Source organism: Phascolarctos cinereus, unplaced genomic scaffold (genome assembly GCF_003287225.1).
Source record: "Phascolarctos cinereus isolate Bilbo 61053 unplaced genomic scaffold, phaCin_HiC Scaffold_5;HRSCAF=322, whole genome shotgun sequence".
Taxonomy (NCBI): Eukaryota; Metazoa; Chordata; class Mammalia; order Diprotodontia; family Phascolarctidae; genus Phascolarctos; species Phascolarctos cinereus.
In genome coordinates, this window is record NW_027555958.1 from 440956333 (window position 1) to 441078228 (window position 121896).

Consider the following 121896-nt stretch of genomic DNA (forward strand, 5'->3'; position numbering starts at 1 on the left):
ATCCCCCAAAATGTCATTATTTGGCTCATTTTGCTTTGAATAGGGACTTCATTTCCCCTGCAAGCATTCAGGCTAACAGGCTTTATTAACCAGACAATAAATGCAAAAGACTATACCTGAGTCTCAAACAATGAAGAAAGCTGTGATCCTCTCCCTTCCATCCTTTTAGGTAAAGAACTTAGGTTTGCCAGAGAGTTGACCTCCTACTTTGTCCTGTGTGGTTTAGGGATGATAATGATTCAAACAGCTCTCTCCTCCTGATGGGCCCACTTTACTCATAGTAAAAAACTTAGTCAATGGGGAATCAACATCATCTCCTCAGGCCTTGCATAGTTTATGTTACTCATGCTACTAGGAAAAGGGGAGAGCTCCATGTCACCTTTTTGGCAGGTAGATAGAGCAACTAGACCTGGAGTCAGGAAGACCTCAGTTTAAATCCTGACTCAGACACTTAGTAGCTGTGTTCCTCTGGTTTTTTTTTGTTTGTTTGTTTTGGCTAGGCAATGGGGTGAAGTGACTTGCCCAGGGTCACACAATGTGTCTGAGGCCACATTTGAACTCAGGTCCTCCTGAATCGAGGGCTGGTTCTCTATCCACTGCGCCACCTAGCTGCCCGAATAGCCGTGTTACTCTGGGCAAGTCACTTAACTTCTGCCTCAGTTTCCTCAATTACAAAATGAGGATAATAATGGCACCTACCTTTCAGGGCTGTTGTGAAGATGAAAAGAGTAAATATTTGGACCGTGCTTGGTTAGCACAAATGCTTGGCCCAGAGTAGACACTTAATAGATGCTTGCTCCCTTCTTTCCTCCCTTTTCTAGTACTAGCATAGGCAAGGTCCCTGAGTTGGCTTCTTACTGTCATGAATTTGTGCCTCCTCATCACTTCTTAGTACACATGGTTTCTGAATTTCCCTATTTGAGTAAGAGTGAGGTTTGTGCTTCTATGGCCATTTTGGGTTTCTATCTGACTTAGGCTCCTTGATGCATGGGGGTCTCTGGAGGGGATTTGTGGAGACTCAAGTCTCTTTCCAGGACCCAGAGTCTATGCAATTCCACCATCCCTTTCAGTGTGTTTCCTTCTCTATCTCCTGTAAAGGTCAAATTCAGAAGCTGTGATGATTCCTTAGGTGTCAACTCTTTGTTCCATGAACTTTGTTCCAAATCTCGTTCTATGAATGAGATACTCCAGCTCCAGGTCGGGCGTTTTCTCTGGCTGTCCCCATGTCTGGAACGCTCTCCTTCCTTAACTCTACTTACTGACTTTCCTGGCTTCTTTTAAGTCCTGTGTTCTACAGGAAGCCTTTACTAACCCCTCTTAATTCTAGTGTCTCCCTTTCGTTAATTATTTCCTATTTATCCTGCATATAGTTTGTATTTATTTGTTTGTTGTCTTCCTGTCTTCCTCCATTAGATTGTGAGCCCTTTGAGGGCAGGGATTGTCTTTGGCCTCTTTTTGTATACCCAGCACTTAGCATTTAGCCTGGCATATAGTAGGTGCATAATGTGTATTGTTTAATAATAATTATTATTTAATATTGATTAATTGTTTGATGCTCTTCAATCTTGCCTAATTTGGAAGCCATGAACTTGAGCCAGTGCCTGGCCAGTGGAGCCAAGAGATCCCAGGAGAAGGAGAATTAACACTGTCCTGGAGCTAGCAGGGAAGGAGGGGAGATTATTCCTCTTGACCATGTCTTGGTATGTCTGTAGTCCTGTTTTCGTAATAGCATTTGATACCTTTTTTTCTTTTTGTTTTGGTCTCTCACACTTGCCCTTAATTCAACAGATCACGGGCTGTAGAGAGCAATGTCAAGGACAGAATTGAGTTGTCTCCCTTGGGCTTGACTCTTGCCCTGGATCACAGAAAGGATACTGCTGCTGGTTGATGATGCCCATGCTGTAGTAGACAAAGGTGCTGCTCAGTAGCATGGCTAGAGCAAAGATTCACCCATCATTCTTATTGTCTCCCTAGAAATAAGAACACATTTCCTGGCCTTGTTGCCTGATACCTTTCCACTCCCATGTCAGCTCCTGGATTAGCATCCTTATATAGTAGATGAAAATTCAGCTTCTCGGGGTTTTGTAGGCCTAAGACCCATAATAATACCAACCTGCTCCCCTTATTTCCAATCACGAACAATGTCTTCCCTTCTTATCTTCTCCACATCACCCAGACCCTCAGTGTCCAAGAGAACAAGGGTGTGATTTGGTTTCTTGGGATGAGGAACACACCACATCCAGATGCCCTTGGTGTGAGATTGCACTGTGGAGCCAAGGGAGAAACCTGCACGAGAGTTTGCAGAGATGAGCATGGAGTAGTCTGGGGACTTTCATATTTGATGAGTGTCTTGGGGATTGGTACAGCTGTGTAACTTTTTTAGGTATGTTGTAGAAGGGATTCTTTTAAACATTATAAATAGTATTTTATTTTTTCTAATTACATGTAAAGATAGTTTTCAACATTCATTTTTATAAGATTTTGAGTTCCAAATTTTTCTCTTTCCCTCTCTCTCCTCCCTCCTCTGCAAGACAGCAAGTAATCTGATATAGATTACACATGTGCAATCATGTTAAACATATTTTCAGACTGGTCATGTTGAGAAAGACTTTAAAGATTATCTGGTCCAAACTTCTTATTTGATCAGTGAAGAAACAAAATGAAATGGAAAACTACCCCTCCCAAAAAAAAAACAAAACCAAAATGAAAATAGTATGCTTCAATCTGCTTTCAGACTCCATAGTTCTCCCTCCGAATGTGGATAACATTTTCCATCATGAGTCCTTTGGAATCATCTTAGATCATTGTACTGCTGAGAAGAGCTAAGTCTAGTTGATCATTGCACAATGTTGCTGTTACTGTACACAGTGTTCTGGTTATGTTCACTTCACTCAGCATCAGTTCATGTAAGTCCAGGTTTTTCTGAGATCTGCCTGCTCATTATTTCTTATAACACAGTAGTATTCCATTACATTCATATACCACAGCTTGTTCAGTCATTCCCTAATTAATGGGCATCCTTCAATTTCTAATTCTTTACCACCATAAAAAGGGCTGCTATGTGGGTCCTTTAACCTTTATTTATGATCTTTTTGGGATATAGACCTAGTAGTGGTATTGCTGGATCAGAGGGTATGATAGTCCTTAGGGCATAGTTCCAAATTGCTCTCCAGAAGGGTTGGATCAGTTCACAACTCCACCAATAATGCGTTAGCCATGTAATGTTAACCATTTATTGGAAGAGAACAGTATATGCCTTTAGAATTATTGATCTACAGTTAGAAGGAGCCTTAAAGATCATCTGGTCCAACCTTCTTATTTGATGAAGAAATTGAAGTTCAGAGAAGTGAAATGTTTTGTCCAACGTCACACAGGGGATAAGTAGAAGGACTGAAATTTGAACCCAGGTGTTCTGATTTCACACCCAACATTCTTGCTATTCTATCATGATCTTTCTTAACCGTGGAAAGTTAGAGGCCAGGAGATTGTACCTAGTACAATTGGTATTTTATGTCTTGTTTTAAAATTATCACTAGATAGATGAGAATTAAGTCCACAATCCAAACACTACAATTGGGGATAGTTTCCTGTACCTCAGAGATCCACAGAAATACCTAGGGAATTTTCCCTTATGATTGCCACATTAATTAATCCATCCATTGATACCTATAGGCACCTGAAATTCAACATGCCCCAAACAGGTTTCATTATTCATTCCTCCAAACCTGCTCCTCTTCTGAATGTTCCTGCCTCTGTTGAGGATGGCCCCATCCTTCCGGTCACTGGGGTATTTGACTTCAGAGAGCTCACTCTTCTCCCCGCATCTCCAATTAATTACCAAGTCTTGTTGATTTTTGCTGTTTGTTACATACAACACTCAATCTTCCATCTCTATACCTTTATCCTGGCTTCCCTCTGTGACTAGAATGCACTATTTCTCCTTTGCATCACAGAATCTTTCATATTCTCCAGGACTCAGGTCAATCTCTACTTTGTAAATGAAACTTTTCCTGATTTCTCCAGCTGCTAGTGCCCTCCTTCCCCAAACTGCCTTGCTTTTAACCTTGCATATTCATATATGTATATGTATATGTATATGTATATACACACACACACACACACACACACACACACACACATATATGTCCATGTTATCTCTCTTGATCAAATGCAGGATCCTTGAGGACAGAGACTTTTCCATTTTTGACTTTGTACCCCCAGAATTTGTTGAATTGTTGATTCATTTAATTCATTTGAGAAATAATTAGTGATCACCTATTTTGTGTGTGACAGTGTTCTAGGTACTTTAGGGGATACTGTGACAAATAGAACATGGTTCCATTTTTCAAAGGTCTTCCCCTTTCTTAGGAAAGATAAGACAAGTACCACAAAATGAATTAGAAAAGTGTCTATGAGAAGTATGAAACCCACATGAACTTAGAGGGTAGAATTCTGGGAATGGTGATCACGGAACTCTTCATGGAGAAGGTGGAATTTTAGCTGGTCTCCAAATGAATAGGATTTTGCCTAGTGAAGATTGGAGTGGAGGCATAAAGGATAGTGTGAGGAATGGTAGAGACAGGAAATGATATGAACAATTCAGAAAGGCTGCAAAGGTAGGTTGGCGCCTGAGTCTATTAATAGCTAGCCTCAGAATCAGGGTAAGTTACTGCCATGAGGAGACCAAGTCAAGACAACAATAGCCAGGTCTGGAAGTTAAACCTGTAAGACTGCTAGTGCTGCCTACACCCTGCTTGTGGGATGGACTGGATGAGAGGGAGGGTAGAGTCCCAATATTTAAGTTCTATGTTATTTCTTGAGGTTTTCTATCTTGTGCAATCCTATCTTATGGATTGAAATTTAATTATTCTGTATCTGGTTTTCTCTATCTCTTTATAGTAGAAGTTCTTTACTCTTTTTAAAAAAAATATTGTGGACTACTTTCACAGTCAGGTGAAGCCTTGGAATCCCTTCTCAGAATAATATGTTGAAAGGCATAAAATAAAATACATAAGATTAGAAAGGAAATTAGTTGTTTTGAAATCTAGCCATCAAAATATTTATTAAAAATTCACTAATTCCAGGTGAAAACCCCTACTTTATAGAATATTTTAGTTACTTTATATCTACTCCAATTTCTTTTTCTCGAGGTTTACATTTGCAGAAGGTTGTGGCAGACAACTCTGTGCTGTTTGAGTGATCCTCGATAGAGGAATTTTTTTTTTAAAGGTGATGGTACTAAATGCTATATTTTAAATTTGATCATGGAGGTAAGAGAGAAAAGACTGTAAAAGGTGGACTGAAGGACCAAATTTCCTCCCAGTTGTAAGAGTAACTGGTTCTGGTCTGAGGAGAAAGCTTCCAGCAAGAATTCTACACCAGAAATAATCATAGACCACTTCCTTGCTTTAATTTTCTGTGCTCTCCACATTTATGAAGGATTCAGCATCAGTAGTTTCCTCCATAGAGCTAATGGAATCATCTTCCTGAGTCTGATGGGGATATTTCCTTATTCTTTGTTTGGGAGAGCTATAAGATAAATGCCCCAGGGAGATGCATTCAGGAGATCTTCTGGACAATGGACAGGTGAGATGGAGGATGTGGTATCTGGCTCTGGTTTGATATCTTCCAGGAGGTAGCTTGTTCTTTTGGGAGCCAAGTCAGTCTATAGCACATTAAAGAGGTTTCCCAGAGGATTCTCCTTAAAAGCAAAGAATCTGTGGGGTTAAGTTTTATATGATACATGGAGGTGATGGGAAGTTCTGATACTTTAAGGACTGTTGTCTAATCTTTGGAGTCTCTGGTTTCAGAGGAACATGGAAAATAGGTGAATAATGGTACCTGGAGTCTGCATTATAAGTAGGTGCAAAGTGCAACATTGTAGAGGATAAAGCATAACAATCATTAAAGTCATATCCTGTCCCAGAAACACCTTCTCCAAGTCTTGTAACCTGTACCAATGGCTGAACCATTCTAGGCTGAAAGGTTCTTGAATGATGGCCCCTTTCACCATTACATACCATGAATGGACATCTTTGGGGTGAGACCCAGAAGCAGGAAGGCCACAGGAATGGGTCTGGCCTACAACTCAGGGATGAAGCTTCAGCACCCTTGGGTTGCATTTGGAAGAGAAGGTCAGCTTGATAAGGAAGATGACAGGACAATGAAATTCTTGAGTTGGAAAAATTGAAGAGGTCAATTCGGATGGCAGGTGGATAGAGTACACAAGATAATTGATCTAACTGTGCCTAAAGAAACACATCAAGCAGTGAGAAGGTATGGGAAATGTATGAGGTTCATAAAAATAAAGAACATGTTGGTGTCTAGTTGGGTCTTCCATAAACCATGGAAAATTTGAGACTTTATTTCTGGTCTCTGAGATGTTCCTTCTACCAACATCCAGGACTGAACGGATAATGTTAGTACTGTTAGCTGTCCTGGGCTCATTATTCCTGCTCTTACTGGTCACTGCAGTTGTTGTTGTTGTTGTTGCTGTTGTTGTCTTTGTCTTGTCATTGTTGTTGTTTGCATTGTTCACTCCTTCCAGAGACATTAGCTCTTACCCTTCATTGCTCAGTCCCAAGGAGTGAAGGTGACTGCTCACAAGGTGTGTTGCTGCTCCCAAAGCCAGGTGTTGCCTCAAGCCAGGAAGACAAGTGTTGCCTCAGACACTCATTAGTTGTGTGATCGTGGGCAAGTCAGTTAATCTATGTGTGCCTTAGTTTCTTCCATTGTAAAATGGCATAATAACTCCTACCTCCCAGGCTGGTGATGAGGATCAAAAGAGATAATTATTGTAAAGTGCTTTGTACGGTGCCTGGGCCTATACAAATACATGTTCCCCTTCCTTGAACCTTTTACTTTTGAAAGAATTAGTCTCTTTCCCTCTCCCTCCCTCTCTCCTCTCTCTCTCTCTCTCTCTCTCTCTCTCTCTCTCTCTCTCTCTCTCTCTCTCTCTCTGTCTCTCTGTTACTTAAAGATGGCTCTAACAGTGAGAAACTCTTTCCTTGTAAGAAACAAGTAATCTAATTCTCTGCAGCTTCTGATCGCTGCTCCCAGCTCTTGCCCTCTGGGCTCAGAGGCCAGGTGGCTATTTGTTGGTTAGGTGGTAGCAGGGATTCCTTCTCAGATGCAGATGGGACTAGATGAGGCTGATATTCCTCCCATTTCTAAATTTCTATGATTCCAGGTTATTTTAGAGGGTGCTATTTTTTAGCTATGAGTTGGAACTAGATGACCTTTGGAGTTTCACCCGACTCTCTGATTTAATTCTACGATTTCTAACCCTAAATGCACTCCTGCTGTAACATCAGAGGAGTCTTCTAAGGCACAACTAAAGCAGAGGTGTCAGCAAGGAGGGAAGCTGTGCTTTGTTCCCCCCTAGGAAAGGTAAGAATGAAGCCTCCCTTTTCAGGGCCAGGAAAACCTCAGTTCAAATCCTGCTTCAGACACTTTTGCGGTGTGACCTTGAGCAAGATACATCACCTCTTTCTGCCTCAGATTCCTCAGCTGTAAAATGGGGATAATAATATTACCTACCTCCCAGGGTTGTTTTGAGAATCAAGTGAGTTAACATATGGCTCTGTAACTATAGAAATACTAGTTTATCATCATCGTCATCATCACTACCACCACCTCTAAAGGATTGACCCCACATGAATGGATAATATTCAGCGTTTGTAGGAAGATTGAGTCCCAGCCTTTTCTAATGCACTTACCTGACCTTTGCCCTGCCAGCTTGTTCATCAGGTAGGACTTGCCAGTGTGGTAGAGGCCCACAATAGCCACCACTACCGTAGGCTGGGTCATGGTAGCAAGGACTTCTGTTGCTTCTTGCTTCACTGTCAATTGCTGCTTACTGTTCTCAATTAGGCATGTTGGGGCTGGCATCCACAGATCAGTGGCCGTGTTGGAGGTGGCGTGTTTTCTGAAAAAAAAAATTTTTTTGGTCTCCTGGGGGCACTGAGAGCCTAAATGACCTGCCCATGTCATGTAGCTAGTCTTTGTTGACGAAGGCCTTCAGTGCAGAGCTACCTGACTTCAAGGCTGGCTCTCTATGACCACCTACTGCCTCTCCAGCACAGTGTACAATTCCAAGGACTGAGGCATTGTATAGCAGTCACAAGATCATTCTCTTATTATGTGTGCTTCTTCCCTAGTCTGTGATTTGATCCTCTTGCTCTCTGTTCAGAACTTTGCTGTTTTGCTTATAGCATCAGCCTTTATATCTAAATTATGTACCCATTTTGATTTTATCTTGGTGTACAGTATAAGGTATTGGTCTATGCCTAATTTCTGCCATACTTTGTTCCAGTTTTCCCAGCAGTTTTTGTTAAATAGTGAATTGTTGTCCCAGAAGCTGGAGTCTTCGGGTTTTCAAAGAGTAGATTACTATAGTCATTGACTACTGTGTCTTGTGTATCTAACCTATTCCACTGATCCATCACTCTGTTTTTTAGCCAGAACCAAGTAGTTTTGATGATTGTTACTTTGTAATACAGTTTTAGATCTGATATGGCTGGGCTGCCTTCCCTTGTATTTCTTTTCATTAATTCCCTTGATATTCTGGACCTTTTGTTCTTCCAGATTAGTTTTGTTATTATTTTTTCTACATGACATCATAAAATATTTGGGTGTCTACCTGCTAAGACAAACCCAGGAACTATATGAACACAATAACAAAGCATTTTTCATACAAATAAAGTCAGATCTAAATAATTGGAAAAATATCAGTTGGTCATGGGTAGACTGAGCTAATATAATTAAAATATCAATTCTACCTAAATTAATTTACTTATTTTGTGCCATACCAATGAAACTACCACAAAATTATTTTATAGAGCTGGAAAAAATAGCAACAAAGCCAATTTATAAAATGGGTTAGATGGAATTGGAATACTAGTCAGTGGTGGCTAGCAGTGAAGGGACTACATCAGAATGCCCCATGGGACCCCTAGAATCCTGAGGGAGAGATACAGCTGGTCTTGTTCCGGGAGAGTGAGGTTACATTCATCAGTTCCACAAAACTTATGAATAAAAGGACCACATCTGACAGCATGTAAAACATTCCCCACATATCCAATCTCTCTCTCTCCTCTCCCTTCCCCCTTCCTTCTCCAAGGCCAAGTTTGACTCTCATCCACCTTCTCCTTCCTTCTAACTTAAGGTTCTGAAACAAGGAAGAGAGAATCTGTACAGAAGATAAGAAAACAGCTTTGGAAGAGAAAATACACAAAAATTCTTACTGGCTCTTGCTCACTTCAAAGTGAATGCCCCCCTGTTCCAGATTATCTGGTCTTCCCTTGGTTTTCCCTTGGTTATCCTTCCTTAATTACTTTACCCTTTTCACTGCTCCATCAGATCTGATATTCCTGACCCTGCTCCTAAGGCCTGAGAGTTTCCAGGCTTTCATGAGAGATCTGACAAGTTCAAAAAATCCTAAACAAAAACCCCAACCATCAATATGAAGCAGACAACTTCATCAAGGAAGTAGGGAAAACCAAAAATAAAGTTCTTTATTGCATAACCCGTGAATCAGTAACTCAGCAAAACCACCAAAGGAATTTCCTGATGGCAATGCTGAAAGAGGATTTCTTGAGGGAGAGCATTAAGCTGATTCTCAATAATTTGCAGTAACAGAGGGGAGCTGAATCATCCAGAAGATTCTTGGGACCCCTTCTCATTCTGCTTTTGGCATTAGAGAAGGATGTTTGTAGAGAACTTGCAGCTTTTTTTTCTATAATACAGTCCTTCTCCATCCTAGTTAAATTGCAATTAGATATGTGTCTACCCACCTAACCAGAGTTAGTGACTTGAATGTAGTGAAAATGGATAATGTTCCCTGTTTGCAGTTTCTGGAAGCTGTGTCTCATCGATGGTGGCAGTGAGCCTGCTTGATGTCCTGTGATCTTTGAATACCATAAAGATATTTCATTCCTTAATACAATGTTCAATGTGTGTATTAGAATGGTATAGTTTAAATCACTTAAAGGTAGCTTCAGTAGTCATAGTGTCACAGATTTAAAACTGGAAGAGACCTTAGAAGTCCTCCGCTCCAGCCTCCTTCTTCCCCTCCTACCCTAACCCACACACTTTACAGATGAGAAACCTGAAGTCTCATAAAGGTTAAATGACTTCCCTAGAGTTATGCAGATATTAAGTGGCAGAGCTGGGACTCAAACCCAGGTCCCCTATAACTATAACTCTAGTATTCTTTCCATTGTTCTTCTGAAGTCCCTCCTGAGTTTTCTGATGGGTATAGAATAGTCTTGCGTTATCTAAATTTCTCTCCTTTATATTTGAAGATATTTCTCCTGGTCACTTGCAGAATATATTGTTTCTGAATTTGAATTTTAAAATTTAGCCACTTTGTGTCTTGTAGTTTTGTAGCCTTGGCTTTTTTTTTTCTCTTGGAGATAATCTATGCACTCCTTCATTTGATATTTCCTTTTCTGTCTTCAGAAGTTCTGAACAGCTCCTTTGTATTACTTCTCCCATAATAGTGTTCAGATTTGTTTTCTTATGTTCTTCTAGGAGACATATGATTCTCCCATCTTCAAGATCAATATGTTTGGTTTGAATATTTTCATTTAATGTTACTGCTTTTTGCTTTTCTTCTTCTATATTATCCTTTATTTCTGTATATAAACATTGCCAGTCTATTGTCCTTTCTTGTTTCTTTGGTGATACTTGCCACTGAAGACTGAAATTTTCCAGTCTGCCAATTATTTCTGCTGTTCAAGCCATAGATTCTATTCCCATCACTCTCATTGCTCTTTTAAACTATTCGGGAACAATGTATTGTCGTTCCATATTCTCCCCAAATTCAACAGGGTCCACTGTTGCATCAAATATTATCATTTTCCCTTTGTTTTGCAGTATCAATTTCTAGATGCCAGAACTCATCTATTAGTTCAGATAGGATATTTCATTCTTCTGTCATTATTTTCCCTGTTGATTTATCTACTTAAGCTTGGGGTCTTTGATTTATCTTCCTCCTGAGATGGTTGGTAATTTCAGTCTTTTTTCCCTCTTATTTTCTCTGATTGCTCCTTTCTGGCTGTCTCCTCTTTCATGGTAGTTTTCCTTGGGATAGATCCCAAAGAGTCTCAGCCTCCTTCCATATTGGGCAGTTCATGGTTCACCAGCCTAGATTTCTATCCAAAGTGATTTTTGGAAGGGACAGAACTGGCCTAAACTGGATGCTAAGCTCTTTCCTTCAGATTTAGTTCAGTGTTGTGCAGCCCTCCTTTCACCCATCTCTCACACCCAGTGGCCTGGCCCTTTTCCTCTGTTCCTCGGTTCTCTGGCCCAGTGGTTCAGAGTACTGCTATGCTGGTGCTATTGCAGCAGGGTGGAGTTGATTTCTGTCTTGTGGTGTTTTAATCTCTAAGGTTCTTGGAAGAGGGAGAGGGGTTGAGGTATGATGTTGAACTTTATTTTCATTCCAGACGTGTGTACTGCCTCATCCCTTATGTTACTACATTTTTTCCCCCAGAGTCTTTTGCAGCAGAAGGGTTCAATACACTACCACAGCCTGGAGTCTGGATCTCCCTGGCACTAGAAAGAGAGAAGTGAGACTAGGTTGCATTTTGTTGCAATTCTGTGGGCTGATCAGCTAGTGCGGCCTTAATGTTAGAAAGGCGGTGGGCAGTGAGACAGGAATGCTGAGTGAACTCAAGGTAGGTATCAATTCATGGAGGGTTTTTTAAGTTTTTTTTTTTTAATTTCTAGTTTCCTTGATCTGGGAGACATTTGAAGTTACTTTATCATTGGCGGGTAGTTTCTTTTTTGGAGAGTTTTAAGAAGTTGTGAGGATCAGAGAAAATGCCCCTCTGGTATCTTATTCATCATATGACCACAAAAGCAGCTCTTAGGGACAAGTTTACATCTCTAAATATTTTCATCAGCATAAGAGAAGAACTAAATCAATGAATTTTGCACCAAACTAAAAAAAACTTGAACAAAAAAATTGAAAATCCCTACATAAACATCAAAACAGAAATTCTAAAAATTAAAGAAAAAATGAGTGAAATTGAAAGCAAAAAATAAATACCCCATTGAATTGATAAACAAAGTTTTGTATTTGTTATTCAATTGTTTCTTACTTGTGTCTGATTCTTTGTGACTCCATTTAGGGTTTTCTTAGCAGAGATACTGAAACAGTTTGCCATTTCCTTCTCCAGCTCACTTTATAGATGAGAAAATGGAGGCAAACAGAGTTAAATGACTTGCCCAGGGTCACACAGCTAGTAAGTGTCTGAGGCCAAATGTGAACTTAGGAAGGTGATCCTTCCCGAGTCCAGACTGGCACTCTATCTACTATGCCACTTATTGCCCAAAATAAAACTAGAAACTGGTTTTAAAAGAAACTAATGAAATATATACAATTAGCTAATTTGATTTAAAAAAAGACAGAGAAAACCAAGTTATCTGTATAAAAAATGAAAAAAGGAAAATTCTCAACAATTCTAGAAGAGAAAATAGAAATTACAAGCAACGATTTTGCTCAGTTGCAGCTAACAAAACTAAAAACTTGGAATAGATGAATGCTTACAAAAATATAAAGTACTATGATTAAAAAAAGAAGAAAAAGACTATTTATATATCCCATGATCAGAAGAAGAAATTATCAAAGAAATAAAAATCCAGGACCAGTTTTTATTTACAAGTGAATTCTATCAAATATTCAAAGAACACTTAATTCCAATGATACATAAACTATTTTCAAAATAAGAAGGTACTCCTCTAATCTCTTTGTATGATACAGATATTATCTTGATACCTAAATTAGGGGGAGACAAAGCAGGGAAAGAAAACTACAATCCAATATCCCTAATAAATAGTGACACAAACATTTTAAATATAATATTATTAAGTAGGCTGCAGCAAGAACTTAGAAAATGTGCATACTATAATCACATTGTATTTCTATCAAGAATGTAGAGTTTCTTCATCATGAGGAAGATTATTGATGTAAAAAATCATGTTGATAATATAAACATCCAACCATATAATTATTTATTCTAAAAGGTTTTTTGACAAAATCAAGTAGCTATTTTTAAGACTTCTAGAAATAATAGGAATAAATGAATCTTTCTTTAATGGAGTAAATACTATCTAATGAAATCCTAGTGCAAACATTTTATAGTTAGAAGCCTTTCTAGTAAGATCAAGGGTCAAACGTGTTCCCAGTAGCTTTACTCTTCTTTGACAAGAGCAAGGAAATATAACCAAAAAGAAATTAAGAGAATAAGTGTAGGCAAATATGTAACAAAATTATCACTTTTTTGCGGACAATACAAGGGTTTTACTTTCTAACAGAAGATGAATTTCACTAGGATACAGAGATCAACTGTATACTGTATGCTACATCTGAAGAATGTGACTCTTGGATAAGTCATCCATATTTGTGATGACAAAATAACATTTAGGACAATGAATATCTGAAGCATCTCAATGACTTTTTAATGCATTTAACATCAATACCTTTATTAATTAAAGGAAATCTCTTTGGCAGCAATCTGGAGGATGGATTAGAGTAAAAATGATTTGAGGAATCAAAATCAATTAGGAAGATAATGCAGAGAATTGGTGTAGTGATTCCAGAAAGCACTTTAGAACTATGCCCTCAAAGTTTTTCAGTTGTATGTATGCTTTGAGCCAGCTATTATACCGCTACTAGGCCTATACCCCAAAGAGGTCACAGAAAGAGGAAAGGGAACCATATGTACAAATATATTTATAGTAGCTCTTTTTTTAGGGTGGCAAAGAATTAGAAACAACTGGGGAATGGCTGAACAAATTATTGTCTATGAATGTAATTGGATGTTATTCTGCTCTAAGAAATGACAGGAGGCAAGATTACAGAAAAACCTGAGAAGATTAGTATAAACTGATGCATAGTGAATCAAGCAGAAGTAAGGGGGGGGGGAAATTACACAGTAATAGAAATGTAGAAGCAAACAACTTTGAAATCCTTAAGAACAACAAAAAAACAAAAGAAAGAAATTCTGAAGAACACAGATCAATGCAGTAATGAACCAGGATTCCAGAGGGTTGATTATGAAACATGCAATTCACTCTCTGAAAGAGAGATGATGAACTCAAATTGTAGAATTAGAAACATATTTTTGGACCTATCCAATGCAGGGATTTCTTTTACATATTAGTTATGTTTGTTTAGCTTTTCATTCTTTTTTCCAAATGGTACTAGGTGGGAAGGAGAAAAAATAGTAATGATTATGATAATGATAATAGCATTTATAGAGCACCTTAAGGTTTGTAAAGCCCTTTATAAATACAATATCATTTGATCCTTGCAACAATGCTGGGAAGTAAGTGCTATTATTATCCTCCCTTGTTAATTGAAAAGAAAATAAATTACACATTGCTCTCCACTTACAAAACTAGAAAAAATGCCAGAAATGTCTTTCAGCTCTGAAAAGTCCCTTTGCATCTGGATCATGTCCAATCTCCTCTACATTCCTGCTTCTCCTGCTTCCTGAACAGAATACCACCACCCAGTTCCCCATCCATCTTTAGGAAAATGATTTTTGACTTCCTGTAAGGACAGTTTGTACCTTGTAAACTTTGAAGTAGATGGAACCTGAAACTGGTCAGATTCCAGGAAATCAGCCCATTGCTGAGTTGTTTGTGAATGTGTCTATGTATGTCTCCATGAAGGGCTCTGAACACCAAAGAGAGGATTCTATATTAGACCCCTGAGGTGACAGGTAACTCTGGAGATTACAGAATAGAGAAATGGCATGGTCAGACCTGCATTTAGAAAGTTCACTTTGGTAGCTGAGTGTAGGATTGGCTGGAGTGAGGAGAGAAATGAGGCATGGAGAACAACCAGAAGATATTACAGTAGCCCAGGCATGAGGTGAAGAGGGCGTGCACTAGGCATGTCAGAGGAGGGAATGTACATGGGAGATATTGTAAAGTAGAATCACCAGGACTTGGCAATAGTTTGGAGATGGGGAGGAAGAGACAGTGAGGAGGTGAGGATGATGTCTAGGTTAAGTGCCTGGGTGATTGAAAGGATGGTGGTACCCTCAGCAGTAATAGGAAAGTTAGGAAGAGGGGAGGACTTTGGAGAAAAGAGAATGAGTTTAATTTTGGACATGTTGAATGTATGATGTCTATGGGACATTCAACTTAAGAAGTCATAGGGGGCAGCTTGGTGGCACAGTGTGTAGAGCACCGGCCCTGGATTCAGGAGGACCTGAGTTCAAATCCGACCTCAGACACATAACACTCACTAGCTGGGTGACCCTAGGCAAGTCACTTGACCCTGTTGCCTGAACAAACAAACAAAAAAAGTCCAACATGCAGTTGTGGAGCTGTGAAGCTGGAGGTTAGGAGAGAGGATAAGGCCTGAGAATCAATCTGAATAGAGATGACAATTGAATCCATGAGAGCTAATGAGGTCACCAAGAGAACTAACACAGAGGGAGAAGAGAAGAGAAGAGGGCCTAGGACTTGCCTTGAGGGATACCCAGTCAGCAGGCTCAGCCTGGATGAAGAGCCAGCCAATCAAACTGAGAAGGAGTGGTCAGATAGGTAGGAGAACCAGGAGAGACAGTGTCCCAAAACCCTACAGAGAACAGAGGATCAAGTTAAAGAGGGCGACCGCTAGCTGAAGCAGCAAGGCACCCTCAGGGAGAGATGGGAGGCAGCACGGTGCCAGGCACATCAAACCACTACTGCCACCTTGACCACATCTGCACTCACACTCTGAAGGGACAGGCCAGGACCTGAATCCAGGAGCCTCGTGAACAGCAGTGCCCCTCAAACCACTAGAGCTGCTTCCAGCTCAGGCCCCACGCCACCACTGAAAGAAGTCATTGCAGAGAAGGAGCTCCCCTGCCTCATGAAGAGCAGCACCAACCGCTGACTACCTTTTACCAAGAGGCAGATAAGGATAGGAACCCCAGGAGTGGCTGCCCCTCCCTCTGACTGCTCTTAGCCCAGCCCTCATAGCCACCATATGAAGGCATCCACCACACTAGCTCCTTGTAGCAGGGTCCTTTTTCCTTGTTTGCCCACTCTTCTAGCCTGCTTCCTGCTGTTAAACCCTGCCTCTGCCACCCTTCTGGAGGGAAGGTCTGAGCTGGTCCTGCTGCTGCTTTCCTGGAGTACTGAGTGTGTGCTATTTCAGGATGTCAGGGGCTGGCTGGGGGCCTGCAAGCTTCCAGTGCTCCCAGAGTGATATGATTCAGAGCAAAGTCTCTTTGTTGCCTGCTTCCTCCCCTCTTATCCTTTCCCCTCCTGGCTTCCCCCTCTTGAGATCTTTAAGTTCCAGACCTTCCTGACCTGTCTTTGGGTCCGTGAAGGACTAGACTGCTGCTGGATTCCAGCCCTATCAGTCCACGGGAAAACTCTGTTGGTTCAAAGTGGCAGAAGTGTAGGTTCTCATTTGGTTAGGAATCCTGCCTTGGTTACTCATCTGTGAGTTACATCCTCAAAATGCTGGAAGTGAGACTCTGCTCTGAACTTGGATCTGAGGCATGCCCCCGTCCCTGCTGTGGGCTTCTGAAATTCCTTCTTCTCCATTAACAGCCCACTGCCCTATATGTGAGAACTCTATCTGTTTAGAGGAGTCTGTACAGGGCCTCACCTCACTGCTTCCTATCACTCTACCAGCTTGGTTCTGCCTTTGACCATGGGAGTTTTCCATCTTATTTGAGGCTAAAATCTTCTGTTCACATTGTTTCTCCCTTTAGAATGTGAGCTCGAGATCAGGGACTGTCTTGGTTTTCCACTTGCATCCGCAGTGCTTAGCACATAGTAGGCATTTAATAAGTGCTTTATTCATTTAAAGACTGCAGAGAGGACAAGAGTGATAAGGCCTGAGAAAAGGCCACTGGATTTGTGGGTTAAGAGATCATTGGCAACTTTGGGGAGAACGTTTTCAGTTGAATGATGAGGCCAGAAGCCAGAATGTAGCAAGTTAAGAAGAGAGTGAGAGGCATAGTTGTTAGAAGGACTTCTTAGATTTTTTGGAGTGCAGAACCCTGTCTCCATGGTGCTGTCTGCCTGTTTGTCTGGCCATGTGTCAGGCCCCAGGAAGCTTCTGTAGCCTGCAATGCTGCTGCCCAACATTGGCTGCCTCTGGAGGCCTGTGCAAAATTCCACAGCCTGGAGCCAGGATCTCCATGGCACTAGAAGGAGGGAGAGTGGGATTATATTTTTGTAGTGAGACTCTGTGTTGGGTCCTGGGGTTGGCTAATGCAGCCTCATTGTTGGCAGCCCAGTGTGGGAGGGGGGCTGAATGAGCTAAGAGTAGATGCCAGTTCTTGGATTTTTGTTTGTTTGTTTTTACCTTTTTTGGGATTTACCTTTTTTTGGTCCTAGACCATGAAGAAAGTGGAAGTTACTCTGTCTTTGATGCATAATTTCTGCTGTGGAGCAGTTTCAGAGGTTGTGGAGATCAGAGAAAATGTATAGTCCTCTCTCTGGCTTTGTCATCTGACCTCATAATTTCCTTTAAGACCTGGCTGGTTGAGAATTGTTCTCCTTTCCTCAGTTGTGAAAACTATGCCCTTCTTTTTACTATGAATGCTTTTATGGTGTGATTTTTAAATATATTTAGATCATTGGTCTGTTTGGAAATGGTTGTAGTATGTAGAATGGATACAAGTTTTTCTCCATTCATCACCAAATTTTCATCTAGTTTTCACAATACATGTTGTAGAATAACAAATTCTTTTCCCTTTGTTTTCCTCCATTTTATACAGATTAATGATTCAGAGACCTCAGAGGTTATCTAGACCAACTCTCTCAGTCAGAGGATAAAGAAACAGAGCAGCTAGGTGACTCTTGTTAAGTCACAGAGATAGCTAATGGCAGAGCTCAGACTTTGATTCAGGTCCTCTGGGTCCAAACCCAGATCTCTGTTCTATTGCTGCCCCTAATCTAGTGCACTTATCAATCCTAAAGGCACCTGAGTAGCACAATGGGTCAGAGTCCTGGCCTTGGGGTGTAGAAGAACTGATTTCCCTTCAGTGTTACCAGCTTTGTGACCCTGTTCAAGTCACTTTCTCTCAGCCTGAGTTTCCTCCTCTGTAAAATAGGTTTAATAGTAGCACCTAGCTCCTCACCAGAATGCCAGCCCACTGCCCCTCCTCCTCCATTTTTTCCTAGAGAAAGTTCAAGGAAGGACAGTTAATAGCTAACTGAACTTCTGCCAACTCTGAGTCATATTGAAACCGAAGCTGATTTGATTCTAGGAAATCAGCCCATATCTGTGCTTTCTGTGTGTGTGTGTGTGTGTGTGTGTGTGTGTGTGTGTGTGTGCTGTGAGGTCCCTTATTAAAAAAAAAAAAGGTTGAGAACTTATTCCCTACATGGAGAAGCTCACCATTTTTCATTTAGAGCTTAACTTCAAAATAGTGACATGAATTGAGTTTATAATTTATTTTCAAGAAATTGCTTTGAATCGGAAAATATCCCTCTGCCATGAAGGCTTTCTAAGACTATCAGTTGCAGAACAGTTGTAGGCCTATGTTAGTAGAGGGAGTTTCATCCCTAACAGATTATTACATCAAAAAAATCTTAGATCCAGACCAAAAAAAATTATTGGTGGAAGTCATCCAATTTCTCAGTAGGGAACAAGGGCCCCAATTCTGACCTCCTTACAAGAATCCAGTCCCTCAGTGGCTGCTTAGACAAGACTGACACTCTGGCCACTTCAGTCCTTCCAGGTGAGCATTCTCAAGTGGTACCGCTAGGCCCCAGACCCAGAGCCGCAGTTGAACCCAACCCTTATGGAAATAGCTGAGCTGTAAAGAACTTTATAGTCCTTTCTGGGAGCCAGGACATGAGGCCAGGGGTGGGGACAGTCATCCTCCCTGCCTCCCAGGGTCACCAGGGATTCTTTCTGTCTTGTGTGTAGATGTTTTCCCTGGGTTTCTAGTGCCATGTAGATAGCCTGTGGATCTTTACTCCTGGGAACATCCCAGAGCTTGACCAAGGCAGCCTTCACTGTGCCAAACATGGAGGGCAGGTCTACCCTGACCTCATAAGATATAGTGCTTATTAGATAATGTGGAGCAGTGTGAGGCGACTTTCCTAATTTCTCTTGGATTTGAAAAAGCCAGCATTTGGATATTCTGTATCAGAAGAAGACAAGGAAAAGTGACAAGATATGCCATCCCCTAACATGGAACTTGTTGAGGCCATGAGGCAAGATGGATACAGGGCTGGACCTGGAGTCAGGAAGAGCAGGGCTCCCATCCTGTCAGCCACACATCACAGCTGGGTGACCATGGACTTAATGTCTTTGCACCTCAGGTTCCCTTATCTGTACAATGGGCATAACAGCAAAGTGACTTCTTCATTGGGCTGCTGTGTGGCTTAAATGAGAAAATTTCTCCAAAGCACTTAGTGGGCCTTAAAGGGTAATTCAGATGCCAGGTATGAGAACGGTTTAACCTGGAGGAAAGAAGCCCAAAGGGGACATAATAGGTGTCTCCAATTAGCTGTAGGGGTATCATGTGGAAAAGAGATTAAATTTTCTCTTATTGGTCCCACAAGCCTGAATGGGATGCGATTCTTAAACTGTATGTTGAGCCTCCCCCCCTCCCCCACCCAGGGATCCACATAGAATTCTCAAGGACGTTATGTGATGTTTTAATGTTCAAGGGAAATCTAGGGCTATTCAACAGCTGTCAGCTCACAGATTCATTGTTAGATTACACGACATTCCTTTCACTGACATTTTGGAATGTTTGAGATCAGTCTGTTCACTTGTGCTTTTGGCCAGGATCGTAAGTCCTTGTTTACATCATCATGTCTTGGTGAAGCTGAGTTTTTGGCAATTGTTGAGTTAAAAAGCAAGAACTGAGCAAAAATCCTTGGAACAGGAAATGGGGTTGGGTGGGTATAATGTCCAGTTAGATTACCAGCTTGAGAAGTTGTGTTGTGCTCAACAGGCACGTATATCCCGTTAATAATTGTGGCTATTCAAGAGTGAAATAAAAAATCTTTCCTTTATATTGATGTGTATTAATTTTTTTTTTTTGCCTTTTGATGAGACAGTTGGAGTTAAATGACTTGCCCAGGGTCTAGTAACAGCTAGTAACTGTCACATGTCTGAGTACAGATTTGAACTCAAGTCCTCCTGACTCCAAGGCTGGAGCTTATCCACTGCGCCACCTAGCTGCCTCTGTATTGATTTTTCAAATGGCTACTAAGTTGTTAGGACATACAAATACTTATTACAGTATTTGATAAACAGATCTCAGGTATTTCTTCTGTCTCTAGGCTGCTGTAATGGAAAGGATTACGGACTGTGCAGTACTTTCAATTTAGGTTGGATCTCAAGATATAATGATACATACTCAGCACAAACTTAACACATTATCACATTTATTTTACAATGATTAATAACGATTAAGGCAAAACACACACATAAAGATGAGAATAACATTCAATACAATAAGTAATAATCAAAATAAAGAAAAAGAGGGAATAAGAAAAGAAAGGATACATACTGACCAGGCAAGCTCATACTTACTGGACTGGGGAGACTGAAGAATGACCAAGAGCGTCCCGCTCCAACTCAACAGAGGCCATGCACGCGATCTGCCTTTGATCAACAGAGATTTGGCATTCCTATTCTGACATCAAAGTACTCCAAAAATCCCCTTCCAAATCTATGTAAACCAGGGAAAAACAATCTTGATAGTTTGTTTTGTGTACATCTCCTTGGTGAGTACTCAGGTCCAGGGCATGTACACATTGTAACAAAGGTTGGAGCTTGATCAGAACTCCAGATACCTGTTTGTTTTGTAATCTCCAAGGAATGATCAATTCCTTGGACAGTTACATTCTTTCCTCAAGAAAAATGTTCCTTGAGATGAATTGCTTTCCTGGGTAACATAGTTTGTTTGTCACTTAGTGTTCTGGGCTCCTTAGTTCTGGCCATGCATGGTAACTCCAATTTATCTTTGTGTCAGTTCATGAGGCGGTTACACAGGGAGCTGGGGAGGATCTCCTCAGGGGTTGGGGAGAATCTCCTCAGTTACCCCTACAGCTGCTATGAAAAAACACTGAGATGCTAAGGATTCTGTGAACTCAGCAAGTTTGGGAACCTGTGAGTTAGAAGTTGCAGAATCATATTCAGGCTTGTCATGAAGCATATAATTACGTACACTTCATTTATTGGTTAAGAGGTAGTTAAAAGATAGCAATCTTTGCTTGAAGATTGTAAGAGCACAACTTGCAAAGTCACTTTATAGGACTAGGAAACACAATATGTTGGGCACCTTCTGGATAACAGTAGAGAGGGGATTCTGGTACCTCTGAGTAATACCCACCCAAAAGAAATGGGATTTAGAGCTGGAAGGGACCCACGAGATCATCTAGCTCAGGCTGATTATTTTACAGAGGATGAAACTGAGGCTAGGGAAGGTTAAGTGATTTATCCAAGGTCACATAGGCAGTAAAGGCATTTGAGCTCAGGTCTTCTGACTATAAACTTAATACACTTTCTGTTGATCAAACATTAATATTTCTACTTCAAAGTATAATTCTGAAATCAGAAACTATTCTATTTGAACTTTTAAAAATCTTGAGAAGCACAGGGATACGTTTATGTGTTGCCATCTCTGAAGATGAGACAAGGGGCTTGTCTTTCATGGTTGTCAGAACCTCAATTTAAGTCTCATATTCTGTGTAACTTTGGGCAAATCACTGTGTATCTCTATGCTTCAGTGTTCATAATATTAATAGCTAGCATTTACATAGCACTTTGACGTTTCTAAAGCATTTTACTCATTTGATCCTCACACCAAGCCTGTGAAGTAGGTACTATTATCACCCCCATTTTATGGATGAGGAAGTTGAGACACAGAGAGGTTCAGTGACTTTCTTAAGGTCCTACAGCCCTTAAGTGTTTGATGTCGGACATGACTTAGAGCTTCCTGAGTTCTTGCCCTACCCATTGCACTGTCAAGGAGCCATGTGTAAAATGAGGTGGTTAGATTCCATGACTGTCCAGGCTCCTTCTAGCTCCGAATGCTGAGCCATGAAAAGGAAGGGGAGAACTCAAGCTTTCTGCCTTCTAGACCTTAAATGCCTTAAGGAAAAGAAGTCTTTCCTTTAGGGGAGTGAAGCCTCTTCTCACTAACACTGAGGAGCTGGATGCTTTTCATGTGAATTTCCTCCTATGCTCTTTATTCTGTCTGGGGAGCATCAGCTTTTCTTTTTAATACTTGGGTGAATTAGAAGCAGGGAACACACACACACAGTCGCATATTGACACACACATATAAAGAGGTCTCAGTGCCATGTTTTATTAGGTGGAACAAACATATTCTGTAATTTTTTTTTTTGAGAAACTGAAACCCATTTGGTTATGACACCAATTTGCCCAACGCCTTTATCCCCAAGCCAATGAATTTTCCTGTACCAGGTAATATAGCCATCAATCCAGTGCCAAAACTATCTAAAAAAGAGGACCACCCAGAGGACTTTTCACTCTCAGCATCCTTAATCTTTGTTTGTAAGTCCTCCATCTCTTTCTTCATTTCTTCAGCTTTCACATGAAACCCTTCCTCCAACAGCTTCTTTTGTTCCTAAGAGAAGACAAAAGAGCATCAGCATTGCACACTGGTTAGTCCCTATTCCACCAAGAACCAGGCAGCTCTATGTGTTTCTCCTGCATAAGGTGTGAGCCCTAAGTAGATTAGAAGAGGGGAAAGGGCACAGGGGATTTCTCCTCAAGGGATATTCCTGGACAGTGAAGAAAACCATCCAGAGGTTAGGCCTTCTCTGTAATGACTCATTACTTTTCCACTGCTAGAGACAAAAAGCTAGACCTCAGGCCAATGCTGAAATCTGTAACAGCTAAACACAAGGTCAATTGGGTTGGAATCATGGTCCTAAAGCAGGGGAGCCAGGTGGTACAGTGCTGGTCTTGGAGTCAGTTAAACCTGAGCTTGAATCCTGCTTCTGACACTCACTGGGTATTACTGGAATCATGTTCCTTAACCGATGATAACATCTAACTCTCCGGATTGTTGTGAGGATAAAAGTGAGATAATGTGTGCTTTGTAAACCTTAAAGTGATAAGCAAAATGCTGGCTAACATCTTCAGCAATTCACAATTTATAATCAAGTGGTCCAGATGTCCACATGTTTAAAAAAAGGACATAAAAATGATATAAAGAATGACTCAGGATGGGCTCAAGTCAACTTCAAAGTGACTTGGCCCTCTAATCAACACTGAAACAAATATGAATCAATATCTGCTGTCCCTATTACCAATCTGAGTTTAGGCAGGACCTACTCTATCTTATGGCCCATGGGTAGGGAATCTTATTGATAATGGTCCTAAGGGAACCAGTTCAGTCACTGGATATGCTCTGGCCCCAGGACTCAGCAGTGGTGGGCTCAACTAGGAGGATACAATTGACTCAATCTGGGATACTTGGCATCGTCCTAGCAGCCCCAAATCCCAGGGGACTCTGGAATTCACTTGCACTGTCCACGGTTCTTAGGATTACAGATGACTCCACAGACAGCTTAGATTGTTGTAGAGTCTTTGTTGAGGACAAAGAGGCTTTGATGTGAATTCAGGACTTCAGTCAGAAGCAGGTGGAGGGGAGACAGATCCAAAACAGTTCCCTTTGAGGTTTCCCTCTATGTGATATGGCATCAGAAGAACTAATCACAGGACCTGAAAGGTTCATGGCACTTTGTGCTTTTTAAGCCTTTTTAAAAACAGATGTTTTGGAAGCTTTTTCCTACCACAGTTATTTACAAAAGGCTAGGAAAGTGGCTGGGTACAGAACACAATGGCCTTGTCCCCTGGGCTTGCATTTGCTCCTGTGTCTTTCTTGGCCCCCTCTTATTTGTATGAGGCAGCACGGTCCTGTTGACAGCCTTAGAGTCAACAAGACCTGGATTCAAGTCCTACCTCTGATACATCCTGGCTGTGTTACCCTGAACAAGTTATAGACCCTCCTCAGTGCCCCCAGGAATTCTCTAGGACAATGTGTGCAGGGTGCAGCTGAATGTACGGATAGGGGAAATCTCACTGTAGTTATTTACATCACTGAGGTCACAGGACCAGCTCAATTTCTCTTACATTTGAAGGAAAGAACCAAGGAGTTAGGGATCAACACACTTGAGGGCCTTGAGCTTAGCCCTCTATAGTTTTCAGAAAGGGTATCCCTTAGTAGATGCTATCTGTGACAAGTTCAGCAATGGAAGTTAAGCCAGAACTTGCTGAACTCAAGACAGAGAAGATCCTGGCAGAGATAATGCCAGAGATTGCTGACCAGGAAATAGAAATAAAAGATATTAAGTCTGAATATACAAGTTAGTTGGGGTGGGCCTAGATCTTTGTTCCAAAAAGCTTGGTTCCTGGGTTCTGGAATCTCCTTCTGGAGAGAAAAGGCCCATTCCATTGAGGCTCAGAGAAATTCATGGATCTCCTATGGGAGAAAAACCAGTGAGGGCTGTCCTCTAGACTGATGAGTGTATGTTAAGTTGTCTGCCTTGTAGAAAAGGCATGCAGCAGATAAGTCTCTGTGCATTAGGTTTTTGCTTTAAACTAATTGTGTCTTCTGGTTGACTAGAGAAACACAGACTTTGGTAGGGCCTTGTGAACTTTGAGTCTCATAGGGTGAGGACCTATAGAAGAACTTGGACTTGGAATAGACTTGCCTGGGCAGTTCATCATGAGAGCTGGTTGGATGCTCTATTAGTGACGTAAAAATCATGTGTGATCCATACAACTATTCTGTGCACTCAGTGAGGCAGATGCGATTGACCTTATGTTATAGGTTAGAAAATTGAGGAGGAGGAAAGGGCTCAAACCTAGATCTTCTGATGAAAAGTCCAGGGCCCTTTGCTGTCCACCATGTTGGTAAATAAAGGTAAATTTGCCTTCCCTGTCTGTCTGCCCTCCCCCTTCCTGCCGTGGTGGTGAGGTTGCTTCCTAAGCATGACCATTGACCCCAATCTCTGTGTACCTTTAGTTTATGATCCAGAATCTTTTTCTGTTCTTCCAGGATCTGGATCTTATCTTCCTCTATCCTCTTTTTCAATTGGTTGATGTTTTCTTCATAACTCCTCTGTTGAGCTTCCATCTTTGCTGCATTTCCATTTGTTGCTGTTCCAACAACTTCTTCTCCTTCTCTGCTGCTTCTCTTTTTACCTGTTCAGCTGTTTGATGGAATAGAAAACATGAGAAAATTAAAATCTGGTGATGCTAGTTTTCATCTCTTGTCAATCAACAAGCATTTAGTAGTGCTTATTAGGGGCCAGCACTGTGCCAAGCACCTGAGAGACCAAAAATAACAAATAAATAAAAGAGGCCAATTCCTGCCCTAAACGAGCTGATATTCTAAGGGAAGAAAAAGAATCCAAACAATTATGTTGATTCTAGAAATATAAGAATGAATAGGAGGCAAGTGAATGGGGAAGCCATGTTAACAGCTTGAAGGACAGGAAAGGCCTTTTGAAGGTGGGACTTTTAGCAGAAGTAGGAGTTATGAGGCAGAGCATTAATAGTATAGGGGACAGCTAGTGGAAAGGCCTGGAGATCAGAGATGGTTTGCTGTGTCTGGGAAACTGCAAGTAAGTCAGTGTTGCTGAAACACAGCGTACATGGAGGGCAGTAAGGTATAAAAAACAGGTAGGAAAGGGCCGATTTATGAAGGTCTCTAAATGTTGAATGGGGGAGTTTATATATGACATTGGCAGTAATAGGGAGTCATTGGAGGTCATGGAGCAGTAGGATGACACATAATATTTTCTCCTGAGCTCAGAACCCAAACTGACTGTGAGAGAGAGACTGGAAATTCCTAAATTTCTTTTTTCTTGATTAGACCCAGAGAAGCAGAGCTGAGAAAGTCTGAGAGAGCAGCCTCTCTGACCTGCTGGTTGTGGTCACAGTTGCTGTTTACAAATCCCCCAGGGACTAGGACAGTAGAGAAGAAGGAATCCCAAGTATTTCAAGAAAATCTTCATGTCACACTGAGGCCCTTAGGAAAATTTTGTCCCGAACCCAACAAGTCCCCTGCGTGACTAGGTCATCAGACCCCATCCCCCTCTACCTTCCAAGGCCTTCTCTTGTTCAGTGAGAGCTTGATCTGTCTGCAGGATGGATTCTTCTGTCATTGCCAGTGACTGTAGAAACCTTTGGAGGACCTCATCTGCCTGCAAAAGCACACAAGACTGAGTCAGATGGTGAGAAGGGCAAACCCCCTGATCAATATCTGCTATGTAGGCTAGAATTATTTTCTTAAAAGGTTTTGACAACATTTTTGGGACATGATTATCTCAGGAGACTAAACACAGAGGACATTGATGTGACCTCTTGTCAGAGTGTATCAAAAGGCCAAAGCACAGGGAGGTACAGCTGTGAGCCTCTCATTTCATCCTAACCTTGAACCTGACGTACTAAGCTAGCCTGCATCAGGCCTGGCCTGTTATGATCCTCAGGTGGCCTAGCTTCCTAAGTTCCACAGCATATTCTCTAGGCAGGAAGAAGAGCCTTATGTCAAGAACTTCCAGCTGAGATGTGAACTAAAAATCCAACAGTGTCTAGACATTCTCTTCTTGGGTGGTTATTGGTAGGAGAAAGTCACTGCAGGTCTTTGCTCACCTTTATCCCTTTTCTGGGAAATTGATGATAACTGTTTGTTATTTTTTCTCTTTCTTTCCTGTAGAGCTGGTAACCCCTTGACACAGAAAAGGTGCCTTGAGAAATGGCTTCCATCAGGGTCTGAGAGAGGTCCTCAAGCTTAGTTTGACAATATTTGGTTGATTCTTCCTCATTTTGATGGATGAAATCATCCTTCTTGGATTCTAATATTTGCTGCCATTGAGATGGAGAGAAAGACAATCATGGAAAATGAAGCAACATAACAATAACAATAATAACATGTAATGATTGACATGATGCCTCAAAGGCTATCAAAGTGCCCTGTTTCATTGTAGAGTGAATGAGATTCTAAAGAAACTGTTGAGAGAAGGTCTACCTGCATTTGTTTTCTGGAAAGATGTATAGTATGGTAGAATAATACTTAAAATTCTGACCTGAGTGATGAGAGGGCTTTAGTTTGAAATCTACTACTCTTTATTTTGGTCATCATGGACAAGTCAGCTAACCTCTTTGGGGCCCAAAGTCCTCACTCTCCAAACGAGGTGATTACATCAAATGATCCTCCATTTCCCTACCAGTCCTGAAAGACTATAATAATGATTCTCTCTTTGCTGTGGTACAAGACTGGGCAGACATTTGGACTGGCAAGAGGTGCTCCTAGAAGGAATCTAAGGGTGCTAGGGATGGGAAGGTGTATAGAGATGAGTGAGTCTGTGAGCTTGAGAAAAGCTGCCGTGTGCTCTGAGAAAGCCATGATGCCATCTCTTCAGCAAATATGTGAGTGGGTGATATTTTGTCCTTGAAGAAGTAACTGATTTCAATGTGTCACAAGGAAGGAGCATCTTTTAATGACAAGTGTGATTTATGCCTTCATGCTTCTAGCTCTCTAGAGAAACCAGGTTCTTCTCTTATGAACTGGGGATAGACCCCAAAAAGTAAAAAAAAGTAAAAAAAAAAAAGAAAATAAGAAGAGTCTGATCACTCTCTAGGCTTCACTCAGAAAAGAGAAGTGAGAGGGAAGATAAATAGCTGAAAGAACATACCACCAGTTCCTTCTGGAACTTGTGCGTGTCATCCTTGAAAGAATGTGTCATGAAAATTGAGATGGCTTCTTTCTCACAGTCTGTGTGTAGGTTTAGCAGGTCCTGGAGGGTTTCTGTGGGGAAGTCCACCTTTAGCACCATCTGCTCTACATAATGCTTGGCAGCTTTTTGCACGGCAGCTGAGTTCTCAGTCTCAGCCAATGCCAACACTGCATTCTCTAGGCAGGGAATGTCTCCACTAGAGATTGTCTTCACATAGGTCTCAAGTAGCTTTCCCAACCCTGATAGACAAGACAGAATGGAAGACGAGGCAGAGAGCAACCTTCATTCATTTTGGTCCAAATGTCAATTATCTAGTTAGTAGAACCCATGCCTGGCCAAAGATCTCTTTGACAGTATTCTTAGCAAGTGGCTTCTAATTACAGCTAGGTAATTTTGACTGATGAGGAGAACATGATGATTCAAGGCAGCCTCTTCTACTTTTTAACCATTTAAATGGTTAGGAATTTTCAATTATTTATCACATCTAAACATACCTATTGGCAAATTCTACCCATTTCTCCTAATTTTGACTTCTGGGGTCAAGGGGAAGCCTTCTTCCATGGGCCTGTTCTTATGTGAACTTCAGTCCTTTCACTTATTTTAGCTGCCCCTTTCTGGAAATGTTTGACCTTGTCTATGTGTTTCCTGAAGTGAGGTGCCCACAACTGAACACAGAATACCAGATGTGGCCTAACTGGATCCAAATATTTGGCTTATTCTTGACAATGAAGGCACTGAATAACTTTGCATTTGAGACTACTGCAGATCTTCCCAAGAACTATTTTCTCTGTTTCCCCTACTCGCTAGGTAAGTTGATTTTTGTAACCAAATGGACAACTTTGCATTTATTCTTATCAGGTTCCATCATTCATTTAGAGTCATTGTTTGATTCTGCCAAGATAACATTATATCTCATTTCTTTCATTCAATGTATTGGTTGTTCTTCTGAGCTGTATGCTATCTGCACATTGGATCATCATTCCAGTTGCATCATCTTTAACTCTGTCAACGTTACTGAGAACATTCTAAAAACTTGAGGCATAGCAATATAGACTTCCCTTCAATTTTGCCTCAAGTTATTAAGGACTATTTTGGGGATCTAGTCATTTAATATGTTCTGAATCTACCTAACAGTATTACCATCTCTTTTACGTCTCTATTTTGTTCGTAATCATAGCATGATACACTGTTAAATATTCTGCTGAAATCTATATTAAGTTGACACTACTTCTCTGATCTACATCAATCCAGTTATAGTATCAAACAAGGAAATTAGCTTAATCTGCTGGATTTTAGTGACCACCTCTCTTAGTGTTTACAAACCATCCCCTTAATAATGTCAGAAAGAGAAAAGTCATGGGTTTATGCTGTTCTGTTTTATATATATTGTATATTTGGAGAATTAAGGCAATTGCCTTTCTCTACACTTGTGGTTCCTCTCTAATTTAATTTGATCTAATTTAATCTCCTTCAAAGATCACTGACATTGTTTCAGAGTACATATTCCTAGGCATTTTTTTTAAACTTAAAGCCAGGGAAAGAAGAACAATGAAAACCAAGCCCATAAGGACATTAAAACAAAAATCTTGCAATACCTGTACACACACAAAGAAACAAAGAACACACATCCAATCCCAATCAAGTATGCATTGGAGCAAAGAAAACTCACGATTCCCATTGACCATGATTCCCCCACTAAGGGTCTTGGTTTTTGCATTGGAAAAGATGTAAGAGCAGAAGTTGGCTGCCTGATACTTGAACGCAGGCTCCAGCTGGCTTTCTTGGACATCTTCAAGATGCGCTAAGAATGACTTATTATTTGTTGGATGGTCAAGTGTAAAACATTTCCGTTTTGGAAAGAATTTTCTGATACACTCTCGTGGAAGGTTTGCCATCTTAACTTTGGGATCTTTGCCTGAAGGACAGGAAAAAAGAGATCATGGTAAGGCACAGGCCTGGGAGAAGAGGTGAAAAAGATGCTTAAGACTGGTAATTGCTGTATTCAAGTCTTCATGTATCCAATTCTAAGATAGAATGATAGACAGAGAATTTTTAAAATTAGAAGTGATTAGGCAGATATTATTAGAAATCAAACAACAGTTCACTTCTTGTAAGGATAATGTTTTGTGATATTCAGAGGAGACACCTAAAACATTCAGAGAAAATGGATTTGCCCCAAATCTGAATGGAACCTCTCACAGATTTGTAGTTGAGCTATGGTTAGACAGAATTCAGCAAATTACTGGACTAATTATAGATAATGTAGAAGGAGAATTGTGGCTCCCTAAAATGAAAAGAGCTGAAGGCTAAGATCGCTAAGAAGACAAGCTCCCAGGTTAACAAAAGCAAATGTTCCTTGTTTGAAGTAAATAACAATTCTATCACTACAAACCGAATTAGCCATTGTGAGAAGAAACTATCTCAGAAGTCATTTTCAACACTTCTTTCTCATCCAGTTAGTAATAACCAGTTAGTTGCTTTCTACCCCCATAACATCTCTTGAATTCATTGCCTTCTATCCACTTATACCGTACAGTCACCTGAGCTCAGGTCTTCATTACCTCTCTTGGCTTTTGCAGTAGCCTCCAATTGGTCTTCTGTCCTCCACTTCCTCCTCTCTCCTACTCATTGCACACACATTACCAAGTTGATATATCAGATAGGCAAGTCTGATTGTGGTATTGCCTGGCTCAAGAAGCTAGCTATAGTGCTTCCTTAATGCTTCTGGAACCAAATGCAAATATGACACTTTGCTATTAAAACTTTTCCAACCTGGTTCTAATCCTAGATTGGATTCACATTTTTCTCCTTCCATCCTCTATTTCAATCACACTGGCCTTCTTATTCTCTGTATATGACATTCCTTCACTCATTTGTGTGTTTCTGGCCAGGGAGTTCTATGCTTGGACTTTTCTCCCCGTCACCTTTTCCTCTTGGAACCTGTACCTCTCTGCAGCCCTCTGTTTTGACAGTAACTCCTACAGAGGCCTTTGATGATTGTCATGGTTCTTTAGTTCTTTCTACCTCCTTTGTTACCCACATTTATTCTGTATCTATTTTTACTCACTTACCTTTTACATGTTTTCTCCTACTAGCATGTAACCTTTTTGAGGGTGGGCATTTTTGTCTCTATGCTGAGCACCTAGCATAGTCCCTTGGGTAGAGTAGATATTTAATGAATGTCTTTTGACTGGCATTGAAGGAACTCATTGCCAAACATGATTTAGAGATATTTCCAGTGAGATCAGCATCTCTGCCTATATGCCATCAAGGAGTTATCAGCATACAATGAAAATAGTGCATACTTAGAGATTTGTACATCTGGATTTATAAACCCTTGTAAAGTGTTAGAAGAAGAAAGGCTACTAGAGCAATGACAGAGCTGAATGGGAGCATGTGATGGTCAGTCTGATATCTTTGGGATAAGGAAGATATATCTGAGGGAGTCATAACCAATATTTCTCTAGAATTCTCAAGGGGAGAAACCCTCTGCGTTCATTAGCTTAGTAGATCTATAGCTAGAGTTTGTTTTGGGGTTTTTTTGAGATCTTGGGGTCCAAATTCTTCATTTTACAGATTTGGAAACTGAGCCTCAGAGGCATTAAATGTCCAAATTTCCCAAAATCACATGTGCAGTAAGCACCAGAGTTTTAATTTGAACCCAGGGCCTCTGACTCCAAATGTCTTTCCCATTTGATATACAACATGACTTCTCAAGGATGTGACTATCTATCTCTTGTTATGAACAAAGTCTATGCTATTACTAGAGTGGAAGAATACCTCAGGCTGTGTCCTGGACTGAATGAAATAACCCTTAAAATCACACCATTCCCTTTCATTGAAATAACATGCTCACCAGCCAACTGCAGGACATACAGGTACTTAAGCCTCCTTTGTGAATTTGTAAGATACAAACCCATCACAGAAGTTGGCAAAAATCGGTTATCTCAGGGACTACTCAGCCTTGGGTGAGGTCACTAAATTATGGAAATTTTGGAGCTACAACAAAGAGATTAACTGACCCTCAACAAAGCCAGGAGAGTCTTCATAGCTTTCAGCCTCCATTTTTGTAGTCCATGAGATTCAAAAGAATAAGGCCCAAGAATAAACAGCTAAGCACCAAAGAAAATGAAAAAAAATTGTTGTCCATTCCCCATCTTTGCCAAGGGCCACCCATGGCCCAATCTTAACTCCTAATAAATTACCTTTACTGAGTTTCAAGGCATTTTCCAGGTACTCGTCTGGGGTGATGGGGTGGCCATCTAGCTCAAGCTCCAGGATGAAATCCCGCACAGTCCACACAAAGTCTGGGAAGAAGCCCACAAACTCTGCTGAGTCTTCTTCTCCAACAGCATTAGGTGAGGATTTGACCTTGATTAGCTCTGTCAGCTCTGTTACATATCTAAGATCACGGATAAGGAAGAGGAAACACCCACCCCCCACCATCAGTTCCCAGTTTTACTTGTGGGATCTTCCCTTCCCTGAAGTGAGTCTTATAAATTCTGTCTCCCACCTTCCCTTCTGTACTCATGGGATTTCGATCACAGATGTAAAAGGAGAAAGGAAGAGCTTTAGAGGGGAGTCCCTGATCGGCCTGAGTGAGACCACAGATCTCATTATGATTCCTGATTGTGATACTATTAGAACACAAGGTCTTACCCTAAACCAGCCAATCAAGAAACATTTATCAAATGTGCACTATGCATCTCACAGTGTTCTAAGCGCTTAGCATACAAATAAAGGCAAAAAATGGTCTCTGCTCTCAAGGATATCAAGAGCTTGATCCGCAGTGGCAAAGGCTGCAGAGAAGTCAAGAAGAAGGACTGAGAAAAGGCCAGTAGATATGGTAATTTAGAGATTATTGGCAATTTTGAATAGAAGAGGTTCAGTTGAATGATGAGTCAGAATGTAAATTACAGAAGGGATAGATGAGAGTGAGAGTAAGGGAAGCAGAGGCACTGATTATAGACAACCTTCTCAATGAATTTTTCACTAGGAACGAAAGTAGAGAAATAGGGTTGTAACTTGTTGAGATAATTCATAGCGTTGAGTGAAGGTTTTTTTAAGGATGGGGGAAACATGACTGTTTTTGTAGGTGACAGGGAAGCAGACAATAGATAGGCAGAGATTGAAGATTAGTGAAAGGGCAAGGATGATGGAAAGGATAACCTGTTAGAAAAGACAGGATGAGATAGAATCAAGGGAGCATGTAAAGGGTTTGCTTTGGCAAGGAGAGGAGCCAGCTCGTCATGTGAGACGTGGGTGAAGGATGGGATGTAAAGGAAGACATATGAATGATGTGAGATGAGAAGGAGAGGGGAAGATGATATCACTTGGCAGTGATAAGGCAGAGGGACATGTCAGAGTTCTCGAACATGGAAGTGGAATACTGATATCTAAAGGCAAGCTCAACCAAGGCCCAACCAAGGCTTCATTGGTGGCCTGGTACCAGCCTGTCATGTGAGGATTGGCCGGTCTGGTTTGGTCCTCAGATTAGTCACCTAGCCACATGTATTTCTGAGCAAAACAACTCATGATGACAGCTCCTAAAGTGTGGATAGTTTTTATCATCTGTCCTGGTGAGGAAATATTGGCACTGAGCCTGTTATGGATGTCCTGAAGTTCTAGAAGGATATTGCATCTGCTCCAAGGCCTGGTGGTTGATGGTGTTCATGCTGTTGTAGACAAAAGTGCTGCTGAGCAGGATGGCCAGGGCAAAGATCCATGAGTCATTCTTGGAGTCACCCTACAAAACAGATTATGTCAATGCGCCTATTAGTCAACCTTTCATCTATGACACTGTATGACCCTTAGAGTCAGTGGCCACGGGAGTCAGGGAATACTCATCTGTTAAAGATTTGATGTCTTATGGTTGGGGCTGGAGATTATAGTTTAAGTCATTGCCTAGAAGCAATGTCTAAAAGATTATCTGTCTATCTATCTATCTATCTATCTATCTATCTATCTATCTATCTATCTATCATCAGTTGGTTGGCTGGTCTATATTTTATCTGTCAACTTTCTAATCTAACAAATCAGAGAAAGATCAAGGCTGGCAAAGCCTTGGCAAAGCATCTATTTTTGTATTCAGTTTCATTTTTTAAATAACATTTTATTTTTTCAATCATTTATATGTTAAAACAAATTTTAACCTTTTTTTTGTAAGTTTCAAGTTCCAAATCCTGTCCCAAGTTCCATCCCCTCTCCCATCCCTGAGATGGCAAGCAATCTGATGTTCATTATTGTGTGATCATGTGTAATATTTCCATATTATTCAGTTTGTACAAGAAAACTTGAACAAATTTTTTAAAAGAATGAAAGAAAGAGAAAGGAAGGAAATAAGAAAGAAAAGAAAAAATAGTATGCTTTAGTCTGCATTCAGATATCAATTCTTTCTCTGGAGGCAGAGAGCATGTTTCATCATGAATCCTTTGGGATTCTCTTGGATCATTGTATTGCTGGGGATAGTTGAGTAAGTCACAGTTCTTCATCACACAATACTGCTGTTAATGTGTACAGTGTTCTCCTGGTTCTGTTCACTTCACTTTGTATCAGTTTGTATAAGTGTCTCCATGTTTTCTGAAATCCACCCACTCATCATGTCTTATAGCACAATAATATTCCATCACTATCTTATACCACAATTTATTCAGATTTCCCCAATTGATGGGCATCCCCTCAATTTCCAATTCTTTGCCACCACAAAATGAGCTGCTATCAATATTTTTGTAGACACGAGTCCTTTTCCCTTTTTATGATCTTTTTGGGATACTTAGTAGTAGTATTGCTGGATCAAAGGTCATGCATAGTCTAATTGCCCTTTGGGCATTGTTCCTAATTGGTTTCCTGAATGGTTGGATCAGTTCACAATTCTGCCAACGATGCCTTAGTGTCCCAATTTTTCCACATCCTTTCCAACACTTATCATTTTCCTTTTTTTGTGATATTAGCCAGTCTGATAGGTGTGAGGTGGTGCCTCAGAATTGTTTTAATTTGTATTTCTCTAATTAATAGTGATTTGGAGCATTTTTAATATGACTACAGGTAGCTTTGATTTCTTTTTCTGAAAACGGCTTGTTCATATCCTTTGATCATTTATCAATTGGGGAATGACTTGTATTCTTATAAATTTGACTCAGTTCTCTATATAATTGAGAAAAGTGGCCTTTATTAGAGATATTTGCTACAAAAAAATTTGTCCCCAGTTTTCTGCTTTCTTTATTTTGGTTGCATTTGTTTTGTCTGTGTAAAAACTTTTAAATTTTATAAAATCAAAATGATGATTTTACATGTTGTGAGGCTTTCTCTATCTTGTTTGGTCCAGATTCTTCCCTTATCCATAGATCTGACAGGTAAACTATTGTAGGCTCTCCTGATTTGCTTATGGTATCACCTTTTATTTGTAAATCATGTGCCCATTTTGACCTTATCTTGGTATACAATATGAGTTGTTAGTCTATATCTAGTTTCTGCCATACTGTTTTCCAGTTCTCTCCCTCCAGTTTTTATCAAATAATGAGTTTTTGTCCCAAAAGCTTGGATTTTAGGGTTTATCACATCCTAGATTGCTATGGTCATTTACTACAATGTATTGTATACTTAATCTATTCCACTGATCCACCACTACTTTCCTCAGCCAGTGTTAGATTGTTTTGATAATTACCACTTTGTAATGCAGTTTGAGATCTGGTAAGGTTAGACAGCCTTCTTTCACATTTTCTTTCATTGACTCCCTTGATATTCTTGACCTTTTGTTCTTCCAAATGAATTTAGTTGTTATTTTTTATAACTCTATAAATAAGCTCTATAAAATAACTATGTGAGTTTGATTGGTATGGTACAGAATAAAAAAAATTTATGTGAGCTTTTTTTTTTATTATTATATTGACTTGGCCTATCTATGAGCAATGAATATTTTCTCAGTTGTTTAGATCTGACTTTATTTGTGTGAAAAGTGTTTTGTAATTGTGTTCATATATAAGTTCCTAGGGCTGTCTTGGCAAATAGACTCCCAAATATTTTGTATTGTCTACAGTTTTTGAAAAGGAATTTCTCTTTCTATCTCTTTCTGCTGGGCTTTGTTGCTTATATATAGAAATGCTGATTATTTATGTGGGTTTATTTTATATCCTTCTACTTTGCTAAAGTTGTTAATTATTTCAAATAGTTTTTAGTTGATTCTCTAAGTACACTATCATGTCATCTGCAAAGTGACACTTTTGTTTCCTCATTACCTATTCTAATTCCTTCAATTTCTTTTTCTCATCATTACTGTTGCTAGCATTTCTAGTACAATATTGAATAATAGTGGTGATAATGGGCATCCTTGCTTTACTCTGATTGTATTCAGAAAGGCTTCCACCTTAGCTGATGGTTTTAGATAGATAGTACTTATCTTTTTAAGATAAGCTCCACATATTCCTATGTTGTCTAGTGTTTTTAATAGGAATATGTGTTGTATGTTGTCAATGGCTTTTTCTGCATTTATTGAGACAATCACATGGTTTCTGTTGGTTTTGTTATTGAGATGGTCAGTTATGTTGATGGTTTTCATCATTTTGAACTAGCCTTGAGTTCTTGGTGTAAATCTCACCTGGCCATTCAGTTTCACCAAGCAAGCAAGACACCCAAAGGAGAGACAGGAGGTAGCCTGTGCCAGGCAACAAAACTCTCACCACTACCTTGACCACCAACTCCTCTAAGACTTGGCGACAGGCAACCTGGGGCTCTGAACCCAATATTGCTCTGCCTCTTGGAATAACAATGCCACCTAGACAAATCAACCACCTTTCATCCTGTAGCCCAAAGCGATCATTTGGGGGAAGATCACATTGAAGAGAGAAATCTTTTCAGATACAGGGCTTTCCTTCTTTGTCACCACCAATACCAACTTCCACCAATAGGCAGACAGGTCCAAGAGGCCTGGAAAGGGCAGCATCACAATCCTACCGGCAGCCCAACCCTAGCTCCCATCATACCTGGATAGAAACCTCAATAGAGGCGCCTCCCTACAAATGCCTCTTTTGGTACAGAAGCCACAACTACTGAAGATTAAGGAAAAAAATGGTTTTTTTGCTACCCAAATCCTTGGCATGGCTAAGCAGCTGTACAGCAGAAACTGATATGATCTTGTTAGTGGAAATGACATCAGAGAAGAGGCATTACCAACTGGGTTGCCTCTGCACCATAAAAGAAGGACCCTGGGACCTCTCTATTGCCTTGGAGCTAAAATTTCTTCTATGTTGTCTCACCCACTAGAATGGGAACTCCTGGGGAGCAGGAACTGTCTTGCTTTTTTATTTTATTTCCAGCATTCAGTATAATACTTTGTATATACTAAGTGCTTAGCAAATGCTTTTTCTTTCATTTATTCATTCATCTCAGCTTGATCAATTATATAGAATTTTTAATGCACAGAAAAGACAAATTGAGCTCAACCTCATGTAGCAAAAGAATGAAGACACCCAGAGTAGTGACTTTCCTCTATGGAGATAGAGGAAAGAAGGAAAGGTGGGGGCGGGGCACTCCACAGTAGAAAGTGAAATTAAAATTCCTACCATTGTCTCTTCCGCAGGTACAGAATGGACCAACCCTGTGTCTAAACAGGACATTCTGAGAGAGGACACAAGTAAGCAAAAAGATTTTGTAGAACCTGTGATTCACAGAGACTGTGAAAGGCTTTTGTGAGGTCAAACACTCTACGCATTTCACAGTCTCCCTGGGTTTCTCCTCCTTTTTCTGGGAAAAAAGGAGATTAGTTTATATCCCCTTGAGGTCCTTTCCAGATCTAGATCAAGAATTCTATGACCAAATGAAGGTTTGGGCCTCATGTCTTACAGTGTTAAATTCTGCCCAGTAGTGGGTGAAAGGAAACAAACTTTATGTTAAAGTGTAGGTCACACCATGTCACTCCTGAGCTCAAGAAACTTTGCTGGCTGCCCATTGTCTCCAGGATGAAATACAAATTCCTCTTTCCAGCATGGCTCTATTTTATGTTCACAGGCTAGTTATATGCTCACTGTTCCTTGCTTTTTCATAGTCTGTTTCCCATGCCTTCAATGCTCTCTCTCTCTCTCCCACTTGAGCCACTTCTAATCCTTAGCTTCCTTCAAGGCAGAGCCTATGTGCCAGCTCCTTCAAGAGGGTTTGTCGCTATTTAATTTACTGTCCTCTGCCTATGTATTTGTGAACATATTAGGTCTCTGCTATCTGAGTGGCATTGTAGTCTGAAAATCCAGATTAGCTACTGGGGAGGAGTGAAGGCGGTATTAAGCACCTGAGAGGGACCCCAGCAGCTATGTGGGTTCTAGATTATTGTCTGTGTGTGTATGTGTGTGTGTGTGTGTGTTGTGTTGTGTGTGTGTGTGTGTGTGTGTGTGTTTGTGTTTGGATTTGTAGCTCTCAGATGGCCAGTGAGAGTTATAGCAACAAAGGTTGTCTGGCAGCACTCAAGATCTGTACCACCACCAAATGGTCTCCATCTGGTTTCTGTTTTGGCATGGGAAAGGTGTCATGACTGATGCATATCTGTAATATTAATTTTTTTCTAATTTCCATGTACTCTAGAGCCATGTTAGGTAAGATGACATAACAGATGCAGAGTGGGAAGACTTATTGTTCTATCTGTCTTTAGGGTGTGTACTCTATTAGATAAAAAAAGGAAGACTTCATTTAGTAACTGTTGAACTTTGGAAACATTGAGAAATCATCTTTGCAGATTAGGGATGTAAGGAGAAATAGTGATGGGCAAAAAATTGCCAAGGACAACTGGCATGAAAACATTCTTAGCGTGAAGAAAGGCTTTTTTTAAAATCTTGTAAAAAGCTTTTTTCTTTGCCAATGGAAAGGACCTTGGTAATGAATCTCTCTCTTTTCTGTCAGTTGTTTGGACTCCAGGGACCACCATGCCCATCATGCTTCCCCCAGGATAAGCTGATCACCTGAAATCTCATCCCCATGCTGGTTGACTGAATTTTTTATTCTTATCACCTTCTTAGCTCCCTCAATTTCCTCTCCGCTCTAATTGGAGGGCACAGCAGTAAATTCCTCCCAAAGCCTTCTTTTAGAGGGGTCTCAGATCAGAACTTTCCAGGTGACTCTCCATTTTCTATCAGCAGCTCTGGTTTTGACTCCATGCAATGTCATGCCCCTGCATAGGATTTTCCCTTTCCCCCTCCCCCATTGTCAGCTTCCTTTTGTCTTCTTCCATTAGTTTGTAAGCTTCTTTTTCTTTCTTTCCTTTTTCTTATTTGTACTGTCAGCATTTAGCACAGTGCCTGGCACATATTAGCTGCTTAATATATTTTTATTGAATGTACTCGGCATGGTCCTAGTCCTGTTAGGGAGGACAATAGGACATTTGCTGTGAAGACTTCACCTTTTCCCCTTGAGATTCTACCCACGCATGTATACTTGATTGAATAAGTCAAATTTGGCAAGGAATCTGATGCTAAGGAGTACAGGGCCTCAGCAGGCCAGCTTAGCTACACATAGAGTTGGTTCTATTTAGGTGTCTATACCCTAGCTGGCAGTTTCAGCTCTTGTACTCTCACAGAGGAAATGTGGGGCCTTTGCAGTTAAAAAACGCTAAAGAACAAGAATATCCACATGAAATAAAGCCAGCCCAAATCAGACGTTATAGGATGTGTCATGGGATCATCAACTTCCCTGGCTTTTATGAACAGCCTGCCAACAGCTCACAGCTGTACATTGCTTTGCATTGGTATATAAGCTTTGCAAAGGAGTTCACAGAGATCATCTCACTTGAGCCCCACAATACTCCTAAGATGTAGGTGCTATTATCATCCACATTTTACAAATAGGGAAACTGAGTTAGACAGGTTTCAGGTGTCTTTCCCAGGGTCACAAAGCTCATGACTGTCTGAGGTAGAGTTCAAACTCAAATCTTTCTGACTCCAAGCTCAGCAATTTTGCCACAGTGTCCCCTGGCTGCTCCCTGAAGGCAGGGACTATATGACTTTGGTATTTTTGTCCCCTGAGCCCAGCAGGGAGTAGGTTCTTAGCAAATGTTGGCTAATGGGTAGACTGGTCTTTTCCATTCACTGGTGAATTTATAGCCTGCAGGAACAAGTTCAGAAATGGGTTTTCAGAGGCTTTTTAAAGAAATGGGAACTGCCTCCAAGAAATGGGATTCCCAGACAATCAGTCTGACCTGAGGTCCAGCGCCATCCTCATCTAGGGGTTGTGGTCTGCTTCCTCTTTTGGCCCATCTTTTCCTACAGTTAGAACTTTGGGGAAGTCCTGGATACACTGAGAGTAGTAGGACCCTGTGACGGGCCCTTTATGTTCACCTGGCATGGACTTCTTCCTCAACGTGATGGCAGCATCCCGGAACCCAGGCTGCAGCCCCAGACCCATCCCACTTGATCACCCCACAGATATATAGCACAAGCAGCCCTTGGCAGTAGGCTTTTGTACCCATACACAGGCCTGTCAGGTGTAAGACGTCATTCCTTCTTAGGTCAGGCAGAGCCAGGAAGGAGAATTGGGTGAGCAGAATGTCACAGATTAATTTACCTTTTCCACATCTCCAAGGCCCTCGGTATCAAGCAGAACTAAGACATGGTCCGCTTTGCTGGGGTGAGGGACGCACCACATCCAGATGCCCTTTGTGTGAGACTGCACAGTGGAGCCAAGGGAGAAGCCTGCAAGGGAAGAGTGAGACATGAGGGCCCAGGGGAAGCAGGGAGCCCAGAGGCTGCAGCAGCCAAACTCCTAGGTCCTAAAGGGAGAAGATGGGCAGCTCCTCAGTGGGGAAAGAATGAGAACGAGGATCAGAGTTAGCATTTGTGCAGCATGTTTTATGTGTGTTCTCTCCTTTTGTCTTCACATAATGCTGTGAACTACGTGTTTCTTTTATCTCCATTTCACAGAGGAGGGAACTGAGATGGAGAGGGGTAAATTACTAGGCCTGGATCACACAGCCAGTGAGCAGCTGAAGCAGCTTTCACACTCGGGTCCACCTGGTTCCCACATTATCCAATATCAGCAGCTAGGGACAGAGGAATGCATGCATTCAGTTCACCCAGAGCACCGTGAGATTAGACTTAGGGGGTAAGATCTGTGGTAAAGGTGGCAAACAAGATCAATGAGAGCTTCCGGTGTGCCTGGAGACATTATCTTTCTTAACAGATTCAGCCACACCCAAGCCTGCAAAAAGTTTAGACCAGCTCCAGAAACCTGAGCTTACAGAATGAAGAGCAGCCCAGAGGAGGGCATCATGGAAGTGTTGGGAGAGAGCAAGGAAGAACACAGGACAGCTGTGGGACCCTGGGCAAGTCACTGAATCTCTGTGAGCCCCTCTCCCACCCAGCCCCCAGGAAACTTTCTAAGACCTGAAGGGAGGGAGAAAGAGCTGATCTACATGAGAAGGAAAGTCTCTACTGTGTAGGAACCACAGGACAGTTACCCCTCTCCCCCAGCACACACACACACACACACACACCCCACAGCAATGAGATTATTCCCTAGAATCAAGCCAGCTTCAGTTTCATGCTGACTCAGTAAGTTGTTACTTAAAAACTGTCCTTACACGAACTCCCATTATATTTCTCTATTGCGGAGATGGAAGCAAAGGAAACAGGCATTTATTAAATGGCTACAGTGTACCAGGCTCTGTGTTAAGCATTTCACAAATATCTCATTTGATTCTGACAACAACCCTACAGCATGGACACTCTTGTTCTATCCATTTTACAGTTGAGGAAAATGAGGCAAACCAAGATCAAGCGACTTGCCCGGAATCCCACTGGGAGGCAGTCAACTCAGCTTAGCTTGTCACTCCAGGTCCCACATTCTACCCACTTTGAGGGCCTGTCCAGAATGCCCGTAAACCACAGGTCTGCAGAAAGGTGGTACTTCTCCTTACTTCTTCATAACCCCACATGGTTTCCTCTAGAGGGAAATTATCTTTCTTTTTTACTGTTCTCAGTCATTTAATTTTTGTAGGTATTGGTTTGTTGGTATTTATTTTATTACTATTTTTTGCAATGTTTTTAAGTATTGTTGTTGTTTGAGACTATATTTTCTGTACTCAATGGGTGGCCAAGTTTACCCTGACTTTTGCCGGTAACAGAGCAGGGGTGAGCCTAGAGGAGCCTTGTGCAATTATTTGTTAGATTTGAGTGTGAACATCCAGCTATTGTGGGTTTGAACCCTTAAAAAGGATGGTGTCAGAATGCCTACACATTGTGTGGAGGCACCACTGAATGGTCTTTACACACAGCACGAGACATTTTAGAGGGGTGTGACATACTGGGAAAGTTTCCTGGAAAGAAAACAATGCATTTGAGGCTCTATGAGAGTTTTCTGACAGCAGGGAATTTTGCCAGAATCCCAAAAAGAAATCCAGGAAGGAGAAAGCAAGCTGGTGTGACTGATGGCACCCTGCCATAATTTCCTGGGACTATGCAGTTTTATTTGGGGGGTTGTTGTGGAGGCTTGAAGAGAGTTTGTTCAAGAGGAACTTGGCAATGACTAACTTCTTTTTACCTAGGCTGATGAAGGGATAGGTAGAGGCCATTTTGGCATTGAAAATGTTCAGTGCTAAATGAACCCAGACTTAATGTTTTGGAAATGCTCATAGTCATTTGTGGACCTCCCTTGAGTTGGAGACCTGCTTAAACATCTAGTAACTCTGAGCACTTTCTATTTTTGGAGAGAGCCTTGATAGAAATGGAGTCTCACCAGGGAGGGATGCTAATTTGGTGACAAATGGAGACGTATTACAGCATATTATATACCACAGGTTTCCCAATAGATTGGTTATTTAAACAATTCTAAAACTTGCATAATAAAAGAATTAACAGTGGATGGAAGGTTATATTTCACAGCTGTTAACAGAAGAAAAGTTCTTCATTAGTCATGTCTTATACAAAATTACAAGGCAAAATATAAAAACAAATTAAAAATGAAAAGTAATAAAACCAAAGTCAATGAGAATGATTAATAAGATTTCTCAGAGTTCAAAACCAATCAGTTTAGACTCAGAGTTGTGGTCCTGGATCAAGGGTTTCCTGAATATGGCTTAAGTTATATGTCAGATCTTGGAAGTCAGGGACTTTGTCTTGTTTCAAGATGAAATGAGGGGACCTTTTGTCCTAGCTACCACCACCACAAATGCTGCCCAACTGCCACATTTGGGTAAGTAAGCCCAAGAGGCCTATGAACAGCAACGTGCCTCAGACCATCAGCCTTCCTGCCAGTCTGGCCCACCAATCCAAAATCTAGGAATGCATCTCTCACCCTGTGGAGAAGAGGCCCTCCCCCCACCCCGTCCTTACTTCTATGAACAAAGGTGCTGACCAACTGGCCCTCACCAGACTGGAAATCCAGCCTCAGTCAATCTGTTAGGGATCCTGAGCAGAAGTCAACATACTGCAGGAGGATCAAATCACCACCGCCATCTTATCATCCCCTCCCCTCAGACCTTGAAGAGATGGCTCAAATCCTTTCTCCCAAAACCCCTGGGAGAAAGAGTGCCTTTAACCTCTAACCCTGATCATCAGCCTTGCTTCCAGACTGGCTACTGCAGCCATTATCCTGGGGAGTAGCCATCTGAGACAGGGAAAACCATCCTTACCACCACCAAAAGCTGACCAACAGCCACTTATTGGCACCACCTGTAATCAGCAGGTAAGTATGAGAGGCCTGAAACAATGGCATCCCCTTCACCCTGGCCACCTGTCCTGAATCCAGCCCATCCCAGGCAGCCATGGTCCAGGGGAATGATCCCTTAAATCTGGCTACTGACTCTGCAGGTGCTGTGGCCTCCATTCCTTCAGTAGCCACAGCAACAAGTGAAGACCCCCAAACAATCATTGTTACTGACCAATGGTTCTGCGTGAGTGGTTTTAATCTGCAGAAGAGACAACAGAGGAGATGCATTAATATCTGATTTTCTGCTGAACCCGTAGGACCAGTGGCCTTTCCATGACTTCAAGCTAAAACCTTGTGTGTGTGTGTTATCTCCTCATTACACTGTGAGCTTCTTGAGAGCAGGGGCTGTCTTGATTTTGTATTGGTATCATCAGTACTTAGCACAGTAGTTGGCATGTAGTGCTTAGTAAATTCATTCATTCATCAGGGGAAAAAAAAGGGAGGTGGGAAGATTCCAAAGGTAAAGTTGTTGATATTCCTCAGGGCTCAGTTTGAATACAGCAACAAATAGATGGATTCTAAATGCATTTCAGAACACAAGCCACAATGTGGTAAGTGCAGAAAGCCCTGACTTGAGAGTTCAAAGCTTGCCTCTCTTGTTTGCTCCCTGTGTGACACTGAGCAAATCAGTAGGCCTTTCTGGGGCTTACTTTCCTCAATTGTAAAAAGAGAAGGATTGAATTAGAGGTTCCCTAGGGTCCTTTCCAGCTCTGTGTGGATGATCCCATAAGAGTGATCACTATGGTGAAAATGATTCCTTCTTGTGATCTGGCTGCTCTGGTCACTCACAGGAGTAACTGACAACCCCATTCTCAGACCAACATAATGTAAAGTAGAGGCAATAATCCTGAGGGATGCAGGGCTAGCAGGAGGTAAGAGACACAGCCACGAGGAGACAGGCAGCCAGGGGACAGCAACCGGGGCAGGACACTTTCCCATTTTTAAAGTAACACACATATTTTTAATGCTAGAGCATGTGGGTCTCTCTGTCATGAAGATATTTGTTGTGGAGTAATTTAATTTACAAGTATTACAGTGTAAGATCTAAGCCTTTGGTGGACACTCCATCTCCTGACTCGGTCTCTCCTGTCTGGAATGCTCCCCTTCCTCATCTCTGCCTGTTGGCCTCCCCTTTTCCCTTCAATTCTCACCTAAACTGAAGTGAGAAACTTGTCTGGATCCCTTTAATGCTACTGCCTTTCCTCTAATGATTATCTCTAATGTATCTTGTATAGATCTCATTTGTATACAGTTGTTTGCATGTTCTCTCACCCATTAGACTGTGAACTCCTTGAGAGCAGGGATTGAATTTTCCTTTCTTTGTCTCCTCAGCACTTGGCAGAATTTTTAGCACATAGTAGGTGATTAATAAATGCTTAGTGACTGACTGGAAGGCAGGGTAAACCAGGGGCCAAGTTTTACCCCTTCATGAGGTCTCAGTCATGCCTTGTAGCAACTCTAACCCTGTAACATAATATCCTCCAAAATTAGACTCCTGGAGGCCAGGACTCCACTTACCTTTGTTCTTTCCTGCCAGCCTGTTCATCAGGTAGGATTTTCCAGTACGGTACAAGCCAACAATGGCTACCACCACCACTGGATTGCTAATGGAACTAAGAATCCGCAAGGCTTGCTGGTTTACTGTCAGCTCTCCATTGCTGTTTTCTACCAGACATATGGGGGCCTTCATGGGCACTGCTGATGCCATAGTCACCTGTAAATGTAGAGGAGCTTCTTACACAGAAATCAAGATACAGAATTCACACAATCCTCCACTGAGGCTGCCTAGATGAATCAGATATTACTAACAGCAGAAGAGAGGATGCTCTGTGCTTGTGGAATTCTATTTTTAGGAACAAAGAGATGGCAATGGCAGATAATAATGTTAATGATATTAATGGCAATGATAATCATTACCTTTATGTAGTGCCTTAAGAGTTACAACATACTTTACAAATACTATCTCATCTTTTGGGACATAAGTACAATTATTATTCCCATTCTTATAGATGAGGAAACCAAGACAGTTTCCAGCTTTTAAGCGCAGGTGTTCCTGACTCCTGACTCAGCTCTCTGTTAAATGCAGCACTGAGCTCCCTTGACCAGATGTCCTGTCACATCATTCTTGATCCCTAGGGCTGTCACATAGGAAAAATATTCCCATTCTTTGAAAGTCCCATCTTGCAAGGTTGTACCTGGTTCAATAATCACATCCCTTTGCATTATGTTGCTCCAGGTTCACGGTGGCCATGGACATGCATTAGTGTGAGGGAGGGATAATAGGGGACAGTACCTGGGGCAAATACTTTGAGATAAACAGCTTTTTATTAGTGTCTGGTGCTAGTCCCTTCTTAGTGTTGCCTGAGTGAATTGGGGTGATTTCTGTCCATCCCTCCCTTCCCCCACCCCACCCAGGTTTCTGATTACTGCTTCAATTTTTATTTACTGACTTCTGTGTTTTCTTTTGAATTTGTGGACACCAAGGAGTTCATTGGTTTGACTGTGACGTGGTATTGTTCTTAATCATTGGCATCATGCAAGAATGGATAGAGAGTTGGTTTGGAAGTCAGGAAGACATAGATTAAATACTGTCCCTGACGCAACCTGAATTTATGACCCTAGGCAAGTCATGTAACCTGCCAGTGGTCCATGGATCACTCTAAGGCTTTAAATTGCAAAACAGTTGTAGGCCTAGATTGGTAGAGGGAGTTTCATCCCTAGGAGATTATTACACCAAAAAAATCTCAAGTCCACACAAATAGAAATCATTGGTTGGAGTCACCCCTTTTCCAGATAGGGAACAAGGACCCCAAATTCTGACCTCATGACAGGAATCCAGAACCAGCCCCTCAGTGGCCTGCTCAGACAATGCCTGAGAATCTGGCCACCCTCAGTCCCTCCAGATAAGGTCTCTGGGGCTCTGGAATGGTGCAGTCAGATCCCAGGTCCAGAGCCCCAGTTAAACCCGACCCTTCCACAAGTAGTTGAGCTGTAAAGAACTTTACAATCCTTTCTGGGGGCCAGGAAATGAGGCCAGGAGTGGGGACAGTCACCCTCCTTGCCTCCCAGGGTCACCAGGGATTCTTTCTGCCTGATGTGTGGATGTTTTCTCTGGATTTCTAGTCCCATGTAGATAGCCTGTGGATCTTTACTCCTGGGAACATCCCAGAGCTTGGACCAAGGCAGTCTTCACTGTACCAAACCTGGAGGGCAGGCTGCCCTCCGTATCTACCCTGACCTCATAAGATATAGGGCTTGTTAGATAATGTGGAGCAGTGTAAGGAGACTTTCCTAATTTCTCTTGAATTTGAAAAAGCCAGCATTTGGATATTCTGGGTCAGAAGAAGACAAGGAAAAGTGACAAGATATGCCATCCCCTAACATGGAACTTGTTGAGGCCATGGGGCAAGATGGATATAGGGCTGGACCTGGAGTCAGGAGAAGCAGGGCTCCCATCCTGTCAGCCACACATCCCAGCCTGGTGACCACAGACTTAATGTCTCTGTACCTCAGGTTCCTTATCTGTGCAATGGGCACAATAGCAAAGTGCCTCCTTCATTGGGCTGTCATGGCTTAAAGGAGATAATTTCTCCAAAGCATTTAGTGAGCTTTACAGGGTGATTCAGATGCCAGCTAGTGTTACTCTGCTTTGTGCTTTTCCTATCATTCTTTTAAGGTTCAGCTTGGACTGCTCCTAATGAATTAGCTCCATCTGCTCTTTGCCTCATGGGCCACTGTCTTGTGGTGGCAGTGAGCACTGTCTGATGATAGATGATCCACTAGAGAAGGACATGGTAAACCACTCTAGTATCCTTGCCAAGAAAACCCTATGGACAAGTGGTCTATGGGGTCATGAAGAGTCAGACATGAATGAACAACTCAACAACAACCACAACAACAACAACCACTCCTGCTCAGCCAGCAATTTCCCCATGTAGAGTCCAACCTTTGGTAGGAGCTGCGTCCTGGCAATCCTGCCAGTATTCTCCTAGCAGCCTGCTGAGCAGCAGTGAGCCCACAGAGCCCAGGGGACCAGAGCAAGGCCCTCCCTGCTGCCCATGCCCCAAGCACCAACCAGGAAGGAGCAGGGCCATCCTCAGAGGGGTCCATCCAGCACTGGGGGCACAGAGGATGTGCGGCACTCCCTCTGCACCTGTCTCCAGGCTGACAACTACAGCCCACCCAGACTATCCTGGGAGCTCTCACTGCCCTGCTCCTCAGCAGTGCAATTCCCAGCTGATGTAGACTCGGGGACCTTTGCAAACCTTATAGATTCTGTCTTCTCCCAGCAAGAACAAATGGCCCTGGCACTGAGATTGCCCAGGTGACAGAGGACCAATTCTAGTGTGGTTTTCACTCCACTGGGCTGAGAATTGTTGATTCCACATCTATAGGAGACCTCAAGACATCATGTGGTCCCATCCCCTGCTTGTGCATACATATCATTTCATCTCTACTTCTGCTGATGAGAAAACTGTGGCTCATTGAGCTTAAAAGATTTGGCCAGGATCAGACTAGAAGAGACAGGGCTGGGACTGGAAGGCAGGGCTCCCATATCAAGGCTTTGTCCTTTTTCCTTTAAGCTTCTCTGGCTCTCCCTCAGCACTTCCCACTGCCTTAATGGGGATGAGCTGCAGTGTCTCCAGACCACAAAGCCAGGGGCCAGTGTCAGACTTCTGAATCAGTAGCTAAGGCCAGAGGAAGCTGTTTGGATCGATCAATCAGTGCCAAGCAAACATGTCTTGTTCAAGCTGCCCCCTTGTCCTTTCTCTCTGGGTTTTAATCCTGAGATAAACTTTCAAGCTCCAGGGAAAAGATGCAAGGCATATAGAAGAAAACTTAGAAATAACCCTTACCTTTTTCACGTTGCTTCAAGCCAAACTGTTCCCGGATGCTCTCACAAGTTTTCTCTTTCTCTCGGCTCTTCCTTTATTTGCTCTTCCTTCTCCTCTCCTCTCTTCTCTTTTTTGCCTCTCAAAACGCTTCTGTTATGTAGTGGGAAGGAAAGGGACAAGAGAAATTGAAACCAAAAGCAAATCATTCTGTTCCTAACTCCTCAGACTAGAATGGGAGACTGAAGCGGATGTCTGTTTAGTGTTTGAGAAATGCAGCAAATGACTAATTATTTGCCAGATGTGAGGGCCTCAGCAAAAGCATTTTCTAATGCCAACCTCAAAAACAGTCTATATTCCTTTGTACTTTTCAGGATAAACAGAGGTCCCAGGGCTTCCCAGTGCAAATTCTTCAGGTAGATGACCTAGGTCCCTGACTGCTGGCATTAAAGCAGTGTTAAAATATCAAAACCTCTTATGTTCTACCATTTATTTTAATGCTGTGTATAGCAGTCCCAGGGCAGTTATATGGAACAGTATATGGAGAGCCGGACTTGGAGTGTGGAAGACTCATCTTTGTGAGTTCAAATCTGGCCAGGGACACTTACTAGCTTTGTGACCCTGGGCAAGTCTCCTAGCCCTGCTTGTCTCAGTTTCCTCATCTGTAAAATGAGCTGAAGAATGAAATGGCAAACCACTTTGCCAAGAAAATACCAAATGGGGTAAAGAAAAGCCAGACATGACTGAAACAACTGAACAACAACAAATTGCAAGGAAAATCAGAGATCTTTGAAGCAAGGATTTCTCCCCCAATGGATTGTTTCTCTTGTTATACTATTTGTATTGAATTTTTTAAGCACAAAAGCATTTCAATTTCAGACAATCAAATTATTTATTTTACCATTTATAGTCACTGTGTCCCTTATTTGGCTAAGAATTTTTCTGTAGACATGGCTGTGAAAGGTCCCTGCTATAGTTGACTTCCAAGTTTTTTTTTCCTTACTCATTTCCATTTTTACTTTATTGTAGAATATAGTGTAAGTTGTTGATATAAACTGGATTTCTTCCCAGTCCTGCTGTACTTCTCTTTCTCTGACTGTGCAGATCTGTATAGAAGATTCTTTAGCCTGCTTTGTGGGAGCCTGGCACATAGTAAGTGATTAATAAATTTCAAATAATTGTCTAACTGATAGTACAAAAGATATAAGGCTATCTCTAATACATATCATTTGTAAATGCTATTTTCATTATTAAAAAACTTCCATCCTTGTTTGTTTACATTTTGCAAAACTATTCTGAAAACTGCATGTATATTCGAAGGTCTGCAAAGAGTGCACATTTAGATATGGCAAAAGCTTTATAGGAATTCAAAGCACTATCTGTTACCATGACCTTATATCTATCATCACTTTTAAAAGTTATAAAATATTTTGATGTTTGCCTTCCTTCCTTCTGTTGTCCTAAACAAGAAAGCATTTTATATTGAGTTGAAAGTAAGGAAGGACTCTACCTGATAGGAAAAAAAAGAGAACAAAGTTCTACTAATTTTGAGATTTTAGTATCCCAAAGACCAGGAACTATATCTCTGCAAAGCCTAAGGTTGGGACCCCATTTAGAATATGAGTATGTGCAGGTGGTATCCCTGATTATTCAGAGCTCCAGTAGACTGGTAAGTGCCCCAGCTGCATAATTCACTGAATTGTCTTGTGTTTGTCTTTACTGAGCATAATTTAAAAATGATAAGCCCATATGCATTCCATTCTTCTGAAGCTCTGTGATGGCATTTAGTAGCACCCCAAAGGAATGTCTTCCTGATATTGTATTATGATAGTTCTTCAAGTCATTGCTAAAAGATGTGGGGTGCAGTTGTCCTATAATACTTGTGCCCATTTTATCTAGATGTTCAATGGATCTATATATCTCCTCTTGGGTTTTATCATGGTAACTTTAATAGAACCTTTGACCCCAATGGCAGAAATTAGAAGAAACCATAAAGAGATTACTAGACTCTACTAGATATTTACCGAAGAGTTTTCTGAATTCCTGTTCTTTTGACTCATTCAGAGCTTCAACCAATACAGGAATAATGGTAACTTCATCTTTATGGCTTTACGTAACTTTAGGCATATAAAGCTAGTGCATTTCAATACTTCATCTGTCTGTGGAGACATATGTTCCTGTCTTCCATAACTCTCCACAAATCTTTTGATCAATATGAAGGTCATACAGAGATGTTCTGTATATGTCTACACTGAAAAGTGCTCATCAAGATTGAGGCATATGATGGAAAGGCTCAGGGAAGAATATTCTCCAGGCAATAGAAGTATCAACTTGTGTGTAAGCATGAGCAGCATAAGACCCACAGTAAGTATATCATGCATGGGGGGGAAATAATGGCTCTAGCAGGTCTTTTTTTGGATTATGCTTGTGAAAGCCAGCCTTTTAATTGTGCATTTATTCGAGGACCTGAGGCTTCATGCCCACACTCAGCATGACTGACTTCCTAGCAGACCACTTGGTTGTACATCTTGGAACCAGTGCTGCCTACAGTGCAGGAGGATGAATGAGGAGGAAGTGGCTTCAGCAGTTGTAGGAACTGCTTAGGGAGGGGACAAGGCATCAGGGACCTCACTCAGAAGGTGGTGGCTGCCATTATTTCCAATGAAATTTCTCTTTGTATCTCTTCTTACTCAGTTTTGTTGAGAGTAGATAAAAATACAGGTGATTTACATGGGTTTATTTCATATTCTACAACTTTGCTGAAGTTGTGCATTGTTTCAGCTAATTTTTTAGTTGATTCTCTAGGGTTCTCTAACTATACCATCATATCTGCCAAAAATAATAGCTTTGTTTCCTCATTACCTTTTCTTATTCCTTCAATTCCTTCTTATCTTATTGCTATAGCTAGCATTTCTGTTACAATATCGAATAATAGTGGTGATAATGGATATCCTGGTTTCACCCTGATCTTATGAGGAAAACTTCTAGTTTATACCCATTACAGATTATGTTTATTTCTAGTTTTAGATAGATATTACTCATCATTTTAAGAAATGCTCACTTATTACTATGCTTTCTAGTATTTTTAATAAGGAATAGGTATTATATTTTGTCAAAAACTTTTAAAAAATGATATCCAGCTCCACAAAGAGAACTGGAAAATGTGTGTATTAGAACATTATAGTTTAGAGCACTTAATGGTAGCTTCTGTAGTCATAGTGTCACAGATTTAAAACTGGAAAAGACCTTAGAGGTCCTCTACTCCAGCCTTCTTCTTCCTCTCCTCTCCCCACCCACACACTTTACAGATGAGAAACCTGACATCTCATAAAGGTTAAATGACTTACCTAGGGTTATGCAGATAGGCAGAGCTGGAATTTGAACCCAGGTCCTCTATAACTCCAAATCTAGCATTCTTTCCATTGTTTCTCTGCTGCCAAGTTCTATAAGAGATCCATAAGAGAATGTAGGTCTTAGGGAGACAGAGGTTGTGAGGGCCTGCGCTGATCCTGTGCTGATCCTGTGCTCAGTCAATGAAGTGTGCTACAGGATGACTGACCCATATCAACTGGTCACACTCTGTTGTTTCTGTTCCATTGACCTCTTTCTATCTGTTAGCTGTAAGCTCTTTAAGGGCAGAGAAGGATTGTCTTTTTCCCCTTTTTGTTTCCTCAGCACTTAGAGCAGTGCCTGGCATATACTAGACAATTATGTTTATTAATTAATTGATTCATTCATTCATTCACTCAGAGTCTCAGTAATGGTGATATTTCCCTACCCATGTTTCCCCTGTCCTCTCATCCTTATTCACCTCAGCCCTACCTCTCCATGGTCTGCATTTTCCTGTGCCCTCTCATTTCCTTGTGCCCTCTGAACCTCCTGTTCTGTTGTTAACAAACTTCTCTATATGCTGGACCTTTCATTCTGTGCTCTTGGCTGTTACTTTTCTCACATGCCCTGAAGCACTGGGTCAGGAGGAAGAACAGGTACATGGCTTGATCCTGACTCTCTCCCAAACTATCTCTTTGCCACCATCATTTAGCAACTTCACCTACAGGTGACATAGTACAGTAAATAGAGCACTAGCATTGGAGTCAGGAAGAGCTGGATTCAAATCCCAGGTCATAGTAACAGCAACCTACAACCCAACAAGGACTGGAAGATAGCTAGCATGGTCTGTCTATGCCTTCTTTTCTCCAGGCTAAATATTTCAGACTCTTTAGCCAATCTTTGGATGGCATGTTTTCCAGCCTTCTCACCATAGCTTGGTGTAATGACTAGGATACTGGCCTTGGAGTCAAGACCTAGCTCAAATTCCACCTCAGACACTGAACTAGCTGTGTGACCCTGAGCAAGTCGCCTTACCTATTTGTGTCTGCCTCTTCATTTGTTTGTTTTTTGGCTAGGCAATGGGTTTAAGTGACTTACCCAGGGTCACACAGCTAGTAATGTCAAGTGTCTGAGGCGAGATTTGAACTTAGGTCCTCCTGATTCCAAGCCCTTTGCTGTATTCACTGTGCCACCTAGTAGCCCCTGCTTCTTCATCTGAAAATGAGAGTTGGACTTGATTGTCTCCATTTCCCTCTCAGCTCTGACTTTTATGATCTGGTGATCTTTTGAGATGCACTTTGCCCATCTTTCTCAACCAAGTCAAAATCCATGAATCAGTGACCATCAACCCTTCTGCCCCTTGTCCTGTTGTTAGTCATTCTTGGTCACATTGCAGGAGGAAGTCACACAATGCTACAATTTATTCGCTTTCATTTCAGTTAGGTTCTCACAATTCAAAGGGAATCCTTTTTAAAAATTCCAAACTTTGTTTTTTGTTCTCAAAGTTCTTATACCACTTCTCATCTCTACTTTCCCAAAAGGCATAGTCTACTACTGTACTGAGATAATGGAGGGCATCTGTCTTGAGTTCCTCTTCTATCCTATTCTGTACCTCAAAACATTTTCTTGTCATTTTTTCTCCACTGTACCTGATGAGGAGGTTGGCCTTCTTATTAAGGTTAACCTTTCCCCTCATGCTTTTGATCTCTCATTCCTGCTTCTCTCAAGAGCTTGTTCCACTCAAACATTTCCTCTATTTCTTTAGTCTTCAATTTCTCATTCACTAATTCCTTCTGCACTCCCTACAAATATGCCCAGATTTCTCCTTTATCTTTAAGATGCCTTCATTCAACCTTGAAACTTCCTCAAACTATTCTCCCATTTATGCACTGCATCTTAGAATGGGGTAAATATATTCCATATCCCTCTTTCTTCTAATTCTTCTTCATAAATCCTTGCAATCTGACCTCTGACTCCATCACTTGATTGAAGTTGAGCTCTCAAGGTTACCAGGGATCTCAACGGCTGAATTCATTGGCCTTTCCTGAGAACATCTTGACTTCTCTGCACTTTTGAAATTGTCAAGCAATTCTTCTTTTGGATGTTCTCTTTTGTCATAGCTTATATTACTTTATTTTCTCTTAGTTTTCTTTATAGTTGTCTGACCACTCCCCAGTCTGCTTTGCAGAATCATTGTTCTTTTCCCATGCACTAGGTATGGTCATCCTCCAAGGCACTGTCCTGAGTTTTCTTCTCTTCCCTTTCTCTCTCTTTCATGATCTCCTCACCTCCCATGGATCTAATTGTCATCTCTGTGAATATGACTTCCAAGTGTAAATGTCTAGCCTCAATCTATGTTTTGACCTCTGATTCCAATTTACCAACTACCTACTGGAAATCTTCACGAAGATATCTCAAATTCAGTCTATCTGAGATGTAACTCATCATTATATTCCTCCTCAAACTCATCCCATCTCCAAATTTCCTCATTTTGCTTGAGAGTACCACCTTCTTTCTAGTTACCCAGGTTCACAACCTGGGAGTTATCTTTGACTTTTCCCTACCCTTTCCCATGTCATATCTTATAAATTTCCAAGTCTTCCTGATTCTATCTTTACTTCTCTCACATGTTTTATCTTCTCTGTCCTCAGAAAGCCTCTTCTCTGGTTCAGATTGTCAAAACCTCTAGTAAAGATTGCTACTGTGGTTCCTAATTGTGCTTCCCATCTCCTTATCTCAACTTTCTAACCCATCTTTCACACAGGCACCAAATTGATATTCTTAAACCACAGATCTCACTGGGATACTCCCCTAGTCAAAAATTTTCAGTGGGTCTCTAGAACCACTAGGATAAAATATAAGAAACTCCAGTTGTCATTTCTAGCCTTTCATAATATGGCTCCCACCTGTCTTTCCAGTCTTAATTTATTATTACTCCCTTTCATGTACTAGTCATTCCAGTCAAATTTCCTGATAGATGCTCACCATATATGGCATTATATCTCCCACATGTGTCCTTCACTCATGTCTACAAAGCATTCCCTCCTCTTCTTCCATCTATTAGAACCCCTAGCTTCCTGCAAAGCACAGCCCAGCTGTACAGTCTTTGTACTACATAGACTATGTGCAGCCTTTCCTAATTCCCCCAGTTGTTAGTACTCCCTACCTTATGAAATTACTTTGTGCATGTTCTATCCCTTTAGTAGAGTGTAAGCTCCTTGAGGGCATGCTCTATTTAATTATTGTCTTTGGATCTATCTACCATCCCCTAAGGAGGAGGAAGCATGTCACCTTCTGGAGGTGGGCACCCTTAGGTCAAGTCCTGGTCAACTCATGCTTATTTTCCCTCCTCTTCTGTCAGATTCCTCCACTTTCCAGGGCCGATGCGTACTGTTGTCTCATACAGGAGACCTGAGTTCACATCCTACTTCAAATGTTTATAAGTTATGTGGACATGGATAAGTCACCCAGACTCTTAGACCTGTTCCTGCACCCTTACTGCCACCACTTCAAATGGAAATGGCCATCTGTATAACTCACCTCACAGGAGAGCACTCTGCAAATTCAGTGTCCTTTCTGTGGGTGTTGTTGTTATTTCTTAAGTAATTGACTGGTAACTGGGGGTCTAACTTTCCTCTCCTTTTATTTAAATCACTGGATTTCCTGTTTCTGTGAGCTAAATGAGAATTGAAACTAGCACTTCTGGGAAGCCCTGCCTGATCTTTCTTTGTTGATTTTAAAAGAGAAAGGGAGTGGTTTATTTTGATTTTCTGAGTAAAGCTGTTACTTGTATTTTATGATCCCTAAATGCCTCTCATGAATTTTAATCCTTAAGCTTGAATTACTAGACTGGTTTAGAATAAACAAATAACCCTCTTTCTTTGGTCTGGAGGTGACCTTCTCCCCCTCTATATTATGGGGGCAGCCCAATGCCCCAATGGATGGAATGCTGGGCCTGGAGTCAAGAAGACCAAAGCAACTAGCTGTGTGATGCTGGGCAAGTCACTTACCTTCTGCCAGCCAGTCAGTGAGTCAATAAACATTTATTAAGCATCTGCAATGTGACAGGCTCTCTGCTAAGTGCTAGTGTCTGCCTCAATTTCTTCAACTGTAAAATGTGTGTAATGACAGCACCTACATCCTTGGGTTGTGAGGATCAAATGACATAATATTTATAAAATGCTTTGCAAGCCTTAAACACTACATAGAGACTATTATTTTTAAATATTATTATCTAACTAGAGAGGGAAATGAATATAATAGAGTGTCTGACTCCAGGAGAAAACTATGAGGTCTTTCCCAAAGTAAATCCTCCAAAACAGGAAGGACTTTAATTTGATAAAGATCTCTTCTCTCTCTAGATTGATGAACTTTTGTCCCTCCCCACAAATCCCACTTGCTCTGCCTTCAGGAACTGGTACCTACCTCACTGTGCCTTGGAGGTCTTCATACTCAGGGCCATTGGAAACTGCTTTCCCTGTTGTCTCCTTGCCTTTTTGTGACTAATTCTGTAACGCAGCCTTAGCAGAAAGAAGTGCTCTCTCCCATCTATAATAAGCAAGTCCTAGGTCATAGGAGCTAGGCCAATAGTCTCCTTCTGGGCTGCTTACCAGGCTTGCAGCCCTCAGTGTCCATCTGTACTTCACGCTTCCTTATCTCAGAAAAACTTACATTTAAATTTCTTCCAGGTTGGTCTGTCCTTAGCTTCGCTGCTGTTGGCTAAGTTAAACTGATGGACACGTCCAAGGAATAATCACTGATGGAGTTGCAGCATTTCTCAGTGTCTGAGTTGGAAAGGGTCTCAGAGGCCATGTATTCCAATCTCTACCCAGACTGGAATCTCTTTTACAACACATATGGCAAGAGTCCTGATGGGAAGGCTCATTCCTTGCTGAGGCATCTCATTCCAATTTTGGTTAGCACCAGTTCTTTTATGATGAGTCAAAATCTCTTTCTGTTGCCTGTAGTAATTTGTAACAGTAAAAGATGAAACAAATGAAACAAAATCAAGAACTAGAAACAAATTTTACTCACCCATAAGTTGGGGAAAAGTTGAATAAGTTGTGATATCTCTTTTTAAGAAGATGCTATTTTTCTATTAAAAATGGCAAAGATGTGGAGCCCTGGAGGGCAGGGACTGTTGTCTTTCATTAGATTTGGCATGGTGCCCAGCACTTAAAAATGCTTGCTGATTGATTCATTGTTATTATTTTGTTCATATGTGTTCTAGTCATAGAGAAGAGGGTGACTGAAAGAATTCATAAAGGAAAGCCCAGGGCATATTTAGGGTTCAACTAGTTTGTTTGGGCCATAGAGTATGTTCAGTATAGGGTTAGAAAGGTAATTCAATTCAACAAGCATTGATTCCACACCAAAGAGGGGTCAGGCACCATGTGTACTCAACACTGAGATTATAACGACAATAGGAAGGCAGTTGCTGTTCCCAAGGTGCTAATCTATGGGAAAATACAACACAAACCCAATAAGTGAATGTGGAGTGTGGACACTGAAGATTCTTGAACCAGGAAGTGATTTCTAGTAATACCAGCTTGGAAGCTTTGTGTGTAATGGCTTGGAGAGAAAGGAGACTGGAGGCTGAGAGCCAGAGGAGGAGGCTAGTGAAATAGTCCAGGGGAGAGGAGATGACAGTGAGCACTAAGGTGGTAGACTTGTGAGAGGAGAGAAAGGCATGACAGGGAGAGGCACTGAGGGGCAGAACTGGCACAGTTTTTACTGGATGAGAGGTAGAGTGACTTGTCCAAAGCCATGGTGCTTGTAGGGCTGAGCCGGGATCCAAGCCCAGGTCCCTTTGCTCCCCATCCAACACTCATTCCACAAAGTCACATCTACTAACAGCCACAGTATGACATGAGGGAAGAGGAAATAGAATGTGAGCTGAGGTCCCAAGGCAGAAAAGCATTTATTATCTCTAGGTAAATTGAGGCTTCATGGAGCAGGTGATATTTGAGAGTAGGCTTTCTATTTCCTTCCCTTTGGGTACCTTTCTGTGAAAGGCTTAGGAGAATCACATCTGGAGTTCCATGAGGTTAAGGGTTGAGCACTGAATAATCTCTGGAGATACAAACATTAAATTCTATCATCCAACTTGGAGATCTCTTCCAACTATAATATTTTGTGCGTCTGAGGGTGTAGTGAGGTCATTTGTAGTGAGGGTGCTTGTACTCTCAAGGGATTTGGTAGTAAGGTTGAGATTCAGTTTCTCTACTCATCCATTACAATTATATTGTAGCAAATGCTTCTCCAAATATATGATCATGTGATAACCTGAAGTCCACACCAGGCAAGGGAAAGGAAACATACATAAGAATTACATGTCCAGAGGGGCAGAGCCAAGATGGTGGAGTAAAAGCAGTGACTTGCTTGAGCTCTCCCCCAAACCCCTCCAAATACCTATAAAAAAATGGGCCTAAACAAATTCTAAAGCAGCAGAGCTCACAAAAAGACAGAATGAAACAAATTTCCAGCCTGAGACAGCCTGCATGGTTGATTGGAAAAGTATATCACACAAGGCTGGGAGAGGAGTGCAGTTCAGCATGGGCACACAGGCCACAGCAAACCTGGAGCAGGCCTCAGAGGACTGAATCACAGGCAGCTGTGGCAGTTTCCAGACCTCTCAACCCATGAACCCCAAAGACAACTTAGAAGGTCAGTGGGAAAAGTCTGTGTTTGTGGTAAGAGAGAGAAGCGCGGTGGTCTCCAGTCCAGTCCCCGAGCCTGCCCCCCAGGGCGATGGCTGCTTCTCGAGCTCCTGGCCCACAGACTAAGGGGGGAATCGAGTGGCTGATCAGAGACGGATTGCAGAGATCTCTTTGCTGGTGTGGGTTTCTCTTGCTTTGCCTGTGCTTGGATCTGGGTCACAGTTCTGGGTGGTGGTCCTAGGGTGAGGAGGAGCGCTGGCATGGTGGAGCTTGTAGTGGCTGTACAGAGAAAATCCTCCTCACACTTCCAAGACAGAAGACAGTGCTTGTTGTCACTCATAGAGCAGAGCACAGGCCAGGGAAGGAGTAAACCCCTTGCCCTTGATCATAGCACCTTGGAAGAACTGAAAATTTACAGCTCCCTAGAAGTAGCTCTGAAAACAGCTGCACAAAACCCCCGAAGCTTGGGACAGTACATTCTCCACACTAGAAACAGATCCCTACCTTAACAAAGAGTTTATAACTCAAGAAAGTGGCTGGGATCATAAGCAAGCAGTGCAAAAAGAGTCAGACTATGTTATCACATTTTGGTGACAAAGAAGATCAAAATATACAACCAGAAGAAGACAACGAAGTCAAAGCTCCTACATCCAAAGCCTCCAAGAAAAATATGAATTGGTCCCAGGCCATGGAAGAGCTCAAAAAAGGATTTTGAGAAGCAAGTAAGAGGAGTAGAGGAAAAACTGAGAGTGATTCTAGAAAATCATGAAAAACAAGCCAACGGCTTGCTAAGAGACCCAAAAAATACTGAAGAAAATAACACCTTAAAAAATAGCCTGACCCAAATGGCAAAAGAGGTCCAAAAAGTCAATGAGGAGAAGAATGCCCTAAAAAGCAAAATTGGCCAAATGGAAAAGGAAGTCCAAAAGATTACTGAAGAAATTACTTCCTTAAAAATTAGAATGGAGCAATTGGAATCTAGTGGCTTTATGAGAAATTAAGACACTGTAAAACAAATCCAAAAGAATGGAAAAAAAAATAGAAGAGAATGTGAAATATCTCATTGGAAAACCAGCTGACCTGGAAAATAGATCCAGGAGAGAGAAGTTAAAAATTTTTGGACTATCTGAAAGCCATGCTTAAAAAAAAAAAAGGGCCTAGACATCATCTTTCAAGAAATTATCAAGGAAAACTGCCCTGATATTTTAGAACCAGAGGGCAAAATAGAAATTGAAAGAATCCACCAATCACCTCCTGAAAGAGATTCCCAAAGAAAAACTCCGAGGAATATTGTAGCCAAATTCCAGAGTACCCAGGTCAAAGAGAAAATATTGCAAGCAGCCAGAAAGAAACAATTCAAGTATTGTGGAAACACAATCAGGATAACACAAGATTTAGCAGCTTCTACATTAAGGGACCGCCAGGCATGGAATATAATATTCCAGAGGTCAGATGAGATGGGATTACAACCAAAAATCACCTACACAGCAAAACTGAGTATAATCCTTCAGGAGAAAAAATGGTCATCTGGTGAAATAGGGGACTTTCAAGCATTCTTGATGAAAAGACCAGAGCTGAATAGAAAATTTGACTTTCAAATACAAGACACAAGTGAAACATGAAGAGGTAAACAGGAAAGAGAAATCATAAGAGGCTTATTAAGGTTGAACTGTTTACATTCCTGCATATAAATATTATATTTGTAACTTGTGAGTCCTTTGTCAGTATTAGGGTAGTGGGAGGGAAAAAAATTGCATGTATGTATAGATAGATAGAGGGCACAGAGTGAGTTGAAGATGAAGGGGTGTTATCTGGAAAAAAAATTAAGGGGTGAGAGAGGATGATACTGGGAGGAGAAAAGGAGAGGTAGAATGGGGTAAATTGTCTCACATGAAAGAGACAAGAAAAGGCTTTTACAGTGGAGGGGAAATGGGGAAAGGTGAGAGGGAATGAGTGAATCTTATTCTCATAGGATTTGGCTTAAGAAGGGAATAACATACACTATTGGGTATGGAGATCTATCTTACCCTACAGGAAAATAAGGTGAAGGGGATAAGAGAGAGGGGGATGATAGAAGGGAGGGCAGATTCAGAGAGAGAGTAATCAGAAGCAAACACTTCTGAGGAGGGACAGGATTAAAAGAGAGAATAGAATAAATGGGGGACAGGATAGGATGAAGGGAAATATATTTAGTTTTTCACAACATGGCTACTATGGAAGTGTTTTGCATGACTACATGTGTATAACCTGTATTGAGTTCCTTGTGTTTTCAATGAGGGTGGGTGGGTAAGGAGGAAGGGAGAAAATTTGGAACCCAAAGTTTTAAAAACATATGCTAAAAAAAATTTTTTAATTGTTTTCACATGCAACTGGGAAATAATAAATACAGGAAATGGGGTATTGACATATATCATACTCTACAGGAAAATAGAAGGAGTAGTGGATAAGAGAAAAGGGGGAGAGATAGAAGAGGGGGTAGATTAGGGGAAGGGGTATACAGAATTCATGCCATCTTGGGGTGGGGGGAGGGATGAGATGGGGAGAAAATTTGGAACTCAAAATCTTGAGGAAGTGAATGTTAAAAACTAAAAATAAATAAATTTTTTAAAAATGTTAAAACTCTTAAAAAAAAGAGAATTACATGTCCAAAGGAGAATTATTAAAACATATTCTTTACAGCTGGTTGGAGATAGCAGTGGGATGGTAAAAACCTCCACATCTGCATTCAGATTCAGGTGATAGTGTGGCAGTTCCAAATATCGCTTCCCAGCTTTCCCTTTTGTTTTTGTATGGGAAAAGTCCCATCTCTGACGTATTTTAGAGAGGGAGATTTAGAGAATCCTGTCTATGATGCCTGATTCAGTGGGGCTTTCTAGGTCTATAAGGTTATTGTTGTAAAAAGAGGGGGAGAATATCTTGGCTTGTTTTAGGGATGAAACGAAGAAAGCAAAGGACAATAAACACAATATCATTGTAATCATCTAGCATATGCCAGGAGAATGACCTTGGATGATCTTTTCAAACGAGGAATCAAACCTTGATAATGGTGCTCATGGCATCTTCCTGCCCCTTCCCTCCTGTGCCCTTTGGGATTCTCTATGGGAAATGCTATCTCAGATTCCAAAGCAGAGGGAGGAATAAGCTTCCAACATACAAAGATCCTAACAAGGGCTTTCTTGTTAATATTGTTATATACACATATGTATCTATATATATATATATACATCTACATATATACATGTGTATATATATATATGTATGTATGTATGTATTATAGCAAATGCTATTGATTCGTTTACATTCCCTAAAGGAGGGATAGCACTTGTAGCTATGAAGAACGAAGCAAAGCCATTTCCTTAGATATAAAAATGAAAGGCATGGAGCTAAAGAGAACAAACATCATGGACAACATGGTAGTAGTTTTATTATTGTAGCAAAGGACTATCCCATAGGGGCTTATTTTTTATCTACATAGAGGTAGGTTGACTGGAAAAGTAGAAAGGGACTGGACTATATAAGTCATTAAAAACCAAACAGAGGATTTTCTATTTGATACTAGAGACAAAAGGCAACTTCTGGACTTTATTGAGTAGGAGAATGACATGATCGGACTGGGATTTAGGAAGATCAGTTTGGTAACTGAGGGGAAGATAAACTGGAGTGGAGAAAGACTTGAAGCAGAGATACCAACCATCAGGCTACTGAATCATACAGGTGTGAGGTGATGAAGCTTTACACCAGGCTGGTGGCTGTGTGTGTGGAAAGTAGAACATATCTGTGAGTTGTTATGAAGGTCAAATCAAAGAGCCTTGGCACCAAATTGGATGTGGGGGTTGGTGAGAGTAAGGAGTCAAGGATGACGCCTGCATTGTGATCTTGGGTGACTGGCAGAATGGTCGTGTCCTCAATAGCAATAATGATGTTTAGAAGAGGTCAGGATTTAGTGGGAAAGATGAGTTCAGTTTCAGCCAAATGAGTTTAAGATGTCTGTGGGATATCAGTTTGAAAGAGCCATTACTAATCATTTGGTGACGGAAGACCAGAGATGACTGCTTCCTCTCCACTTAATGTATGGAGAAAAGAACCCTTTTTTATTGGTTGCTGAGCTAGAACTGAGTATGATGAAAAAGGAACTAATCAGCCAAACTGACCTCTCTCTCCTAGTGCTAAAGATGACTGTAAGTCTCTGAGTAAGGGGAAAGGTTGTGCCAGTGGCCAATTCTCCCCATGTGGACCCACACGAGGCTGGGAATATGTGGCACCTTTAGTTTTTGCTACATGTAGAGGCAATATTTCTTTCTGCTGTTAATATCTTCCTCCTTGGTTTATCTGCTTATGTTTAAGGTTCTTTCTCTTGAGATCTTTGGTGATTTCAGTCTTTCCCCCCTTATTGCACATTTTCTAGCACCCTCTCCTCCAGTTTCCCTTGGGGATGGATTTCAAAGTGTCTCAGCCTCCTCCTACACTGGGCAATTCACATTTCACCATCCTAGGTTTCTGCAGTAAGTGACTTGGGGAGGGGGGCCAAAAGAACTGTCCGTGCCTCTTCCCTTAGGCTCATTCAAATAACACACATTTCCACGTGGGGCTCATCCACTCTGTTCCTCAATTCTCTGGTCCATGGCTCAGAGTGCTACCCTGCTACTATCAGAACCTGATCAAATATGTGCTCTTTAGAATTAAGATCTTTGGGTACTGGGAGTCAGTGGCATTTGGGGTATGGAGATGGGTTCTGTTGCAAGTGTGGGTTGGCTTCTGCAGACTCGATAGGCAGTATGGGAGAGCAGACTGAATGAATGTTCTTTAGAGGTGAGGGAACATTGGACTTCTCTGCTATTAGTTCATTGAGTTTTAACTTTGGGTTCTTAGTGTTCTAGTTCATGGAGAGAACTGAAATTATTTCATGTCTAATGAATAATTCCTAATTTGGACAAATTTAAAGAAAATAGCTAATCCTCCATCCTGTTAGTCACATGTCGTAGAACATGCTTCCTTGGTATCCTCTAAGCCCCAGCTAAATCTTGCCTTCTACGGTAAGCCTTGCTTGATCCCTGTTACTTTTTAGTACTTTCCCTCGGTAAATTAACTATAATTTCCCATAGTTCACGTGTACAGGAAAAGCAATTTATTTCTGATTGTAAGCCCTTTGAAAACAAGAGTTTTCTCTCATATTTATTTTCATCTTCCTAATGCTCAAGTCTGACCATGTCATACAACCCTCCCCACTCCTCCATTCAATAAACTGCAGTGACTCCCTATTTCCTCTAGGATCAAATATAAAATCCTCTTCTTGGCCTTTAAAGCCCTTCATAACCTAGTCCCTTCCTCCATTTTTTGGTATAAAATGTGTGACTTGTCCTTTCCCAGAATAGCTAATCATTCTCTTCACCACTTATGCAAATGCAAGGCTTGAGCCCCAAGTCACACCAGTCTTCTTACCCACTGGGTGTTGCATGAAGGAAAAACAGGGCAGTCAATTAGCAGTTGGGAAATTTGAACATGGTGTTTCTGTGTGTAACAAAAAAAAAAGCTGCTTCCTCATAGGACCATAAATGTAGAACTACAAAGGACCTCAGAGGCCACTGAGGCTACTGTCTTATTTTGTGCATTTGAACCTAAAGGAAATTCCAAAGTTTCTACAGAAATCAGGTTTAATACAAAGGTGAGTGAGGAGGAAATTGTGACATTCCACGGAAAGAACCTAGTGGTACAGAAGAAGACATATCACTAGAGTAGAAAGTTGTAACATCAGATATTTGTTTTTTCATTTAGTTAGAAAAATTCATAGGCATCTAGTATGTACAAGGCTACCTTAGACCTTGGGAATTCAAAGGTGGGGGAAAATGATGATCTTTGCCCTCAGAGTTTACATCCTAATCCTTTGGCATTGAAGAAGGCTGCAAAGTCAGCATAGGGTCTGGACTAGCTTCTCCATCTTCCAAACTCCTTTCACAATCCTGGTCCTAAAGGACTTGTTAAATTGGTTCGTCTACCCAGGAGCTCAAGGTGACATTTAACTGCCCCACTGTCTACTTAGTCATGAGTACAGTGTTCTGATCTCAACCTACAACTTCTACTGACAGAAACTTGGGAAAATCTGGAGTAGTTTTTGCTCTACTCTCAAGGACGAATTGTGAAAGAGGAGGAGGAGGAAGAGAGAGAGAGAGAGGGGAGGGGGAAAGGCAAAAAGATGAGGGAAGAAGGGGAGGAAGGAAAAGGACAAAGAAGAAGATGGGGGGAAGAGGGGAAGGAGAAAGAGAGGACAAGGGCTTGGGAGACCCACCCCTTCACATCTTCAAATCTCCAAGAACTGTTGGTGTGGACCCAATGACAACTGCTAATGCCCATAGGGGAAGCCCTAGAAGAGCAGTTGGTAGCTTTCCTAGAGATTGATGGGACCGGAGGTACAGTTGCTGTTCCCACCTTAATGAAGCCCAGTTCAAAATTTCCCTTCAGGTCTACCTCTAGGTCCCAACCTCCTCTGCTTTCAGAGGCCCCAGCAAGAAGAGAACTATTTCCCAACTCTCACCCTTGCCTAGCCTGCTGCCCCTGGGATGTGACTCTCTGGGCTTATACATTGACTGGGCACACATCTTTCACCTCCTCCCCTACTCAGCTGCTCAGCCTCTATCTCCACTGATCAGAGGCACTTAAGCTCAAGTCCTGGGGTGATAGCCCAACTGCAACTGCAGGTATAATAATCTGTAGCAAACAGCACTGATTTATTGACATTCCTCAGAGTGAGGGAGGAGAGTACTTGCACAGTTCCCTATAATCATAATGAAAAGAGAATTAAAGAGACCCCACATGGGAAAGCATGGTGGCAGCAAACATCTTGTTGGCTGTGCTTTAACCTACCAAATGTCCCTTTCCTACTCTTTTTTCTTGTCTTCTTTTCCAATTTCTGTTACGTGATATTTGTCTTCAAATAGTTAAAAGGTTGTCATGCAAAAGAGGATTAAACAAGATGAGTTCATTCACAGGGAGCAGACTAGATGGCATTTGCAGGGAAAGCTCCCTGCTCCTGTGAAGGAAAGACCTCTGAACAAAGAGGGCTGACCAAAAATGGAATGGGTTTACCTTACTTATAAAGGGAGTGAATTCTCCATCCTTGGGGGTCTTTGAGCTGAAGCTGAATGACCACTTACTTGTCATGGATATTGTAAAAAAAAAAAAAGACATGTCCTTTGGGCTCAGGTTTGATAAATGCTTTCTGAGATACATTTAATCATGCAATTGTATAATTCTATTCTTATTTCAGCAAGCTGGGTCTCTTGTGTACTGTCCCAAGGATAAATATGTCTCATTTAAATGACACTGTAGCTGTGAGTGAGTGAGATGTGAAGCTCTTATCTTCACAATATAATACAGTCATTATCTGAGTTACAGTTATGATGTTGGGCCAGCAAAATCTGGATCTGGCGTTGTTGTTCAGCAATCTCCCTCCTTTGCTGTTCCTGAAGTAATTGGGCTTGTTCCTGAAGAGAAAGGGAAACAAAAAGTCATCCAACAGTCCAAGTATAGGTGAAATCAGAGGGGCATCTCTCTTAGGTTTAGCAATACAATTTAATGCAAACAAGCACTACTGCTAGGTTCTAGGTGGCTGGATAAAAAGACAAAAACTGTAAAAGTCCCTGCCTTCAGGGGGTCACATTCTACTAGGTTTCTTAGTGACTGGTAGCCTTAAGTTCTAGCTACTTAATAACTTTCTTCATTGAATATATGAACATAAAAGATACTTTGCTAAGCTCTGTGGAGAATACCAAGAAACATAAAATGCCATCCTTGCCTTTGGGGAGTTTACAATCTAGTTAGGGAAACAACATCAATATGTATAAAGAAAATTAACAATATAAGACAATATATCTAATTGTTCAAGGAGTGATACAGAGAGGCACACAGGAAGTTCAGAAAAATAGAATAACTCCTTGAGTGGTCTGAATTTTCCCTTCCTTTCCCTCCTTCCTTCCCTTCCTCTCTCCCTCCTTTTTTCTTCCCACCTTCCTCCCTCTCTTCCTTCCTCCCTTCCTACCTCTCTCCCTCCCTCCTCTCTTCTCTTCTCCTTTTCATCCCTCCTTTTATCCTTCCTTCCCTTTTTTCTTCCCTCCCTCCTTTCTTCCCTTCCCTTCCCTTCCCTCTTGCTTTTCTCCCTACTTTCCTGCCTTTCTCCCTTTATTCCTTTTTCCCTCTTTTCCTCCCTCCTTTTTAAATTCCTCTTCCCCTCCCCTTCCTCCTTCCCTTATTTCCACTCTTCCTTCTCTTTTTCTTTCCTTTCTTCCATCCCTACTTCATTTCTTCCTTCCTTTTCTTCCTCCCTCCTTTCCTTTATGTCTTTTCCCTTTATCTTCAGAGGCTGACACAGTGACTATACAGAGTAGGTGCTTAATAAATGTTTGCAAAATGAATTAATAGAATGAGGTAGGAGATGCTGTCTTGGACTATATTAGTAGTCTTCCTTTAGGGCCAAACATTTTCACTATTCAAGGGTTGTAACTGTGTGGTCAAGTCATTAAGGGCAATGGGGAAGAGGATAGATGTTGAACTGGGACAATGTAATACCTGTAGTCTCCTAGCCTGTTCTCTCTCTTGCTCTGCCAACCACTGCCTCCTCTGGGCTCCTATATTGGCAGCCATTTGCCTTAGTTGCTCTTGCTGTCTTCTTTCATTTTCCAGCCTTATCTGCTCCTGCCTTCTTTGCTGTATTTCCAAAGCTCTTGCAGCATCTGCTGCAACTTGTGCTTTCCTCTGTTGCTCTGAGAAGGAAGAAGAATTATAAAAATTTAACTAGAGGTAGATAGAGCATCTATGTGGTGTAGTGGATAGAAAGCCAGGCCTGGAGGCAGGAAGATTTGAGTTCAAATCTGGCTTCAGACACTTACTACTTCACAATTACTGTGTGACCATGGGTAAGTTGCTTAACTCTATTTGCCTCAGTTTCCTCATCTGTAGAATGAGTGGAGAAGGAAATGGAAAACCACTCCAATATGTTTGCCACAAACACCTCAAATAGGGTCACAAAGAGTGGGACATGACTAAAACAATGGAACAAAAACAACTCGAGGTAGTAGGCTGCTCATTTCCCCAGCCTTCCACCCCTATTTCCTATTGGTTTTATTTCATAGAATAAACTTATTGGACCTCTTCACTAGAGTAATTAGTACTTGTTTAGGGAGAGAGAAATATTTAGGAAGCAAAAAAAGGAGTCTTTGTTGAATTCAAATGCTCTCAAAGACACCCAGTCATCTTAAATAATATTTCTGAAGGCAGAGGGCACAATTCCCAGCACTACTCAGGTTAGAGTCTCTTTCATGTATTTCTCACCTTTCTTCTCTTCTTCTTTTGCAGTAAGCATTTTGTCTGTCTGGTTAATTGCATCAGCTACAGTTTCCTTTGACTTCAAATATTCTTCCAAAGTCTTATCTGCCTGGAGGACAGAAAGACAATAAATTTGAAACAGGAAATGGTGATGTGAGGGTGAAGCCAAAGCTTGTTCATTCATCCGAGCAGAGCTTCCCTGTGGGTCACTCCAGCTGACAGTACTATTAACTATTTATCTTGAGACTTGGAAAAGACCCTTAAAGTTTCCTGGCTCCTCTTAATCTTCAACCCTGAACCTGTGCCCAAAGGGAAGGTTTACCTGTATGCCCTTCTTGGGTTGCTGGTGGTATTTATATATGAGCTCTTCCTTCTTCTGAAGAAACATGCCATAGCCCCCTGGTTTGGAGAAGGCATTCTGTTTCACTGCTTCCTCCAGAGGACTGAAAATAGCCTGAAGCAAAGCAGTACACTGGTCTAGGGACTCTCTTTCATTTTGTTTATGGAAGTCATCTAGCTTGGCTTCTAGCTGAATCTTTAGAGGGATTAAATAAAGAAAAAAGGAGTAAGACATAAGGGGTGCAAAAGAAGCACATAATTTCAAAATTCAAAAGGATCTCTAATCTACCCCATGTTCCATGCTGCCAAAGTGATTGTCCATCCTTTTCTTGAAGAGGTCTAATGAAAGGAGAATGACCTTTCACTTTTAAGTAATTTTAATTGTTAGGATGTTTTCCTTCAGAAAATTCCCCTTAAGAAAATGTTAGGTTTGTGGTATATGCTTGTGATGGAATACTGCTATGCTAGGAGAAGTGATGAGCTCAGTGATCTAAGAAAAACATGGAAAGACTTGCACATAATAATCAAGAGAGAAATGAGCAAGACCAAGAGAACATTGTATACAGTAACAGTAACAATACAGTAAATATTGTTTTAAGAATGACTTTGAATGAATAAGTCAATTTGACTATTATAAATACAGAAATTAAAAATAAAAGACATATGAAGAAAGATGCTATCTGTATCCAGAGAAAGAACTGATAAATAGAAGTATATATAGAATAGTTTTACATATCTATACCTATTTGTGTCTAATGGTAGCCATCTCTAGGACAGGGGAGGGGAGGGAAGAAAAAAAGGAAAAAAAAAAAAAATCACACAATAATTTTATCACATATTTAAAAGGAATAGCAAGTTGTATATAAGAGATATGCAGTACAAGTGTCTTGATAAGAAGTTTCCAGAAATCCCTTCCCACTACTGTCTTTGCTTAGGACTATGGTATATAACTCACATTGCAGGCCAAAAGCCTTTTTTAACTTCTCAAGACTTTCAATATATGTATTAGATGATCATATTACATTAGATCTATGGAGCACATAAGAGTCATGGGTCTTTCAGTTACTGGTAATACTGAAAATGGGGTGTCATGGTCACAGTACTGAGGTCTGAGGCTTTCAAATTTAGTAAGAGCTGTAGTTTACAGGCAAAGTCCTAAAATAGCAAAGGTACCTCCAGTGTTTTTTGAAATTCCTGGTTCACATCCTTGAAAGAGTCCTTGATGAAGGATTTAGTGGCTTCACTCTTACAGACAATGTGTGCGTCCAACAGTTCTTGAAGGGTTTCTGTGGGGAAGCGGACCTTCTGTCTCATCATCTCTTCATACAGTGTAAGGGACCTTTGAACTGCAGCCGAGTTCTCTAGCTGAGCCAGTGCCAAGACTGCATTCTCCATACAGGGAATATCTCCACTAGTGATGGCCTCAACATAGTTTAGGACCAGTTTTCCTAGACCTGTAGAGGGAAGACAAATGGAATGATCAGAAGAATAGCCAGAACTACTCTATTTAGGAATGAGGCTGTTTCTTTATTCTTTGCCAGGGTGGGGAGTGGGAGTTTCATTTGTTTCTCAGAAACTGAGCTTTCTGATAGAATCAGGAAGCATCAAGAATGCTTATGAAACAGGAAATAAGAAAGATGTTGTTGGTAACCAAAGCTCTTACAAATGTGGTACATATGACTGGCCGGGTACAAGAAAGCAGTCATTGCCTTTGTCCATAGTTACCCTACGAAGACTTTTGTGTGCCTCACTCTAGTGTTCCATGCAAGCGGCCACAAGGAAGTCAAGGGAAGTGCTGGCGAGAACACTTACGGAACCCATTGACCGTGCCACCTCCTGGGAGAGTCTTGGCCTTAGCGTTTTTGAAGATGTAATCGCAAAAGTTTTTAGTATTTTCCACAAAGTCAATGTCAAGCTCATCATCATGAAGTTCCTCAAGCTGTTTGAGCTTCTTCCTATGAGCCGGTGGGACAAAGATGAAGCATTTCCTGTTTGGAAAGAACTTCTGGATACATATTCTGGCTTCTTCACTGGTACCTAAGGAAAGGGAAGGAAGAAGAATATGGGATAGAGTGAAAGTTGTCCTGGAGTTCAGTCCCCTCAAATTATGTCCTGTTCAGAATGTTTGACTCACTCCTCACCCTGATGTCTTTAGGCATGAAGTTGATTAAAGAGAGAGAAAAGGAATAGGACAAAGAACTTGTGCCATGAATACAATTATTAATTGAACCTAGTCATCTATCCTCTTTCTAAGCCTTGCACCATATTCTTCTTTTTTGAGGAGGCTAGGGATTACTACCATACATAGGTAAACTGGATACAAATAAGAGTGGTTTCTGGGATTTTCCCCATTGCCCACCCCTTAATCCCTGGCACCTTTCTTCAGTTTCAGGGCATTCTCCAGGTACTGATCAGAGGTGATAGGCTGCCCATCAATTTCCAACTCCAAGATGAAATCACGCACAGTCCACACAAAGTCTGGAAAGAGACTTGCAAATTCCATGGAATCATTCATCTGTTCAGTGCTGGGGGAAGATTTTGCCTTGATTTTATCTGTCAGTTCTGTCACATAGCTGGGGTATTAATGAAGGAAAAGTGGCAGAAAAAGAGTCCAGCAGGCATCACTCCTTAAGTCTCCCAATTCCCTAATGTCTTTTGTTTCTCCTTCCCTTGAATCAACTCATTGGCATCTTTAGCAAGAACATAAGAGATTTTCCTGACAGTTACTGAGTGTGTGTGTGTGTGTGTGTGTGTGTGTGTGTGTGTGTGTGTGTGTATGACCAGATCCTTGTTTTCATCAGTATAGGGAACTCCCAGTGAGAAATTTTCCCTTAGAAATACGGATTGATACTTGCTGATCATTTATACAACTTTGGAGTTGTCTCAGAGCACTGAGACATTAACTGTTTTGCCCTGTCAGAAGTAAATTACAACCTAGGTCTTCCTGACTGCAATGGGGGATTTTTATCCACTCCAGGGGTGGGGAATCTGTGGCCTCAAGGCCACATGTGGCTCTCTAGGTCCTCAAGCGTGGCTCTTAGGCTGAATCCAAACTTCACAGAACAAATCCCCTTAATAAAATAATTTGTTCCATAAACTTGGACTCAGTCAAAAGGCTGCACCCAACAGCCTAGAAGGCCACACATGGCCTCAAGGTTGCAGGTTCAGTATCCCTGATATAGACCTTTGAAATTTGCAAAGTGATTTCTTAACATCATTTCATTTTGTACAGAAAGGATACTGCAGCTGGTCCATGGTCTGCTGGCTGATGGTGCCCATGCTGTTATAGACAAAGGTACTGCTCAGTAGCACAGCTAAGGCAAAGATCCATGTGTCATTCTTATTGTCACCCTAGAAGGTAGATCACATTATCTGGGCTGAATGCATGATGTTTTACCATTTCTGTGAGATGCCCTAGATTACCATGATTATGCAGCAGGGGAAAACTAACTCACTTGGTCATTGTTAACTTGAGACCTAGAACAACAGTGTTTAGTAACATTTGATTGAGCACGGTGGCATCCACCTCTTCTTACCTTCTCCACATCACCCAGCCCCTCGGTGTCCAGAAGAATGAGGGTGTGATTCGGCTCCTTGGGATGAGGAACACACCACATCCAGATGCCCTTTGTGTGAGACTGCACTGTGGAGCCAAGGGAGAAACCTATACAAGAATGTAGAGAGATGAGCAAAGATAGTAGCAGAGTGAGAGTTCTAACATTTGGGGCATGTGGAGGACATTCCAAACAGAGCCGTAGTGGAAAGAGTGCTGGATGTAGATTGAGTGTAAAGAACTTTAAATGACTCACAGAGAGATTTGTATTTGAACCTAGAAGCAATAAGGCACGACTAGCTCTTAGAAGAGAACATTAAAGTCACCTATAATTGTTATGTTATTATCTATGTCTTTTTTTCTAATTCAGTTAATATTTACAAATGAAATGGATGCTATTCCATATGGTGCATATATTGGTAGTGTAATATTGCTTCATTGCCTATTCTTTAATCATAATGTCATTTCCTTATACCTCTCTTGGTAATATGAATTTGTGTTTTTGTTTTGTTTTATACATTCATTCTTTCATTCTCTACATTTATAGAATCACTCTGATGCACAGTAATTTTTGTTCCTTCCTCTTATTTTCATTCTAGATGAATATTTATTTTTGGTTATGTTTCTTGTATTGTTGGGCTCTGGTTTCTTATCCACACTGTCACTTTATTTCATGTTGTTGGATTATGTATCCTATCCACATTTGGCATCTGTCTTTCTCCTTTTATTTATTTTATATATTATTGCTTTAAATCAGTATTTTGTACATGAGGGTTTTTTTTAAGTTTAGACTACTTTTATGCTAGTGTCTCTGTGAGTTAGAGTAAATCCTTATGTGTAACATATATTGTCCAATCTCCATTATATCTATTACCAGTGAATTTTTCTTATTCATTCCCATCTTTGGTTCTAAGAAAATCATGTTCTAATGTTTCCTTAATAATGACTAAAACTGCAACATCTCTCATTAATTAATGAATTAGCTTTGTACTCCACCTCAGTTTATATATTGCGTACTTAACTAATGAGAAGCGTCTTTCCCCATAAGCTTAGATTCACTTTTCTCTTGATAGAAATCATCCTTTTCTCCAACCCCCCAATCTCACAACTCCTTGGCTGAAACATTAAGGTTATTGACTGTACTATATGTTATCACTGTAACCAACAAGGAACCAAGTCATGAATGGATATTTGTAACATATCAGCTGAGAGAAAGTCATAGCCAAAGTCACTTTCAACGACTGATTACTACGAACTTCTCAATTTTAGAAACCTAGAAACACCATTCAATTCTTTCAAGATATGCATTAAAATATTTTCTCAAGAATTCTTTTCATATTGCTTTGTGAGATATATGTTATATCCAATTATCTCTACAGATAACTTATTTTAGTTTCTTTCTGTTTCCTCTAGTCAGCTGTCACAATTAATATTCTCTCCAGAATGGCGGTTAAACTCTTATTCTTCTCACAGACATCCCATCAAATGGTAGAGATATGGTAACATTAGCTATAGTTCTGAGAGAGAGGCCATTGAATTTTATATTAAACCAGTGTATTCTCACTTTGTTTTCCCCACACTCGTATTCTCATTCCATTCACATTCAACTGACCCATTCTAAATTTTTTGAAATTATTTATATTGATAATTTCTCTATTTATTTTTTATTTGTTCATTTCTCTCTCGCTTTCAAACCTTCTCTCTCTCTGTCCAGTTAAGAGTTTGGTTCAAAAATCTCGCTTTCAAACTCTCATTTTAAGTAATAAAAGGGGAAAAAAAGTAGCCAAAAGAATTTAGATCATCTTATCAGTACTGTTAAGGAATATGTAAAAAATAAACATCTCTAGTTTTCTTTATTAAGATGATATCTTCTTAAACATCACCATAACTAATTAAGTAACTGTTTTCTTTGGTCAATGCTTTTTTAAATCTTCTCCCCTTTGTTGCTACTCCCTTTAAAAAAAATTGTCCTTTGCTTTGTCTTCCTCATTACTTCTTTTCCCTTCTATCCCATTTATTTTTAATTCCCTGATTTGTGGACTCTACTTTTATTTTATTTTTTATGCTGTCTATGTCCCTTATGAAAGAAAACCTTTGTGATATAATATTTGAATTCCCTTCTCTGTCCTGTTTCTTCATTATTATATTTGGAAAGAATCAGGAGCACTAAGGAAGAAACCTTGCCTGTAAAGATCCATTTATTCTTATCCCTAAGACCCTAATCTGATCCAAATGGACAATATTCTGTATTTGTATACAGAGTGATGTGTCGCAGCCTTACCTATTGGACTTACCAGTATTCTGCCCTGCCAGCTTGTTCATCAGGTAGGACTTTCCAGTGCGATAGAGTCCCACAATCGCCACTACCACCACAGGCTGGGTAACTGTAGTAAGGACCTGCAATGCGTCCTGGTTCACCATGAATTGCCCATTACTGTTTTCAATTAGGCAGACTGGGGCTGACATCAAAAGGCCACTGGCCATGTTGGAGGTGGAGTGTTACCTGCAAATGCAAAGGCTGCTCAAGTGGGACATGGAAACACTAGTCATTTCTAAATCCTGAGCTAGGAAACAGCATCCTTAAGGCTATATTCCTTCTACCACTTGGAACCCTCCCCATAGACTATGTTTCCAGGCAGAACCAGAGAACTTCTTGTCTCTTTCCCCATTAATTCCCTTGCAATTAGGCCCTGATTAGTATGAACAATGAATCCTAGGAAGTGATCACATATATTTGAATTCCAATATTCAAAGTTGAAATATGGTGATTAATTCTAGAGCAATGGATATTTGTAGTATGAATCTTAATAACACAACCATGTCAAGGAATTAATTATTTGCATTAATTGGGACCTAAATATAATTGCTTGTGAGAATCCAGCCTTTATCTCTACAATGCAATTTATAATAAGAAATAGTAACAGCTACCTCTTCCCATGTGTTTTTGTGGCTCTGAAAACATTTCAGATTGCAAAAATGTAAAGAGAATTTTTGACATTTTTATAAGATCACAGGTTTAGAGTTGGAAGTGACCTTGAACATTATCTAATCTAGTTTACTGGAACCTGGAACACAGAAAGTTTAAGTAACTTGCCCAAAGTCACACAGTCAATAAATAACAGGAATTGGTTTCAAACCTAGATCCTTTGACTCCAACTCTAGAGCCTCTTCTGCCCAGGACCTTGGATTTAGAACTGGGAAGGACCCCAGCTTTGCTGGGGAGACACCTCAGGATAGTTTTTCTGTGTGTGACTAAGCCAGGAAGCTCATAGAAGTCTTAGTACCTGTGAACTGTACCTGGGCAGTGCACAGTGGCTGAAGCAACTCTTCCCTGTTTTGGTCAGTGTGATTTTTCCTTCAGTTTTCTTCAAAGTGTTCTTTCTTCATTCTCCTCCTGACTGCCTGACTGCTCCTCCTCAGTCACCTTTGCTAAAGTATCATCCATACCCTATATCCCAAGCATGGATGTCTCCCAGGGCTCTGTCCTGGGGCCTTCTTTCATTTTCTTTTTGTCCCCCATACCTAAAATTCCCTCCCTCCCATCCTCTTCCTTCTGACTTCTCTGGTTTCCTTCTAGTCCCATTTAAAATTTCACTTTCTACAAGACATCTTTCTTGCAGTCTCCCTTAATGCTAGGGAAGTACCTTCCCTCTGTTGATTATCTCCAATTTATCCTGTGTATAGCTTGGTTGGACATAGTTATTTGCATATTGTTTTCCTCATTAGATTATGAGTTCCTTGAGGGCAGGGACTTTTTGTATTCCCAGCACTTCATACAGTGCTTGGCACATAGCAGGTGCTTAATCAATGCTTGTTGATTGACTGATTAAGAGAGTGTGGCTCCCTTGTGGTATTTAAAATTTATCCTGTCTATATTGATTTTTACATACCTATATGTATATTGTCTCTCCCATTAGACTGTGAACTCCTGGAGAGCTGAGACTTTTTTTGTGGGGGAAACCTTCATTTATTTGCTAGTGGCTCGTACCTGGCACCAAGTAGGCCCTCAATAAAAGCTTGTTGACTTGACTTCTCCTACCAGGTCATACATCAAGAGTTTACCAATTAATCAATTAAACAAAAAAAACCCAGAATGATCTCTAACTCTTTAAAAAAATCAAATTAATACAGCTTCCAATTTGTCTAGGCACCTATGGCACCTCAGACATCTAGACAGTTCTTAACTAATCTTTAGTCACTCCCCATACTCAGGAGTTCTAGCAGTAGTACAGTTCAGGTGCTAAGATCCAGACCTTGCTCAGCCACTCCACTAGGAGCTAGCAAACATCTCTAGCTATTTTCCCCTACATTATCTCCCAGAGGGGGAAATATCTGGTCAGGGGGAAAGTCTGGATCCAACACACTGATCTCTTCTCTGGCTACTGATTGGTCAAACCCTGGCCCAGAGATGGAGTGAGATGCCCTCCCACAGAAGCCACTTTTTCCCTCAGTGCTTTCTGATTGTTTCCTTCTCTGTGGGAGCAAGTTCATGGAACAGAAAGACACAACTATTTGGAGCTGCGCCTGATGTGCCTCCCTTGCTCTTTCATTCATAGCAATTTCTACCTTGATTAGATATTTCCTATTTCAATGCTGTGCTTGCCTTGGTTCATTAGTATTGTGAGTACTTGAAGTCCTGGGCTTGAGTTAGTTTCAGAAGTTTCCAGTTTTCAGACTGAGTATAGGATAAATAAGCCAAGATAGGTAAATTGCCATTGAAACCAAGATGGAGAATTCAGAGGTGACAGTCCCATAGTGTCTTATTCTGATAAATGGGAAAACTGGCTGCATGGAATGAGATTCTGAGAGGATTTGACAGTATCAGTGGGCTGTAGATTCCTACTCAGGTCTTTTCCTCTGTCTTTTCTTCTCCTCAATCAAACCTTAAAATTTTCAACATGCGATTTGGACAATTTAAGGAATTTCCATCACAGACAATATTAAACTACTTCAGCTTCCCAAAAACATTCTATGCAAAACAAATACCTCTCCTCCTGACCCCGGTGCCTAGAATGGTGCTCCACATGGAGTGGGCACAGCAAATGCTGACCAGACCAAGATTTAGACTTTGCTGACCTCTGAGTAACTGAGAACCAACTGTGTCCTATTTTAGGGGAAATGACGAGCCCACCCACCTCCCCCTCAAACTCCAAGCAAAGATTATAAAACACAAAGCACATGTGCTTTACAATTTCTGAGGGGGCCATTTGGAAAAGAAAATACAGAAAGGTTCTTACCACTTCTTCACTTCACAGTCTCTGTGTCTTCCGTGTTTCATAGGTTTGGTGACTTTGTTTTTTCCTCTTAATTCCTTGACCCTGACTCTTTCTTGGTCAGTTTGTTAACCTAAAGCTCTCTGATCACTGAACTGAGGGCTTCTAGTTTTTAAAAGAATTCTGAGCAGCAGAAAAAAAAAGTATGGAAATGAAGTAGAGGAAAGGGAAACTGAAAATAATAGCCAGCATTTTGTGTGAGTGGCTGAATGAGGAGGCAAAAAGAGGAAGTGCCTAATAAGGATTCTGAGGAGCACTGGATGGGGATTTTTGAGGTGATGTCAGCTTGCATTGATTTCCACTGGTGGAGGAGAGGATTTGGATTATCTGAAACAGAAGACTATCTAAAATGTATTTATGTCTGCCCTTGAAAGGTTGATTACAATGATTTGGATATGTGTATTGTTTGTGTTGGAAATCAACATACGAAACAGAGATGAGATGAATGAAGGTATCTGATTCCTGTCTGGTGATCCCTTTTCTCTCTTCACTCCATTCATTCTGCTGACCAATGCAAACTAAAGTGTGATCTGAGTCTCTTTCCTTCAGCTCTACAATACTGAGATGTTTTGGTTTCAAAACTATCATTGGATGATAGATTCAGAGAGGGCAGACAACTTGGGGATCATAAGATGGTAGATTTAGAGGTGTCAGGGACCTTAGGGATCTTCTAGTCCAACACCTTGTTTTTGCAGACGGGGATACTGTGGCCCCAAAGGGTTGTGACACATGTAGTATGGAGCAGAGATTGGATTTATACTCAGACTCTTTTTCTAGTGTTCTTTTGAAGGATTACTATAGAGAAGGAAGGCTGTCTGTAAAAGAGGTATTAAAGGCAGTAGATAGACCCTGTCATTGCATATATAGCTAGCTTTGTTTTCTGGTGATCCCTATGGTAACAGATTATGTTGCCACAAGAAATCCAAAAAGTATTGTTAAGGATTACAAAGGCTTGCACAAGAAATTAAAGCCCTTAGAGCAATCTGTAGTGTTTCTTCACTGATTCTAAGTGAAATCAGGGAGAGATTTAATAATGATAAGAATAAGAAACATTTATGTAATACTTCAAGCTTTGCAAATTATTTACAAATAGTATCTCATATTATCCTCACAATAATCTCGAGTGATAGATGCTCTTAGGCAATGAACACCAGATTGAGAAGATGGTGGATGTGAATGGGCTATTTATTTCTGGACCACTATTTAAAAGAAATGTAGCAACTATGCAACTTCTAACTGAATGAAGGTGTAGAAGAGCAAGGCAGGTTTGGGAAATGAACAACTGGTTAATAAGATGGCTGAAAATGATATTTTGATTTCTAGACAAGAGCTTAAATGGAAGGAACAACAAAATTCAGACACCATGCTGAGTTGGGGATACAAAGAAAGGCAAAAATCAGTACTTGGGTCTTTGAGATTTTTTGGCTACAATGTATATGATGACTTCAAAGAGCATATACATTAGAATGAGGGGGAAGGGAAATGACATATAAATAGCTAGTTACAAAGTCTACATATATATTTATTACATGGTATGTGTATGTGGTGTATATATATATATACATATATATATATATGTACACATATATATGAATAATATAGACAGAGAAGGTGGTAGGTATTCTCAGAGGGGAAGCAACAAGGAACTAGGGGGTTTGGGAAAGGTCTCTTATAGAAGATGGGACTTGAGCTGAGTCTTAAAGGCAGCTAGAGAAACTGAGGTGGAGGTAAAGGGGCAAATAGTGAATTTATTTTTATTTTTAAAACTAATGGCATATTTAGCTTTATGCAAATATATCCTTTCACACAAATAAATGTGAATAGTAATATATGAATACTTAATATAAACAGCTGGGTTAAGGAACCAGGGATGCTTACCTTGGAGAAGAGAAGGCTTAGGGAGGCACATGGGAGCTGGCCTCAAGTCGCTGAAGGGACATTATGCAGAAGGGGGATTGGGCTTGTTCTGTTTGGTTTCAGAGGAGAGAATCAAGAGCGATGGGGCTAAGCTGAATGGAAGGGGAGATAGGCATGGAGTCAGGAAATGTTTTCTGTCCATGAATGCTGGATCCACATGGGATGAGCTTCCTGGGATCTTTTCCTGGGGGCTTTGAGCTGAGGCTGCATGACTGTCAGTCAAGTATGATTTACAGGAGAGCCTCCTCTTCTGGTAAGGTCAGACAAGAGGGCTGCTGAGGTTCCTTCCAAATCCCAAAATTCTGTGATTCTGTAATTTTGGTAAATTTACTCATAAATAAAAAAAATTGGATTTTGAATTTTAAAACTTAAGTACAATAGGGGAAGCTGCTTCCCATGCCATCCCCTTCTTCTTTCCATTTTTTCTCTTTGGGCCTGCATAATGCAAACCGTTATCTTTCTTTAGCATAGATTTTTTTTTTTACTAACAATAGCTGCCATTTTTTAGAGGCAGCTAGGTGGCATAGTAGATACAATGCTGGATTTGGAATCAAGAAAATCTGACTTCAAATTGTGACCCAGACACTTACTAGCTCTGTGACCATGGGCAAGTCACTTAACGTCTGTCGATCTCAGTGTCCTCATCTATAAAATGGCAGTAATAACAGTATCTATCATACAGGGTTGTCGCAAAGATTAAATGAAATAACACATGTAAAGTACTTTGCAAACCTTAAAGCTCTCTATAAATGCCAGCTATCATCATCATCATCATCATCATCATCATCATCATCATCATCATTGTCATTATCATCATTATATTGAAAGATTACTTGGGGTAAAGAAAGGAATGAGATTGGGTATAATTCATTGATTTGTAAATCCTGGAAATTTAAATGACTTAACTTTTAAAAATCTAGACATGAGAATAGATCAAACGCGAACTGAATAACTGTAAAAATTGTTTTTATAAATTTCTGCCTGGTATGTTTGTGGCATGGTGTGCAGCTGAAATATTTCAGTGTTCTTAGCTCTGATGATTGCACATTAGTAGAAAAAAAAAGATCCTTATTGTATTAGCTGGAGACTTCATACATAGAATCATAGAATTTAGGGTTTGTAAGAGTCCTTTCCAATTTATCCTATACGTATATATATGTTAAGTGATGAATTAGCACTTAGAATAGTAAGTGTTTAAAATGTCAGTATTCCTCCTCACCCCAGGACCACCATCTAAAACTGCAATCCATATCCAAGCACTCCAAGAGCTTTGGAAGCAGCCACCACCCTGGGGCTGGGCCAGGACTGGGGCTGGGACCAAGTTCCTCTCTCACCAAGGTCCGACAGAACTTTCCTACTGACCCAAGTTGTCTTTGGTGTTTGTGGGTTGAGAAGTCTGGAAACTGCCACAGCTTCCCTTGATTCAGTCCCCTAAGGACTGACCCAGATTTGCTGAGACCCGGCCTTTGCCAGGGCAGACCATGCTGCACTATGTTCCTCTCCTAGCCTGGCGCAATAGACCTTTCCAATCAACCATCCAGGTTGTCTTGGGCTGGAAGTTTGTTTCACTGTCTTTTTGTGGGTTCTGCTGCTCTAGAATTTGTTTAGAGCCATTTTTACAGGTATTTGGAGGGGTTTGGGAGAGACCTCAAGCAATTCACTGTTTTTACTCTGCCATCTTGGCTCTGCCCCTTCATCATTTCTTACAGCATAGGAGTATTCCATCATAATCACATACCACAATTTGTTTAGGCGCTCCCCAACTAACAGGCATCCCCTCAATTTCCAGTTCTTTGCCACCACAAAGAGAGTTGCTATAAATATTTTAAAATATGTAAGTTTCCCCCCCCCCTTTTTCCCTGGTCACCTTGGGAAAAGACTTAATAGTGGTATTCCTGGGTCAAAGAGTATACACAATTTTATAACCCTCTAGGTGTAATTCTAGATTACACTCCATAACACAGTTCCACCAACAATGCATTAGTGTCCCAATTTTTACACATGTCTTACAATATTTGTCATTTTCCCCTTCTGTCATTTCAGCCAATGATAGCTAAAGGTGTGTGCCTTTAACACATATAGATATGAGATATGATAGATATGAGATATCTCAGCATTGTTTAATTTGCATTTCTCTAATCTATAATGATTTAGAGCATGTTTTCATATGACTGTATGTAGTTTTGATTTCTTTATTGAAAGACTGCCTGTTCATATAATTTGGCCATCTATCAATTGGAGAATGACTCATATTCTTATACATTTGACAAATTTCTCTACATATTTGATATATGAGACCTGTATATGAGAAACTGTCCATAAAATCCTCCCTTCCCCCCCCCCCAGTTTTCTGCTTTCCTTCTAATCTTGGCTATGTTGGTTTTTATTTTGTTCAAACCCTTTTTAATTTACTGTAATCAAAATCATCCATTTTATAACTCATAATACTATCTCTTGTTTATTCATATACATATCTCCTATCTGTAAGTCTGATAGGTAATATATTTCATGTTCTTTTAATTTCCTTGTGACATCTCCTATTATATCTAGGTTATATATTCATTTCACCCTTATCTTGGAAAATGGTAGAAGATATTGGTCTATACTCAGTTTCTGCCAGATTGTTTTCTAGTTTTCCCAGTAATTTTTGCCAAATAGCAAATTCTCATCCCAAAAGCTTAAATCTTTACACTTGTCAAACACAAAGTTACTATAGACATTTACTGCTGTGGATTATATGTCTGCTCTATTCCACTGATCCACCTTTCTATTTCTTACCAATACCAGATACTTTAAACAATTACTGCCTTATAGTATAGTTTAAGATCTGGTACTGCTAAGCATCCTTCCTTTAAATTTTCCCTCATTAATTCCAATGATATTCTTGACCTTTTGTTCTTCCAAATAAATGGTATTATTTTTTTCTAAGTCAATAAAATATTTTTAGCAATTTAATTGGGATGGCATTGAATAAATAGGTTAGTTTAGGTAGAATTGTCATTTTTATTATATTGCTTTTGCCCACCCAAGAACAACGACTACTCTCCAATTATTTAAATCTGACTGTATTTGTATGAAAAGTGTTTTATAATTATGTTCATGTAATTGCTGAGTTTGTTTTGTTAGGTTTATGCCTAGGTATTTTATGTTGTCTACAGTTATTTTAAATGGAATATCTCTTACTGTCTCTTTTTGCAGGCTTCTGTTGGTGATATATAGAAATGCTGATGATTTATGTGGGTTTCTTTTATATCCTGCTACTTTGTGAAAACTATTGTTTCAACTAAGTTTTTAGTTGAGTCTCTAATATTTTCCAAGTCTATCATCATATCATCTACAAAAAAGGGATAGTTTTATTACCTCATTGCCTATTCTGATTCCTTCTGGTTTTTTTTCTTCTCTTATTGCTATTGCTAGCATTTCTAATACAATATTGAAGGATACTGGTGATGATGGACGTCTTTATTTTGCTCCTGATCTTATTGGAAAGTTTCTAATTTATTCCCATTACAAGTAGTACTCGCTGATGGTAAATGCTTCTTATCATTTTATGGAAAAATTCATTTATACCTATGCTTCAAAGTGTTTTTAATAGAAATAAGTGTTGTATTTTGTTAAAAAAAAACCTTTCTATATCTACTGACATAATTATATGATTTGCTTTTTGTTATTAATACAATCAATTACATTAATAGTTTTTCTTATGCTAAACCATATTTCCATTCCTGATATAAATTGAACTTGGTCACAATGTATAATCTTTGTGATTTATTATTGTTGTCTTCTAGCAAGTATTTTATTTAGGATTTTTACATCCATATTCATTAATGAAATTGATCAATACTTTTCTTTCTCTCTTTTTAGTCTTCTTGGTTTAGATATTAGCACCATATTTGTTACATAAAAGGATAATGTGGAGCAGCTAGGTCGCACAGTGGATAGAACATGGCTCTGGAGTCAGGAGGGCCTGAGTTCAAATCAGGCCTCAGACACATAAAACTTACTAGCTGTGTGACCCTGGCCAAGTCACTTAACCCCATTGCCTAGCCAAAAAAAGGGGGGAAAAAGGAGATTGATAGCAATCTTTCTTTGAGTATTATTCTGAATAATTAGTTAGAATCACACAAGATTTAGAAGCTTCCACATTAAAGAATTGGAGGGCTTGGAATATGGTATTCCAGAGGGCAAAGGATTGCATGGATTACAACTAAGAATAACCTATCCATCAATACAGAATTCAACTATTAAGAGGGGAAATAAATGTTCAGTGAAATAGAGGACTTTCAAGCATTCCTAATGAAAAGACTAGAACTAAATTTTTAAAAAATGACTTTCAAATACAAGATTCAAAAGAAGCATAAAAAAGTAAATGGGAAAGACAAATCATAAGGGATTCAATAAGATTAAACTATTTACATTCCTGCATGGGAAGATGATACATGTAAGTCCAAAGAATGCAATAGAATGCTGCTGTGCTATAAGAAATGATGACTAGGATGATTTCAGAAAAACTTGGAAAGGCTTACATGAAGTGATGAAAAGTGGAGTGAGCAAAACCAGAACAATCAACACAATAACAATGGTATTGTATGATTGTAGTATATAGAATGGATGATGATTTGTCTCCCTTCATCACAAAATTATTGTCTAGTTTTTACAATACATTTTGTTGAATAACAAATTCTTTTTCCATTTTTTTCTGTTTTGTATAGACTTATCAGACAAAGAGACCTCAGAGGTCAACTACATCAACTCTCTCATTTTGCATATAAAGAAAAGCAAATTAGGTTATTCTTGTAAAGTCACAGAGACAGTTAATGGCGGAGCCCAGACTTGGATTCAGGTCCTCTGGGTCCAAACCCAGCTCTTTTTCCTATTGCTGCCTGTCATCTAGCGGACTTAGCAATCCTAAGGCACCTTGGTAGCACAGTGGGTAAGAGTCCTTGGAGTATGGAAGAACTAATTTCACATCTTACTTCTGAGTGATACGAGCTTTATGACCCTTGGCAAGTCACTTACGTTCAGCTTCAATTTTCTCCACTTTAAAATAGGTTTATTAATAGCACCTTCTTCAAACTCCCCTTTTACCCTTTGCATCCTCACTGCCAGTACACTGCCCCTCCTACTCTGTTCCCCACCTAGAGAAAGACTTTTTGAGTTTAAATAAGGACAATTATAACTAACTGAACTTCCTGCCAACTCTGAGTCAGATGGAAACTGAAACTCATTTGATGGTAGGAAATCAGCCCGTTACTGTGCTGTGCTGTGTTCTCTGCCTCTGTGTGTGTGTGTGTGTGTGTGTGTGTGTGTGTGTGTGTGTTGAAAGTGCTGAAGCCCATGACAGAATAAAAACAAAAGGTTGGGAACCTATACTCTACATGGAGAAGCTAACCATTGCTCATTTTGAGCTTAGCTTCAAAACAATGACTTGAATTTACTTATGATATAACTAATTGTCAATAAATTGCTTTGAATCTGGAAATATCCCTCTGCCGTGGAGGCCCCTTCTCCCATTGTTTGTTCTTTCTAGAGGCCCCCATTTTGGGGACATTCCCAGAACTGCCATATTTCCTTCCTCTTCTGGAGGTACTTCTGACTCTCCCCTTCCCCCCTACTTTCTTGTTTTTTCAACCCCTTTTTATGTGTTGTCTTCCTCCATCAGAGTGTAAGCTCCTTGAGGGCAGAGACAGTTTTCCTTGCACTTCTCTCCCCAGCACTTAGTACACTACCTGGCACATAGGAAGTCTTAATAAATCATGTTCCTTGCTTTGCCTTGATACAGTTTCTAGAAACCTGAACCCTACTGCTATGGGCTAGTTGAGCAACTGGGTATCAATCACTGACATTACTGAGCTTTTTTTCCAATACTTTTGGTAATTGTGTTTCTTTTTTCCTTCTTGTTGCCTTTTTCCTTCTTCCCTTACTCCTCAATTGTAGCATCCATGATATACTCATATTTTAGTAATATTTAATATCAAATCCCAGGTATATATTTTCTTTTTAAAAATATTTATTTTTAGGGATTGAGTAGATAGAGCACTAGTCCTGGAGTCAGGAGGACCTGAATTCAAATCCATCCTCAGACACATAATACTTCCTAGCTGCGTGACTTTGGGCAAGTCACTTAACCCAAATTGCCTCACTGAAAAAAAAATATGTATGTATGTATGTGTATATATATATATATATATATATATATATATATATATATATATGTGTGTGTGTGTGTGTGTGTCTATATATACACACACACACATATCTACATATATATGCACGCACACACACACACACATGCACATGTATATGTATATATATTTAGGGGCAGCTAGGATACCTTTTAGGCTTTGAGATGGCTAAACCTGGGGGCAACTTTTAGCTTTTCCCTGGTGCCTGAAGGGTTTCTGACAACAAATACTATTTCTGTCTGATATTATCTCCACTGAGAAGTGAGGCTTTACCCAGGACCACCATTGTTATTTTACATGAGCAACCCTTTTACATGTATGTGCATATTAGAGGGGGAAGACATCATCCAAACCATTTATCACATTAGAAACCAGAGGGCTCTCTGCACGCTCAGTCATTTGTCTCTTCAAATACACATGGGAACTCATGTTCATGTTTTATGTTTCTCACACATTTGATATATAAAACATATAGGGGCTCTATATCTGACCCATATAGAGACACAGTTCACACTATTACAGAAGGAAGTTTTATTTTGAAAAGGAGAAAAATAAAAGAGACCTTCAAGGGCACAGCCATTAGACCGAAAGATGCAGAATGAAGGGAATGAGGATAGTTTAGCTTGGAGGAGAGAAGGCCAAAGGGGACAGAATCAGCGTCTTCAATTAGCAGTAGGGGTATCATGGAAAATGAATCAGATTGTCTCTTCTTAGACTCAGAAGGCTAAACTGGAAGTGATTCTCAGCATGGTGAGGCTCTCCAGGAATCTGGAGAATTCACTGGGCCATCATATGATGTTTGAATTTTCAAGGGAACTACAGGGCTAGTCAACAGCTGTCTGCTACCAGGCTAACTACTGTCTGCAGCTAGCTCACAGTTTCAGCATTAGATCACACAACATTCCTTTCATCAACATTCTGGAATGTTTGAGATCAGTCTGTTCACTTGGCTTTTGGCCAGGATAGTAAGTCCTTGTTTACATCTCCATGTCTTGGTAAAGCTGGGTTTTTGGCAGTTGTTGGTTTAGAAAGCAAGCACTGAGCAAAAATCACCTTGGAACGGGAAATGGGAGTGAGTGGGTATAGTGTCCAACTGGATTCCAAGTTTGAGAAGTTGTGTTGTGCCCAACAGACACACACATCCCATTAGTAATTGTGGCTATTTAAGAATGAAATATGTGGCTCAGTAAATAGAGCACAGTGCCTAGAGTCAGGAAGACTTGAGTTCAAATCCAGCCTCAGACACCTACTAGCTGTGTAACCCTGGACCAGTCACTTAGCCTTTTTTGCCTCAGTTTCTTCATCTCTCAAATGAGCTGGTGAACAAAATGGTGAACTGCTTCAATATTTTTGCCAAGGAAACCCCAAATGGGGTCATGAAGAGTCAGCCATGATTGAAAATGACTGAACAATAACCAAAAAAAATACAATTTCTAAAAATTCTTTCTATTTATATGTATAAAAATTTTTAATGGCTATTGCATTGTTAAGACATAAATACTTGTTACAGTATTTAATGAACAGAACTATTAAGTATTTCTTCTGTCCCAGGAGTGTTATTAAAAAAACACTGAGACACTAAGGGTTCTGTGAGCCGAGAAAGTTTGGGAACTTCTGTGTCAGAAGTTGCAAAGAATCATATTCAGAGTTATCATGAAGTATATAATTATACATATTTCTTCATTTATTACTTAAGAGAGAGCTCTCTTTGCTTGGAGATTATAAGGGCTATAAGTCAGTTTATAGGACTAGGAAACACAATATGTTGGGCACCTTCTGGACAAGAGTTGAGAGGGGATTCTGCTGTCCCTAATACCCACCCAAAAGAAATGAGATTTAGAGCTGGAAGGGACCCAAGAGATCATCTAGCTCAGCCTGCTTATTTTACAGAGAAGGAAACTGAGTCTGGGGCAGGTTAAGTGATTTATCCAAGTAAATAATGGTCAGTAAAGGCATTTGAGTTCAGGTCTTCTGACTGCAAGCTCAAAACACTTTCTATTACTCATACATGAATATTTCTACTTCAAAGTATGATTGGGGCTTCTGAAATCAGGAAACATTCTACTTGAACTTTTAAAAATCTGAAGAAGCACAGGGACAAATTTACATATTGTCTCTAAAGAGAAATCAATGAACTTGTCCTCCATGGTTGTCAGAAATATGTTTGGAGTCAAAAGGCCTGTTTAAGTCTTGTCTTCTGTGAGACTTTGGTCAAATTTCTGGGGCTTAGCATTTCTTAATATTAATAGCTAGCATTTATATAGCATTTTAAAGTTTCCAAAGAGCTTTACTCATTTGATTCTCACAAAAAGCCTGTGAAGTAGATCTTATTATTACCCCTGTTTTATGTATATGGATACTGAAATACAGAAAGTTTCAGTGACTTACTTAGGGTCCAACAGCTTGTGTCTGATGCCAGATTTGAACTCGGGATCTTCTTGACCTCAAGTCCTGCCCCACCCATTGCACCACCAAGAAGCCACATGGAAAATGAGGCAGTTAGATTCCATGACTGCCCATGCTCCTTCTATCTCTGAATCCTCTGAATCATGAAAAGGAAGGGGAGAACTCTAGCTTTCTGACTTCGAGACCAATTGCCTTAAAGTAAAGGCAGCTTTCCCTTATGGAAGTGAAGTGTCATCTTACTAACATTGAGGAAATTGATGCTCTTTATGTGAATTTTCTCCCACGTCCTTTATCTTCTATGGTGAGCATCACCTTTGCTTTTTAATACTTAAGTAAATTAGAAGCAGGAAACAAACACACACATATGTACTCATACTCACATCGGGAGAGGTCACAGTGCCATTTTCTTTTTAGGTGGGATAACTGTATTGTACAACTTTCTTTTGAGAAACTGAAACCCATTTGATTATTTCAGAGATGGCCCAATGCCTTCATCCCCAAGCCAATGAGTTTTCCTGGGCCCGGCCATCAGTGTGGTGCCAACAATATCTAAAACTGGGGACCACCAAGAGGACTTTTCACTCTCAGCATCCTTAATCTTTGTTTGTAAGTCCTCCACCTCTTTCTTCATCTCTTCAGCTTTTGCATGAAACCCTTCCTCCATCAGCTTCTTTTCTTCCTAAGAGAAGACAGAAGCACATCAGCATTGCACATTGGTTAGTCCCTATTCCACCAAGAACCAGGCAGCTCTATGTGTTTCTCCTACATAAGATGTGAGTCCTAAGTAGATTAGAAGAGGGGAAATGGCACAGGGGATTTCTCTTGAAGGGATATTCCTGGGCAGTGAGAAAAATCATCTAGAGGTCAGCTCTTCTCTGTAATGACTCATTACTTCCCCATTACTAGAGACAAGAAGCTAGACCTCAGGGCCAACAATGAAATCTGTAACAGCTTAACACAAGGCCAATTGATTTGGAATCATGGTCCTAAAAGGAGGAAGCTAGGTTGTACAGTGCTTGCCTTGGAGTCAGGTAGATCTGAGCTTGAATCCTGCCTCTGACACTTAGTAGCTGAGACTGGAGTCATGTTCCTTAACCAATAATAGCACTTAACTTCCCAGATTGTAGTGAGGATAAAAATGAGATAATGTTTGCTTTGTAAACCACAAAGTGATATATCTTCAGCATTATTCTCAATTCTCAATTCATAATCAAGTGACTCAAATGTCCACATGTTTTTAAAAAGGGCATAAAATACTATACAGAGAGTGACTTATAATGGGCTCAAGTCAGCTTCAAAGTGGCGTGGCCCTCTGATCAACACTGAAACAAATGTAAATCAATATCTTCTGCCTCTATTACTAGCCTGGGCTGGCTCTGGCCAAATTCCATGAATTTAAGCAGGGCCTACTCTATCCCATGGCCCTTTGGATACGGACTTATTGATGATGATCCTAAGAGAACCAGGTCAGCCACTGGATATGCTCTGGCCCCAGGACCCAACAGTTATGGGCTCAGGTAGGAGGGTACAATTGACTCAGTCCTGGGATACTTGGCATCATCCCAGCAGCCCCAAACCTCAGGGGACTCTGGAATTCACTTGCACTGTCCATGGTTCTTAGGATAACAGATGACTCCACAGACACCTTGGATTGTTGTAGGGTCTTTGTAGAGGACAGAGAAGCTTTGATGTGAATTCAGGGGCTTCAGTCAGAAGCAAGTAGAGGGGTGACAAATCCAAAACAGTCCCATTTGTTCTATGGTGTTAGAAGTACTAATCACAGGACCTGAAAGGTTCATAGCACTTTGTGTTTTTTAAGCCTTTTTAAAAACAGATGTTTTGGAAGCTTTTTTCTACCACAGTTATGTATAAAAGGCCAGGAAAGTGGCTGGGTGCAGAACACAATGGCCTTGTCCCCTGGCCTTGCATTTGCTCCTGTATCTTTGAGGCCTCATGGTCTTGCTGAGAGTCTTAGAGTCAAGAAGACCTGGATTCAAGTCCTATGTCTCATACATTCTGACTGTGTGACCCAGGACAAGTCATTGAACCTATTTAGTGCCCCGAGGAATTCTCTAGGACAATGGGTACAGAGTGATGCTGATTGTACTGGTAGGGGAAATCTTCTCAATGTAGTTACTTCCATCAGTGAAGTCACAGCCCAGCCCACTCTCTCTTAGATTTGCAGGAAAGAGCCAAGGATTGAGGGATCAACACACTCAGGGGCCTTGAACTTAGCCCTCTATAGTTTTCAGAAAAGATATCCCTTAGTAGATGCTATCTGTGACAAGTTTAGCAATGAAAGTTCAGCCAGAAGTTGCTTAACTCAAGACAGAGAAGATCCTGGCAGAGATAATGCCAGAGATTGCTGACCAGGAAATAGAATTCAAAAATAGCCTTAAGCCTGAATGTACAAGTTAGTTGGGATGGCCCAGGATCTTTGTTCCAAAGAGATGGGTCCCTGGGTTCTAGAATCTCCTTCTGGAGAGAAAAGGCCCATTCCATTGAGGCTCAGAGAAATTCATGGATCTCCTATGGGAGAAAAACCAGTGAGGGCTGTCCTCTAGACTGATGAGTGTATGTTAAGTTGTCTGCCTTGTAGAAAAGGGATGCAGCAGAAAAGCCTCTGGGCATTAGGTCTTTGCTTTGAACTAAGTGTGTCCTCTGTTTTACTAGAGAAACACAGACTTTGGTAGGGGCTTGTGAACTTTGAATCTCGTAGGATGAGGACCTGTAGAAGAACTTGGACTTGGAATAGACTTGCCTGGGCAGCTCATTGTGAGAGCTGGGTGGATGCTCTATGAATGACACAAAAATCAGGTGTGTTCTATATGACTATTCTGTGCACTCAGTAAGGCAGATGCGATTGACCGTATGTTACAGGTGAGAAAATTGAGGAGGAGGAAAGGGCTCAAACCTACATCTTGTGATGAAAATCCAGGGCCCTCTGCTCTCCACCATTTTGACTCACATGAAGGCAGATTTGCCTTCCCTGTTCATCTGCCCATCCCTTTCCTTCTGTGGTGCTGTTGTTGCTTCCTAAGCATAGCTGCTGATCTGAATCTCTGTGTACCTTTAGTTTATGATCTAGAATCATTTCCTGTTCTCTCAAGATCTGGATCCTATCTTCCTCCATCTTCTTTTTCAATTGTTTGATGTTTTCTTCATAACTTCTCTGCTGAGCTTCCATCTTCTGCTGCATTTCCATTTCTTGCTGTTCCAACATCTTCTTCTCCTTTTCGGCTGCTTCTTTTTTTACCTGTTCAGCTGTTTGATGGAATAGAAAAAAAGAGAAAATTAAATCTGGTGATGCTAGTTTTCATCTCTTGCCAGTTAGTCACCGAGCATTTATTAAGTGCTTACTAGGGGCCAGGCACTGTGCTAAGCACTTGAGAGACCAAAAAAAAAAGGTTAAAAGCAATTCCTGCCCTCAAGGAGCTGTCATTGTAAGGGAGGAAACAACATCCAAATAATTATTCAGATGCAAGATACATAGAGAATTCTTGGGAGGCAATATGAACAAGGAAGGCAGTATTAAAAGCTGGAGGGATGAAGCAAGGCCTTTTGAAGAAGGTGAGATTTTAGCAGAGGTAGGAGGTATGAGGAAGAGCATTAATGGCAGAGGGGACAGCTAGTGGAAAGGCTTGGAGATCAGAGATGGCTTGTTGTGTCTGGGGAAGTGCAAGTAAGTCAGTGTTGCTGAAACATAGTATGCAGGGAGGGCAGTGAGGTATAAGAAACAGTAAAGGGCCAATTTATGCAGGACTCTAAATGTTAAATGGAGGGATTCATACATGATCCTGAAAGTAATAGGGACTCATTGGAGGCTGAGGAAATTGAGGGGATGAGAACAAGTGCTTGATTACGGAAATTGAGTGAGCCTCACTGACTCTATCTTGTGCCTTAATTCTGGAGCTGCTCAGTTCCATTTCTACTTATTTATGGGTTTAGTCCAAATTCCGTCTTGTAAGAAAACTTTATTCTATTATGGGGATAATTATATTATTCGAACCTAGCACTGTTTGAGTGCAAAGCTGGACCATCTCTAATTCCTATTTAGAGACCCTTGACCAAGGATCTAGGTTATGCTGACCAGAAATTCAGTGAGATCCTACTGAATGAGGCAAGGAATTTTCTCACCATTGTGCATCTCGAGCTACCTATATTTTTTTATCTGAAAAATACCCCTTTACTGATCAATCAGTTATTGTTTCCTTGTTGTTTTGATTATATACAGACACTAGGGAAAAAGTTGGGCACTTCCTTTTCTGATTTCTGGCAATTTCAGCTGTTTACTGTATCTCTCTAAACTTGGAGAGTCCCTAATCTTTCATCCAATTAGAAATCAAATCACATAATGTTTATTGTTTCTGTTTAATTAATTAGTCTTATTTGATTAATTATTTTTAATGTATAAAACTCTGTCTTTTTGTATTTGGGGTCCAGTGCCAAAGCTGAAGAAAAGAGTTGATCCCAGTAGATGGGGAAATTTCCATGTGTTGCTTAATAAATCTATTTACTCAGAAGATTAAACCTTTGTTTCCCTAATCATTTTGACTTTTACCTGTCACCAAGTCATTGAGCAGGAGGGTGACACAAGCAGTTTCTCCTGAACTCAAAACCCAAACTGACTATGAAAAAGAGACTGGAAATGTTTAAATTTCTCTTTTCTTCATTAGACCCAGAGAGGCAGATCTGAGAATGTCTGGGGGAGTAGCACTTTATGACCTGCTGGATTTTAGAGTCATGATCACAGTCGCTGTTACAAATTCAGCAGGGACTGGAAAAGTAGAGAAGAAGGAATCCCAAGTATTTCAGGAAAATCTTCATGTCACACTGAGGACCTTAGGGAAATTTTTGTTCCAAACCCACCAAATCCCCTGCATGACTAGGTCATCATACTCCATTCCCCTCTACCTTCCATGGCCTTCTCTTGTTCAGTGAGAGCTTGATCTGACTGCAGGATGGATTCTTCTGTCATTGCCAGTGACTGTAGAAACCTTTGGAGGGCCTCATCTGCCTGGACAAGCACACAAGAGAGGCACACAGCATTTTCCCCAACCAAGTCAGGTGCTGAGAAGGGCAAACCCTCTGTGGTAGAATCAATTGGGCTAGAACAGGGGTGGGAACCTGCAGCCTCAAGGCCACACATGGCATTAGTTAACTTTAAAATTAACAAATGGTAGGGGCAGCTAGGTGGTGCAGTGCATAGATCATCATCCCTGAAGCCAGGAGAACCTGAGTTCAAATCTGGCCTCAGACGGATAACACTTAACTAGCTGTGTGACTTTGGGCAAGTCACTTAACTGCAATAGCCTCACTAAAAAAAAAATAATAACAAATAGTTTTCATTTTTTGAAACTATTAAGTATAGAGTAGTTAGATTTTTTACAACATAATGTATATTTTTAAAGTATGTGTAATTGAAGTTTCTTGAATGCTGCCTTATTTAATTAATACCATGAAAAGGTTCCCCCTCCCCCTGGGCTGGAATATTCTTTTCCTTAAAAGATACTGAAAACATTTTGGGAACATGATTGACTCAGGAGACTAAACACGGAGGCCATTGATGTGACTACTTGTCAGTGTGTACCAAAAGGCCAGGCCACAAAGAGGTTCAGCTATGAGCATCTCATTTCATTCCAAGCTTGAACCTGAGGTACTAGGCCAGCCTGCATCAGGCCTGCCCTTTTATGACCCTTATATGACTTAGCTTCCTAAATTCCGCAGCATATTGTCTAGGCAGGAAGAAGAGATTTCTGAAAAGAACTTCCAGGTGAGATGTGAACTAAAAAGCCAACAGTGTCTACACATTCTCCTGTTGGGTGGTTATTGGTAGGAGAAAGTCACTGCTCAAACACGCAGTGAGATCAATGGAGCCCTCCTTGCATTGTCACCACTGCTGGCCTCCAGGTCTTCACTCACCTTTATCCCTTTCCTGGGAACTTGATGGTAATTGTTCATTATTTTTTCTCTTTCTTTCCTATAGAGCTGGTAACCCCCTGGCACAGAGAAGGTGCCTTGAGAAATGGCTTCCATCAGGGTCTGAGAGAGGTCCTCAAGATTAGTTTGACAATATTTGGTTGATTCTTCCTCATTTTGACAGATGAAATCATCCTTCTTGGATTCTAAGATTTGCTGCCATTGAGATGGAGAGAGACAATCATGGAAAATGAAGCAATATAACAAAAACAACAATAACACATAATGATTGACATGATGCCTCAAAGGCTATCAAAGTGCCCTATTTCATTGTAGAGTGAATGAGATTCTAAAGAAACTGTTGAGAGAAGGTCTACTCCTGCTTTTCGGTCTTTTGGGGGGAAGATGTATAGTGGAGTACAATAAAACCCAAACCCTGGCCTGGGAACTGGGATACTTGGCGTCTGGTTCTAAATCTCCTACTCTATAACTAGGTCACCATGGAGAAGTCACCTATCCTCTCTGCGACCCAAAGTCCTAATTCTCCAGATGAGGTGATTACATCAAATGATCCTCCATGTCCCTACCAATCCTGAAGCCTATAATAATGGTTCTTCCTTTTGGCCAGGTCCAACTGAGTGCTACAACGTTAAGTAAGACTGAAAATACATTTGGACTGGCAGGAGATGCTCCCAGAAGGAATCTGAGGGTGTTTGGGGTGGGAAGTTATGTAGAGATGAGTGAGTCTGTGAGCTTGAGAAAAACTGCAGTGTGCTCTGAGAGCCATGATATCATCTATTCACCAAGGGAGCATTTTTTCGTGACAAGTGAGATTTAGGCCTTCATGCCTCTAGCTCTCTAGAGAGATCAGGCTCTTCTCTCATGAGCTGGGGATACAGACCCCAAGATCGAAAAAATTTGGAAAGAGTCTGACCAGTCTCTAGGTATCACTCAGAAAAGAGAGCTAAGATTCCTCTTAGCTAAATAGCTGAGAGAACATACCACCAGTTCTTTCTGGAACTTGTATGTGTCATCCTTAAAAGAATGCTTCATGAAAATTGTGATGGCTTCTTTCTCACAATCCATGTGTAGGTTTAACAGGTCCTGGAGGGTTTCTGTGGGAAAGTCCACCTTCAGCACCATCTGCTCTACATAACGGTTGGTAGCTTTTTGAATGGCAGCAGGGTTCTCAGTCTCAGCCAATGTCAACACTGCATTCTCCAGGCAGGGAAGGTCTCCGCTAGAGATTGTCTTCACATAGCTCTCCAGTAGGCTTCCCAACCCTGACAGACAAGAGAGAATGGAAGATGAGGCAGAGAGCAGCCTTCTTTCAATTTGGTCCAAGCATTGTTATCTAGTAGAACCCATGCCTGTCCAAAGATCTCTTTGACAATGTTATTAGCCATTATAACCAATCACTACTAGATAATTAAGAAAAGAATATGATGAATCAAAACAGCCTCTTCTCCTTTTTAACAATTTAAAAGATTAGGAAGTTTCAATTATTTATCACACCTAAATATACCTCTTGGCAAATTCTTTCTATTTCTCCTGATTTTGACCTGTGGGATCAAGGATAGTAAATCTAAGCATTCTTCCATGGGCTCATTCTTGTGTGAACTTCTGTCCTTTCACTGACTCTAGTTGTCTTGTTCTGGTAATATTTGACCTTGTCTATATCTTTCCTAAAGTGTTATGCCCAGAACTGAATACAGAATACCATATGTTGTCTAATTGGAGCTAAATAAAGCCAAGGGAAGAATTACTTCACCTATTCTCAACAATGAGGTCTTGAATAATTTTACATTTGAGACTACTGACTCACATTGAACTTGTAATCCAAGAAATTCTCCAGATCTTTTCCCCAAGAACCATTGTTTATCCTTGTCTCTCTTAAGTAGATTTTTATACCCAAATGGAGAACTTTGAATTTATTCTAAGTTTCCATTATCCATTTAGAGTCATTGATATAGTCTGCCAGGATAACACTGTATCTTATTTCCTTCACTCACTGTATTAGTTGTTCTTCTGAGTTCCATGCCATCTGCACATTGGATTATCATTCCATTTGCATGTTCTATAACTTTGTCAATGTTATTGAAAAAGTTCTAAAGCTCTGAAGCATGGCATTATAGACTTCCCTTCAATTTGACTTTAAGCTTTTAAGGGCTATTTTGGGGGTCTGGTCTTTCAATATGTTATGAATCTACCAAACAGTATTATGATCTATATTTCTATCTTGTTCATAATCATAGCATGACACACTGTTAAATATCCTCTTGAAATCTAACTATGGTAATTTGACGCTATTCCTCTGATCTACATCAGTCCAGTTACAGTGTCTAACAAGGAAATTTGCTTAATCTGCTGGATTTCAGTGACCATTGATTCCTGTTCTTTGTGCTCACAAACCATCCTCTTAATGATATGCTTTACAATTTTGTCAGAAATAGAAGTCAAAGTCACTGGTTTATAGTTTATTAACTCCACTTGATTCTCCTTTGGAAAATTAAGGCAATTGCTTTTCTCTACTACTGTGGCTACTCTCTAATAGAGGTTTAATCTCCATCAAAGAACATTAACTGTCTCAGAGTGCATGTTTCTGGGGATTTATAAACTGAAAGATAGGGAAATGAACAAAGAAACCCATGCTTATGGGGAGAATAATACAAAAAGTTTACAATATCTGTACACATACAAAGAAACAAGGAACACATATCCAATCTCAATCAAGTATGCAGTGGGCAAAGGAAACTCACGATTCCCATTGACCATGATGCCGCCACTAAGGATCTTGGGTTTTGCATTGGAAAAGATATAAGAGCAGAAGTTGTCTGCCTGCTCCTAATGCAGGCTCCAGCTGGCTTTCATGGACATCTTCAAGATGGGCTAAGAGTGACTTAATATTTGTTGGACGGTCAAAGATAAAACACTTCTGTTTTGGAAAGAATTTTCTGATGCACTCTCGTGGAAGGTTGGCCGCTACAACATTAGGGTTCTTTCCTGAGGGATAAGAAAACAAAGATCATGGTAAGATACAGGCCTAATACAAGGGGGTGATGAAGATGCCTAAGACTGGGAATTGCTTTATTGAAGTTTTCATCCATGCAGTACTCTTCTCCCTGTTGCCTTTTCTTCTTGGAACCTGTACCCCCTGCAGGCTTCTGGTTTGACAGTGCCTACTACAGAGGTCCTTGCTGATCCCTGCAGCTCCTTAGTTCTTTCTACCTCTCTTGTCCCTCACAATTGGTCTGTGTATGTTTTTATCCACTTATCTTTTCTATGTTTTTTCCCACTAGCATGTAATCTTTTGGGGGGAGTTATATTTTTATGCCCCTATGCCCAACACCTAACATTGTAGAGGAGATATTTAATTAATGCCTTTTGATGACAATAAAAAGGATTCATTATCAAACATGAATTTGAGACATTTTCAGTGACATTAGTATCCCTGCCATCAAGGAGTTATCAGCCTACAATGAAAATAGGGTGTAATGAGAGATTTGTACATTTAAATATATAACCCATTATGAAGCACATTAGAAGGAGAAAGGTTACTACAGAGCAATGACCAAATTGAATGGGAGCATCTGATAGTCAGAATCTTTAAGACAAGCAAGCAAGATATATTTGAGAAAAATCTAGCAAGTCTTTCTCTAGAATTCTCCAAGGGAGAAACCCTCTCTCCTCACTAGCTAATAGATGTGTAGTTAGGCTATTTTTAGAGATGTTGGAGTCCAAACTCTTCATTTTACAGATGAGGAAGCTGAAGCTCAGAGATGTTAAATGACTTGCCCAAAGTCACATAGGCAGTAAGCAGCCAAAGCTGAAATTTGCACCCAGGGCCTCTGACTACAAATGCGTATTTCCTTTCTGTTGTATGTCATAGCCTCGTAAGTACATGCCTATCTCTTGTTATCAAAAAAGGTCTATGCAAGGGCAGCTAGGTGGCACAGTGGATAGAGCACCAACCCTGGAGTCAGGAGGAACCTGAGTTCAAATCCAGTCTCAGAGCAAACACTTGACACTTACTAGCCGTGTGACCTGAGCAAGTCACTTAACCCCAATTGCCTTGCAAAAAAAAAAAAGCAAAATAAAAGTTACTCTGGTAGTAGAGAGGAAGAATTCCTCAGGCTATGAGGTTAATGGAATAACCCTTATATAAAGTTATTCTCTTTCATTGAATTTTCATGCTCACCAACAAATTGCAGGACACATAGAAACATCTCCCTCCTTTTGTAAATTCCTAAAATACAAACCCAACACAGAAGTTGGCAAAAGTCAGTATGTCAGGAACTATCCCCCTTTGGGAAATGTCACTAGATTATGGAAATTCTGAACTACAAAAAAGAGATCAACTGACCCTGAATAAAGCTGTGAGAACCATGATAGCTTTCAGTCTCCACTTCTCTAATCCATGAGATTCAAAAGAATAAGCACCAGGAATAAACAGCTAAGCTCCAAAGAAAAGGAAAAACATTTGGTATCACTTCCCCTGTACAGCCCAGGGCCACCATGTGCACAATCTAGATTCCTAGTAAATTACCTTTACTGAGTTTCAAGGCATTTTCCAGGTACTCATCTGAGGTGATGGGGTGGCCATCTAGCTCAAGCCCCAGGGTGAAATCCCGCACAGTCCACACAAGGTCTGGAAAGAAGCCCACAAACTCTGCTGAGTCTTCTTCTCCAACAGCATTACATGAGGATTTGACCTTGATTAGCTCTGTCAGCTCTGTCATGTATCTAAGATCATGCATCAGGAAAAGAAAACACCCACCAGCCTCATCAGTTCCTAATTCTACTTGTGGGGTCTTCTCTTCCCTCCACTGAGTCTTATAATTTCTCTCCCCTACCTTCCCTTCTGTACTCATGGGATTTCAATCACAGATGTAAAAGGAGAAGGGAAGAGCTTTTCTATGGAGTCCCTGATCAGCTTGATGCATTCTTCAATCAACTTAGTGACACTGCTTTTCTCATCATAATTCCTGATTGTTATAATATTAGAACAGAAGCACCTGTATGAAACCAGCATTATTAAGTGCTTACTATGTATAAGGCATTGTTCTAAGTGCTGGTTATACAAATAAAGTAAAAGGAGGCAGCATGAATAGAGCACTGGACATGAAATTAGGAAGATTCATCTTCATGAGTTCAAATCTGGCATCAGACACTTACTAGCTATGTGACCCTGAGCAAGTCACTTAATCTTGCTTCCCTCAGTTTCCTCATCTACAAAACGAGCTGGAGAAGGAAATGGCAAAACCACTCCAGTATTTTCTCCCTAGAAAATCTCAAATGGGGTCACAAAGAGCCAGATATGACTGAACAACAGAATATGTTCTCTGCTCTCAAGGAGAACACATTCTGATCAGGAAGATGACATAAACAATTATGAACAGTATACACACATATGTGCATTTATTCACATATACATTTATGGATATATCTGTGTATGTATATCAGTGTTGGTAGTGATATAAATATGTAGTGTAAAGATTGGGTAATCCCTGAGGGAAGGCAGTAGTATTGAGATACTGGGAAAAACTCATTGGTGAGGGTGAGATTTGAACTGAGATTTGGAGGAAACAAGGGAAAGTAGGAATTGGAAGAGAGGAAGGAGTGATTTCCAGGCATGAATGACTGTCAGTCAAAAGGCACGCAGTGAGGAGATGGGGTGTCAAGTAAAGGGAACAGCAAGAACACCAGTGTGGTTTCATGGTAGAGTACAAGGAGGACAAAATGTGTAAAAAGACTGAAAATCTTGAAAAGGGGCTTTTGGTAAAGGGCTTTAAGAGCCAAACAGAAATTTTTGTATTTCATCCTAAGGTTCATAGGATGTACTGGAATTTATTAAGTAGATAGTGGAGTGACATTGTCTAATCTGTGTGTTATGAAAATTACGTTTGGAGGCAGAGCTAAGATGGCAGAGTAAAGGCAGGGACTCACCTGAACTCTCTCCAAAACCCCTCCAAGTACCTTTTAAAAATGACTGTAGGGGGCAGCTAGGTGGCACAGTGGATAGAGCACCGGCCCTGAAGTCAGGAGAACCTGAGTTCAAATCTGGCCTCAGACCAAACTTGACACTTACTAGCTGTGTGACCCTGGGCAAGTCACTTAACCCCAATTGCCTAAAAAGACAAAAACAAAAACAGATGGAGTAATCAAAGCTATCTGTAGCCACGTGAAAAAATACTCCAACTCATTATCGATTGGAGAAATACAAACGAAAACAATTCTGAGGTACTACCTCACACCTATTAGATTGGCTAATAGGATAGAAAAAAGTAAATGACAAATGTTGGAGGGGATTTGGGATAAAAAATGAGACTTGTTGAAATTGTAAACTGATTCAACCATTCTGTAGAGAAATTTGGAACTACGCCCAAAGGGCTATAAAACCATGCATAGTCTTTGACCTAGCAATACCACTAGTTGATTGGTATCCTGAAGGAGATGGAAAAAAAAGCAAAAAACAAAAAGGAAAAGTATTTATATGTACAGAAATATTTATAGCACCTGTTTTCTGGGGGTAAAGAATTAGAAATTGATGGCTGAATAAGTTGTGGTATGTGATTATGGTAGAATACTATTGTACTATATGAAATGATGAGCAGGATACTCATAAAAACCTGGAAAGACTTGCATGGGTTCATACAAAGTGAAATATACTGTGTAGGCAGTATAGAAGCAGCCAGTAGATAGAAGAGACTGAAGATTCACAAAAGAGCAAGAATGATATGAAAGATAACTTGTTAGAAAAGAGAGGATGAGATGGAATCAATGGAGTACATACTGAGTTTGCTTCAGCAAAGAAAGGGGCCAATTCTTCATGTAAGAAAAAGGTGAAGGATGGGATGTAGAAGAAGACATAGGAGTGATGTGAGATGAAGAAGAGGGGAGAAGAAGAGGCTTGGCAGTGATAAGGCAGAGGGAGAGATGGAATGACTGAGATATTTCAGAATTCTTGAACATGGAAGTGGAATACTTCAATCAAGTTTCCCCCCAAAGCTTCATTTGTGGACCTAGTACCAGACTGTCATGTGAGGATCAGCCACTCTGTGTTGGGAACACTGACCCCAAAAAGTTGGCCACCTAGTGACATGTATTTCTAGGCAAAATAACTCAAAATAACAGCTCCTAAAGTGTGGAGAGCTTGTCATCCGTCCTGGTCAGAGAGCAACTATGTTGAGCCTGTCATGGCTGTTCTGAAGTTCTTAAAGGATACCGCATCTGCTCCAAGGCCTGGTGGTTGATGGTGCTCATGCTGTTGTGGACAAAAGTGCTGCTGAGCAGGATGGCCAGGGCAAAGATCCATGAGTCATTCTTGGAGTCACCCTACAAAACAGATTATGTCAGCAGGCCTGCCTATCTGTGAGTACAAGAGGTCTGGCAGAGACAATGAGGAGAATTGAGTAAGCAGAACTTCATTGATTGGATTTACCTTTTCCACGTCTCCAAGGCCCTCAGTATCAAGCAGAATTAAGGTATGGTCAAGATACCTGGGGTGAGGGATGCACCACATCCAGATGCCCTTTGTGTGAGACTGCACGGTGGAGCCAAGGGAGAAGCCTGCAAGGGAAGAGTGAGACATGAGGGCCCAGGGGAGGCAGGGAGCCCAGAGGCTGCAGCAGCCAAACTCCCAGGTCCTAAAGAGAGGAGATGGGGAGCTCCTCAGTGGGGAAAGAATGAGAACGAGGATCAGAGTTAGCATTTATGCAGCACATTTTAAGTTTGTTCTCTCCTGCTGTCTTCACGGTAATGCTGTGAACTAGGTGATTCTTTCATCTCCATTTCATGGAGTTGGAAACTGAGACTGAGGGAGGTAAATTACTAGGCCTGGGTCACACAGCCAGTGATCAGCTGAAGCAGCTTTCACACTCAGGTCCTCCTGGTTCCCACATTATCCAGTATCAGCAGCTAGGGACAGAGGAATGCATGCATTCAGTTCACCCAGAGCACTGTGAGATTAGACTTAGGGTGTAAGATCTGTGGTAAAGGTGGCAAACAAGATCAATGAGAGCTTGGTGTGCCTGGAGACATCACCCTTCCTAACAGATTCAGCCATGCCCAAGGCTGCAAAAAGTTTATACCAACTCCAGTAACCTGAGCTTAGAGAATGAAGAACAACCTAGAGGAGGGCATCATGGGAGTGCTGGGAGAGAGCAAGGAGGGACACAAGACAGCTGTGGGACCCTGGGCCAGTCATTGAATCTCTGTGAGCCCATCCCCCACCCAGCCTCCAGGAAACTTTCTAAGACCTGAAGAGACAGAGAAAGAGCTGAGCTACATGAAAAGGAAAGTCTCTACTCTGTAGGAACCACAGGCCAGTTACCCCTCCCCCAGCACACACACACACAGAGCACTGCAAACAGATGATTTCCTAGAATCAAACCACTTTCAGTTTCATTCTGATTCAGTCAGTTGTTACCTAAAAACTATCCTTTTATGAACTTGGCAAATCTTTCTCTACTAGAGGGATGCGCGGGGCCGGGGGGGGGGAAGCATTTATTAAATGCCTGTTATGTGCCAGGCACAGTGCTAAGCACTTCAAAAGTTTGTTAACTTCTCATTTGATTCTCACAACAACTTTGAAACATAGATGTTATTGTTATACCCATTTTAAGGTTGAGGAAACTGAGGCAACCTGAGATCAAGTGACATGTCCAGACTCACATGGCTAGTCAGTATCTGAGTCTAGATTTGAACTTCAGTCTTCCTGACTCTAGGTCCAGCATGCTATCCACTTTCAGACCATACACCTACGCAAAGAGGCCACTTCTCCTTGATTCCATTGTAACCTCAAATGATTTTTCCTTGAAGAAAATTATCTTTCTCTTCACTATTTTCTATTATTTTATTTTTGGTAGGTATTAATTTGCTGGTATTTGTTTTATTATTATAATTTATTATGTTTTGAAACATTGTTGTTTGAAGTCTACATTTTCTCTACTAATTAGGTCACCAGTTTTACTCAAACATTTGTCAGCAGCAAAGCAGGAGTGAGCCCAGGGAAGCCTCGTACACCCATTTGTTAGATTGATTTCAGTGTAAAACATGAGAGATATCTGTTGTTGGCTTGAACCCTTCCAAAGGAATGCTAGTATGGGAATGCCTACTCACTGTGTGGAGAAAACGCTGAAAGGTCTTTACATACATTATAAGACATTTTAGACAGATGTGAGGTATGGGGAGAGTTTTCAGGAAAGAAAACAATGCAATCTGTGCTCTAGGAGAGATTCCTGGCAGTAGAGAACTTTGTCAGATGTCCAGAGAGAAATCCAGGAATTGGAAAGCTGAAAGCTTCTCTGTGTGTTAACCTTCATTAGAATATGAGCTTCTGGAGAGTTGGGGCTATCTTGATTTTGTATTGGCCTCCTAAATGGCATTTGGTACTTACTAAATTCATTCATTCAGTAAGGGGAAGAAAGGGAGGGTGAGATTCTAAAGGTAAAGTTGTTCATATTGTTCAGGGATCACTTTGCATCAAATTATGTCAATTCCCAATACATTTCAGTCCACAAGCCACAACGTGCAGAAATAGTACAGAAAGCCCTGAGTCTAGAGTAACAGGTGCTGGGTTCAAATCTGGCCTCTGTTGTTCACTACCTGTGTGACATTGGGCAAATCACTATGCCTCTCTGGGAGTGTGTATGGGGTGTTTAGGGAGGTATGAGGGCTTGCTGACGCCTTTTCAGGGCTGCTCGTCCACCTTTGGTGTCCACCTCTCACCCAGTTCTTATCTGTGGCTCCAAAAAGCTCAAAATGCACAGCAGCCATGCCCCAGTAAAACCATCTTAAACCAGGTCAAGGGTAACTAAGAGGCCTCACATGTGTCAGTAAGTTAAGGGGATGTCTGCTCCAAGCATGTGAGACATCCCCAGGAGGAATGCGTGAAGGAAAGCAATTTGTTCAGTGGCCATGAAGGCGGCTGAAGCTGGTGCTTGGTCAGGCATCAAAGACGCCAAGGTCAGCCATGGCATCCCAGGCCATTGCCTGTCATCCTGAATTTTGTCTCACCACTGGACACAGAGGACTGTGGAAGAGAGAGTGAGGCTGATGACTTTATGCAACTCTGCTTCACTTGAGTTCAATACATGCCCAAGTCAAGAATGCACCGCGTGATATCATTGGTCTCTTCAAAACTGAAGGATGAAAAATAAACAACAACACCCCTCTGGGGCTTAGTTTCCTCAATTCAAAAAAAGAGAGGGAGGTTGAATTAGATGTCCCCTGTGGTCTCTCCTAGCTCTGTGTGGATGATCCCATGAGAACAATCACTATGAAGAAAATGCTTCCCTCTTGTGATCTGGCTGCTCTGATTACTCACAGAAGTAACTGACAAGCACATTCTCAGACCAACATAATGTAGAGGAGAGGTGATAATCCTGAGGGATGCAGGGTTAGCAGGAGGTAAGAGACACAGCCATGAGGAGACCGGCAGCCAGGGACAGGACACTTTAATTGTAAAGAATTGCAAACATGCTTAACATTACAGCATCTATGTCATGAAGATATTTGTTGTGGGATAGTTTAATTCACAAGTATCAAAGTGTAAGATCTAAGCCTTTGGTGGACAAACCTCCTGACTTGGTTTCCTGCCTGGAATGCTCCCCCTCCTCACCTCTGCCTTTTGGCCTCCCTGTTTCCTTTCAATTCTCAGCTAAACTGGAGTGAGAAACTTGTCTGGATCCTTTTAATGCTACTGCCTTTCCTCTAATGATTACCTCCAATGTATCTTGTATAGATCTCATTTGTACTCAGTTGTTTGCAAGTTGTCTTCTCCATTAGACTGTGAGCTCCTTGACAGCGGAGATTGAATTTTCCTTTCTTTGTCTCCTCAGCACTTAGCATCATTTCTAGCATGTAGTAGGCATTTAATAAAAGCTTGTTGACTGACTAGAAGGCAACAATAAACCAGGGTCCAACTTTTACCCCTTCATGAGGTCTCAGACATGTCTTGTAGCAACTCTAACCCTGTGGCATAATATCCTCCAAAATTAGATTCTTGGAGGCCAAAGAGTTCACTTACCTACATTTTTTCCTCCCAGTCTGTTCATCAGGTAGGATTTTCCAGTACGGTACAGGCCAACAATAGCTATTACCACCACTGGCTTGGTAATGGAAGTTAGAATCTGTAGGGCTTGCTGGTTTATCATCAGCTCTTCATTCTTGTTTTCTACCAGACATATGGGGCCCTCCATGGGCACTGCTGATGCCATGATCACCTGTGAATGCAAAGGAGCCCCTTAGACAGAAATGAAGGTACAGAATACACACTATTAATCCTCCACTAAGACTGCCTAGGTGAGTCAGATATTAGTAACAGCAGAAGAGAGAATGCTCTGTGCTTGTGGAATTCTATTTTTAGGAACAAAGAACTGGCAATGGCAAATAATAATGTTAATGATAGTAATGGCAATGATAATCATTACCTTCATGTAGTGCCTTAAGAGTTACAAAACACTTTACAAATATCTTATCTTCATGACAAGCCTGGGCGGTAAGTACAATTATTATCCCCATTCTTACAGAGGAGGAAACTGAGGTAGTTAGTCTATGGGTTTAAACAGAGATCTTCCTGACTCCTGACCCAGCTGTCTGTTCACTGCCCAACTGAGCTGCCTTGACCAGATGTCCTGTCTGGTCCTACCATTCTTGATCCCTATGGCTGTCACATAGGAAAAATATTCCCTATCTTTGAAAGTCCCACCTTGCAAGTTTCTACCTGGTACAATACTCATATCTCTTTGTATTATGTTGGTCTAGGTCCACAGAGGCCATGGCCCTGCATTGGTGTGAGGGAGGAATTATACAGGACAGTGTCTAGGGCAAATAATTTGAGATAAATAGCTTGTTATTAGTGCCTGGTGCCAGTCGCTTCTTAGTGTGGCCTGAATGATTTTGGGGTGATTTCTGTCCATCCCTCCCTTCCCCCACCCCACTCTGAGGTTTCTGATCATTGCTATAATTTCTATTTGCTGACTTCTGTTTGTCTTCTCAATTTGTGGACACCAAGGAGCTCTTTCATTTAACTGGCAGAGCATTGTTCTTGATCATTGGCATCATGGCAGAGTTGATAAAGAGTTGGTTTGAGAGCCAAGAAAACACAGATTAAATATTGTCTCTGATACAATGTGAATTTGTGACCTTAGGCAAGTCACTTAATCTGCCAATGCCCCATGAATCTTCATAAGATTATAAAGTGCAGAATAGTTGTAGGCCTATATTGGTAGAAGGAGTTTCATCCCTAGGAGATTATTACACCAACGAAAGCTGAAGTTCTTAACTGCTCCCAAAAAAAGACAATCAAAATAATCATTGGTGGAAGTCACCTAATTTCTCAACAGTGAACAAGGACGCCTCATTAAAGGTCAGATGCCTCTGACCTCATTAAAGAAATATATAACTATCACCTCAGTAGCTGCTCTGACAATGACTGAGACTCTGGCTACCTAAGTCCCTCCAGGTGAGGGCTCTGGAGCTCTGGAGCTCTGGGCCTGAGCTCCAATTTAATCCAACTCTTACAGAAGTAGTCGAGCTATACAGAACTTTATAGTCCTTTCTGGGAGCCAGGAAATGAGGCCAGGAGTAGAAATAGTCACCCCTCTGCCTTCCAGAATCTCAGATTTCTGCCTGGCGTATAGATGTTTTCTGTGAGTTTCTAGTCCTGTGTAGATAGCTTGTGGATCTTTATTCCTGGGAACATCCCAGAGCTTGGACCAAGGCAGTCTTCACTGTGCCAGACCTGGAGGGCAGGCTGCCCTCTGTATCTACCCTGACCTCATAAGATACGGTGCCTATTAGATAATTGGGAGAAATGCAAGGAGACTTTTCCCTTTTCTCTTAGATTGGAAATAGCCAGCAACTGGATATTCTGGATCAGGAAAGGACAAGGAAAAGACATATTATCGCCTAACATGTGACTTGTTGAGGCCATGTGGCAAGTTGGATATAGGGCTGGACCTGGAGCCAGGAGAAGCAGGGCTCCCATCCTGTCAGCCACACATCCCAGCTTGGTGACCATGGACTTAATGACTCTGCACCTCAGCTTCCTCATCTGTGCAATGGACACAATAACAAAGTACTTACTTCACTGGGTTGTTGTGTGGCTTAAATGAGATAATTTTTCTACAGCACTTAGTGAACCTTACAGGGTAATTCAGACCCCAGCTCACGTTACTCTCTATGTGCATTTCCTATCATTCTTTTAAGGTTCAGCTTGGACTGCTCCTAATGAATTAGCTCCATCTGCTCTTTGCCTCATGGGCCACTGTCTTGTGGTGGCAGTGGGCACTGTCTGACGATAGATGATACACTAGAGGAGGACATGGTAAACCACTCTAGTATCTTTGCCAAGAAAACCCTATGGACAAGTGGTCTATGGGGTCATGAAGAGTCAGACATGAATGAACAACTCAACAACAACCACAACAACAACAACAACAACTCCTGCTCAACCAGCAATTTCCCTATGTAGAGTCCAACCTTTGGTAGGAGCTGCGTCCTGGCAATCCTGACAGTATTCTCCTAGCAGCCTGCTGAGCAGCAGTGAGCCCACAGAGCCCAGGGGACCAGAGCAAGGCCCTCCCTGCTGCCCATGCCCCAAGCACCAACCAGGAAGGAGCAGGGCCATCCTCAGAGGGGTCCATCCAGCACTGGGGGCACAGAGGATGTGCGGCACTCCCTCTGCACCTGTCTCCAGGCTGACAACTACAGCCCACCCAGACTATCCTGGGAGCTCTCACTGCCCTGCTCCTCAGCAGTGCAATTCCCAGCTGATGTAGACTCGGGGACCTTTGCAAACCTTATAGATTCTGTCTTCTCCCAGCAAGAACAAATGGCCCTGGCACTGAGATTGCCCAGGTGACAGAGGACCAATTCTAGAGGGGTTTCCACTCCACTAGGCTGAGAATTGTTGATTCCACATCTATAGGAGACCTCAAGACATCGTGCGGTCTCATTCCCTGCTTGTACAAACATATCATTTCATCTCCACTTCTGCTGATGAGAAAACTGTGGCTCACAGAGGTGAAAGGATTTGGCCAGGAACAGACAACTAGAAGAGACAGGGCTGAGACTGGAAGCCAGGTCCCCCACATCATGGCTTTGTCTTTTTCCTTTAAGCTTCTCTTGCTCCGTCTTCTGAGGAGTGGCACCTGTGGAATGGGCCTGTCAATGTCAGTACTTCCCATTGCCTTAAAGGGGATGAGTTGCAGTGTCTCCAGACCACAAGGCCAGGGGCCAGTGTCAGACTTCTGAATCAGTAGCTAAGGCCAGAGGAATTTGTTTGGATCAATCAATGCCAAGCAAATGCATCTAGTTCAAGGGGCCCCCTTGTCCCTTCTCACTAGGTTTTAATCCTGAGACAAACTTTCAAGCTCCAGGGAAAAGATGCATGGGTGATAAGAGAAAACTTGGAAATAACCCTTACTTTTTTCAGGAGGCTTCAAGCCCGACTGTTCAGGAATGCTCTCACAAGTTTCCTCCTTCTCTCATCTCTTCCTTTATTTGCTCTTCCTTCTACTCTCCTCTCTTTTTTCTATTGCTTTTCAATATGCTTCTGTTATTTATAGTAATGAAGAAAGAGTGGAAGGGACAAGAGAAATTGAAACCACAAGCAGCTCTTGTTATCTCTAACTCTTTAAGTCTAGAATGGGAGATTGAAGCAGGTGTGTGGGTGTAGTGTATGAGAAATGAGGCAAGTGCCTAATTATTCCCCAGATGTGGGGGCTTCAACAGAAGTATTTTCTAACACCAACCTCAAAAACTGTCTAGGTATCTTTTGTACCTACCAGGATAAATAGAGTGCCCAGGACCTCACAGTGCAAATTTTTTAGGTAGATGACCTAAGTCACTCCACTAGATCAGTGGAGTATCCCTGGCATTAAATAAATATTAACATGTCAAAACCTCCTATCTGATGGCATTTACTTTAATGTCATGAATGACAGGCCAAAGGTGGGGCAGTGGATAAAGTTCCAGGCCTCGAATCAGGAAGATTCATCTTCCTGCTATGTGACCCTGGGCAAGTCACTTCACCCTGTTTGCCCCAGTTTCCTCATCTGTAGAATGAGCTGGAGAACAAAATGGCAAACCACACCAGTATCTTTGCCAAGAAACCCCCAAATGGGGCAATTGAGAGTCAGACGTGACTGATAAATAACTGAATAACAAGAACAAAAGAGAAATGAAAGTCAAAATAATGCTCGTTTCACCTGAGTCCTTGCAAATTGGTGGAGATGACAAAAGATGGAAATGGTCAATAGCGGAGCTGTGGACAGCATATTGGTGTTACTATGACTTGTTCCAACCATTTTGGAACATCCCTCATCACCTTCCACATCAGTTGTCACAAAAGCCTCTTAATTTGTCTTCAGGCCTCAACACTCTTACCACTCCAGTCCACACTAATGCCAAAGTAGTTTTCCTTAAGTGCAGATCATACTGTAGGCCTCCTGCACTTAACCAATTCCAATGACTTCCTGATTTCTTCTACAGGATTAAAAAAACCTCTTCTCTTTAGCTTTTAGGCTTTATATAACCTGGCTTCCACCTACATTTCCAGCCTTACCAGACTGGGTTCCTTCTTCTTCACTCTGCAGTCCAGTCAAACAAGCTTTTATTCTGCTCCTCCACCATGGTAATTCAGGTCCCATTTCTTCACCTTTATATTTGCTTTACCTCATTCCTAAGTTTCATTTCCTCCTTACCACTACCTCATAAAGTCCCTTTTTTCCTTTAAGATCAGCTTCAGATATTGTGTGCCACATGAAGCCTTTCCTTATCTTCCCCAATTGCTAATGCCTTTGCTAAAACAGTATTTTGTATTTAACTACTTTGTAACTTTATATTTATGATGTGTATATTTTTATATGGATCCGTTAGAAAGCAGGCTCATTACCAGCAGGGCTTGGCTCATTCTTTTGCTCTTGCATCCCTAGTGTCTGGCCGATAGTAGGTAATTAATAAATATTTGTTGACTGCTGATCGATAGAATTATTTAAAGAAAATTGCTAAAATACCCATTATTCCTGTCCCAGAGATCCTGGTAATAGTCACATGTTCCAAGTAAGTAAAAAGTAGGAAAAAAAAGGTCACGTATACACCAAAATATTTATAGCAAAAACTACTTTTTGTATTCAAGAACTGGAAAAATATAGATTCCACCTCTTGCTGAATGGCTAAACCAATTGTGGTACATGGATGTAATGAAATATTACTGTTTTCTACAAAAGAAGGAATATGGAGACCATTGAGAAGCATAAGAATACATAGACTTTGACATTGGTGAGTTCCTCCTGAAAACCTCCATTGGAAGAAGTGCTTGGTTCAGGCTCAGTTCACCTCTCTCCTTGTTAGACTATCCCACTTGTGCCCATATTCAGGTACTTTCTCTTGATCTACGATCTTTTCAGCTCCCTTTTATATGTTGTTTTCCTAAATTAAAATGTAAGCTCCTTGAGAGTAGAGGTTGTCATTCTTTTTGCTTGCATTTGTATTCCCACAGCTCTGCACAGTGGTGGCCTTTACTAAGTGCTTAACAAATGCTTTAGGCATCTATCTATCTGACAGTAGAGTGAAGCAGGAAGAACAAGATTACAATATATACAATCTGACAATGTAAATGGAAAGAATAAAAGAACTTTAATAAAACCACATTCAGCATTGATTTCAAAATGACAACATTTTGAAATTAACTTATTAACTCATGTAATATAGATTATCAACTCCAAATAATGAAATATATTAACATTTGCTAAAGTTAAGTCATTGGAGGTAGACAGAGTGCACAGCTTGGAGTTGAGAAGACCTGAATTCAAATCCAGGCTCACTTAACTAACTACCTGTGTGACCCTGGGCAAGTCACTTAACATTATTCACCTCAGTTCCTCATCTGTAAAATGAACTAGAGAAGGAAATGGCAAACCTCTCCAGTATCTTTACCAAAAACAAACAAACAAAAAAACCCACCCTTAAATGGGATCATGAAGGTTACACATGACTGAAAAAACTGAATAACACCAAAGAAAGTTAAGTCCAAAACAACTATTTCCTCAACTGTAAAATAAGGATAATTAATAGCTCCTACCTTGTTGAGTTGTGGTGAAGCTCAGATGAGAAAATATTCATAAAGGACCTAGCACCGTGCATGGCGCATAGGAAGCAGTATATAAATACTTATTGCCTTCCCCTTCTCACTGTACTTTTGTGTTTGAGACAATTTTTCCCATGGATGTTTTATGTAATTATAGGAGAGTATACCTCATATTTGGGAAGCTAAGTGACACAGTGGATAGAATCCTGGACCTGCAGTCAGGAAGACTCATTTTCCTGAGTGCAAATCTAGCTTCAGACACTTACTAGCTGTGTGACTCTGGGCAAGTCACTTTACTGTTTGCCTCAGTTTCCTCATCTGTAAAATGAAGTGGAGAAGGAAATGGCAAACCACTCCAGTACCTTTGCCAAGAAGACGCCAACTGGAGTTACAAATAGTGGGACACAATTGAAAAATGACTGAACAACAAATTATTATTAGTTGGGTATTGTGCTACTCAAGAACCAGGACACAGAGTACATAAAAGAGAGACTTTAAGGAATTATGATGTATAATGCCTTTTCATTCCAAGAAATGTGAATTTCATTGATTCCCCCATAATTGATACTTACCATTAGGGAGTGGGAGAAAATGCCCAGTAGTGGGAATCTCCCAAGACTTACATGAACTGATGCAAAGTGAAATAAGCAGATCCAGGAGAACATTGCTCGTAGTAACAACAATATTATATGATGACCTACTGTGAATAACTTGGCTATTCTTAGCAATACAATAATCTAAAATAATCCTGAAGGACTTATGATAAAAGGTGATGTCCATCTCCAGAGAAAGAACTGATTGAGCCTGAATGCAGATCACAGATACTTTTTCTTAGGGTTTTTTTTTTCTGTCTGTGTTTTCTTTCACAGCATGACTTAAACTGAAATGTGTTTTGCATGATTACACACGTATAACCTACATAGAATTGCTTGCCTTCTCAATGAGGGGAGTAAGGAAGGGATGGAGAGAATTTGGAACTCAAAATTTGAGAAAAGAACATTAAAATTGTTTTACATGTAATCAGGAAAAATTAAATATTAAATTTTTAAAATAAAAATATAATAAAAAATGCCAATACTACCTGAATCAATTTACAAATTTAGTAAATTTAGTTAGTAAATTGATTCAAATCAATCAAATTTCCAAGGGTGTACCTTATAGAGGAAGATAAAAAATGTAGCAAAATCCATTTGAAAAAACTCTGATAATGGGGCAGCTAGCTGGCTCAGTGGATAGAACACTGGTGCTGGATTCAGGAGGACCTGAGTTCAAACCCAGCCTCTGACACATAACACTTACTAGCTATGTGACCCTGGGCAAGTCACTTAACCCCATTGCCTAAAATAACAAAAAAAACAAAAAAAAACCCCTCTGATAGTTCCCTTTAGTCTCCTGATTTAGACAGTACTGGTGTGTTGCTCTGTTGATCTTTATTGAATATGTTGGTGTTCTTGTCCTATCCTTTGGGTATGTTGTTCTTCAGGGAAGCTAGGTGGCACAGTAGATGGAGTGCTGGGTCTGGAGTCAGGAAAACCTGAGTTAAATCTGACCACAAATACTGTCTATGTGATCCTGGGCAAGTCACTTAACCCTACTTGCCTCAGTTTCCTCATCTGTAAAATAAACTGAAGAAGGATATGGCAAATCACTCCAGTATCTCTGCCAAAAAAACCTCAAATTATTCTCCAGAATGGTTGGATCAATTCACAACTACACCAACAGTGCATTAGTGTCCCAATTTCCCCATATCCTCTCCAACATTTGTCATTTTCCTTTTCTATCATATTAGTCAACCTGACAGATGTGAAGTAGTACCTTAAAGTTGTTTTAATTCGCATTTCTCTAGTCAATAGTAATTTAGAGCATTTTTTCATATGACTATAGATAGCTTTGATTTCTTCGTTTGAAAACTGCCTGTTCATATCCTTTGACCACTTATCAATTGGGGAATGGATTATATTCTTATAAATTTGACTCATTCTCTACATATTTGAGAAAAGAAGCCTTTATCATAGATACTTGCTCTGAAAAGTGATTCCCAGCTTTCTGCTTTCCTTCTCATCTTGGTTACATTGGTTTTGTTTGTGCAAAAACAATTTTAATTTAATATAACCAAAATTATACATTTTGCATTTTGCAATGCTTTCCATCTCTTGTTAGCTCATGAATTCTTCCCTTCTCCATAGATCTGACAGGTAAACTATTCCTTGCTCTCCCAATCTGATTATGGCATCACCCTTTATGTGTAAATCATGTACCCATGTTGACATCTTGGTATATGATGTAAGATGTAGGTTTCTGCCATATTGTTTTCCCATTTTCCCAGAAGTTTTTGTCAAATAATGAGTTCTTATCCCAGAAGCCGGGGTCTTTGTGCCTATCAAACACTGGGTCGCTATGGTCATTGACTACTGTGTCTTGTGTACCTAATCTATTCCGCTGATCCACCACTCTATTCCTTAGCCAGTGCCGGGTGGCTTTTGATGATTACTATTTTATAGTATAGTTTGAGGTCTGCTACGATCTTTGATGTAAATATCCATTTTTGAGAGGTTGTGCTTTCATTAAACTAATTCTCCCCAGAAGACACTGTAGATCTGGCTACTCTCTATTACTGGCCATTCCTTTTCTTATGTCCCCTGAAGCACTCGGTCAGGAGGAGGAGCAGGCACTTGCTTGATCCTAATTCATTCCCAGACTATCTCTTTGCCACCATCATTCAGCAATTTTACCTAGAGGCAACATAGTACAATAGACAGAACAGTGGAATTAGAGTCAGGGAGACCTGGGTTCAAATCTCGGGTCACAGTAAGAGTAACATACCACCTTTCAGGGACTAGAAGACAGGAGACATGGTCCCTCTAAGCCTTCTTTTCTCTAGGCTAACTATCTCAGACTCTTTAACCAATCTTTGCATGGCATATTTTCCAACCCTCTTACCACAACTCAGTATAATGTCTAGGGCACTGGCCTTGGGGTCAAACCCTGGCTCAAATTCCATCTCAGACACTTAACTAATTGTGTGATGCTGAGCAAGTCATCTTACATCTTTGTGTCTGTTTCCTCATCTGAAAATGAGAATTGAACTTGATGGACTTCAAGTTTCCTCTCAGCTCTAACTCTTATGATCTGGTGATCTTTTGAGATCCACTTCATCCATTTTTATCACCCAGCCCAAATCCATGAATCAATAATCATTCCACCTTTTGCTCACTTGACCTATTGCCAGTCATATCCTGCCATGTTGCTGGAGAAAGTCACACAATACCACAGGCTTATGTCTTCTCATTTCAACTGGGTCCTCACTGCTCTAAAGAAATTATTTTTAAAAAGTCCGAACTTTTTTTCTGGTCTTGTAGTTCTCACACTACCTCTCTTCTCCCTTTAAGCAAAAGTGAGTTGTCTTCTACTGAACTGAAATAGAGTCCACCTGCCTTAAATTCTTCTTCTCCTCCATTCTGTACCTCAGAACACTTCCTTATCAATCTCCCTCCATTGTATCTAATGAAGAGGTTGACCTTAATAAGGTTAAGCCTTCCCCCTGTGTTTTTGATTCCTTTCATTCCTGCTTCCCCTAAGAGCTTGGTCCGCTCAGACATTCCCTCTATTTTTTTAATCTTCAATCTCTCATTCACTAATTCCTTCTGTACCCCCTACAAATATGCCCAGATTTCTCCTTTATCTTTAAAACACCTTTATTTGATCTTGAAATTTCCTCAATCAAACTATTCTCCCTTTTATAGACTACATCTTAGAAAGGCATACGTATATTCCATATTCCCCTTTCTTCTTATTCTCCTCAAATCCTAGCAATCTGATCTCTGACTCCATCTTTTGATTGAAGCTATGTTCTCAAGGTTACCAGAGCTCTCAATGGCTAAATCAGGTGGTCTTTTCTGAGAATATCTTGATTTCTTTGAAATGGTCAAGTAACTCTTCCTTTTGGACATTCTTTCTTGCCATGGCTTTCATTACATTACTTTCTTTTGGTTTTCTTTGTATTTATCTGACCAGGGGAATGTCTATGGCAAGCTCATGAAGACTTTCCCTGGTGGAATGTACAGATGAGAACAATTTCTTCCAACGGCCATGAAGGTGGCTGAGGCAGGTGCTGTGGGGTGTTTAGAGATTCGTCAGATATCGAAGATATCAAAGTCATCTGCTGCATCCCAGGCCGTTGCCAGTCATCTTGACTTTTGTCTTGCCACTGGACTTCAATGACTTTGGAAGAGAGAGTGAGGCTAACAAATTTGTGCAACTCTGCCTCATTTAAATCCAATTCATGCACAAATCAAGATCTCACCCCATGATGTCATTGGTCCTCTTTGAAAACAAAGAATGAATAACAACAATAACAACAACAACAACTTGTCTAACTACTCCCCTGGCTGTTTCACAGAACCATCATTCTTCTCCCATCCACTAAGTATGGCCATTTTCCAAGGTACTGTCCTGAGTTTTCTTCTCTTCCATTTCTCTCTCCTCCATGATCTCAGTTCCCATGGATTCCTCACTATGAATATGACTTCCAAGTTTATATATCTAGCCTCAATCTATGTTTTGAAACCTGGTCCCTCCTTGCCAACTACCTGCTGGGAAATCTTCACAAAGATATTTCAAGTTCAACCTATCTGAAATGGAACTCATTATGTTCCTCCTCAAACTCATCTCAACTCCAAATTTCCGCATTTTTCTCGACAGCACCACTTTCTAGTGACCCATGTTCATAACTCATCTTTGAATTTTCCTTTTCTTTTATCATATCATTTCTTGAGTTTCCAAGCCCTTCTGATTCTGTCTTTACTTCTCTCACATGTGTTGACTTTGCTGCCCTCCCCAGTTTGCATTGTCATAACCTCTAGCAAGAATTGTTGCTGAACTTCCTAATCGTGCTCCCTGACTCCATTATCTTGACTTTCTAATGCATCTTCCACACAGTCGCGAAATTGACATTCTTAAAACACAGATCTCACTGGGTCACTCCTCTAGTCAAAAATTTTCAGTGGGTCCCTAGGACAAAATATAAAAAGCTCCACTTGTCATTTCCACCTTCCACAATATGGGTCCCACCTATCTTTCCAGTCTTATTTTACTATTACTCCCTTTCATACACTGTTTCTTCCAATCGAACTTGCCTGTTAGATTCTCTCCATACATGGTATTACATCTCCTACCTGTATGCATTTACACATGTCTGCAAAGCATTCCTTCTATCTCTATCTCTTAGAACTACTGGCTTCCTGCAAAGTACAGCTCAGCTGCCACCTACTACATTCAGCCTTTCCTAATCCCGACTTGTTAGCACTCTCTCCCTTTTGAAATTACTTTGTACATGTTGTATCACTTAAGCTCCTTGAGGCTATGCTGTATTTAACTATTGTCTTTGGATCTATCTACCATCCCCTAAGGAGAAGGAAGCATGTCACCCCTGAAATGTGGGCGATCCAGGTCAAGTCCTGGTCAACCCATGCTCATTTTCACTCCAGATCATAGTTATCTTCTCAGTCTTACTTTCAAGCCCCTCTTAAAACACACTACCACAAGCTTCTAAATTCTCATTGTTCCTACTTGAACACACTGATTCTCTCTTCTCTCAGTCCCACTCCCCCACCTCAATACCACAGATTTCTGAGGTTGGTCCACAATGACCACAACCATGATCTTGCCTGCCATAATCCTGTACTTGCCAGCACCATGCCTACTGCTATCTTAATCAGGAGACCTGAGCTCACATTCTACTTCAGATATTGATAAGTTATGTGGACATGGATAAGTCACCCAGACTCTCTAACCTTCTAATTAGCCCACACTCCTACCCTCAAAAATAGGAACAACAACCATCTATGCAACCCACTTGACAGGAAAGCATTCTGCAACCTCAAAGTGAACTCTCCATGGTTATTATTATTTTTCAAGTAATTTAGTAGTTACTTGTGGTCTAAATTTCATCTCCTTTTCTTTGAATTCACTGAGTTTCCTGTTTCTGTGAGTTAGATGAGAATTGAGGTCAAGAGGGTAAGCTAAGAGTTAGCTTTTCTAGGAAACCCTGCCTGATCTTGCTTTGGTGATTTTGAATGAAGAATAGAGTGGTTTATTTTAACTTTGTAAATAAAGCTGCTGTTACTTACATTTTATAATACCCAAATGCCTCTTTGTAAATTTCTAACCCTTGATATCTAATTACTGGGCCATCTTAGAATAAATCAAGATAATCTACTAGATGAGTTGATTTGGTCACATGGGGAGAACAAGTGATGACAGGTGGGAACACAGAGTACTCCACTGGTTCCTTTGTGATGACAGGTGAAAGTAAGGAAGGCCTCAAGCTCATGAGGTGGACTCTGTGTTGAATTTTTGGAAGGACACAGAGAAAAGTCACATAGGATGAGCAGGCCTCAATAGGTTGAGATCTGCAGTATTCAAGGGAACTCCCAAATCAATTAAATCACAGGTCCTTTGAGTATTTGAGTTTAAAAGAGACTTCCAAGGAGGAAAATGGCTACGAATATACTAGAAATGAATGGAATTTAAAAATATGCAGCATCTATAAGAAGAAATTATGAGACGCCCATTACTAGAGTTCTTCAAGCAGTGGATAGATGGCCACTTGTTGGAAATTCCAGTTCAGGGGGGGGGGAAATGGACTATGTGCTCTCTGAGATGCCTCCCAACTCTGAGATTCTGTGATTTTATTTATTGAAAATTTGATTTATTGATTTATTGAGAGGTTGATTTATTGAAAATTTGTTTCAAGTTCAGGAGACTGAATAAAGGTGGTGCCATCAATGGAAATTGGGAAGTCATGCTGGTAATATTGAAAAAAAAATAATGTTTTCATATTTGGGCATGTTTAATTTGAGGAGCCAGCAAGGTGTCCTAGTGGAGGTATCCACTAGACAGTCTGATATCCAATATTGCATTGGAGGTCTAAGAAGGGGTTGGTAGTAAGATGGAGACTTAGAAGTCAGTTACATAAAGATTTCAATTAAAAAAACAGGAGTGAATGAGAGTACTGAGAGACAGAGTGTAGAGGGAGAAGAAAAGAGAATATGATAGGACATTCACATTTTAAGGGACATAAAGATCATGAATGCAGAAAAATTTTAGTGAGGATAAAATAAAATAATATTTCTAAGGCACTTTGAAAACCTCGAAATAGTTTATAAATGCTAGCTATTGTTATTATTATTTCTGCTATATGTGGGCTACTTTGATCAACTGCTTTTGCTTCTTTTCTTTCCTTTTTTTGGTAAGGTAATTAGGGTCAAGTGACTTGCCCAGGGTCACACAGCTAGTAAGTGTCAAGTGTCTGGTCTGAGGACAGATTTGAACTTAGGTCTTCCTGACTCCAGGCCCAATGCTCTATCCACTGTGCCACTTAGCTGCCCCATTTTGTTTCTTTTCTAAATTCTTTCTTGTAAGGGATGGCTAAGGGTGAGAACATATTTAGAAATGAAACAGACGTGAAAAATATGAATCAATAAGCATTTATTAAATACCTACTATATGCCAGAAACTATGCTAAATGCTGGAGATACAAAAAGAGGCAAAAGAGTCCCTGCTGCTAAGGAGCTTACAATCTAATGGGGTAAACAATATACAAATACTGTACAACTATATATTGCATACTAAGCTATACACAGGACAAATAGGAAATAATTAACAGAGAGAAGGCATTAGAATATGGAGATTTGGAGAAGGCTTCCTATAGTAGGTGGGATTTTAGTTGGGACATAAAGGAAGCCAGCGAAGACAAGCATGGTGATAGGCTGGATCTTGCACAGCTAAGACTGAATAGATTAATTATCTTCCATCTTCTGCAGAACAGCTACCACCTACTGCTTCCTGAGATGGTTAATAAACTCTCATTGTCCATTACTCTTCCAATCCCTTTTATGTTAAATTATTGGCTAAGAGTAAACCAATCCTTTCTTCCAGCTTTATTTTCTGTTTTCTCATCTCCGTCACCTTCAGTTCTACCCTAAGCCCCGTTGTAACTCTGCCCAACCATTTCATTGTGCTTTCTGGAGTTTTTATATCATACATAACACATTCTGCTTCATTTTATTTTTTTTCAAAAGGTATGGACATTGTAGTCACTTTATTTAAAAACTCTAAATCGTTTTCCAAAATGGTTGTGCCAACACACAATTCCATTAACAATACATTAGGATATCACCTTTCCTAATAAGGCAATGCTGGTCTCTTTTTTTCTTTTTTTAATTTTTTTTTAATTTATGGAATAAAAAAACACATTTCTATGACAGTACAATAAAAAAAAGATGATTGTACATTAAACTACAAATCTGTTATGCACAACTCTCTATTCCTTTCAAATGTACAACAAATTATCATTTAAATTAATTTTTTTCTCCCCCTCCACCCTAGAGATGGCTACCATTAGACACAAATAGACTTAGATATATAATATTATTCTATACATACTTATGCTTATTAGTTATTTTTCTGGATGTAGATAGCATCTTTCTTCATCTGTCCTTTATACTTAATTTGGGTATTTATAATAGATAAAATAATTTATTTGCAGAAAGTTGTTCTTAAAACAATATTACTGTTACTGTGTATGGTATTCTCTTGGTTCTGTTCATTTCACTCTTCATTATTTCATGCAAGTCTTCCCAGGTTTTTCTAAAATCATTGAGTTCATCATTTCTTGTAGCACAGTGGCATTCCATCACAATCATATACCACAACTTGTTCAGCCATTACACAATTGATGGATATTCCCCCACCTAGGGAATCCTGCCTCTCCCTCTCAAACAGTGGGACAATTTTGATATCAAAGGAAGATGCCAAGGAACTCCAGATTGATTATAGGTAGTAGTTTAATCAATTTGGGTTACTTTACATTTAGGGCAGTGCGATGGATCCCTGCCAAGATATTGATCATCCTTGATCTGGGGTGGTGGCCAGACCAATCAGTGAATCCTCAAAAAAGACCCCAGGAAAGCCTAGTGGTAATTATAGAGATCAAACAAAGAGAAGTGGAGCTATAGAATACATCTCTACTGATTGGTGGATATTTTGGATTTCTACTTAGTAATGAGCTCATTTCCAAGCATGGGCATTAAGCCAATGTTGATGGGTAAATGTCCAAATACAATATTGTATACTGGTCATGTGCTGGTCACAAAATAGTCACTGTGTCCATGTTATGACTTTTACCAGACACATTATCTAAGTTATAACTCAGTGTCTAAAGTTATGATTTTTGTATCTAATTTATAATTTTTAACAGGTCACTATGGCCAGGCTTCCACCTTTCACAGAGTTTAAATTAATGGCTTTTCACTTCTTACTGTATATCATAGCTCTTCCCCAGTTGGGACACCACAGCATCCCTATAATTTCCAGTTCTTTGACATGACAAAGATTGCTGATATAACCATTTTAGAACATACATGGTCTTTTCCTTTTCCCTAGTCATCTTTGGAAATACAAGTAATGGTATTGCTGGATCGAAGGGTATGGGTAGTTTAATAACTCTTTGGGCATAATTCCAGATTGCTCTCCAAAATGGTTGGATCATTTTACAATTCCACCAACAATGAATTAGTGTCCCAATTTTTCCACATCCTCTCCAATATTTGTCACTTTCCCCTTCTATCATTTTAGCCAATCTCAATTAATTAATTTCTTTTTAGTTTTCAACATTCATTTCCACATGATTTTGAGTTCCAAATTTTCTCCCCATCTTGTCCCTCCTCCCACCCCAAGATGGCACACATTCTGAATACCCCATCCCCTAATCTGCCCTCCCTTCTATCCCCTCCTCTCTTCTCCCTTTCCCCTTCTATTTGCCTGTAGGGCAGGATAGATTTCTATGCCCCATTGCCTATATATCTTATTTCCCAGTTGCATGTAAAAACAATTTTTTAACATTTGTTTTTAAAGCTTTGGGTTCCAAATTCTCTCCCTTCATCCCTCCCCACCCACCCTCATTGAGAAGGCAAGCAACTTGATACAGATTAATACATGTGGAGTCATGTAAAACATTTCCATAGTAGTCATGTTGTGAAAAACTAACTAAATTTCCCTTCATCCTATCCTACCCCCAACTTATTCTATTCCCTCTTTTGACCCTGTCCCTCTTCAGAAGTGTTGGCTTCTGATTACCCCTCCCCCAATCTTACCTCCTTTCTATCATCCCCCTCTTAGCCCCTTCCCCCCTATTTTCCTGTAGAGAAAGATAGATTTCCATATCCAATTGAGTGTGTATGTTATTCCATCCTTAAGTGAAATCCAATGAGAATAAGCTTCATTCATTCCTTCTCACCTTCCCCCACTTCCCCTCCACTGCAAAAGTTTTTTCTTATCTGTTTTATGTGAGATAATTTACTCCATTCAACCTCTCCTTTCCCAGTATAATCCTCTCTTACCCTTTAATTTTATTTTTAGATATCACTCCTTCATCTACAACTCTGTGCTACTACAACTGTGCCCTCTATCTGTCTGTCTGTCTATCTATCTATATCTATCTATAACTATATATAACATATATATATATATGTATATATATGTATACACATACATATATTTTTCCCTCCAACTACCCTAATATTGAGAAAGATCTCATGAGTTACAAATATCATCTTTCCACGTAGGAATGTAAACAACTTTAATAAGTCTTTTAAGATTTCTCTTTCCTGCTTACCTTTTCATGCTTCTCTTGAGTCTTGTATTTGAAAGTCAAAATTTCTATTCAGCTCTGGTCTTTTCATGAAGAATGCTTGAAAGTTGTCTATTTCACTGAATGTCCAATTTCCCTGAAGGATTATATTCAGTTTTGCTGGGTAGGTGATTCTTGGTTGTAATTCCATCTCCTCTGGCCTCCAGAATATCATATTCCAAGCCCTTTGGTCCTGTAATGTAGAAGCTACTAAATCTTGTGTTATCCTGATTGTGTTTCCACAATATTTGAATTGGTTTTTTCTGGCTGCTTGCAACATTTTTTCCTTGACCTGGGAACTATGGATTCTTTCCATTTCTATTTTACCCTGTGGTTCTAGAATATCAGGACAGTTTTCCTTGATAATTTTTTGAAAGATGAGTCTAGGTTCTTTTTTTGATCATGGCTTTCATGTAGTCCAATAACTTTTAAATTATCTCTCCTGGATCTATTTTCCAGGTCAATTGTTTTTTCCAATGAGATATTTCATATTGTCTTCTATTTTTTCATTCTTTTTGTTTTCTTTTACAATTTCTTGATTTCTCATAAAGTCATTAACTTCCATTTGTTCCATTCTAATTTTTTAGGAAGTATTTTCTTCAGTAAGCTTTTGGACTTCCTTTTCCATTTGGCCAGTTCTGCTTTTTAAGGCATTCTTCTCCTCATTGGCTTTTTGGAACTCTTTTGCCATTTGGATTAGCCTATTTTTTAAGATGTTATTTTCTTTAGTATTTTTGGGGGTCTCCTTTAGCAAGCTGTTGACTTGGTTTTCATGATTTCCTTGCATCACTCTCATTTCTTTTCCCAGTTTTTCCTCTACTTCTCTTACTTGCTTCTCAAAATCCTTTTTGACCTCTTCCACGGCCTAGGACTGATTCCTATTTTTCTTGGAGGCTTTGGATATAGGAGCTTTGACTTTGTTGTCTTCTTCTGGTAGTATGCTTTGATCTTCTTTGTCACCAAAGTAAAATTCTACGGTCTGACTTTTTTTGCA

The 121896-nt window shown here is 40.6% G+C and overlaps 3 protein-coding genes, 1 long non-coding RNA gene and 1 pseudogene across 6 annotated transcripts; 1 reads left to right on the forward strand and 4 right to left on the reverse strand.

Annotated features, from left to right (window-relative positions):
- Positions 1-22280: 22280 nt before the first annotated feature.
- Positions 22281-55188, reverse strand: LOC110209976 (guanylate-binding protein 6-like). Its single transcript, XM_078156558.1, is given in 14 exon segments — positions 22281-22586; positions 24990-25108; positions 25111-25182; positions 26076-26178; positions 26627-26839; positions 27670-27950; positions 29381-29626; positions 31917-32109; positions 33344-33457; positions 40249-40376; positions 44908-45103; positions 48246-48374; positions 51569-51664; positions 55092-55188. Coding segments are annotated over 11 exon segments (1881 nt in total). The 5' UTR covers positions 45098-45103; positions 48246-48374; positions 51569-51664; positions 55092-55188; the 3' UTR covers positions 22281-22364.
- On the forward strand, positions 32481-96538 carry LOC144457847 (uncharacterized). Its single transcript, XR_013487397.1, has 3 exons — positions 32481-32557; positions 37286-37339; positions 93185-96538. It is a non-coding gene; the product is annotated as an uncharacterized LOC144457847 (long non-coding RNA).
- Positions 49872-50960, reverse strand: LOC110210009 (protein MEMO1-like; annotated as a pseudogene).
- Positions 65404-76899, reverse strand: LOC110209979 (guanylate-binding protein 1-like). 3 transcript variants are annotated; one of them, XM_020988776.2, is made up of 11 exons: positions 76655-76897; positions 73712-73935; positions 71401-71528; positions 71106-71215; positions 70241-70437; positions 69677-69901; positions 69038-69318; positions 67848-68060; positions 67532-67634; positions 66770-66963; positions 65404-65688 (listed from the first exon to the last, which is right to left on the reverse strand). In XM_020988776.2, exons 2-11 carry the CDS (start codon positions 73899-73901, stop codon positions 65566-65568), a joined length of 1764 nt encoding a protein of 587 aa, XP_020844435.1. In that variant the 5' UTR covers positions 73902-73935; positions 76655-76897; the 3' UTR covers positions 65404-65565. The 3 variants fall into 3 exon arrangements, with proteins under 3 accessions (XP_020844435.1, XP_020844434.1, XP_020844437.1); XM_020988775.2 differs by having other exon boundaries at positions 73712-73920; positions 76655-76896; XM_020988778.2 differs by lacking the exon at positions 67848-68060 and having other exon boundaries at positions 73712-73920; positions 76655-76899.
- Positions 86528-101053, reverse strand: LOC110209974 (guanylate-binding protein 6-like). Its single transcript, XM_078156559.1, is given in 10 exon segments — positions 86528-87877; positions 90269-90462; positions 92113-92215; positions 93121-93333; positions 94120-94400; positions 95877-95962; positions 95964-96120; positions 97664-97860; positions 100343-100452; positions 100559-101053. Coding segments are annotated over 10 exon segments (1824 nt in total). The 5' UTR covers positions 100829-101053; the 3' UTR covers positions 86528-87664.
- Between the last annotated feature and the right edge of the window lie 20843 nt (positions 101054-121896).

Excerpts from the sequence above, each read along its gene's own strand:
- LOC110209979 (XM_020988776.2), bottom strand. The coding sequence starts at position 73,901 with ATGGCCAGTGGCCTTTTGATGTCAGCCCCAGTCTGCCTAATTGAAAAC. Across the intron at positions 71,529-73,711 it reads GCTGGCAGGGCAGAATACTG|GTTTCTCCCTTGGCTCCACA; the intron begins GTAAGTCCAATA and ends ATTCTTGTATAG. Across the intron at positions 71,216-71,400 it reads GGCTGGGTGATGTGGAGAAG|GGTGACAATAAGAATGACAC; the intron begins GTAAGAAGAGGT and ends TCTACCTTCTAG.